Genomic DNA, 142,243 nt, shown 5'->3' on the forward strand with positions numbered 1-142,243 from the left:
AAGTTAGGCGCCCTCTTCCTAACCTATCAAGACTCCATCCCTTCCTCTGCCTAGCGCAGAGCGGACCCAAAATTAAAAACGTCTCCCAGCAGTAACTTTACTGTTGATGGCTGGAGTGGAAGGTGTGTGTCGGCCCAGAAAGCCAAGAAGAAAAGAGTGGACCAAAGAGCTGCATGGTGCAGTGGTTTGAGCTAGATATGGATGCTGCTTGCAGCAGCCTTACTCGTGCAAGAGTACTCGGCCCAGATTCACCCCTGGTTTGTGGCTGGTTGGATTGAAAAGCACTCAGATCAGCCATTGTTGGGCATCCCCAAAATGTGGGTCCTCCCAAGCCCACCAGCCTTGCACTTCAAGCCACTTTCCACCAAAAGCCCGTAGCAGGGGTCGTACTGCTTTCTGCAAGGCTGGGGTTCCTAATCTCCCCGGGCTTCTTTTCTCCATGTATAATGAGGATTATGGTTTAATTTCTGCTTCACAAGGGGGTGCTGTGGGGATTGAGAGGGTTAAGGCACTCAGGTAGCATTGCAGCAAGGCTATTACAAACCCTTCAACAGAGGGGGACAGAAAAACCCCACTGCTGTTTGCAGACTGCTTACAACTTGCATCAGCTTCCATTAACTGGGAGGCAATTTTCTCACCAGTTCAGATTTAATTTCTTCTCCAACTGCTGGCCCTATCCAGAGAACAGCAGGACAGGAGTGACTATCGGCACTGAATTGCCTTTTGAAAGGATGGTGCTTTCACATCTGAAGGAGTGTCTGCTGTCTGTACAGCGTATACGTGTGCGTATGTATGTGTGTTCATGTAAGCATGTAGGAGGCTGTATCAGGAGAGCTCAGAAGTGAAGCCAAGCAGAGAATCAGCTCAGGAAGCCCTTTGCACTTCTGATCCCTCATTGTTGACTGTGCTACAGACACATTATGTGTGTTTACAGATGAAAAAGCAAAAATAAAACTGATGCCGGCTTTAAAATTCTGTTCAGCACAGCCTTCTGCACTGATTCAAAATGTTTATAAACAGAGAAGTTAATGTAATCAGCACTGCAGCAAATACACACCAGGTACACGGCAGAGACCGGAGTGTCAAATGCGCTCCCAGCTCAGAATGACAGGCCTCTGCTGTGGGCTCTTCATCAAACAAAAGCAGCTGAAAAAACCCACTGAGGAATGTTTTAAAGAGCAATTCCTCCCCCCCTTCTTCCCTCCTTCCAATCCCCTCTGGTAATCGTAATTGTAAAATATAATGTAAGATGTCCATTCCCACTGAGCCTTTCAAGTCGCTGGGCCGTGCCAGACTCTGTGTGTGCAGGGAGCCCCTGGAAAGTGGCCGCTGCTCTGCAAGGGGGGTGGGGGCACAGCCCCAGACATCAGTGGAGGAACTGGAGTTCACCAGTGTGGGGGAATTCCTGGGTGACATTTCCTCCTCCCTGGCAGGCAGCAGCCCCTTTGGAAACACAGTGGTCCCCTGAGGGCTATCCATCAGCCCAGCTCCATTGTTCCTGAGCATGTGCTGCACTCATCCCAGAGAAGATAGGAGATGCATTTACAAAGATTTGGATGAGCCTTTTTTCCCTGACTTCAGCCCAGCAACTGTTCAGCCCTGGGGAAGGATGTGTATCAGCTTGCCAGGGAAGACCCCATCCAAAGGAGCTGCATCATTGCAGAACCCTTACCAAACCCATCCCGTGTCCTCCTGCACATTGCCAAAAGACCACGCTCAACCATGTTAGCCAGTGGGAAGGATTTTGGGAGGTGCACGTGAAACGTCCTATTACAGCAGGTTGCCGCAGAGACGTTACCTCACATGTCAGCATCAGCAGAAAACTCTTGTGCTGGCTGAACAGCCAAAATGCTGGGCGGACAAAACAGTGCTTGAATACAAGCAAGCCTTTTTTTTTTTTTTTTCCCCCAGCCAAATGTTGTTTCATGCTTTAATTGCAATTTTCAAGACCTATATTAGCATGACAACTTATGTAAGTGTCGGCCAAATTACTACACCATTTCTAGTATCTGTGCCTAAAACAGATTTCACAGGGGTGTAGAGGAAGGGGCTTGTGTAAATTTTGGATCTCTGTTCTGATGGCTAGTTGCCATCTAAAATGAGACTTCTACCATCCCTAAAAATTGAAAGGGGGTAAATATGACTTCTGTACGGTATTAGGAATGGTTTTCCTTGGGGAAGGGAGAATTCCTCACAGCCCAGTCCTTTGGACTATCTGAAGCACCAGGTGAGCTGGTTTTTTCTCTCTTTGTTTCTACTGGAATATGTTTATAGATTTATGAAAGGGATTTCTGAGCCTCGGAGTGGTTCATATGTTCCTATACTAGGACTGGAAAGGATGGGCAACCTTTGAAACCCCTGTCCTATTATTGCAGGCACCATGGTATATAACGTAGTTAGGGCTCCTCCTCCACGTCTCTGGCTGGGATGCGCTGTAGAAACCTACTGCTGTGAGGGTTGGAAACAAGGAAAGAAACAATTGGCTAAACCAGCTGATGTGGCAAAGCAGAAGGCAGCCCCATCAGCCCCACAGAGGACATGCACACAGAGACCTCCCCAAATCAAAAAAATAAGTATGATGCAATTAAATATGTTACATATTATGATCTTCCTCCTCTAGAAAAAACAAAAAACTGCCAAACCAAAGTATTCTACTCCTGCCTTTCCTGCTCATGCAGAAGTCCCCTCGGGCTTCACGGAAATTTTGGACTCACAAAAAGCTGCAGAACAGGGGCCCCATGGCACTGTGTAATAAATCTTAGAAGTTAACAGCCAGAACTGTGCCAAATGTGATGGGTTTTGCTTTGTGCAGGATCATGAAAATAATACATTCTGGCTCAATAAGTTAGGCCTGATGCACCAGGGCTAATGGTCTACTGCTGCTGCTGCTAATGGATTTACATTTTTGTCTCAAATGTTTGAGGTCTGTGATCTGGGAGGCCAAGGCCTGAGGCTCTATCAAATCTCCCCATATTCATGAAAGGAAATCTTAATCGTACCCCTGACGTAGCACTGAAATGTCACCCTGCTTAGATCAAGCTATGATCAGTCCTGAGTTTTTCTTTCTGTGATTGATTTCAGATTTGCATTTGCAACAAACCAGGGGGGAATTTCATGTCTTTGCCATGTCTGTTCTGTGTCACCCACAAGCCCTCACGAACAGCATTCCCCTTCCTAGCCCTCATAGTGAATGACGCGGGCAATTTCAGGGTTTGCCAAACCATCACTGCTCCCCATGGCCAAGCAGTGCACCAAAGGGCTGCCAAGGGTGAGAACAGACCTGCCCGGTGTACTGCATAATCACGGCTTTGGCTATGCTCTTTCCTTTCGCAGAGGAAAACCGCTGGCTGCTGGGCCTTGTGAAGGAAACCCTGAATGTGTGGAGCGAGGGTAACCAACTCAAGATGTCTTTGCCTGGGTTTGCAGAAAGCTTAAAACAATAGTGCTGAGGTCTGGCCTGCCCTACGCATCTCAGCAGAGGCTAGCTCAGGTGCCAGTTGCAATACAGTAAAAGGGAGAGGGGAGAGTGTAACACTGGGAAAAATGTAAGTTGGAACATTGTGTAATGTGGGGGACTCGATCACAGCTTAGAGAGACCTGCCCAGGGAAGAAACGTCTCATCAGAGGTATCTCTTTAATAGAGTCGGGAAAAGAAATAATGAGATTTTATGGATTAAAGGTGAAACTAGCCAGATAAACACTCCAAGGACAGGAAAACCAACCACTGAAATGGTTGAAAATAACAACTTTTGCAAGGATGCCAGGAGCTCTCCATAGCTTGCCTGTCCACAAGGACAGGGGGTTATGCTCCTAAGCTCAGGCCTGCAGCTTTACAGAAGAGGTGGGAGGCAGAAATCATCAGGGCAAGTTCAGCAGCCTCCGCTCCACAAGCAGGATGGCCAGAGGAGTCCCAGTGGCCTTAAAGTCTGTGAATCTATTAGCTAAACCTCATTACTACGTAATAACTTTTGTTATTTTGGAACAAACCTTGTATCTGGCTAATCCGCTTTGTTACAGAGCTGCCCATCCTTCCCTCGAACAGGAATTAACTTCTAAAGGAATTAAGAGGAGGAGGAGACTGCTGAAGGGGTCCTTAGAGGTATCTTTTTATAGCTGCTGGCTGCCCCCCCCCCTTCCTTTTCCACTGTGTGGTATCCTTCCCCACTGATTCTGTCCTTTTCTGCTTGCCAGGCATTGATTTGTTGCTGTGTTATTCTAATGGAGCTTGAAATCAACATGACTTTGTTGTCGGTTGTTGTCATTGTTGTTCACATCTTTGTTTGGGGTTCAGCATCCTTGTGGAGGCCAGGGCAGTTCAGGAGCTGGCATTAGCAGGCTAAATACCTCCTTACCAAAAGATCCACAAAGGCTGTATCTATGCCCACATAATAAGGGCTGTTACAAAGCCCAGCGAACCAGTGCCTCCCTCCTTCAGTGCATCAGCCCTTGTGCTGATTCTGAATCCCCTCACTTATCAAAGCACACAGAACGTGTCCAGAGCAAGCTCCTTCTTTCAGCAGGCCCCAGGAAAACGCCGTGTATTACTTGGGATCTACATCCAAAGCACCGTATGAGTGTAATTCTAGATTCCATATGATAGCTATGTCTATTTCACATGCGGTTTACGTAAGGTATTTTTATACGTCGTACCAGTGGCCAGATAGGTAGGCTGCTGTCACCGCCAGCAGCCGTGGCCCAGGCGTTCCACCATCCATCCGTAAGGGAATTCAGAAAACAAGCCCCAAAGTCCACAAAACCAGGGTGCCGAGGCACAGCCGAGGAGCACCTGAGGAAACCCACCGAGAGGCGCCCCGGGTTCCGAGATGATCCCCCTGCAAGCACGCCGGACACCCGCCGAACAAAAGGCGGCTGCCAACAGCAGCCAGCTGGTGGGGAGAAGGGGCGAGGCTGGGGAGCCCTGACCACCCTCGCCCCCGCCCCCCCCCGCCAGCCGAGGCGGGCAGGCGCCGGAGCCGGGGGGGGGGGCAGCCCCGGGGGAGCGGCCACCCCTCTCCCCACCCCCCCACCCCCCCAGCGGCGGCGGGGCGGCCGCCGGAGAGCGGCCGCCGGAGAGCGACCGGCGTCGTCCCGGGCTGCGGGGCAGGCAAAGAGTTAACGCTGCGCCCTCCTTCCGCTGTGCACTGACATCACGCAGGAGAGGGCGAGCGCCGCCGCCGCCCCGCCCGGGAGTGTGTGCGTGTGCGAGTGCGAGCGGGCGGCCGTGCCTCGCAGCCCGGGCAGCCCGCGCCGCCCTCCCTCCCTCCTTCCCCCCCCCCGTCCCTCTCCGCCCCGCGGCCGGCCCGGACCCGCGCCCCCCGCCCGGCCATGGAGCGCCGCAGCCGGCCCACCGCCGCCGCCGCCTGAGAGCCGCGGGGCTCCCGGCGCCCCGCACCCCGGGAAGCGGAGGGCGGGCAGCGGGCGGGGGCTGCCGAGCCCCGCCGCCGGAGCCACGGGACCGCCGCGCTGCGAGCGGCGGCAGCAGCCCGCGGAGGGCTCTCCCTCGCTTTTCTTTATTTGTTCCCCCCCTTCTTTTTTTTTTTTTCTTTACCCTTTTTCTTTTTTTTTTTGAATTGCATTCCCCCCCCCCCCCCCCCCCCCCCCCGCCGTTCTCACTCGCCCAGCTCTGCGGACGTGCTCGCTCCCGGAGGAAGGCACCCGCGCTGCCCCGGCGCCCGCAGCCGGCCGGAGCGCCCGGAGCCCGCGGAGAGGGGCCCCCGCGCCCCGCCGAGCCCCAGGGCCCCTGCGGATGTGCGAAGCTCTCCTCCGGCGGCCCGTCCTCCCGCCGGCTTGCCTGCTGGGCGCACCGCCTCTTTGTCCTCCTGCACCTACATTTTTTTTTAATTTTTTTTTTTTTTTTTTAAGCAGACCTGAACATCACCGGGGGCGGGGAGGGTGGGGGGCCCAGCGACGCTGCCAGACCGACCCTTGCCCATTTCTCCTAAGGAACTCTCATGGCTTCACAGCTGCAGACAAGTTGCCGTGCATCTTGGTGGACTATCGGAGTTTGCATCCTGGCGGCCGCGCTCCTACCAGGTGAGCCGCTGCCGGCCGGTCCCCCCCCAAGGAGGCGGTGGGCTCTGCCTGCTCTGCGGGGGTCGCGGCAGCCCCGGAGGAGGGCTGCGGGGTGCCGATGGGGGGAAGGGGGTGCGGGAAGTGCTGCGGAGCGGCGGGGAAGGATGGGATCGGCTTTTTGGGGTGCGCGCCTGGGTCTGGAGCAGGTGTGGAAGCATCTGCGTGAGGGTGGGAGAGAGTCGGGGCCGGTTTCATCTCCGGCTTGGAGAGGAACAACACGATCGTTTGTTTCGGAAGCAGCTGCAGGCTGTGGGCTCCGGAGTCCTGGGAGCTGAGGCCGTTTGTTTGCTCTTTGGATTGAGCAACGTCTAGCGAGGCATGGCAGCCAGGCTTCCCGGGAAAGGGAGCCACAAGGCTGGGTAATGAGTACAGATGTTTCGGAAGGAGAGACGGAAGGTTTCAGCTGTCCAGCATCCCCAAAATCCCTGCTCCCCTCAGCACACACACTTCCCGTGGGCTCTTGCGGAGGGGCTCCACTGCTCCCAGGTTTCAGCCCTTCCTTTCACTGCTTTTGCACTTGGGTGCCTGATGGCATCTGATCCATCCCTTTGGTTCCGATCCATCCCTGGAAAGGAGGAGATGGGCAAAGATTCGGATCGACTTCTCCACAGCCCGTTCGACCTACCCTGGCGCTTGCAGAACAGCCCGTTTGTCCCCACCCCAGGGCTCTCTCCTGCCCTGGGCTCCAGCACAGATCTTAGAAGCGGGAGAGTGACCCACTTTGCGAAGTGCCCTGGGGCAGGACTCTTTTATTCTGCTCCAGTGCAGAATGGGTTAATGCCATCCTGGAGGGCTTTCCGGAGTCGGCTGTGGGAGATGTGGAAGGGGGACCAGCAGTCTGGGTTTACAGTGCTTGTGAATGAACTGAGAAATGCAAATAGAACCGATATTTGCCTTTTTGAGGCTAGGCTCCTGGTGGCTGGGTCTGGAGCGCAGGGCAGTGGGCACATGTGCCACCCCCGGGTCGGTATGCAGCCTTCTGCAGGGCTAAGAGGCAGGCTGTGCCTGCAGAAGGAGTGGGATCTGCAGCTGGAGAGAAGTTGCGCTGGAGGCAGGGTGGGGGCCAGCATCCTAGAAGAGCAGCTAGGCTGCCTGGGCTGTGACTCTTGAGATGTGGCTGCAGTTTGCAAGGTCTGGGCCAAAGGATCGGCCGTCAGAGCAAATGCCAGGGCCCAGGGTTCCCTGGTGCTAGCAGAGACAGAGATGATAACATCCAGGGCATGGGAGATCAACAGAGCACAGTGACTGGATGGTCCAGCTAAAATGGATGAGGACAGAGGTGAAATGGAAGGGGATGATGGTCAAGAAACCAGGGAGACAGAGGGAAAAGGTTAACAGAGTGATGAGAAACCAGGTCTGGGTATACTTCTGTATTCCTAGGACAAAGAGATCTGCTGTGCATTGCAAAAAGAGGTGATGGAAGGGACAGCCTCGGGCTCCCTGCACTCCTCTCTGCTTCCAGGCAAGTGCCTGGCTGAGCTCTGGCTCCTCACAAGGAGTCTCAGAACTTTCCATGCCATTCTTCACCTGGTCTTCCCTCCTTCTGATCCCTCCACCGGGCAGCCCCATGCAGGAAACCCTCCCTGCAACACCTGGGAAAGGCATTGGAGGTGGAGTAATGCTGTGGTGACTGTGCTGGGTGAACCAAAAGGGGTTTATGCTCCCACAGTTGCTCTAGGAATTGCTTTCACCAAGGAGACACACAGACAGTGACCCTGGGGCAGGCTGGCATATCACCTTGTCCTGCCAAGAGAGACTTTTTTCCCCCACTTATCCTATTTTTGGCTGTTCTCGAGGCTTTGCTGCCAGCAGTCAGGCAATCTCATCTCCTGCCACTCTGCAGTAGCATGGTAGTTTATCTTGCACTGTCCCGCTGACAGCTCTGCCAGGATAAGCCAGTGGTGCATCTAGTGGTGCCTTGCCAAGCAAAGGGTACAGCCAGCTCTGCAATGCTCCGGGAAGATAATCCCTCCCAACCTCTGTCCGTGATCACCGAGTACCCTGCAGCCTGTGTGGGCGAGAATCTCAGCTGGACCAGTTTAGTGGTGGATCCACCACATTTGCAGGAATGACTGATCCTGTATTACTTATTCATTCATTCATTCCTTTCATTCATTTGTGCACTTCTTTGTACTATGGATGCATCCCAGGGCTGCAGGGAAGGACCAGCACAATACTGTGCTAGGTGCTGCACAAAGCCACAGCAGACTGACAGTCCTTACTAAACCACAGGTCTGAATGCCATACTGAGGCAGGTAGTTTCTCAAGTTCGCAATGCATTGTGCCAAAATCAGCTGAGGGTATATATATAACAAGCCATATGTAAGCTTTGAATGCAGACAAGCTTGCTTATCAAGGAGAAGGGGAGAGGGGAACTTAGGATCCTCTGTTATAAGTGAATTAGTAGCTGTGGGCTTTGTTGGAAAATGGGGTTCGGTACCTAGCACCCAAAAAAGATAAGACGAAGGCAGGAGACACTACCTGCTTTCTGGAAAACCTTTCATGCTCATCTGATCAATGCCATTTCATTTTGTTCCCATCCATGTATACTACCTCCCTCTTCTGACAATGTTAGCTTTTTTTCTGATAAGGAAATAAAAGTTCCCTGCTGTAAAAGCTGTAAGGAGTCCCTTATAAAAATCTGCTTTACAAATTGTCTTTAATGTGATCAGCTCAATCGTCCAGAACAGATTCAATTCAGGGTTCCTGCAGCCTTCCATGCAAATCTGCCTGCCTGTCCATTTGGAACCATTAACCAGGTATCAACTCAGGCTACGGCATTGGGGCTTCAAGATATTGACATAAAGAGGGCTTATTGAAAAGCTGTGGGCTACCGGGGAGGAGAGATCCTAGGTGGCTGATCTTCAGAGGTTAGGAACACTTGCGGTTAAATCCATGCTTTACAAGTCTTAACAATCTGTCTGTTTATCCCTGCCATGAAGCTCGGTACAGTTTGAGATGCAACCACGCAGAGCAGAGGCATTCATCTTGTGCTTGGTCCTGCATCTGCAGATCTGGGCCTCTATTTCCAAATGCTCCCCTCTGTCTGGGGACAAATTCCTGTCTGCTATCACTGGGCTACCTCTTGGGCTCCGAGAAGGGCCTGTGAGTCTTTCTTTGCAAAGTGCTTTGAGATCCTCAGCAAGGGCGAGCTGGAGAGGTGTCTGAAGCTTTGACACAGGGTTTTTCCATCACGGCACTTGAAAGCCGCATTGACTGAGCTGTAGTGACCTGGAGGCTTTAGGTCAAGCTTGGCTGCAGCTGGTGGGAGGGTTCCTTTTTGGGGACGTACGACAGCTCTCTGGAGTGCTGGGAATAGTCAAAGTGTGTCGCTGCAGGATCTGGTCCATCTTGTAGTCTACAGAGCTGCTTTAATATCCCAAAGCAGCTCCCAAAAGGCAAAAAGTTGCTAGAGTTTTGTTCAGCTTTTGGTTTGAGTTCTTAGTCGTTATTTCTCTTTCCCCCATCTATCTCCTCCCAAAACTCAGAAACAACAACATCAGGCTATTTCAGGAAGTAAGTGTGTCTTTTGCTGATATTTTCTCATTAAACCTCGCTTGTTGTGGTGGAACCGACCCATCGAGTTTTAACTCGGCATGAATTGATGAGCTCATGTATGTGTCAGTGTGGGTGAGGCGACAGGCTGTACTGAGAGCCAGCTCAGCCCACAAGCAGGAGGGTGTCTGCCCCATGGCCAGAGCCAGGGGACGACCGTGGTTAATGCTATTTGCTCTCTGAACCGGCAGCGTTAATCAAGCAAGAGCTCCCAGCCCAGTGCACATGGATCCATTTGCAGAGAGACATACAGAAAAGTAGGGGCATTACTGCATCCAGCAACACATCTAGCGCGAGGCAAATGCTCACGATTAACTGGTGGCTGACAAGATGCCGATGCTGGCGGAGCCTGGCACGTCTCTCCTCGCATCGCCCCTCCTCTGGGCTGCAGCTGTACCAGCCACAAAGCCAAGTTTACAGGGAGGTGCCAGAAGGATCCTGTGGACACTGCTCACACCTCAGCTGAATCACGAAGGGAACCAGAAGAGCCGGTTGTCGTGACCTGCTTCCCAGGCCTGCGTTTCCACTGGCACCCCTTGCCCTCTGCTAGCACCACTAAGGCTGGGGACAGTGGGGACAGCCCATCATAAGGCGAGGGGAGAGCAGCGAGTGGCCACCACTAGCCAGGGGAAGGCTCTTTCCCACCTCCAGCGCCCTGGGGAGTTACACAGCACCGCCAGCAGACAGGCATGTGGGGGAGATGGTGGGGCAGCGCCAGGGGAAAAAGATTTTTTGGAAGAGCAGAAGTCTCTGTGAATGCTGCAGGGATGAGTTGGTTAAGTCCTCAGATGGATGGCCACAATCCTCAGGGCCTCTGAGAAAAAGCTCGCGTCTTGCAATGTCGTTGCTCGAGGTCTTGATGGCTCTTGCTCAGTCCTTTTCACAGGCCAGCAAGGCGTATCGGTGCAAAAAGCAGAAACAAATGAGAGAGGGACAAAGGTATTCCAATCTGAGCAACCCCTAGAGATCTTCTTGCTTTTTCAAATACGTCAGATTAAATCAGGGCAGCTCTGATGCAGGGCGAGTTGATGCCGCCAGCCACTGGAGCTGGGACCCAGTTTGCATTTGAGACACCTATTGTGTTAATTACCAGAGCACAGCCATCCCAGCACGGAGAATTCAGAGCTCTGCAGTGAGGGTTCCCTAACCCAGATTACTGTTTCAGGTGAAAATTTGTTTAACTAAGGAATGAAACCTCTCATGATACATCCCCTCACTTTCCTCCTGGCTGCTGTTGAGCCGCAGATGTTCTCCTGGCCTTACAGTTTTCTTCGCTTCTCCCAGTGAAGGTTTAGTCCAGGCTAGATTGACGCATATACCCTCCCGGTGCACATGCATGTACCCTCCCAGCTTGGTTTTCAAGCAGAACCCCTCGGCTCCATACCAGCAGAAAAGCTCCTGCCCAAGCTGCTCAGATGCGAACTATCATCCATGGGCGGAAGGACAGTTTCCCCTCAGTCTGCGCCTGAGAGCCCGTAGCAGCCAGACAGGCACCTCCCTGTCCTTCCACTGTGCCACCATGCTAGGTTTAAAGTCCTGCGTTTACAATCCTGTCTGTCACACACAGAAACGGGAAGCGAAATTTGCAGGCGCAAGGGCTACTTTCCCAGCACTGTGTTATTTTATATGCCCCGTGCTGTCATTTCTGTGTGTCCCTGCCTCCATGGGCACCCAAGGAAGCGTGGGGAGTTTAATGCCTCGCTGTCCATTTGCTGTTTCTCCCCATCTCTGGGGCTGATGCAGCTGTTCACGCAGGCTGGCATCATAAAAGCTGCGGCAGCTCTCGGCTCTGCAGCAATCCCAAGGCAGACAAACAGCAGCTACTGGGCATGAGAGGGGGAGAGAGAGCTTCAGTCCCTTGCTGTTTGCCCAGCCCAGGAGGACAGGGGGTCCCAGGCTAGGGAGGCTGCTTGTGCCCTGTATGGCCCAGGTCTGCAGCAGCTGGGGCCAGGGGGAACCTGGCCAGCGGTCTCTTGTCCCTTCAGAATCTCTGTGGGGTGCTGGGATGGATAGGAGGAACTGACCCAACTTGATGAACCGTCTCTTCTCCATTCCCTCACGATAAAGCTGTCCCTGCAGGAGGTTTATAATCCTCCTTTGACATTATTTGGTGTGATGCAGGAGGAAAGGCTTTCTAAGCACTATCCACCCAACTCTGCCTCTCTCCCTCGCTCTGCTCCAGGCCTGCCCTCCCTGGCTCTGAGCCAGTCCAGTTGGAGATTGGTGTACAGCACTACTTTCCCTCTTCATTAGACCTACAGGTAGGCAGGGGGGAAGAGCTTAAGGAGAGGCAAGATCTGTGTGACTCTCCTCCCTGAAAGAAAAACACAGGGATGGGGTTTTCTGTTCCCCATCCCAGCCTATTTACCTTTCTAACTGCAGGAAATGGCAAAGTGCCTCCATCTGCTCCCGACCATGCAGGGATGCTACAGAAGGACCTGCAAATCACATCACTGCCTTGAAGCAGCGGCAGGTACCAGATGGACCACCTGGCTATGAGACAGCAGGTGCTCCCAAGCCTGGTTAGTCAAGAGGACTCTGCCTTCATCTCTCTTCTCAGCAGTTCACTCTCTACCTGGGAAAACACCGTAATCAGACTGATTTTGAGTCTATTTTTCCTTTCCCATGGAAGATCCATTCCTCCCCCCATGCTAGAGTGAGGCATCCGGAGGCATGGCCAGGAGTGACAGAGGGTCCATGCAGCTCGCAGCGAGTGGCTAACATCCAGCATTTCTGCTCTGGTGACAGGCGAGAGCGGTTCCCAGCACAAAGGCCTGTCTGTGCGGAGACGAGGGGACTGGAGCGGTGCGCCATGTGGCCACCTGAGACCAAAACCAGCCTTGTTCTATGTGTGAGGCTAAAGACACAGTATCAGAACAGGCTGCTGCAGAGGAGGGTCTGTAGCCACATCATGCAGATCCAGCGGGGACACTGGATTTCAGCTGGCCTTATAGGTACCTACCTTTTGCACTGAGGATCCCACGCTTGGCCAAATCAGGTTTCATTTCTTAACCCTTGGCAAGATACCCTCTGGACCAAGGGTGGTACTGCTTGAGAAGCTTTTCACTGACCATTTTCACTGTCCCTAGGAAAGAGAGCCCAAGGGGGCAGTCTGGGGGCAGAGTTCTGGCTATGGACTCAGGTTCTAATGCTAATGTGTAGAAGAGGCTGGTGGAACTTAAGAGCTCAAGCAGAGGCTGGTGGAACTCAAGAGCTCAAGCAGAGGCCTACAATTAGAGGCTGTTGTGCTGAGTGTCCTAGCAAAGCCGGGGTTACAAACGGTCCATGATGGGCAGAAGTCATAGACCTAGGGGAGAGTTTAATATGATGAACAAGGTTTGCTCAGAGGCATGTACAGAGAGCTGGATAGTTCAGGAGAAAAGTCAGCGTTTCCGTCACTGTCTTGTCCAGGTTTCTGTGTAGAGCAGCTTGATACACGATAGTTACGCTGGCCTGTGCGAGGCACTCTGACACTCAGGGCAGGGGAGAGCAGCAAGGGAGGAATGAACCATGCCCTGTCCTTGAACAGCTCAAACAAATGAGCTAGCTAAGCTCAGAGTCTAGGGCTGCGTGAGTTATCAGCACACTGTAGAGTTATAACTCACCCCTCACCCAAACCCATGGCCGTGACGGAGGTTCCCCCTGCCTTGAAACATTTCCTCACCCTCCCACTGCTTTGGGACTAGAAATAAAGAGATCGTCTCAGTGTGCTACAGACCCAGCTTTCCTAACTACCTGCCAGAGCTATAGCTGCTGCGCCAGAGACTGGTGAGTGCTATATGCCCAATAAAATGAATGCTGGGGTGGGCAGGAGAAGGGTGCGCATTGCTGCCAGCACGCTAAACATCCATACAAAGCCTGCAGTCAGGAGTACGCTGGTTTCACTGGAGAATTCAGCTGCACCAAGCTATGGCTACTTTTTTCTTAGGGAGAGGCATCCAATGGGCTTTACTCTTTGACTTTTCCTGGGCTGGATAATCAGCACTGAGACCCATTGTAGGCAAGCCCAGAGTCACATTCCTACCAGAGTAGCTGTGCCAATGGCCTTCCTAGCTTGGGGGGGGCAAAACTAGAGGAAATGTTAAGGATGGATAATTAAAGTCGGTTTAGGGGCTGTAAGTACACACAAGAACAAGATCACCCCTGTTCCAAAGAGGTTGCAGCACGCAGTATTTCCTTGCTGCTCTTGCCTGTGTCACCTTAGTCACTTAGCCAAGGCCCATGCCATTTGAGAAGTGGTGTTTTAAGGGCTGGAACAGAAGGCAGCAGCTAGTGGTTTGGTGGTGTACAGCGGCGACAACTGCACAAGCTGTTCATTCCTGGGCCCGTTCATGCTCTTCCCCTTGTCAGCTGCACTGGCATCGTGGCTAGGAACTGAGCTGCAGGAAGGGGTATCTTCTGGGTGCAGGGGAGAACCAAGGCTGTGCCCATTCATGGTCATTAGGGATCAGGGATGTGTTGCATAGCAGCATCCTTGCCATGCTGTAATTTATATCAACTGCCACAGTTTCCATTGGATACAGGACCCCTCTTGGCTCTCTAGGCAGTGCAGCTGGGTGATGTTGGTCTGTGCATTGCACCCCACAGCTGGACATGCTGGAGCTCTGTATATTTTACTCAGGAAGGATGAGTTCATTTTTGTGTACCAAGGGGCTAAGACCTAGGTGGTAGGTGCTGAAGAAAGTGCAGTCTCAGACCAGCCCAGGATCCAAAACTACAGGACACCTATCGTCGCGACTTCAAAGCCAAGTACTGTGCTGCTTGTGTCATATTGGTAAAGCACATGGTGTCTTACGAAAGGCTTTCGAAAAGGCTTCTTGCCTTTCTCTTCGAGGCCATGGTTATGAAAGACAGTCATGTGCACCAACATGTGAATCAACATACATGTACCAGAGTGCCACCGCTGTCCTGGTGTTTGCCCCTGTGCAGGCATGTCCACCTGCTGCCAGCACTCCCCTCTCCCCAGGCTTGTGTTCGTTTTCTGCTCTCTCCCCGGGGGGAAGCAGGGAAAGGAGGGCGGCAAGGGGACGGGACCTGCTGCTATTGCTTGTGGCATCTGCAGCAGCCCCTCTTGCTGCCCAGCCCAGGTGGTGCGCTCCAGCTGCAGGTGGGGATGTGAGACCCAGAACTTCAGGGCAGCAGCAGTGCCCTCCTTACTGCAGGGCCTGAGGGCTGGGGCAGCCTCTGAACATCTGCTGTGTGCTGAAATGGGGGAGAGGGCTTGCAGGGGAGCAGACAGAGGCCAGGAGCTCTGTGTGTGGAAGTTTTATGAAGACACTTTTACTAGTGATGGTGCTGAGCTTGCCAAACGTATCTCATGTGCTTGGGTTTAGCAAGAACCCAGAGAAAGTGGGGGAGGGCTTATTGGGATCTCCTTGCAGAGGGATTGATTACAGTATGCTCTGATCTTTAGAGGCGGCTTGTTTGGGGATTTGCTTGATGCTCTGATGCCTAATGGGTGTGCTCATGTATCCCTTTGATACAAGCTGAATAGGATCCTTTTGGGAGGATGACAGCAGTCCTGGTAAGGGGTGGGAGGGATGGCAGGGAGAGAGGCTTGCACAGAGCACGGGCTTGTAAAAGGGGGAATGTTCTCAGTGCCTGAGGACCTGGGAGGGAATTGGGAGCAGGGCTGAGTTTGGCAGGAGTAGCGCTGCAGTGGTTGCAGAGGAAGGCAGTCTTCTGGCAGTTTATCTTTGGGTCCTCTAGGACCCCCCTGAGAGCAAGGCTGAGAACTCTCACATTTACACCTCCTGTAGCAGACAGTTGCCACGCAGCATCATTCAACCTGTGATCAGTCGACCTGTGATCAGTCAGCCGTTGACAAGATTTCTTAGATGACTGCCAAAAAAGGAGCCCACCTCACTCCCCACCCTGTGCAGGGAAGGAAACACTAACCAACTGGAGGAACAGTAAAGCATCAGAAATTAAAACTGGCCTGGCGATCCTGTGCAAGCCGATGCGTGGATTTTCCTGCCCCAAAGCTCAGGTGGCCTTGCCACTCACAACGGCTGGGACACACTGCTCCAGCGGGCAAAGCACCACGTGAGGCTCTGCCCTGGTGCCAACTCCAGGGCCATATCCTTCAGTTGACATCCACGAGCAGGTCCCTGTGCCCTGGTGTCCCATTCCCGCTGTGTCTGGTTACATGCTCGGGCTCCTGGCCCAGCAAACCAGACTGCTGTTCCCGTGAGGGTGCTGCTGTGTAGAGCCGTCTCGTCTCATCTCCTATGGGACATTATCCCAGACACCAAGTAAGCAGGGACAGTGCAGAAGTCACCCCTCAGGATTCAGAGGAGCTGATTTGTATTTGCTACTGATTCAGCTGGGAACTGAACTAGCAATTTGCCAGTGAAAGAACCTTTATCCCCTGACTCCCCCCAGTCCTTCTGGGAGTTTGATTTCTCAGCTTGCAGCAGAAGGATGGTGGTAGGAATGAATTCTCTGGGGCTGATATATCCAGCTATCACACTATAGAAATAAAATTCTTTCTTTCTTTCTTGGCATGGCAGGAACAGACTTCCAAAATTGTACCCTGATTTTTAAATACCCTTTTTGCCTGTGGTGTAAATACTAAAACGTGTTTTTTTCTCTCCCCTCTCTCCCGGAGTTTAAAAATATCGCTAGCCTGGGGAGGTGCATCTTTCAGTGAGATTTATAATGGCTGCTCTCAAGTGATGTGGAAAATGAGCCTCCCTCTGCCCCATCCAGCCTGGCACCTTCCAAGAATTTATTTCCTTTATTTGCGTGAGCCTAAGAATACTTAGAGGCTGCATCTCCGCCCAAGCACTCTAATTATTTAGGTTTTGTTTATGGCCAGTCTCTGGGGAGGTGAGTAGGTCTGGGCTGCCGATCCTTCCCTCGTCTGGGTAATTCAGCCCTACATTACTGCCGTTTGATAATGATCAACAAATCACAGATGCTGTATCTATTGCCCGCTATGTATCACCCTGGCTCCGTAAATTGGCCGAGCCTTCGGAGCCCGTGTGAGCAAGACGTGCATGGCCTCTTGCTGGCAGGGCTGCTGCACATAGGCGGGGAGTGGTGAGCAAGATGTGGGCAGGGGTTTGTGAGTCAGCGTAGTGGGGAGCTTGCTGGGGCAGGGACTTTTGCACAGCGCCTAGCATGGCAAGGATCCTGACTTAGCTGAAGCCTTTAGATGCTATCTACCTCAGCTTTGCTTGTACTAGGGCTAAGCAAGAAGCAGGCAGCTTCCCGTGCAAGCACAAAGCTTTGGCTCGTGTCTGTCCAGCCACCTGAGTCCTGGTCAGTGCCCCGTGTCATGCCCACGCCAAGCTGCTGCATTGCTTATCCCGTGATCCCCCACTTACTGTTGACTCTGGCAGCAGGTGGGAACCCCCTGCCACGGGGGTGGCTGAGCACTGCTGGGGAGGCAGGAGCCGGGGATGTCAGGAGGCAGTGAGGAGGAGGCACCCTCCCCGTGCCCCCACGCTTGGTCAGCGCAGGCACTGCTTGGCTGAGGAGGGAGGCTCCTTCCTCGGCACAGCCAGGTGAGGGTTTGGGGTCTGCTGCCAGCCAGTGTCTAGCTCCACAATCAAGCTGTGGCTGCCTCTGGTCTTAGCTCGACTCTGCACCTCCTTCCGCCAGCACCCCTCAGTCCCCATCTCTGTCTCCCTGCTGTGCCCAGCCAGGTCCCTGCCCAGCTGGGGGGCTGAGGCTGTCTCCCATTAACCTGCTTGGCCAAAGGCAGGCCGGAGAGTTTCGGCAGTGAGGGGCTCTTTTCCCAGCCCTGTGCCAAAGCTTCCCAGCCCCAGTCTGATCCACAGGAATCTGTAGTCTCTGGAGGCCGTGTGGTTGCCAGCACCTCTGCTCCCATCACGCTCCATGATAAAGAGAGAGCGAGAGAGATTTTGATTACATTATGACAAGCAACAGAGAGATGGAGTGAAAGCTGCAGTCTGCCTATTGTAATTCCAATTAGCAGGGGTAATGTGGCCAAAGCCTGACAGCTGTATTGATCCAAACTTTGTATGGGGAGAACCTATAATGCAGTTTTCAAAGGTCCCTGGGGCATGGGGCCGAGCACATGTACAGCTGTGGGGCAGGAGAGGAGAAGAAAGGCCTGTTTATAATGGAGCACATGAGCAGGCAACTGCATCTCACCATCTGAAATGCCAGAGCCAGCCTGGTAGCTAAGCTCTCGCTAGGGCTGGATTTGCCTCAAAATCTGTGCTGCAAAATCCCCTTGAACCCCTTAGGACTTCTTTCTACCTGCATGACGAAGCAGGTCGTCTTAGTGTGCACGTGGGATGAGTTTGTCGAGACTCAGTTTCTTCTCTAGACAGAAAGTACCCAAGTAAAATAAACCAGCAGTGGTCTCCCTGCTGGGGAACAAAAGCCCAGGGCTGCATGGGAAGGGGGGGGGAAGGAGGAGGGGGGAGTTTCCCTCTTGCACTTCAAGGCAACTCCTCAAGGTCAGAGCTGAGGCACGCTGGCAGAGACTGTGGGCAGGCTGTTTGTGCAGATGCTGTCTCAGCTGTACCCTTTCTGTGGCTAAGGGGAGGACTCCAATTTGCAGTTTTGCTGGTATTGATCTGAGACCTTTCACTGCCTCTAAACTCGCTTTGGAAATAAAAAGCTAAAATAATTCTTTTTAGGTACATACATTTTTTTGTATTCTTGACATTCCAATTGCTGCCATGCCTGTGGAGTACCTTACGGTACCTCACTGGAAATGGGAATATATGCTGCCTCATACTGACTTCTACCAAGCGTGATTCAGCTTTTACTTAAAGGGAAAGAATGGCCTGGAGGTGATGGCAAAGGCAGGCTGAGCTCAGAAGGGCTGGCATCATTTCTTGGCTTTGCCACAAGCTCCCTGGAATATCCTTGGCTAGCTCACTTCACCTCTGTGTGCCTTTCCTTGTCAAAAGCTGCCAGTAGCAGTCCTTCTCTTCTCTGCTCATATTGCCCTGTGTCTGCAGGGCGCCTTGCACAACAGATCTTGCCGACGTTACTCTATACAACCAGGAGACCATTTGCAAAGCACAGGGAAAGGTGACTCCCCTTTATTTTGTCATTTTTCATAGTAGCCAGGACCCCAGAGCTCCTTGCCCAGGGATTTTAGAAGACAAGAAATTGTTTAGCATAGATCAATGTGCAAATAAATATTCTGTCTGCAAACACCGGACCCAGTTTCTTACTGCTCTGAGTGTGTGATGTGTGGGTTGAAATAATGGAAGTGGGTGAACATGGTCCGTTGGCTTCCCTGCCTGGTTTAATTCAAAGGCCTCTTGATTTCTCGTTCCACTAGTTTTGCATTTGGGTCACTTCTGGTTTCCATTCACTATCTGGGGGGAGTTGCAGGTGGGTGAGAGGTGTGGGCTGGACAGCCTGCACACCCCTGCTGCCCTGCCAGCCCAGGGCAGCTCCCACCCACACCCTGGCTCTTTGCTGGCAGGGCAGGTGACAGGGGTTCCTGCTGTGCCCTGTCCTTGGTGGATTTGCTGTGAATGCTGAGGCAGGAAGGATGGCTGCATGCTGGGGACAGTAATGTAAGTCTCCAGATACCTGCAATGTGTTTTGCTTTTGCCACTGATTTCCTAGGTGGCTGCGAGCAAGTTTCATAACACCTGAGTTGCCCCATTGTAGGATGCAGATAACAGAAATGCCCTGCCTGTTGCATGAACAAGCACTTCAAAAACTCCGTGGTCCTTCCATAAGAGGGGGCAGGTAGCAACTGAAACCCAGGCCCTATGGGCCATCCAGCTTGGTTCACGTGCGAGCCATCACACGGTACTGATTATAGTTGCCTCAGACAGCAGATGGATCTAAACAAGTGTCTTTATGCTATAAAAGCTTCCGAGTCGATCTCCTGGGTAGATTATGATTTTAGCCATATGCAAGAGTCTATGGTATTCCAAGGCTGGGGGAAACTTCCTAGGAAGATGTGTACCACAAGAAGCCATTTCTTTTTGTAGCCAAAGCAGCTGCAAGATGCACTGAAGGAGGGAAAGGAGGTTCATATCCAAGCTCCCTTGAAGCTTGGAGGTGGGACACTGCAGCTCAGTGTAAAAGCAAGGAAGCAGCAGGCTCAGCAACTGCCTCCTGCCTGCCCCAGAGTCTCTCTGCATCCCCCTCCTTAACCCTCCTGCCCCAGTGTGCCCCAGCAAACCAGGCTGGGAGTGTTTCCAACTGGATGAGTTATTACAAAATCCTGGTCAGGACAAAGAGAGAGATGGAGGGTTTAAAGTTCGATAATTGTTAATTATTACCCAAGCTTCCCATGAGACTTTCTGGGGAAAGAGACATGCCTCTTTTGCAAAGGTGTTCCGTGGAACATTAGTCTCTGTCCTGGCCACGCTGAGTCCTTTCTCTCTGCCTTCTTTCTGCCTCCAGTGGGATTAATAAAGAGCTGCTGGAGAGCTTCTTATCTAGCAGCTGAATAATGTTTGTAATACAGGGAGGGGAGGCAGCTTTGATCCGGGAAAGACAGCAGAGGGAAAAAAAAAGATGGACTATTGGGACAGGGGGAGGGTGTGGGCCAGGCTGGGCTGTGCTGGTGCGTGGGAAGTGGGCACGGCTGCTCCTGCACCCAACCTGTTCTGCAGAAAAAAGATGTGGGTTTCCAGGGCTTGTCGGGCTGGGGAAGAAAGGGCTGTACCCAGACGCCAGCAGAAAAAAAAAACTGGGAACCCCCTGTGAAGGAGAGGAAGCACAGAAAAGGGGAGCTGCGGACAACGCCGTCCACACCAGGAGGCTTTGCAGCCTCCCACGAGCAGCTGCCCTGGCACAGACCTCCGTGGCAGGGTGTTGCTGCTCGGCAGCTCCTGCTCCCCTTCTCTCACCAGCAAAAGTGGCCTCATGCAAGCTGGCACCAGTGCTCTTGCCGGGCGGGAGCCCGGAGGTGAAGGGCCACACCTGAGAGGCAGGACGGGCTCTCGCTCTTCTCACGGGTGTGGGCTGGGAGCTGGTTGGGCTGGGCTGGGCTGGGCCCCCGAGGCCAGCATCTCTGTGAGCGTGCCAGGGCCACGGGAAAGGGAGCAGCTTGGTGCAGGAACGGTTGGTGTAGGGAGAAGTGATTGCTATTAGGCAGGAGGGGGTTTAGCTCCCACCTCCTTGCAGCGCTCTGTGCAGCCTCCCAGCACGCTCATTTCTCACCCTGGGACTGCCTGCTTTCTGTCCCCAGTCTTTTCTGGCCCTCGGGCCCTGAAAAAACACTACTTCCCAAGCAGGATGAAAGCTCCCTGAGACTCCGTGGGCAACAGAAGCAGCTCTCTGGCCCCTGTGGATCTGTGGACAGGTATGCAAAACTCAGCCATGATCCACCGAGACTGAACTTGTCTGGAGCTAAGGAAGTTATGATAATGGTAGTAACGGCTCCAAAACTGGCTCTAGAGAGTGAGTGTTGCTTTGGGTTTTTCAGGTTTTTCAGCAGAAAAATGGGCCTGAGCAGTTGAGACAGCCTGTGCTAGGAGCTAAGGTTCCTAAAGGAAAAGGAACTTCTTTTATTTTTTTCTTTCTTGCAACAATGTTCCTTCGCGTCTTTAGCCTATGTTTCCCCATAGAGAGTCCTTCCCCTTGGCAGGTCCAGACAGCTTTGTCGGCTTTGAAGTGTAGTTTCACACCTGCTGCTTTCCCCCAAAATGCAACCAGTTGTGGGGCTGACCACACCAAGCTGTGTTGGGTTTGCAGCTCACCCTGCGAATCTGAAGAGAAGAGGTCTGTGCCCCTGAGAAACACCCTCTTCTCTCAGGGTGCCTGGGGCATGCCTGGCCGCTTCTCTCAAATACTCCAGAGGAGTCGTGGGTATCTCCAGGAGGGCTTAGATGTTGTTTGTCTGCTCCAAAGCCCCACACCACGGCCCCACGTGGACAGGCTAATCCACAGGGAGATTAGTGGCTGAATTTTATCTTCACCCAACCCAGTCCTCATCCCCGGTCTGCTCAGATGAATCTGTCTGGGAGATCTGGCAAGGCTGTGCCAGCTGAGCCCTGTGCCTGCTCACTTCACAGATGAAGAAGTCTGGCCCCCACAGCCACCTGCTGTGCAGTCCCCCATCTTAGGGGGTGAGGTTTGCTAAAGGCAGGCAGGGAGATGCTGGAGATGTCTGAGAAGATGCGGCTCTTCCCGTAGCCAGAGAAGTCCAGCTCAGGGGATGGTGGGTCTCCGAGGGTTCATGCCCCTTGGGAGGGGAGAGTGCATGTCCCTCCCTCCTGCGAGGCCACCCCGAGGTGGCACCAAGCCTACGAACGCCTTGCCACGGCCGAAGGACGAGGGAGAGGAGCGTGAGGGGGGAGACCTCCCTGTCCCCCCCAGGCGTGTGGCCAGGGCCCGCTCCTGCCCTGCCCGCACCCCTGCGCTGCTCCCCCTCGAATTGGGATTTGGCTCGCCAGGACCATCTGTTCCTTTCGGCCCGTTGCCATGGCGACGGGGTGGCTTGAGATGGGGTTTCACCGGCAGCGGCCGGGGACGCTGGGAAAAAAATCCAGGCAGGGAAAAGTCTTCCTTTTTTTTTCCTAGGGGGAAAAGACGGGGAGAGGGAGGGATCCTCGCAGCAGAGGCTGCGTCCCTTCCTTCCTCCCCGTGCCCCTGTCCTGTCCCTGGGCTCCTCCTGCTTGCCCCCCTCTCCCATCCCATCTGTCCCTTGCCCTCCAGTTTGAGTCTCCCCTGCATGTATGCAGCGGAGCGAGATGGGCTGTGGCTGCGCAGGTGCGTGCTGGGAGGTGTCCTGCCTCCCCCAGCACGGCGGCAGGCAGCGAGCCCGCGGGGTGCTGCGAGGAGGGGCTGCGGTGCCTCCCCGTGCAGCCGCACTGGGCTCTGCCTCTCCCCCAGCCCTGGTGCTGTTCCCATCTAGCACCTATCGCCAGCACGGGCGCCGCTGGAGCACGCTTACTGAGCTGGGGGAGAAGCCGTTTTAGTCCCCTACAAGCTATGGCGGTGTCTGTGTCCCACCACCTCCCCACTTTCTGTCTGGGCTGGTGGCTCTCAGCCCGGTGATAGCTCAGGCTGGAGACCCCCGCGTGGTGCTGAGCACAAGGACGTTCAGAACATCTGCTGGTGGGTGGCTTGGTTTGTGCTCAATGCTCAGCCCAGACAGTGGGAGCAAGATTTTGCGTTCCTGCTTGCTGGGCTGTGGTTGAGCCCCTCCTCTCCCGATGCAAAACTTGTGGTTGCATGGGAACATGTTGGCTGGTGGGCAAGTGTGGACTGGCAAACGGGCTGGGATTTGCTGCAGGCAGTGTAGACGTGACCTGGCCTCCGGCTCTGCCTCCGCACCAGCTGAGCCCAGGCCACACAAGGAAGCTGGGCAGATCCCCTCGCCCGGCCCGTGTATGCAACCAAGGGAGGCTGTGGCAGTTTGCCTGTTCGTTTTAATGCAAAGAGTCACCTATCAGACCATGTTACTCCCAGTCTTTCTCACTAAATAAGCCTGGAATAGAGAGTAAGCCTGGTGAAAATGGTGCCCTGCTGGTTGTGTACGTATGCCTGTGTCTGCGTGTGTGTTGGTATATTTCAAGAGGAAATGGCTTTTAAAAAGAAGACAAAAGAGGAAACAATAACCATCTGCTTGTAAACAGTAAGATCTGGGCTAATGTGTGACAGATGAAAATGAAATGAACGCAAAGTGACAGGTTGACAGAAAGACAGACATGTTTTTGTGCTAGTTTAGCATCCTGATAGAAACAGAAGATAATTCAGGTTGGAAAGGACCGCAGGAGGTCGTCTACCTACCTACTGAAGCAGATGGGTGTGCTAAACGCCTCTGTCAGGAGCTCAATACCCCTTCACCTTGCAGTAGACACGCTAGAAGGCTGCTCGTGGTGGCAGAGCTTTGCAGGGCCATGGCAGACAGGAGCTGCAAGGCCGAACCCAGGGTGGTTCCTGCACGCTGATTGCAAACTGATGGTAATGAGGTTATGAGCAGTGTGGGCCCTGAGAGAGGCAGGGGGTCAACAGGCAGTGAGTACAACAGTAGCAAGCCGGGAGAAGCCTAAACACAGAGCTCCTTTTGGGTACGATACTTGCTGGAAAGGCAGTCTGGGGTTTTCGATGATGAGGCTTTTTGTTTGTTTCTACTAAATCTAGGGAAACGGGATCAATGAAGAGAGTTACCACTGTATACCTTTGTGTTGGAGTCCTGCTGTGCTGGCTGCAGTCCCAGCCGGGAGATTTTCCGATCTCTGGCTTCACCCCTGCACCGGACATGTCTGTGGACATGTCTGCTCCCAGGGCAGTAAGGCAATAGGAGGCATTTGGGGCCAGGGCCAAGTCTGCTGCCTTGAAGATAAGTCTTGGTTTCCCAGTGAGGGCTGTGGGAAATGGAGTATGAGACCTGAGGATTCACTGACCTGTTCTGGGACCTGAGAGGAGAAACCAGTGGCTCGTGTGGCCCCTGCGAGTGCAGAGCTGGCTTAAAGTCACCTTTATCTTCCCGTTGTATCCCAGATCTGAGTGCAGCAGGACTGAATGTCACCTGTTCCCTTGTGACTAGCGATTTACAAGCGCTCATCCTGCTTCTTGTTTGCAGAGCAAATGCCCTTTTCCTGTTGGCTCTGCCCTCCCTGCAGTGGGGAATCAGCATATTCTGGTCTTGAAGCTTCTCCCAGATTTATGAGCTTGCTCTTCACCTTGAGAGTAAGGCTGCCTTGCCCTGAGAAAGCTTTGAAACCCAAAACACCAATTGCTGACTTAAGCAAACACCATTGATCCTCCAGCAAGTAAAATTTCTTTCTTTTTCCTTTTTAGGACATGGGTTGTTGAGATTTTGTTGTTGACCTCTCTGTATTTCTTTTTTTCTCTGGAGACATAAGTCCCAAATGGTTCTGAGCAAAATCAATGTGATTTGAAAAGAACTCATCGATAACACTTATGGGCGATATTGCCTCCTTGCCAGAGACCAACAAAACCCCCACAAAAAACTCCTCTCAGTTTCCTCTCCCCTTGAAAAGCAAGGTTCTTTAATTGGCTTTTAATCTGGGGAAGACAAGAGCTGTTTGCATTGAATTGGTAATAGGGGACAATATCTTACCCTGAGTGATGGGTTATTTGATCTCTGTGCACCAGAAACCTGAGCATATGTCTATGAAATCAGGCGGCGGGGGGAGGATACCAGGGCTGGCTCAGGGCCCAAATAGGAGCACAGCTGCTTTTTTATTTCCAATAATAATTAGAATTAAGATGGGGAACAATCACCTTTTGTCCTGTTGCTCCAGGGCATCAAATGATACTGGGAAGCCTGGGGAAAAGCCTTCAAAGACATGCATGGGGCATACGAGGGTTCTTAACACTACCTAGCCACTTAATGGGACAAAGCTGAGACAGTGCTGTAGGCTGCCCCACCTCAGCCTGGCTTTAGCGAGGTCTCTAGTCATCGAAGGCTGTAAATACCTGCCGGAGCAGATGCAGAGCAAGGAGGGCAGCACTTGCTTAACTCTAAGCAGTGAGGAGCCCTAAGGAGAGGCAGCTGCATGAGCGCTTCAAGTCATGGGACAGCGCAGGGCACCTGCTGGCAGCACAGCGGTGAGCAGACCTGCACACCCCACTGCCCACCATCACGCTGCTGGTTGGTCCATGCCAGACAGTTTGGAAACAACTCTCATGCCTGTGCTATGGCCCTTCTGCCTGGGAGGAGGAGGAAAGGCAAAGGCTGTACCGTCCAGAGAAATGTGCGATTGTTTTTTTAAAACAGACAAATCTCTGTCATGGTGTGATCAGGTGTTTAACAGGGCTGCAAGAAATGGGCAGGTTTGGCGTGGGGACATTGTTTTGACCTTGGTTCCCACTGGTGTCCTACACTTGTGCCCTAGCTGTCACTGCACAGGGCCAAACATTGCAGCAATGGCAGCCTCACTGACCTCTGCAACTGCAGGCTCATGGTGCTGGCCGAGCACAGCTCAGAGCTGCAGTCCTGCTACGGGGTCTGTGCCTCTTGCACACGTTTACCTCCTTCTGTGTCTCTAAATGTCATGGTCGGGCCTCTGCTGGTCCCAAACTGGGCTTTGAAAAGGGGATGAAAGGGGATAAATCTGGCAGTCACCAGTTTACCGTCCCAAAGCAGTATTAGCTCTGCAGGCATCAGAGACATTTTGTAGTGAGATCCAAAGTGAAGATCATTGACGTCATTAGCCTATGGATTGGGCCTGTAGTCGGTTCACTCATGCAGTGCAGGGAGGAGCGGTAGGTGCTGGGAGGCATGTGGGCCTAGGAGAGCAATGCACCGACAGCACCGGGTCCCTGAGTGCTGAGCCCACTGAAACGTGCTCTTAAATGCCTCCTGGCTTCAAGCTGACTCAAGCACACATGGGAAACTTGTTGATGTGGATGACACTGTTCATTCCTGGCTGGTTTTGTTTGTTTTGTTTCTTGCTGCAGCTGCCTTTGGAGCAATAAATAGCTGTGGCTCTTGCTTGTGGTCTGTGCAAAGTAGTTAATATTTAATCAGAGGTCTGAAGCTGGATTTGTTTGGTTGGCAAAACATAAAAATTGCTTTTTGTGTTTTTAAAGCTAGGCAGATAGGCCCAGACTTTCAAAAAAGCTCAGGGTCAGCTTTTAATTAATAAATTTTTTTAAGATTGTAGCACACTGGTCAGTGACAGGTTTTCTAAACACCTCAGCTCCCTGCAAACCACCCTAATAAATGCTAACGTATCTGAAATGACTGACACCCAGCATGCCCCTGGTGTGAAATATTATTTATAGAAAAAGTCCTGCTGACACATGCTAGCGAAGTATTATCTGCATCCACTCCCCCTTCTCCTGTTCCTTCTTGGGGTTTTCCTCCAGGTCTGTTCACATGGTTGGATTCCGCTCCCCAGGATACAGGTAGGAGGCGAGAGGGATATCCTTCCTGCAACAGGATCTAGCTTTCTTAGGAGGTCTTCCTTGTGGCTTTGTTGGTATTGGGGATCCAGGTCCTTTACAACTGCTAGTGTAGAAACTCTGCTGTAAACTCCTAAGGGAGAAAGGTTGAGCTTTGATTCTCCCATTAGCAATTTTTGCCGCCTACAGAAATGTTTCCAGCAGGTATCTACAGTTGGATGCCATGGCCAGGCTGTATCTGGAGCATTGCTCCACTTTTCTTCTTCTGACTCCTTCATGCCAAGGTCAGAAAATAGAAGAGGCGCACAGGCTTTTGAGGGGGCTATTGCCAAACTGGAAGGTGGCACCTGTAACATTTAGAGAGAAGCATCCAGGAATGCTCCTTGTCCCAAGCCCTGAACCTACTGGAGTACCAGAGGCAGGATACCACTCGCCAGCTGGTCTGCAGCATCCTGCCTCTCCTGTGGAGTTTTTATTGCCCCTTTTGTCTTTCATTTGCAAAAGACACTGGCACACCAGCCTTAGAAATTTGCTGTTCCTCCTGCTCACCTCAAAGTACATGGTCTCTTTCCGGAGAGATATGAGTGAACCCTGGTTGTACTCAGAGCCAGCCAGACCCCACAGCACTGTGTTAGCAGAGAGCTCAATCCCTGCTTGATGGATCCTGTCCCGCTGCAAGAGCACAGCTCCCAGGTTGGATCCCAATTGCAACATTTCCACATTGACTTCAGATTGCTGTAGGAATTTGGCAATCCATAGGGTTCTCCAGTATATTTTGCAGTGCCAGGTCTCTGGATTATTATTTCTTGAGACTAAGCAGTAGGATGGCCAAGACTTAGCCAGCTGGTGTTTTCATCGTGTAGGAGGGCATGGTTTATTTGTGAGAAGGACCAAGCACCAGCATGCCAGCTCTGTTGCCTTATGATCAGAACATCATGCCTGCTAAAAACCAGCGATTGTATTAGGTCATGGAGTCCAGCAGTCCACCTCCAGGGGCCAGTGCCTTGTCAGGTCTTGTTTCTGAGGGTGCAGGGTTTTGTGTGCTGGCCTGTCAGTGGACAGTTATGCAAAGGATAGAGACCTTGTTTCTGACCCTGTTGATCAAAACGCTCCCTGCTGGGGCTGTAGCACAGGGCTGACTGATGCGTAGCTGCCTTTGTGAGCTGCCTGTGGGACAGGTCTTCTCCAACCTCCCCTTCTTGCACTGCCACATTCGTCAGCGTACAGGTGCCGCTCAGTGCAGGATCCTGCCCGCAGCCCTTTCTGCACAAGCGCAAGGGGATGCAAGGCTTGCAGGATGGGGTTAATGCTCCGCCAAGGCATCCTTTGTTCTGGGCAGGCTGCTGAGGTTTGGAAATGGAGTGCTGAGAAGCGAACACCACAAAATATATACGTCCGCACTTTATGATGCTGATTTTCAGTTTCAACAGCTGTTCCATTTGGAACGGATGAACGTGTACTCCGGCTTAGTAGGAGTCAATTAAAAATAAACCGAGGGAGAAGGATCGGTGTTGGAGCCCAGCGACGCTCATTGGACATAAAAGTTGCATCCTTTCAAGCCCGGATTTTCACTCCAATTTGCCACAGGCGGCAGGATCTAACCGGGAGCTCTCATTAGCATAGAAATGCTGTTGCTTGCTCTGAATTCCTGGCCCCATCGCTTTGTTTGCCCGCCGATGGCAGGAGCAGTGATAAAACCGCCTTCCCAGCCTAGCCCTCCCCTCCGCCTGCAGACCTGGGCACGGCCGGGTCGGCGCACAGCCGGGCCGGGAACAGCCGGGCCGGGAGCGGCTGGGCCAGCCGCCCCGCTCCCCTTCCCCCCGGTGCTCTTCGTGCGAGAGGCCGCGGCCGGGGCCGGCGGATTGCCTTTCGCCTCCCGCGGCGTGACACTGCTGACCGGAGCGGGGAGGGAGGCTTTGGTGCCTGGCTACCCGGGCGGATTAGACAGCAGACAGCAGACATCTGCGGGGAGGGGGGCAGGGAAGGGCTGCTGTCTTTTGTTGTTGCTTCGTTACCTTCTGCGGCCAGAATATGGCCATCGGTTGCCGTCGTCCTTGGGGTTTTTTTCCCTTCTGCTTCCCGACAGCGACGAGGAGAGAAAACTTTGGCTTAGCCCTGCATCTGCGCAGGTGAACGGCCTGCTGTCTCGGGCGCACAGGAGAGGAACGCTTTGAGCAGGAGAGTTTGTGTATAGATAGGACTCCTGTGACGTCCCTGCTCTTATTCCTGGTCTGACCACGTCTTTTCTGGCAAGAAACCCCGCATCTTTCTGTCTGTGTTTTTGCCAGCAAGAAATTGCAAGCGAGGTAGGGAAGTACAGGGTCATCCAGGGGATGCGGGATGCGGTGTGTGCTTTCCTAAGGGAAAAGACCTGATGGCCCACAGTAGGATCTTTAAGTTTCCTCCCCTTCCTATTGCTGCTAAATGGATGCTCCCATTGAGCCCCTCTCTCTGCTGAGATGGGAAACATCGACAGGTCCTTGCAGCATAAGACTGTCAGTGCCTCTTCCCCTGCAACAAATACATCTGGGTTACCACTGCCTCTGTCTCATAGACTGCCCGTTCAGGAGGGCAGGAGGGAGTGGGAGAGAGAAGAGGCCAAGCATCGTTTTACAGAGGCTGGATTGAGCATCGGGCCAAAATGCATCATCTTTAAGTGATGAGTCAGAAATCTGATCCACAGGCAGTGTCAGTTTTCACAGAGGAGTAGTTTGCAAAGGGAGAAGAAACAAGGCAAGTGCTTTGCTTAGAAATTTGGGCAAGAACTAGTACTGCCAAGGAGGCTGTGGAGGAGGAGATAGGTTCAGCTGACATTCCCCTTGTGGCTTGTGATTTGGGCTGTCCAGGTTAAGACCCGCTAAGGAGGCCAGCACTTCGTAAGTCATTTCTGAAAAGAACAGGCTCTCATGAAATGGGGTCTCCAGCTAGGCAGCCCCTTTAGAAAATGCAGGCCAAGGTCTCCTGAACAAGTGTTTTGAGCAGTTGTTGGGTAAGTCGCTGAGCAGAGCCCTCTCTCCAGTCCAGGTCAGTGAGAAAGGCTTGATTTCACTGGGGCTAGGTTCCTGCAAGACCCTGCTTTGACATCGAATGGGAATATGGAGCTAATCCTCCAGACTCCTTCATGTCCAAGGAAATAAATAGGCACTTTCAGGCTAAGATTCATCCAGCCCAAGGTAGATTTCTTATGCACATTGGGTGAATTATGCGGTAGAAATTTCTCTTCATTGACTCCACAGTTAGTGCAGACAGACAGCGAAGATGAAGATGTCTGCACTGTGCAGCGTGAGCTGTGTTTTTCCACAAGGGGGGCTGCTTGTTGTGCAGGCAGAGTTTCTATTCCTCTCACCTTTCTGCCACTGCAACTTTAGGAGCCATTTCAGTAGCTTGGCATCATTTTCTGGAGATGCTAAACAGCTTTACAGAGTGGAAGATGGCCCCTTTCTTGGAGCCTCCTTCTCCCTTTCCCTGCTTCTCTCAATCACTCCTTGTGCCTCCCAACATCTTTAGTAGTGTGTTTCTGTGACAGGAAGAGAAAACAGGGATGGGAAATTATATCTGGAGAATAAATGAGGGTTTCATTAATTTATTAATACGACAGAACTAATTACCGTCTCTCCAAGATTCATCTCCTTGCCTGGGTTCCCACATGCCAGTGACTCGGTCCCAAGAGTTGCATTACCGTGACAGCAAGGCTGAGAAGAGCCTCCTGAGGGGAATGAACAGCAAAACACACAGCCTGGGCAGACAGGGCACAGTGGCATCCAGGCATGGTAGCACCCCGGCACTCAGGGTGGGTGTGCACAGGAAGCTAAGGATAAGACAGAGCAGGAATGACTGGACAGAAGCTAAGCCATCGCCTCCCTTTCAGCTGCTTGTGCTCACTGGGGTAATTCCCAGTTCAGTGCTTCCTCTGGGACAGAAGCAGTAGTTTTGCAGAGGCCAACCCAAGCCAAGTGATCTGGCTGCAAACTGGTGTCTGCACTGCAGGAGTTACTCTCCATTCATCTAAAGGAGTTGACTCTGAAAGCTGGTCTTCTGAGTGCATCTGGCAACAGCTTATGTGGTACTTCTCAGCTGCTGGGAGGCCTTGCACTCCTGCTTGCACTTCTGCTCCTGTTAACGTGTTATTTAACACTAGTACGGGCAGAATCCTGCAGTCCCGTGGGATGCCAAAACATGCTGATGAATCCCCTGGCTTCAGCCCCTGGCATTATCAATGAAAAAGCCATTTGTCCTCAATGTGTGCATTGAAAAATTCTTGTTTCATTTTATTCTTCATCACCTTCAGCGTATCAAGGCCCGGGACTCTACTTAAAATATATTTGCACAATGATTCAAAGGTTTCACAATGTCTTGCTGAGGTTTCGTAGGCTGTGTATTCAGTCAGTGACTTCTCTGCATCCCTCAAGATCTTTTGCTGTATTTCCACCTCTTTGTAAAAAACGAAGGCATCAGATCAAGATCAGTTTTCAAACAAGCTCTCTGCATACTGCAAGGACCCTTGGGCCTGATCCTTCCTCAGCAGGCAGTAGCAAGCAAGGACAGTGTGGGCTCTTTGCTGAGTAGTGGCTAGAAACTACCATTGTGGTGCTTCCAGTTGCTGGATGTCTTTGCATTCATGTTTATTAAGTGCAGATGTTTCAAGGCGGGGTCGGCAGGGAAAAGTTTCTGCAGTGAGACGGGGTCAAGTGAGCCTCCTCAGCTCTCCCCTTCCTACACACCCGGCTCCCTGTATGCCATTGCTGAGTTTTACTGCTCTGAATTTATCAGGTTGCTCTTTCTGGTGGAGAAGGATAATGCTGTCATGTGCAGAGGTGCCAGAAGGGCAGAGCAAAAGACAGTGTGGAGGGTGGGAGAAAGGGAAAAAGAAAAAGTCTGTCAGGTGCATTTGTGCGCATTTGTGCGTGTTTTGGAGCCTGCCAGTCTGCTTCCCCTTCCTCCCAGGAAGGCAGAGCTGAGAGATGGAGGGGGAGCTTTGTAGCCAGCTCTTTGCTGGCTGCCCTTGACACGCGAGAGGGAAATCACCGTGCTGGCAGGGACCCCAAGGCAAGCAGTTCCAGCATAGCTTGCCTCCCCCGCACGCCATCCCCCAGGAGAAGGCATGGATGCTGCCAGCAGGCCCTGGCACCACAGCTACACTGAGCAGCTCCAGAGAGAGCCCTGGGCTTTCCTTGGTGCAATACAGCCCTGGTTGAGCTTGCACTGAAGCTCGGGACCCTGCGTCTGGAAGGCCAGCCCTGGCTCCCAGAGACAGCTGGAGGGGAGCTGGAGCTCTGCTTCTTGGTACATCAGAGCTAAGCTGCAACACAGGTTGAAGTTAGCAAACAGAGGTGCCCAGCACCTCCTCCTTTTGTGTCAGGATCTCCCGGCTCTGCGGATGCTGGTATTACCCAGCGCCTCCTTCATTGCCTACATCTGTTTGCAGGAGGCAGTGACCTGGTGACAATGGGACAATTTTAAATGCCTGTGTGTGATCGCAGCTGTGGTCGTCAGTGGGGGTTACTCACCAAGTCACCCTGCACAGCAATCTACATCCCAACAGGATGGTGTGAGCTGTAGGAGCTTTATGAAGTCTCTTCTTCATGGGATATAAAATAATGTAGTTGCTAGCAGGCAGCAGGATTTGAGCCCCACTTCTGCAGATAGTGGCTTTGGACCTAGGTCCTGCCTTTCAACCAAGAGACAGTGGTTGGTATTGGCAGTAGGAAAGAATGGAGAGTAAGTAACATGCCTTGAAGGGGCAGTTCCTCCCTGGCACGGCAAGCCATGATCGGCTCCTGCCCTGAAGCACAAGGGCTGAAATGCTGTCTATGTCTTCCTCCTGAGCTGTGGCTAAGGGCCTCACGGGTGGTCTGCCTTGAGGGACAGGAGGAGAGGGAGGGCACCCGAGAAAAGAGGCTGAGGCACAGTTGTTATGGCAGAAGCCATTTCCAGCCTCACTCTTCCCTCCTTCGCCAGGCTGGGAAGGGAGCAGGAGGGAAGAGCAGGCTGCGGGAGCAGGACCCTAAGACCTGCCAGAGGAGCACCCCTGGGGATGGCAGCTCTTGGTTTGTGGGGGTGCAGGGCATGAGCTGGACATGGCCAGTGGGAGCAACGTGCTATTTGCTGTCTGCCCAGAGCGAAAGGGGAGGCCTATCTGTGACTGTAACATGGCTGTGATGGTTACAGTGTTGGCCAGCTCTCCCCATATCTGCCAAATCACCCCCTTGCTTGGTTGAGGGGTGCCTCCTGTGGAGACGGTCCTCTCCGCATGTGCCGCATGTGGTCTGCATGGGTCCTGTGGGGCAAGACAGGCCCACCAGGCACCCCGGGGGCTTCGCCACCAGGGCAGTTGGTACAGATGAAGGTGTCATGCCTCCTGCTGCCCTCCAGCCCAAGGCAGCTCCTGCACAAATGAGGTCAGGCCGGGAAGCATGGGCCCTGCTCTCCTCCTGCTCTGCCCAGCTGCTCTGTGCTGAGCTGTGTCTCTGGGAAGGTTTCTCATTTATGGGCTGGGTTTTTCTTTTGGCTGCTTTGTTTACAGAGGAATAAATGACACAATCAGGCGGCCTGATCTTATGTGTTGGGAGGGAGGAGAGGATTGATCCAGGTCTTCATTGCTGCTGCAATCAGCTTAGCTGTTCCCCAGGATCAGGGTCTGTAGAGATCAGCTTTGGTAGGGAGACTGAGACCCTGCTCTGCCTGCAGAGAGGTGTTTTAGTGGGAGCATGACTGACCCCAGTGTCATGCTGCTGCTGTAGCCAGATCGCTTTCCCAGTCTTCTAGCCCTCTCCTTTCTCCCCACTGCAGTGCCATGCTTTTCAAAGCCGATTGCTGTGGACAGTCACAAGCCAGCCTGTAGCTTCCTCTCCTCCTGTTCTCTGTGCATTTGTGCTGGCTTGCTCCTTGTCCCATGTTTCTGGGTGACACCACTTCCTATGCAGCTCCTGGTGCTCTGCCTCTCCCCATCTCTCACATCTAGTGTTCCTATTTGCTCAGTTGTGCTGTGGTTGGAGGGATAAAGGAGAGGGAACAGGCACACTACCTGCCCACCTGCCCCTGCCAGGCACCTGAACGCGCACAGCTGACGAGCTGCTGTGGTAGCCATAGCTGAACGTGGGACAGAGAAGGCAGGTAGGGAGCAAGCGTGGGAGAAAACAGCCTGTGTATGAAATATTCCAAGTGGGGAAAATTGGCATGTTTGTTAATGCTATAAAGAAGGAGGCAGCCTTTTCTCAAGCCCTGGGGCAGATAGGTAGGCAATAAAGGAGAAAAAACCACTAGAAATGAGATCCGCCAAGCTGACAGCCCAAGCAAGTTGAAACCTGCCTGGTGAGGAGGCTTGTTCCAGAGTGGGAAGGGGCAGATTCCCAGTCAGGACTGGCTCTGCGCAGTCCCTTTCTCGTGGTAATGGAGCCCAAGGTTTCCAGGAAGAACTGGGCTTTCAATATCTGGAGGGGAACTCTGCCCCCAACCCTTAACCTTGACTTCAGGCTGCTCCAACCTTGAGGAAGGCTGTGAACCCAGTTTATGGCCAGTTTGAAATTCAAGCCCAACCCAACAATTTCTCTCTGCAAGTCACAACTTGCAGAGCTTATCTGGATCCCATCTGAAGCCATGCTAGGGTGAATTTACAATGACAGTATAAAAGCAGGCTCATTCTAGCACCATGCCAGGACCTTTCACTTGTGCTCAGCCATGGAGAGCCCACCAGAATAGGAATGAGAGAGGAAACCTTTTTGGTGGATCCTGCTGTGACAGCTGGATTTTTCCTCTACAGGGGACTCATGCAGTCCTGAATATCACCCCACTACCATGCTGCACTGGTCCTTCCCCTGGTTCGTTTGCAGTATTTGCAACTGTCCTTGATTCTTGCACCAGAGCAGCTGCATTTAGCCTGCCCACCCTTGCTGAGGCTGGAGGAGGGGAGGGCAATGGTTTTTCTGCACTAAACCATCCCTTGTCATTAGGGCTGGGAGCCAGAGTACATTCCTCAACAAGCCAGCACAGACCCCTGCTCCCAACATGCACACTTCTCCCTGCTTTGCATATCCCTGTGTTTATGATGGCCCTTGTCCGATAGGTCCCAAGCAATGGGGCCTGATTCCATGGCCCTTCTGCTTTCCCGCTGACGTTTCTAACTAAAGTTGCATTTCTGGGGCAAGCCAGAGCAGGCAGCCCAGTTTCTGGTTGGACAGGCTTTGTTTGTGCTCTGGGAGAAATGGAGAGGTTGGCTGCAGGCCTCAGCTGGGATGGGAGTTGCACGGTTGTGGCCTGGGAGAGAGGGGACGTGTTGCAACTTGCTGCCCATTGCTCCCCCTCTCCCCAGTTCCTTCTCAGGGTTTTGAACTTTGGAAATGTCTTCCTGCAAAAAGGGGTGTGAAGTGGTGCCAGAGGGAAGCACAGAAGGAAAAAGGGGAACAGCAGAAGCAGGTGACTCTGTCTTATGGGAGTAAACTTGCTGGAGTCTGAGGACTGAGCGTCTGTTGAGGCTGTACAGTTTGGAGGCGTAGGGAAGACCAGCCATCCCCCATGAGCTAATGCTCGAGGTTCTGGAATTAAATGGCTTGTAGTCTCCTGTCTCCTTGGGCAATGACACCCCAGTGGATTACCACTCTGGTAGCTCAGGCAGGGCCATGTGAATCTGGGAAGGTCCTCTGAGTTCCCAGGGCCTGCACACAGCTGGATCTCTGTCTTTGAGGTCTAGGCTCCAGTGGTGGAAGCCAGCCTCCACCTTGCCTTGTTGCTGTACCCACTGAGAGCTCTGTGCAACTTCAAGCTATTTCATAGATAGCTGGACATTTGATGGATAGCTTGCAAGAAAGGCAGAGGAGCATCATGGGGCACCTTAAACATGTGGCCGAGGGACCTGGTTTCCTTCCATCACATGAATCAGCCATGAGACAGGGCAGTGCTCACGTATGATGAGAAGGAATAGCATTGTTTCCCTTTCCCCACTTCCCTCTCTTCTGTTCAGCTCCTTCTCGATTTTAAATGTTGGGGTTTTTTTTCCCCAACCCTTTTTCTTTCCGTCCCTGTCCTCTCTCTACTATCCTTTTGTGTTTTCTCTGTTTCAACCCCCTTCCTACGTGTCTGCAGAATGCCTCTGCCCAGACACAACAGACGCTGAAGGGCAAGACTGGAACTACTCTAGATGCAATCTCCATTTTGCTCAAGGATCATTAATTACCTTGATGATTAAATACAATTAAGGATCCGTAAGACCTTTCTGATATCAGAGCCTTTAGCAAGGGCAGCTTTTAGGAACCTTCACCAACAGTAAAACAAAAGGAGGAGATAGACCAGTAAATCAGGGAATCCCAATTAAAATCCATGCTTAGCTCATTAACCTAATTACACATTGTGTCGTGCTAGCCGCAGCTCCACTGAGGGGGAAGAGAGGCAGCAGCGGGGGCAGGCTAGTTACCCATGTGCTAACTGTACTAGGTTGTTTATGTTAGATCTCTATTGTGTCTTTGGCTGAGAAAATGGCCTTTGTGGGGGATTTCTAGCTGGGCTGTGGAAGTTGAGAAGCATTTGTGCCAAGCCCTGAAAGGCGGCATGCATGCATGTAATACAGCCTGTATTTCCTTTTCCCAAAATGTCCTTTCTACACACACTCTGCTCTGTACCATGCTTGTCAGATGGTACCTCCAGTGCTGGGCAGGAACCTTCCCACACACCATTCACCCTCATCCCTTACCCTTGGAGATGCACCGGCAGAGCTGGTAGGAGGAGAGCACCTGAATGGGATGATAATGGAGATGAGGAGGAGAGGGGGTCTCTGAGAAGGGGGAAGAGGGAGGGGGTCGGTGCTGAGCATGGAGAATCCTTCAGCCGAGGCAGGCTTCTTTGCTGCGGAGTTGAGGCTGAAGCATGTCAGGCCTCCGTGACTTACGGCTTGCTCTGCAGGGAGCCGCCTGCTTTAGTTATCTGCTGTGGCACCAGACATCCCTGTCCTTTCTTTCCTTGCCCTTTCTCACAGCAGGGACACCAGGTTGCATGAAGGCTTCCCCTTCTCCTGGCCAGAGGTCTGGGTCTGAGATCCTGCTCCCAAAGGCTGGCACAGCCTAGCAGGCAGAAGTCTGTCCCCCCGCAAGGAGCTTATGCCAGTTATTTGGGAGGGAGAAGGAAGGCATGGTGTCTTGGGAGCATGTCTGTCCCACCAAGAAAGGGAAGAGAACAGGAACATTTGCAGGCCCTGTCCCTGCTGAATCCAGGTGACTCATGGATTTGTGGTTTTTCCACACAAAAGTCTGAGGGCTGGATCCTGCGATGTGCAGCTGCATTCAGCGTGCTTTGCTGCCTACGTGTCTGTGTTCAAAGGGACGGGGAGGAGGCGGCAGGCCCCAGCATGTCCTACCCATAACCAGTCGAATTTGGAAAAGCAAGTCAGAGCTCGAAGAGGTCAGGGTGCGGCTTCCCACATGGCAGGGCAAGGGAAGAGGGAGCATACTGGAGACTCTGAGTCCCGTGGGACCAAGCTGTGACTTTCCTAGTACCTGCAAACATAGAGAGAGAAGGGAAGGAGGCAGGGAGCCAAAAAGGCATGCTCCCCTCAGCAGAGTAGCTCCATGTGGGGTCTATGCAGCAGAGCCATTGCCAGCTGGAAGGGGACAGGTTTACCCTGGGGAGCATCACTGAATTCCCTGGATGGCCAGGGCTTGAACTGCCCTTGAGAGTGCTTGGGAAGGCGGCAGGGGAAGAGCGGAGAGGGGACTTAGGCATGTGCAGGAGTTTCAATAGAGGCACAGCACGGCTTGCCGAGCAATGTTCCACGTATGGGCTATTCGAGCTCCTGATGGGGAACACTGCCATAGCCTCAGGTGACTTCACATGGGGCCAGGACGACGCAGCTGGCAGGCAAATGGCCATCCCTGCATTGGGAAGAGCTGGTGTTCAGCACTGCTTCCCATCTTAGTCTCTTGGGAAAGATCTGTTCCTTCCCTTCCCTCTGCCCACATATAAACACACCCAAACACCATCTTCTTTCACATGGGTATGCTGCGGCCATGTGAGGAAGATGGCAGGGATATGAGGGAACCAGAAGCCATGCGAAGCTACTGGGAGTTGGGTAGGGCTAGGTAGGTTGGGGACAGATGGACTCAGATAGGCAGATGGAGCCCAGAGGTGGAAGCAACCTGCTGAGTGGGTGAGAGAGAATCATGACAGAGTGAGTCCCCTTGCACAGCTCAGTTCCACGTTGCTGTTTAGTCCTAGGCTCAGCCATAGTGAGGGTGTTTGGCCTGGCACCAGTTTACTTGAGGACAGTGTGTATGAGCACAGCTGTTCAGAAACTTCCACAGCGCATGCCAACGTGAACTGAGACTGCAGAGGCAGCCAAGGGGGCATAAAGGTGATCTGAATCCTTTGAACTTCAAGAAAACAACAAATAGAAAACAGGTTGGGAAGTTCAGGATGCGGCTTTTTTTTTTTTTTTCTGATTAATTTGCCCTTACTTTGGAAAGAAAAAACCCCCACGCTCTTAACAAGCTGTGTATCGGTTTTATGGGGTTACTGTGCTGTCCACTGCATCTGGCCCAGCAATGGCTGTTTCTGGGGATGACACATCCTGGAAGACACACTGATCTGAAGCTCTATGGCTCTGAGAAAGTAGGATCTGCCTCTCTGCAATGATAGGAATGGAAAAGCCACAACTTCAAAACCCTTATGAAGTCATGGTTCCCGGGATTTTGCAGGGCATGTTGTAATCCAGATGGGAGGTTTGCAGTTGCACTGCTCTGGGATCACAGGCATTGCCCCAAACCAAACAATGGACTCTAGGGTGCAGGAAAGAAGTTATCCCCATTGCCATAAAACTGTAGGCCAGCTCTCACAGAAGAATTTAATCTAGCAGAAGATCAGCAGGCAGCCTTCCTGAGACATCCCAGCCCCACTGGGACAGCAGGGCTTGCTTTACACGTGGACCATTCTTTGGCTGGTGCTCTGCTTCCAGGTAATTAAAATGGCTTAACCCTGCAGTCCAAACAGCTGCCTGCAGATAACTTGTCTTTATGCCCAAGGGACCCTTAGCTCATTGTCTGCTCTAGAGAACCCCTTAACTGCAAGGCATGTTTAGAGGATACAAGGATTTCATTACCCAGTGAGAGAGTGAAGGTAGAAACTCAAATACCTTTTTCTGGGATAAGGGCAATGGAAAGAAAGAGGGCATGAGAGAAGAGAAGAGAAAAGACAGATCCTAGGGATGTGAAAGAGCAGAGGATTTGTAGATCCTACAATGGGAGAGTTTGGAGTCTATTTCTCAGTTATGCCAAGTATATCTGGAGTATTCCCAGAGCAAACAATGCAATTACTTTAGATTCACACTATGCCAGTGAGTTGTCAGGCCCGAGGTTGAGACTCCCAAAGGGTCCTGTGCAGACTTGCATATAAGCTGTTAGGCTTTCCTAAGGGATATGGAAGCTCTGAGAGAAAAGGCCACATTCACTTTTCTGAAGACAACTGTAAACTTCCTCTTTCTCTTGGGCTTCCTGTTGCTTCCCTGTCTGAGTCCTTCACTTGAGGAGATCCACAGCAAAAAATCCCAGTCCTTTTCTCAGTGCTTGTTGAGCTTGTATAGCCCACAGGGTTGAAAATAGCCTTGGGGATAAGATTGGGCTGTCCTTTCAGGTTGCCTTCAGCCTTGCAAAGAGGCAGTTATATTCCATTTCAGGGGTGTTATTTCCTTCTGATGGGATCTCTTCTGAGGAAGGTGTGTCTCTCCCCTAAATGAAGTCTCTTAATTTCCCTTTGGGGCACATCATTCTTATCCTCTTGTGCTCTGTTTCCTGCCTCTCACTGCCCATGTGTTTTGCTGGGCCTGGGCACAGGGTGACTTTAGAGGCAGAACCCATTACCTTTGCATTCTTGTATGGGTGATTCCAGTGTGGACTGATCTGCTTGCCACGCTATTGATCTGTTGAGAGTTCAAGTCCAAAGACCTATTTCCTATGACTGTCATAGATTTGGTGCTGTGACAGCATCACAAACAGGAGATTCTGAAGTCTGGTGCCTTTCCAGAACTAGGAAGAAATTTAGCTTTTGATTTAATTAATGATTCTTTCATTTCATCCAACTTGTGGGTATACTGGCAAGGCACCGGTCTGTGTCTTCCAGCAGTATTTCCCTTGCTTAGATCAGCCAGGCTGCTTAGCACAAGTAGAGTCCTTTACCAGAATGGCTATACCATTTTCCAGTGCCTGAGCTTACTTTTAATGAACAAGTTAATCTATTTCTGCATGGCACTGTGCTGTGCCGGGAGGACATGTCCTGCTTTGCACTGTGTTCACACAACGTGACAACATGCCTTAAAACTGGTATTTCTTTCTGCCCACATTTGCCTCCTCTCAGAGTTTCTACAGACAAGCCTCTGTTGCCAGACACAGCCCTTGAGACCTCTACCCTTAACTGAAGATTGACCCTTTGAACTCTCTAACCCCCACACTAATAGGAGTTAATGACATTTATCTACATACTTATCTTTCTTTTCCACTGCCTACTCCTTACTCCTCACACTGAAGTATCGGGGTACCTTACCACCAGTAATGGTTTGTGGCATCCAGGTGGCATTAACTCATTTTCCATGATGGGAGAATTACTGTTGGAACAAATTAAGAAGGTCCCTTTAATCTCTTTTCCCTGGTTTCTTTTTTCCTTCTTTCTTTTTTTTTTTTTTTCATTCATTTAATACCCATGTGGTTATTTCTGGAAGTCTTTCTCCACTACTATTCTGGTCATTTTTTTACAAAATCGGAGATGGGACTTTTTGTCCTCTTTTCTCTTGCTGTTAGCTATTTATATCCTTCCATCCATCTTCTTAGGTAGTCAAGCATCCAGCTGTGTTATATCTGTCACCTTGGTACCTAAGCAACAAGTAAAGATGTTTCTTAACAGCTGTTAGCTCAAGCAATGGCTGCGCTAGAGCAGGGGTGGCAAACAAGTGACACTTGAGCTGCTGTGCAGCTTGTGAGCAATTCAAGCCCAGCTGCCATGCCCAGAGGTGGTGAGGCACCAAGGGGAGCCGTGGTCAGGCTTGTTCCGTCCTTCTGCGGAGCACTGGGACCCCAGGGGAGGTGTTCTTGTCTCCTAGGGATTCATTCTGCACAGCTCCTCCTTCCCTTGCCCCCTCACTTGTGTGATGGTCCTCAGCTGTTCTGGGGCCTGGCATGGTAGGTCAAGAAAGTCCATCACATTTGACCTACAAGTCTCCCAGCTTTTGCCTCTGGTGTTTTGGCTCCAGAGCCATTTCCCCCATTCTTGGGTGCTTCCCTGATGGGGGACAGGGCTGCTTCTGCAAGAGCGCTGGCTGTGCGGTGCTGTCGTATTGGGGAGCATCCATCCTCGCTCCAGCCCTCAGGGGACGTAGAATACAAGGCCTGCTGCTGTGTGAAGTGGCGGGGCACTGTTGCGAGGAAGGTCAGGGAGCTGGGATGCTGGCTGACATTGGGGCACCGCTGTGCGGGAGCTCTTACTTGGCGAGCGAGAGGCTCTCCGCAGCGTGTCGAAGAGCAGCTGCTGTGTGCAGTAGCCAAGCACTCAGCCTCCTGACTATTCAGCCAGGTGCTGAGAGATCTTGCCCAGTTGTTTTCAGCTTTCCAAGGGGAAAATATAAAAGTTCTGCTGGAAACCTGAAGGACCCTTTCTTTTCTTCATTTTTCCTCCCACCTGGGGAGCTGGCTGACATTTTTGGGGTAAAGTTTGTCTTAAAAAATGTACAACGTTCTGCAGGAACTGTGTCCATATTGTCATGTCTGCTAAAAAATGTAATAGTCTGGTTTGTGTTATCTCTCCTTTTTTTCCCCCCAGTCTGAAAAGAACATGAGTTCTCTTAAATAGCCTCCCATGTAGTTGTTAGCAAGTGGGAAGACACAAACAGCAGACGGAGGAGGAGGTGGGCACACCAGGCAGGTGGAGGGTGGGAGCAAATCCGTCTGTTGGGAAGAAGGAAAAGACACGGAGTCCAAAGGGACAGGCACTGGAATGGTCCCATCCTGGGCTACGTCACACGGCTGTGTGGGTTGGCCCGAGGCCCCAGAGAACTCCTAACCCGGGGACGGGGTGGGATGAGACTCTTACAGAATTAATCCAGATGGACTGGAGCTCAGAGTGGGCTGTGGAAAATGAAGGTGGGGAGATTCACAGGCAGGCGGGAGGTGCTTTCTCTTTGGGTGTGAGAGCTGTTGGAGAGGTCATCTGTGGAGATGACTAAAACGCAGAATGGTCTTGCAAGTGGGGATGTTGGGCGTTTCAGAATGAGTTTTCCTTCTGCTTTGAAACAAACTGGCTTTTGAAAATTTCCACAGAAATGAAATTTCAAAAGAAAACTTTGGCCTGGCTTAATCCAAAATGTCCCATTGCATTGCAACCAAAGCATTTCATTCTGGTTGCAGTTCTGGTCAGTGTTTTACCATATACCATTTAAAAGAAATGAGAGTCCAAAAGGAGAACTTGTTTTACAATAAATTTAATAAGTCTTAAAATGGGAAGACCCTTTTTTTTAAAATGGGAAAACCGCAAAAAAAAAGGAAACATTCAGTTCCAAGGTTAGCACAGAGCGTTTCAACCTTATCAAAAGGCTTTTTATTTTTTTAATTTAATTTTGTCACAATCAGCACGTTCCAGTGGATAGTTTTGGCTTGGACTAAATGGCACTTTCCATCAGAAAAACATGCCGTGTTGGAAAATTTTCTAGTAGCTCTAGTTTTTTTTTCACATGCTTTCCATTTTTGTGGCAACTTTGGCAGTCCCCATTTTCAGCTGGGACGAAGCATGCAGAAGTCCCAAGAGAGCAGTTGACCTCCTGGTTTTTGAAGACCAGGATGACTCACTGGAGCTCTCCCCAGTGGCATGGAGGAAAATAAGAAAATACGTCTGCCCCGCTGAGCAGTCTGCTGTTCCCATCCACATAGCCAGCCTTTTGAACATGGCTTATTACTAGATAGGAAGGAAACGGAGAGCCTAGTGCTGATGCAGTTTCAACAGAAGTCAATGAAATAACTATGAAAGTCAATCAAATATGTCAATTAAGGCCAACTGAGCTATTTAACCCTCAGTCTCTGGACCTAGTTTCTCTAGCATGAGGCTGGAAATGGGATGTTGACTCTCGGCTTGCTCCATCCTGTCATCTGTTAATAGATCTTTATGGGGAACTGATTGGGTTTTGGTTCTGGCTTGTCTCTCGTGAATCTAGACTTTGAGAACAGTTAGGTTTAGAGCAAATATGTGATTCAAACCTGCCATAGGGATTCAGGCCTTGTAGCTACCCACAGCTCCTGTCATAGTTGTTGGTATCCCAGCCTTCCTGCTCAGGCATCCCCAGATTGGGGAAAAAAGTGAAACATGGTGAGAGAGGCCCCCCAAACCAGCCCAAACAGCAGCAAGCCAGTGTAGATGCTTGCTGATGCATCCATCAGGCTCTGGGTGATGCATAGCTGAAATGCCTCCCGGGATGTGTATGAAGGTACATCTTTGTACCTGGGCATAAGAGGCCTGATGAGTCATTCAGCACACCGTGTCATTCCACCTCCTGAGTGACATTTGTCATCAAATTCCCGTGAGTGTTATATCACAACCCAGCTCCTCCCTGGGGCTACCTGGAAGCACAAAGCCACCTTGTTTGGGGAGGGGATAATAAGGCATGAAGAAGCCCTTAGTTTCTCTTCGTGGAAGTTTGCTTGCCTCCCTCATTGCACTACAATCACTAAGTATATATAACTCATAAGTCTAAGTTCCCCGTTATCCCTGTCTGTGCCACCAGAAAGCCTTGCTCCCATTGAGAGGTGTCCAAAGGGAAATGGGATGTGGTCCCTATTTTGTAAACTCGTCTCTGCAGGACAAATCATCTCTTTCTGCAGAAGTCCCTTTGAACTCCTGCTCCTCCTGACTTGCCCTCTGCTCTGGGCCCAATGCTCTCTGTCTTTACAGTGCAGTGAGCGCTGGCTGACTGCCCTCACCTTTCTGGGCAGGTAAGAGTGGAGATAACCATGTTGGTCTCCCTTACTATCCCCAGAAAAGCAAAGCCACCACCCCATGCATCCCAGAGCTGTGTACCAGGCGGGGTGAGGCAGGGAGCGTGACCCCCTGTGGGAGGTCTCCCCGCCGGGCTCTGACCCTCACTCATTGCTTTCCTCCCCCACCTCAGATGTTCATGACTGAGGCCAGCACAGGCTGCCTTTAATGGGTGGTCTTGTCACTTGTTTACAGTCCAGAGTCTTACAAGCTCAGCAGGCCCCTGTGAGCCCCGACCTGTGCAGCCATTTTGAGGCTCAGCAATCATTCTTGAGACAGCCTGGATGGAGGCTGTGACCTTAATAGATATGAGAGCTGCATCTCCATGCAGCATGGAGTCGATCTCTCTGCCAGCTGCCCTCTGCTCAGCCCCACCAGCTGCTGTGAGGTCTGGAGTCAAAGGGACTCCCGTGCACCCAAATCTGCCCTGTTCAGATCTCTTTCCTTGCTGAGGTGGCATTCCTGCTGAGCTGTAGTGGGCCATGCCAGATCTAAATGCAGGCTAGAAGGATCACAGCAGCCACTGATCTGGCAAGTGAGAGAGATGAGGCAAACCTGGAGTGCTTGTCAGCTCCTCAGGGCAGTGGGGACTGGAATTGTGGAGCTGGCTTTGCTCAGAGGTTGAATGGGACACTCACCGTCGCAGCCAGTTTGCTCGTTATTGAGAAAAACGTGAGCCACGTTTTGGGAACCTTTAGTCTAGCTGTTGACGTGGATAATGTTTAGGTTTGCTTCCAGGCTCTGTCAATAGAATAGGTTTTCCACTTCATCTCCCTGTGCCTCGGTTTCCTCAGCCATAAAAATGAGCGTGACCTTTTCTATTTGCCTCGGTGGTGGGTGGGACTGTGAGGCCTTACCACAAATGCCTCCATAGCTGCTTCCTTAGGTGAGAATTGTCGCCATAATATGCAGATACCCACATCTAAACCAACCCATTCAAGTGAGATTGGCAACGATTGCCTGGGTGGCCTTGGGCACATCTCTTTGTCATTCAGCACCTCTGATTTCCCCATCCCTGAAAGCAGGGGTAATAATACTTTCCTGCCTCTAAGGGTGCTGGAGGATTAATTAGTTACTGTCTGAAAACCCTTTTGAAGATGCAGAGCTTTCCATAAATATGCAGACTTATTCCTACAGATGGGGCCCAGGTAGGACTGAAGTGTTGTGTGGAGATCATAAATCTGGGAAGAGGTGAAATTTATAAAATTAGTTCCCTGCACAGGGACTTCATGATAAGAAAGCTGAGCAGCAGCAGGCTGGAAATCAGGCAGGGCACTGAGTTTTGGTTTATACGTACACACTGTTCTTTACGGCCTGTTGTTCATGGGCAGGAATCCTTAAATAACCTAGACAAAATTGGGAGGTCTGAGTCTCTTCCACTTTCCTGCAGAAATATCTCTAGGGCAAGCTAAAACACATTATGAGAAAAATCACAGGCAGTCAGCTGGCAAGGGTGTCTGTCCACTGTATCTGTTGGGTGCCATGTTTGCATTCACGTTGTTTGCAAAAATTTTTCCTAGTTGTCAGCTCTGACAGGTCATGAGCTGCCAGAACATACATCACATTTTTCTGGTCACAAAAAAAGTTTGTTGTTTCTATCTTCTAACAAATCATAGTAGAACAGAGCATGGCGTTCCCGCTTGCAATAGTAGAAAACATTTCTCTCTAACTTAAGGAGATAGTGAAATATCAGCAATACATTATATCCTAAAAAGATAATGGGAGGAAAGAGAAGAGGAAAGCAAGACCACAGTCAGAAAGCTGTGACTGGTTAGTATGCATTTCAAGTATAGGAAAGTAGGAGTTTTGATCTTCTTCACCAAAATTGCAGGCCTGGCCAATACCAGCGTGGTTTGGCGGGGGTGCATTTTTCACCATGTCTTGGACAGAAGACCAGAGAGTTGTATCCTTTTGTAATTTCCTGTGACCTGGCATCTATCCCTCTGATAAAAAAGGCTTGATTTCAGCGAGGACAGAGAGAATCAGGGGGTGGCGAGGCTGGTGGGGGCAGTCAAATTAGGGCTGCCAGCTATTAACTCTGGCGCTGAAGTCACGCCTGAGTCAGCAGAGTTTCGGCTTTGTCGCGTTCCCATTGTGGAGGTGAGTCATCACCGGGCTGAGCCCTGAGAGCTCCCTAGTGTCGTGCTCCAGCTCTGAGCTGTCAGCCCAGGGATGGAAGGAAGGATCTGATGTTCTCTCTTTCTGTGCCATCGAGTATATTTTTGTTTTTACTGAATCTCTTCAGTCTCAAGTTCCTTCATTTTGGAAATGAGACTCTCTATGCGTTACTATCCTGATCCCCTCTTCACAGCTCTTCATTAAATCCCTCCTCCTTAGCACCTGGAGAGCTCTAATAGTGAGAATATTTAGCCCTGGACGAGAGTTCCTTGAACAACATCCAAGGCAACGCGGAAGTCCAAGAAAGAGGCAGGGCAGAGAAAATGCTCATGTACATTTGGGGACTCGGCCCATCAAGATAAGGTCTCAGGACAGTCTCAGCTTAATTAGCTTCCCCCTGTTCAATGCTTCAGCTTTCTTTCCCCTCCTCCACACTTGATTTTCCAGCTGTACTGTTTTTTCTGCCCTCACCCAACCACCAAATAAGCATTGGCTCTGAATGTGGTCCCCTTTCTCAGTCTTCCTTCTTGTTTACAGGTCAGAGTTGGTAAGCAAGAAGACCCTGGCTTTTTCCTTGCTGGCAAGCAATGAGAAGACTCTTGAGAGAAGGGTCTTTGATTTTTTGTTCTTTGTCTACCCTTGTCTTTGCCTGGCTAGCTGCCTGCTTTTCCTAGTGCAGAATTATGATCCTGGCCATATTCACTGGTGCCCCTCTAGAGGAACTAATGTCTAGGGATGAGAAGAGGCAAGGGTGTGGTGATGATGTTGGAGAGATGCAAGAGGGGTGGGAAAATTTGTAGGACTAAAATGGAGGGAGGGCAAGTCAAAGCAATAAGCATTGTAGAGCAGGTTGAGAGGCAATCCTCTCCTGGCTTATGCAGACAGGTAGCAGGGGCAGAAAGGAGATGCGACTTAGCTGTAACAAGCTGCACAAGGCCACAGGGGAAAGGAGATGAGAGTCTTCTGAATCCAGGCACTGGACAGGTATGAGTAAGAGTGCACAGTGTGAAAAGAGCTGAGGAAGGAGCTGGAGTAAAGTCCAGTCCAAAAGGCCTGGAGGGACAGGCTGCATGGATGGGAAAATGGGCCAAGTACTGAGCACCGGTGCATGTCAGGTAGAGGCAAGGGGCAGTCTGGTTCGCTGCTCAGGTGTGTGGGAACTGGCAGCTCTTGCCGAAGGATTAGCTGACATGCTTGCGGGGCGGGGCGGGCAACAGGAGCTGGCTCCTCCGCGGTGACTGAGGAGCCTTTGTGCTTTGTTGCTGAGCATGGGGTTTCATGGCTTTATTGCAGGAAGGCCTTTCCCAGTGCTGTGTCAGCTCTTTCAGCAGGAGCCCTGCTCTGCCAGCCTTCCTGCTTTTGCCATGGGGCATGTTCCCCTCCCCTTGACTTGGGGAGCGAAGCAAAGCAGCTGTGTGAAAGCCAGGAAAGGTACAGCAGAGAGGGAAAGCCATGAGCAAAGGCAGGCATGGTTGTTCCCTTCCCGCTCCTCTGGTTTGCGGCCCTTTTCCTAGAGAACTAGAAGGTTGGCCACAACTGAGGCTGTTAGCAAGGCTGAAGCACAGACGGCAAGAACTAGTGGTCTAGTCTGGTGTTCATCTCTGCTTTTCGCTGCCTGTTTGATCTGTGGCTGGTCTCACCGTGATGTATGCTTTTCTTCCATCTATTTCTATGAAGAACACCTAGGACAAACATGGCCTTGGTCTTGTTTAGGGTCTTTGTGTGGATCTCAGTGGTGGCTCAATGAATAGACTTCCGAAACCTTAACAGAGAACAAGTGGAGCATCAGTGGATCAGGCCCTTTGGGAAAGACCTTTCATTCAAGTGGATCCTGAGGCTGCTTTGTGCTCTGTTTATCCAAAGAGGAAATACTGCATAGGCAGGAGAAGGCAACCCTGCTTTTTCCCAAAGGCATCTCCACTGTCTTGTCCCAGCAGACAGCCAATGAAGGGCTGGTTAGAGACATCACTCAATACAAGCCATTGGCTGGTCCTCAGATAATAACATCTCTGCTGTCGCTACAAAGTGCTGGTTCTGGATTTGAACCAGTGACCTAGTGTAAAAGGCCCTGTGTTTCCCATTTGCAAGCCAAAGCCAAGCCCATTCTTTCTTTTTTGAGAGGGATTTGGATGAGAGCCAGATGGGCCATTGTACCCGCTGTCAGCTCCCATAAAGCTCCCAGCTCTCAGCTGGGGGAAGGGATGCTTGGGTTTGCAGTTTCTCTTGGTGTGCCCCCACCTGATCACAATGTTATCTCAGGCCTTTCACTTTCATGTGCAGCCATGTCACCTGGAGCTATAATCTTGCCACATCTCTTACTCTCTCATCTTCTTTCCAAGGCCCCGTCCCCTTGTGTTGGACACTCAGTCTTCCTTGTCTAATCCCTTTGGTGTTCAAGCTCCACACTTAAGTGGGGCAGAACTGAATCAGTGCATGACAGAGAGACCTCCAGTGAAGGTCCGCTGCTGCAGGAAGTGCATGTTGGTGAGTCACTGGAGACCACTCCTTCAATGCAATCGGCTGCAAGCCATTGACTAAGCAGGGTGAGGCAGGCACTGTGCTCTTTTGGAAGAGCAGCAGAGAACTGATTTGAATGCCTGGCAATCAATACAAAGTCTCTCTGGCAAGAGGAAAGGTATTAACCCCAACATCTTGGCCAAGCGCCAGCTCAAACGTTTGCTTCCTGCCACCTGAAATTCCCTTGCTGGGATTTAGGATCTTCTTTCCCATTTCCCACCCTGCCTAACACACCTGTGGCGTTCCTTTGGGCTGTTGGAGGCTGGTTGTGTTCTGCCCCACAAGGGGTAAGTGCCACCAGCTGGAAAGTTTTGAGCTCCTGTTCCATCCTATTTTTCCCCTCATGGAAAGTTCTTGGAGCTCTGTTTGAAGTGTCTGTGAGGCATATGGGAGCATGTACAGGACATCATTGCCCATAGTCAAGGTGCAGTGCAAGGGGCTGTCTCAAAATCAGGTGCTTCATGTAGGGTCTTCTGTAGGTTGAAGCGTGATGCATTGTTTTGTCCTTTGTAAAGTCTGGCTACTCTGACCCTTCAGTTTAGTTCTAAGTGATGCAAAGACTATTAGGACTGATTCTTCTGACATTTGCATCAGCCATGATGTTGCCACACCAAAGGGTGGCTCATCACACTTCTGCCAAGGGCTGTTTCAATGCCCTTGGGGTGAGATGAGTATCAGGGAACAGGAGGGAGAGAAATTGGTGAGAGGCTCAGCAGAGGCAAGGTTGTGCAAAGCAGTGTGGAGTTCACATGATTCTTAACAAAGAGGCATTGATTGGAGGCTTGCTGTTGTGACAGAGCTCACTAGTGCTTGGAGATTATTTCCCGAGCTTTCTATATGGGGGAGCAAGAACCAGATTTGCAAGTGTGGGAGCCTCAATGTAACAGCACCTCCCGGGCTTTTAGGAGAAAGGGTTGTCAGGTGCAAGAGCCACCAGCTGCCACTTAGTCCGCTCCCTCCCCAGCACCCCTCACACATGGGGAGTCCAGACCTTCCTTCCCAGCCCACTGCCTGTGCTGCAGGGCACCATGAGTTCTGCACAGTGCCCCCAAGGCCTTGCATGACCTAGTAAATATCTGGGTTTGGGATCGTGGGGAAAGGCATCAACACAAACCACTTCAGAGGCCAAGGTGGAGGAGTAGGATCTCAGAGGTCTCCACTAATGAGGTCTTGGCACCAACATGTCTTTGGCACTCAGCTGGGCCTTTTTTACTGCTTTTGGTCCTTAACAAAAAATTAACACCAAAAACCTAATGAGTAAAACACATCTCGGCAAGCTTCAACCTATATAGCCAATCCTTCCTCGTGTGCTGGCTGCCCCCTGGGAGGTGTCAGAGTGGATTGGTGGGCACTGGAAGATCTGGCATAGGAACTGATGATGGCAGGATGTATCCCAAGCATTTTCTCTGCTGTACCGACCACACACATCATTCAGCAAAGAAGAAGCAAGGCGAACCCCAGCACTGCACATGCACGCACACATCCTGCTTAATATGTTCAAGCCTCTCCAGAGGCTGATTAGTGATTTTATTTTCTCCTCCTCTCCCGGCCTTGCACGCTCATTGCCATCAATTATCTATGCATTTGCTGTGATGAATTATTGAGTGTGTAACGGGGAGAGGGAAGACCCGCCGTCCCAGCTCAGTCACCTTGCAAACAAAAGCTCCCCAGAGCATGACAGCAGCTAGTTTGCCCTCTGGCTTCTGATTTAGGATGGGGAGCATGGGAAGCCGATCCAGCGACTTGCAAAACCCCTTTACTCCCTCTGCTCCCCTTCCTCATCATTGGTGTTGAGGTGTGGGTGTTATTGCCATGGTACGGAGCAGAGCAATGGGTGCATTATTTCCCTGATGAGAGGCTTGGAGGAGTGGAACGTGAAGAGTTTACCCTGTCTTGCAAAAGAGCCATGAGTTACTCAGTCACCTGGAAAGGAAACACGATTTCCGCAGAGTGTTTGGGGTTTTTGGGGGTATTTTTTGTTTGTTTTGTTTTGTTATTTCTTCTGCTGGTTTTTTTTTTCCCCTTTTCCCCTGAAGCCTCTAGAAAGTTTGGAATGTGTTTTTGTTAAAGCTGCTACATGCAGGGGCCTGAATTCCAGCTTTAGCAGCGTTTTGTTGTTGGCAAACAGTCCTCAGCTGGCATCAGCTTTTTCCTTAGACAAAAGTCTGACTCTTTACACCTGGGCAGAGGAGGGTTCTGCAGGACCATTCTGGGGTCTGGTTCAGGGTCAAATTCATCAGCACCAAAGTCTGCTTTTTCTCCAATTTGTGTCCAAGTACAGTCTGCACTGATGCATAACTCCCATGGCAGGGGTGGGGTAGAAGGGGGAGCGTAGAACTGGGAATTGTTACTACTACTTAAGGTCAAGAAAAATAACCTGATTTTTAAAAGGGTCATTCATTAATTTGCAGGGAAATCATAGCATAAAGAAAGGGCATAGTAATGATGAAGTGAGGGATTGGGTTGATCTCTCTCATGATATATATCACATTCTCTGCCAGGTTGGCTGACAATATCTTTATTTAAGGGGCACATCTTAGGTGCCCATCCCTGGGCAGTGGTGGCCTTCAGCCTGGCGTAGCCTCCTGCGTGCCGTGCTCCTCGTCCACACGCCCTGCTAGGAAGAGACCGTCCTGTCCTCCCAGCTGCCCTGCAAGGGCAACTCTGAGGAGAAGCCGGTGGCTTTCCGTCCTCTCCTCTCTGGGGTTTGGCTCATCTCTTGCTTTTCTGGCGCTGCAAGGAGGTGCTGGGCCATGACTTCCTGCTGTCGCGAACAGGGCCTCTTTTACTGGGATGTCGAAAGCCTGGTTCAAAGGGAACCGCTGAGGCCTGTGGGGGGTCAGGGAGCTTGTGTGGGAGCGGAGCCAGCTGAGCCATCGCCCCAGCCACAGGCAGGCTCTGCTCGGGGGCATGGGCCCTTCATGAAAGAGATGGGGACCGGTGCTGATGAATCTGCTCTCCTCCAGCCTTGGGAGAAAGAGGGAGTGCTGAGCACACCTACAGCCAGGCAGCCGTGAGATGGGCGGCAGGTTGTTCCCAGGGCCTTTGCTACGTGATTGCTTTTGCTCTCTGGCAAGCTCCCACATGCTTTGCAAGGCTCTAAAGACTTCAGAGCCAGACTGCTTGGCAAAGCTGTTGCTCACCTCCGCGGGTGTGGGCAATTCTGCAAGAGGCTCTCTCACCTCCGGGGTAGAAGGAGCAGCATATGCTGCAAAGCATGTTGGAGACATCTCCCCCCTCCCCATCCACCCGTTCTTTCCTCAAATCCCAGCATAGCATTATCTAAACCCAGCCCCACTCTGCACCCGGTGCTCTCATTTCATCAGGAAGGCTGTTGTGGGCCACGGGGTCCCACAGGGCACAGGCCAGACCGGTGTCAGAAAAGTCTTTCACTGTGTCTTACTGCCTGGACATCCTTCTCCAGTAGGCCAGTGCCTCTGGTTGGCATGGAAAAACATGGTCCAGCTGTGACTTTATCAGAGCAGGAACATTCCTTTCCTCTGGTTTCTGGAGGGACGTGCATAGCAAAAATGGCCCTGGCTACACTGGGAGGGGGAACGTGCAACCCTGCCAGCTCAGCTGACAGCCTCTAAGGACTTGATGGCTTCATGCGTGCAGGCACATGAGGGCACCGGTGCTTTCTGTGGCTGTAAGCAGTGCTGAAAAACATTCTTCAGCACCCAGCTGCAATGCTAGGGTGTGGGGCAAACCAGCGCTTGATTCAGGGAAGGGGGCAAGTTCACACAAAGCTCTAGAGACTGAGTTTCGGTCTTAACTGCTGATGACTGTGGTCAGCTGATGGCGTCTCATGGCCGGGCTGGATTGTTGAGGCTTGTCCTCAGGGTCACAGGCTTGGCACAGAGGGAAGGAGAAGGGGAGAAAGAAGAGGCTTAGATGAGATGTGGGGACTGAGATCAGGCTGAGTACAGCAGGCGTGGAGTGAGGGGACAACATGGGAGCGTGCTGAGAGGACGGTAAAGGCGGTGTTTGTGGGTGAGAAGACTTTTGTATGCCTGCACTTGTGTGTGTGTGAAACTGCAGGAAGGAGTCTTTTGCTCAGGTTCACATGTAGAAGTCACAGGGCACATCTACTGGGGACTGTGGGGGTTAAGACCAAGTTCATTTTGGCCTTGCACAGGGAGCCCGTTCTTCCCCTGGAAGGACAGGGTGGGGGTGACATTTCAAAATGCTCTGTCCCCTCAGTTAGAAGATGCTGTCCTGTTTCTCTTGCTATGCATTTTTTTCTTTCCCCAGCTTCTCTGTCTTTCATTACCCTTTCATGTTCCTCACTCTTTGTACATCTTTCTTTTTTTATTACCCCTTTCTTTCCTTTACTCTCAGGCTCCCAGAATACATCCAGTTTCAGATTCTGCCAGAAGCAGTGAGCAAAGCCTGCTTTTCTTGTTCTTACCACCTTGCTTCTCTGTTGTATTTATCATATAAATACTGGCTGTATAATTACCAGAGCATTATCTCTAAACATACAGATTAGGGAAAGACACAGTGGCAGCCAAAGATGAATTTCAGGGTCGGTCTGGTGGGAGACACTTTTCTCCAGCTGTAAGGGGAGGAATCGACTGAGACAGAATAGCAGTCATGAACACCAGCCACCACTTTTCCCAAGCATGTTTCATCTTTACTCCACAGAATCAAGATGGAAGGTTCCTAAATGCAGCCACTTCTGGGGTTAAAAAAAGGCCACAGAAATGATCTAGATCGTGCAGGGTATATAGGCACTGCCGTAAATCTATTCTTATATGGGAACTATTCATAGAATCATAGAACCGTAGAATGGTTTGGGTTGGAAGGGACCTTAAAGATTCCACCCCCCCCTGCCATGGGCAGGGACACCTTCCACTAGACCAGGTTGCTCAAAGTCCCATCCAACCTGGGCTTGAACACTTCCAGGGATGGGGCATCCACAACCTCTCTGGGCAACCTGTTCCAGTGCCTCACCACCCTCACAGTGAAGAACTTCTTCCTTACATCTAATCTAAATCTACCCTCTTTCAGTTTAAAGCCATTACCTCTTGTCCTATCCCCTTGTAAAAAAATCCCTCTCCAGCTTTCTTGTAGGCCCCCTTTAGGTACCAAAAGGCTGCTATAACGTCTCCCTGCAGCCTTCTCTTCTCCAGACTGAACAACCCCAACTCTTTCAGCCTGTCTTCATAGGAGAGATGCTGCAGCTATTGCTACTCTGATATCAGGGCTGAGTCTTTGCAGCTCATTTAATTACTGATGCATTTCCAATAGGATTAAATGGATGTCTGAGTGTGTGTTAGCATATGTTAGGACATGCTATGGTGATAAATATCAGTGCTTTCATATGCCTCCAGATACGCATGCTCTGTATATTTACAATAACTGATTTACTGTCATCCAAAGTTGAAGACAAAAGGAAGGGAAGTATTATTGATCCAACCTTGTGCCTTTTGGTGATCATGAGTCCTAGGCTGGCTGCAGAGCATTAGGACTGGTCGTAGTGAAGTGTGAACACCAATTGTGGGGAGGAAGGTGTTTATGAACAGGAAGGGAGCTGCAGGTGGATGCAGGTAGTTGCAGAAGGTACTGAGTGCCTGTAGCCATAGACTGCTCTTGTATCAACCATGCCAAGAAGCAGCAAATGGAATAAATAAAGGAGTTCATGGGCCTGATGTCCAAGAACCATTCTTTTTCTCTCTTCCTCTGAGAAGTACACGTATATTCATGTCTTTCCATTTTATTGCAGGGCTGCAAGCTCAGACTGTCTTAGTCAATGACACAGTCTCGGGGTTTATCGGGACAGATGTGGTCCTGCACTGCAGCTTCACCAATCCACTCCCCAATGTGAAGATCACACAGGTCACGTGGCAGAAAGCCACCAATGGCTCCAAGCAGAATGTGGCCATCTATAACCCTGCCATGGGGGTCTCCATCCTCTCTCCCTACAAAGAGCGAGTGACTTTCCGGAATCCTTCCTTCAAAGATGGCACCATTCAGCTCTCTCGGCTAGAGCTGGAGGATGAGGGAGTTTACATCTGTGAGTTTGCTACCTTCCCAACTGGCAACCGGGAAAGTCAACTGAACCTCACTGTGCTGGGTAAGATGCTGGACAAGCTTTGTAGTGTGAACCATTGCCTCCAGTTAAACAGATCTCGAGGAACCTGACAGTCATGTCCTGGGAGCTCAGGGCAAAGGTGAATCTCGGATGTAAATTTTACCTATGATGATCTTTCAAGTTGACTGTAAGGAGGTGGAAGAGCAGGGAACCCGGGGTAGGTGGTTCACTGAGCTAGCACAGGAATGCCTCTTCCTCTTTCAAAGCCTCAGTTCCACTATCGCTTAATGCAGATGCAATAACAGTGACCTGTTCCCTAAGGGAGTGGTGAGTTTTAATGAGCTGGTGGCTGTCAAGTGAACAGAGAGAAAAGACAACAGAGAGATCCTAAGCACAAGTAGAGCTTGTCCATGGAGCTTAGGGTTGTGAGCGAATAGACCCCACCCAAGGTCTGCACGATTCATTTGCTCTCCAATTTTGGCTTCACATTCTCACATAGGGCTGAAAACCTATGGCAGGAAAGGATTGACTTTCCATCATGTATCTGTGCATCTAGGGCACCTCCACCATTCTTTCCCCAGAGTAGGTTGCTGGCAATTTGTGGCAGCTCTGGATTCACCACAAGGTCTGTCACAGGCTCAGTGGTGCTAGATGACTCTAGGGTTGTAGTAGAGAGGGTAGCATTGCTTTTCTAACCATCCCTTTGTACCCTTTTCTCCTCCTCCTCCTTTTTGTGCTTCCTTGCAGCCAAGCCCACAAATCGGATGGAGGGCACCAAGCGGCCACTTATTGCTAAGACTGGCAGGACAGAAAAGATCTTGGTAGCTACCTGCACCTCCTCTAATGGGAAGCCCCCCAGCACTGTCACCTGGGACACTAAGCTCAAAGGGGAAGCGGAGTTTCAGGAGATCCGGAATAGCAATGGCACCATCACAGTGATCAGCCGATACCGGCTGGTGCCGAGCCGGGAAGCCCACCGGCAGCAGCTAATGTGCGTGGTCAATTACCAGCTGGACCGCTTCACCGATAGCATGACCCTCAACGTGCAGTGTAAGTGAGCATGGGTAGGGCTGGAGAGCAGTGCTCCATGGTCAGTCCCTGGGGTGGGTGATGAAGTTTGGCAAAAGAGGAGTTTTCTGAAGGGAATATGTTGGTCTGGTGGAGGCGCTGAAGTAGGGGGCTGCTCTCTTTTTCTGGAGAGTGAAAACTGAAGTGATCATGGAATAATCATATGCTTTCTCTTTTTCACACCTTCTTTCTCTCTGCCTCTGCCACGTCCCTTTGTTCCTGCCCTTCTCTCTCTCCTTCTTTTACCCTCTCTCACATTCCTTGTCCCATCATCTTTCCCACGTTGCAATCTCTCTCCTTCTCCCACCCCTGCCCCCTCATCTCCCTATTTCATTTTCTCCCTCTTGCTTTTCCATAACTCTTTCCTCTCCTTTTCCATCCTGCTTTTCTATCTTTTTCACCCCCTGCAGATGAGCCAGAAGTCACTATTGAGGGCTTTGATGGCAACTGGTTTCTCAACCGGAAGGATGTGAAGCTGATATGCAAATCTGATGCCAACCCCCCAGCTCACACCTATGAATGGAAGCTGTAAGTGCCTACAATGCTTCTGCTCTCAGCAGCACATATGATCTTTGAACAGGGCCAAGGAGTCTCTGTAGAAACCTCAGTCACCCTCTGGTCAATTAGGGCCCAGTCCCATTACTGTCAGTGGTGTCACTCCAAGGTAAAACCTGTGCATGTGAGGGGAGAGCTGGACGCTTGTAGTTGCTGGAGCTGTGCTCCTGCAGAATGCTCAGAGCTGATTCTGGTTCCCTGGCACAGCTCTGCCAGGAGGCCTTCGTTGCACTGGGACCGGAACTAATTTCTTTATTTGCAAACCAGGGAAGGTGCTGTCTTCAGCCTTGGCCTTTCTGGCTCACCCCCTCCTGTGCTGGCCATCCTCTGAAGCTGAGCTTGTCAGATCCAAAACAAGGCTTGCTGCCCTGCCAGCCCTGTCTAGAGGGCAGCCTGTGCTTTAGAGGCAGGCAATGCAGTGTTTGAAGCAACTAGGGTGATGGATTTGTTTTGGGTGGGTGGGCTTTATCTGAAGTTTCCCGTGGCCTATGGTCCCAGCTGACAGAGCTGGGGCTAGCATTTTAGTTGAGCCACACAGAGCCACCTCACCTTGCGATGGACAGAGGTTATCCCTTGTCTTTCAGCTGGGTCTTCCCCTAGTGTCTTCCAGTTCAGTCTCAGGAGGGAAGGGCAGTGGGTAAGGATCATATACACACCCCCTCTACCGCGCTGGGATGGAGCTTGCCACCAGCGCAGTGCAGCCTCAATACCCACGATAACTTCCTGTTCTCACTTCACTGGAATAATATTCTGCCCTGGTGATGTGAAGCAGCTGAGATATGACAAGGTGAATAATTTGCCCAGCACCACTAAGTGCTTCAGTAGCAGAGCTGGAAAAGAACCCAGGATTTCCCTTCCTTCAAGGGGCACAAATAGCACAAAATTTGTCTGTGTGTGAGAAAACCTTTCACTGGAATCAGCCCCAGCTGTAAGCAGGAGCTCCTCTTTGGAGCACTCATCCCCACATGACTGACATTAAACAGAAGCAATTCCCTGTCCTCCAGCTTTTGGCTGAACACACTAAAGGGACTGAAAAGTGAGCAAGGGCTGTCTGGGGAGTCGGATGGGAATTGATGCAACCTGATGTGGTTCTCTCTCCCTCTCTATTCTATAAGCACTCATGTAGCTTTAAAAAAGAAAGATCAAATGGATCCTTTCTTCTTTTCAGCTGGCATTTGTCATGAGGAAAGAGGCTCTCAAAATGGCTTTGCAAGGAGCTAGGCATATTCTCTCTCATTTTGCTTCCCACATCAAACTGTTCACAGTGAAAGTCTGAAGAGGATTGTTTTTCTTGCCCTTTTTCTAGTTCTCGTCCCCAGCTCTCTCCCTCTGTTGGTTCTGCCAGTTCGACTTAAACTCTAAGGGGACTCTCTGGGTTCCTCACAACATTGCCAGGAATGTGTTAGAGGCAAAGATACCCCTTGTGGCACCCAAGGCAGAAGAGATCCCAGTTTAGGCTATCTCTGTGTAGCAGAGCTGACAAATTGAGCTTAAGCGAGCCTTTTGAGATGAAGCTGGGGACAGGAGGCAGGTTTTCTCTCTGCTTTTGGGCAAGTCATTTCATCCCTTTGTTCTGGTATTGCTCACATGCGGGGCTGGAGGCTGAGCGCTTTCTGAGCTCCTGGGCATCAGGTTCCCCATGGCAGGAGCTCTGTCGCTGTGTATAGACGCAGCCAGCAGCACAAGTGTCCCCTGATCTCTGTTGGGGCAATCTGCTCCTGCTGTGATAGTAATGCTGAAGGCAGGCTGAGAGCTGAAGCATGGGGTAAGCAGGTGCCAAACATCTCAGCCAGGTGATGTTTCTGTAGCCCAGGGCAGGAAAGAGGGTTAGTTACCAATGAGGCTCAAACACAACAGGGAATGCAGGTGTCAGGGCTGAGCATGGCGCTGCATGACAGAGTCTGAGTATTATGTGTCATTTGCACACCTGCTTTACACACTGCGCTGGTAATAAATTCATCTCTGGCAGAAATGGTTCTTGAGAACAGCACATCTTTAAGCCAGGCATTGAGTTGGTCCCTCTGTGCTTGTGTGATTGATGATTTATTTTTTTTTAACACTGGAAAGAGTTGTTTTCCTATGGATTCTCTGTGAGCTGTGTATATGTCCATTTGTCTGTCTTTAGCCTGCAAGTGCTTCTTGACTTACAGCTAAGAGGCTGGGAGCATCAATACTTTGCTTTGAGAAGGAACTGTGGGGAGAAAAATGGAGAGAGAGAAAGCATGGAATTACAGAGTACAGGTTTCTAAGCGCGATAGCGCTTCAGTCCGATTCCCCAGCCTCTCCCTTTTTGCACACTTTGTGGGTCAGTTAGGAGTGAGTATAAGATTATTGACCTGAGCGGATGGAAAGGAAAGATGGAGTGCAGCTGAAGGTAAGGAGAATGGAGGCAGAAGAAGAGGGAAGTAGAGAGTGAGAGAGAGCAAGTGAGACTGGGGGAAGTAGAAGCGGAAAGGGAGGAGGAAGAAAAAGCTGTGGTACAGAGTTGCCCCCTGGCTCTTTCAGCCCAGTCTCCTGCTCGCCCATTCTTGGCCCCAGGCTGCCTGTGAGTGGGGCCCTGCAAGAAAGAGGCAAGCCAAGCAGGTGGGATGAAAGCCTGATAAATAACTGTACTGCAGCCAGCCACCTAGGCATGTGGCACGTGTGTGTAGGGAGGTGAGAAACGGGAATAAGATCCATGGCCATCCCCTTCCTTCCCACAGTGCCACTTTGGTAATATTAAACTGATTCCTCATTTCTTTGGCTGGGTAGCCAGAGAAATAGCCACCAGCATCTTTGGTTTATCCATGTGCTTGTATGTGCCTCTTCCCCTTCCTGGGGCTCAGGAAGCAATTACTGCTGATGATGTTTTGCTCCTGCCTGGAATGTAAAAACCAGCCATGCTTTCCTCTCCTCTCATTTGGATCATGATGAGCAACAGTCAGGGGAGCTGTTAGAGGAAGCAATAGCCTTCTTTAGCATCCCACACCACAGTTTTTGGATGTGCCCTTGTCTTTGTAGATTCAGGGCCTTATAGGCAGAGGACCAACGTTAGGCTGTTCTATTCTTCCATCAGCTTTGGGATCATTGGCTTGATGTGACTGGGAAGGACTAATGTGTTTGCTATACGTATGTGCCTATGTGTATATGTAGACATGAAAAATATGTGCGTGTGCATTTAGGCACTTCTTTACAAACCTAATTATACCCCCATTATTCCCTTTTGTTTCTTACAAATTGCTGACAATATGTGCACATTTTTGTTGGGAGGAGGGGAAAGAATTACTTGAGTAATTTTTAATTGCCTAAGAGAAGTAATTACTTTACTTTGCTTCAGTAATTAAGAATAACCAGGCCATGTGTGTCTTTTCCTAACACACAGGGTTTTTTTTTATTTTTTATCTGCCTTTGTTCATTTATTCTGTGTATCTCTAGACTTAGTTTAGCATTATTGCAGTTTCACACTTATCTGACTATAATGACATGGGCAAGTCATAGATGGCAGGGCTCTAAACTCCAGCTTGAGTTGCAATTAACACTGGCTGATCAGCTGCACAGGAGAGTTACATGGGCAGGAAATAGGAGTAAGGCAAGGTCAAGCTGGTGTCCCATTCCTGTGTTTTCCATCAAATGGAAAGTCAGGGATGGAGGAACACCCTGAAGATGAGCCCGCTAGAGGTGACACACCTGAAACAAAAGAGTGACCTGGCCATCTTACCCTAAGCTTGTACCTACTCGGGGATTTTGCAGGAAAGTGAACCGCTTTAAGGCTCTGAGTCTGTTTTCTGGATAGGGGAGAACATAGAGTGAAAGTGTTCCACATCCTGTTAGCCAAATCCAGGGGGCTGTATGTGACCCAAATATGTCCAATCTCCCTTGTGATCACAGAGAAGGGGAAAAAACCCCACAATCCATGTAAAGAACCTGATTCTCATCATGCAGTAGATTTACCCTGGAGACACTCTACTGACTCTTTCCTGTAATGCTGCTGTCTGAGGGTTTAGTTTCAAGGCTGACTACATTAATGGGTATTTTCCAGCCAGCACCACTAGGTTCTGGACCTGCCCAATGGCAAGTGCAGAACCAGCATGTCAGTGTCACCTCTGCAATACTGCTCGACCCTACTGAGTATCATCTCTGGGCTCAACCATGATCTTTGTTTCCCCTAGGCCAAACGGGACTCTGCCAGGGAGCGTGGAAATCCAGAACAATACCATCTACTTTAAAGGGCCTGTCTCCTACAGCGTGGCTGGCACCTACATCTGTGAGGCCTCCAACGCCATTGGTACACGGTCGGGCTTGGTGGAAGTCAATGTCACAGGTAGGAAAACACTCGATGTGCCTTGAAAGACCGAAGAGGAGGAGGAGGTGGGGAGAGGAGAGTGTGAGTGGCTGACAAATACCAGTCAGTTACATCTCCTTAACATCTGAGTCACCAGTGTCTCCTTCTAGGGGTCAGGAGTTTCATGATGCAAAGGGAGCAGTAAAGTTCTTTGCTTTGCACTGGTTTTGCACTGGTTTGCCTTGGATTTTTTCTCCTTTCCTCTTGTTGTCTTTTCCTTTCTTACACCAAGATACGTTCAATTTGTTTCCCCCTTGTCTTCTGCTTTGGATTCAGAGAGATCATTGGACGTGTTAAAAGCGAAGACATGTCAAGGAGATATTTGTTAGAGGGTAGAAGAAGGAGTAGGATGAGGATATAGACTGCCACTGAGGCAGTAAAGCATGAGATGGATGAGTCATTTGTTCAGGATGATGTTTGGTGTTTCTGATGTTAGGCAGTTCTCATGATTTTTCATTTGTGCTCCTTCCAATGCCATGTTGGTCTGTGCATTTGCTCACCTGGCTGCCACAGATTACTGAGAGGCTGTGAGCACTTGAGTAGCTTTGTCTGGGCTCCAGAAAGGAATAACATCACAGGATGCAGGCAATGGGAAGTGATGCTGTGTGATGTCATATGAGACAGAAGGAATTTGATGACTTGCGAATCAGTGTAGCCACAGGAGTGAGGAGAAGACATGTGGATATGCTTAGGTAGTGTCAGGGAGAGAAAGTGATGTCAAGAAGTAGGTTAAAGAGAAGAAATAACATATGGCAATAGCCTGATTTCAGACACACAAAGTTATATTGCAAGGCATCACCAGAGGGGAAAAGTGGCTTTTGGTGCTTTGAGAGCAGGGAAGGCAAGTTTACCCCATTTCTTTGGGGTAAAAGGAGTGATTCGTTTTATCAGTGGGTTAATGACAGGCGGTGACCAGCATTTGTGGGTCTCATGAGAGAGATGGAAGTACCTCTTGCAGTAGTGAGTTGGAGCACTGCCACACTGCAATAAGCTCCGGGCTCTCGGGGGACAGAGGAGGGAGTGACCATCTGATGAAGCAGCACCGCCTGCCTGGGAGACATGCCTGGCAGCTGGGACTACTTGCCGAGGCTCTCCTCTGGCCCCCCAGGTGGCCAGCAGCACTGTGGGGGCTCAGTGCTGGTCTCCTTTCGGTGCTCCCCCTACACCCCAGCACAGGACCATTGCCAGGTGGGCAGGCAGCACAAACCACGGCATATGGCCACTTTTCCAGCTGGGCTCACAGCAGGGACCATGGGATGTCGTAGATCCAGACCTGCTCTCTCTGGGGAGAGCAGCAGGACTGTGACTGCAGCCAGGTGAGCTGGAGAGCAGCAGGCTGCCTGCATCCTGCAAATACCACAGACAGCACAGGTGCCTACAAGCTGGATGGGCAATGAGGCACACTGGAGGTTCCCAAGGTGTGGGAAATAAAGGACAAGTTCCCCGGGGTTGTTAGCCCTTCCTGCTGTCCAGACTGAGGCAAATCAGAGCGCCCGCTGTTCTGATAGCAGGCCACCTCTCTGAGCCACCCCAGTCCTTGAAGAGTTGTCTAACCTGAGAGTGATGAAACGGGCTTCTCAAAGGGGCCAAGCTCCAGCCCCCTCCACCTGCCCTCTACAGTGGTAAGTGCTGAGCAAGTGTAAAGATGAGGCCCGGGCAGCTGACCTCCTGAAATTAGCAATAACACTGTGTTTGGCACCCTCACCACCTCAGCTCCCCTCTTCTGTAACATGGGTAAACCAGGCTAATCTTCCTCTATCCAAGTGCTTGGAGGTCAATGGATGGGATGTGCTAATTAGATGCTAATTACCAACTATTTATTTATGATCATTATCACTGTAGCAGGCCTTTAATTCACACCTCCTGTCCTGGATCCTTGCCTGCTGAGTTGTTCCCAGTATATGCTTTTCTCTGGGGGATTTTTCATTTGCCAGTGAAAGGCACCACAATAACAAAGCTCTTTGTTCAGGACAGACATGGAGCAGCACCCGCCCTGCCCAGCCCTGCCCAACCGCCCGAAGCTGGGGGAAGGTCATGGCCAAAATCTGTTCAGCCGCTGGCCATTTTATGGGAGTTGCCACTGAAGGCACTGTGTTTCTGGGACAGTGCAGGCAACTGCCTGGTACAGACTGAGCAGACTCACTTCCCATTGGCAATAGAAAACCATCCTACTTAGTAACAAGCACCTTGGGTCACATTTGAAAGGGTGATGGGAGGGAAAAAGCCTACAAACTCAGTCCCCAGTCGCAGAGAAAGAGGTGGGATAGGTATTGCAGAAGGCAACTTAGAGAGGAACAGGCTCTCTTCACCATGTCTCATTTTCCAATTCTGCATAGCCTGTATGTCCATTTCTTGGTGGTGTTCTGTCTACCCAACCACCCAGTATCTCTTGAGGTGTCAGGACACATGTTTGCAAACACCAGATACAGCCCTCTCTTCATATTTCCTGCTGCCACCTGCCAGGGTTTTATCTATCTCAGCACCACAATAGCATTGCAGCCCGGGTGGGCTGCACCGACTCGCCTGCACGGGCACGGGCTCCTCTAGGGACAAGGATCTGTGGGTTCCCCCTCCGGGGTTTGGTTAATGTCTCCCTTCCTGATGGTTTTTCAGGGGACTGGTAGAGCATTGTTCGCATGCTCGATGAGCGCAGTGCTGGCAAGGGAAGCGGGGACTGGCAGGATTTCTGGGGAATGACTTCGGGTTGATGTCTGCCTGCCTGCAATCTCAATTTATTCCCAAAGGTCCGAATTGTGGGGTTGAGGTTAAATGAGAGGGAAAGAAGGGCACACCCACAGCTGTCCCATTAGGAGGGATTAGCAGCCAACCCGTTAGGCCAGGCCTCTGCCACATAAAAAATCCACTTTTAATAATTCATGGAATCTGAATATGTTTATCCAGTTCTCCCTAAGGACCGATTAGGCCAGTGCTGGGGAGAGCTCAGCCGTCTTCGCTCAGCTATTACAGGTACATTTGTTTGGGTCTTGCAGGCAATTTAGGGATTGTCAGTGGACCACGAAACCTCTTTCAAGAGCTGCATGCAATAAATGGAGTTCAATCTAGTGAGCAGCCAGCCTTGGGAGAAAAAAAACCAGAAGGCTGATGCAGAGAAAGCCCTGCAGCGGCTTTTCCCCCTCCCGTCTCCCTGCGTACAGGCATCCCTCCTCCTGCTATCCAGCATCCTTCCTCCCAGCCCCAGCCCCAGAGAGGAGGAGTGCAGGGCTAGTTCAGCCCCCTCATGGGGAGGGTCATTTGTTCAGGGGGAGAAGGCTGAATGCTTCTATTAGAGTTATAGCGCATTAAAGAGATTGATAAGTGGAAATTTAATATTTTATTCCAGCAATCTGTTCCTAGAATAGCTTCTCCTGCCTTGCAGGACCTTTGTCAGTCGCAGCCAAGCCATGTCGTGTGACATGTAACTATTTATTACAGGCAGTTGGGTGACATAATAAAAGGCTGTGGTTATGGACTGCACGCGTGTCCCTGCGTGCCTGCACATGGGTGTGGTGGTCCTGCACAGAGAGCTGGTCATGTACATAAACACATAATGTGTGACCCTGATCTGCATCCCGGCATGCAAATGGGCTTCCCAAACCTGCATGCCTGCACAGGGATGTCCTGCTGCGCAGTCATGTGTGCATGCAGGACGCAAGAGCATCAGTGCATTGGCATATGTGAACATGCATGTATTTATGAACATGCGCTTAGCTGTATGGGCTATGTGCAGCAGTGCATGTACATACCCTGGCCCTTGTGCATGTGTGTACATACACATTTGTGTGGGTATGCAGGGGGACATTCATGCACTTGTGTACTGGCTTCAGCCAGAGGAAACACAAGGAGAAAGATGTCGTTAAAACATCTCTTCTCCCCGTGGGCCTTCAAGCACCAGGCAAACATCAAAACCGAAGGAGGTTCACAGTGCTGGAGCTGGGGGAGCAGGGAGAGCAGAGCCTGTGCTGAGGCAGGGACTGCTATCAGCCTCTCTGCTGCAGGGCTCCCACCTGTTTCCCGAGGCCAGGAAGGGGTCTTCTCCTTCAGGATTCTGCAAGCTCCCCCGGATTTCCCAGAGACAGGGCATGATGTGCAGGTGCCCCAGGGACAGGCTGTGAGGACAGGAGCCTCTGTGCGGTTCCCTGCCCAGGGCTGTGCCAGCCTGTGGGCAGGCAGCTTTGCAGCCCTGGCCTTGGATGTGCTACAGGCTGTGGGGGAAGGAAAGGTTGGCAGGGGCTGACGCCCCCCCCGCCCCGTTTGCTTGGCTTGCAGCAGGGAGTTATTTACACACCACCAGCAATCTTGCCAGCAAGGTCACTGCAAACAGCCTGTGGGGCTCACTGGAGCCCTCTGCCATGCGGCAGCAGGCCTTTGCTACGGGCTTAGAGCGCAAGAAAAAGCCCTTTCCGGGAAGCGTTAAATCCCAAGCCCAGAGCAGGTGCACCCAAAGCCCAGCTGCCGGCCAGGGTCATGCCATGCTGCACCAGCAAGCGCTTGTGGCTGCTTTAGGTGGGAAGACAGGGCCGGGGACTAAAGAGGAGCAAGCTGGGGGTGGGGCGGTCCATCTGATGCTAATCTTCCGGATGGCGGGTAGGAGCGTCTGCTGCATCCTGTCTGATGGCATCTGTGCCAACAGCCCCTGTGGGAGCAGCGCTTGATTGACAAGCGATAGGTGACCTGACAGAGAGATTAAAACCTAAGACACGTTTGGCATCTGGCCTAAAAGCCATCACACTCTGAAATGCCAGTGGCAGCTGCTAAACTTCTGGATTAGTTGCCAGTGGTTTTTCCACCCCCACCGCCTCCTCTCCCCCCTGCCCCGCTCTGCACGAGGAGAGCAGAAAGCCCTGGTAGGGAGAGGAGAGGCAGGATCCGTTGAAGCGAGAGATAGGCATGCATAGGTGCAAGGGCTGTTGTGAAGGAAAAAGGACAGCAGTGCTACGGGCTTCTCAAATTGCAGCCCTCTCCGGCCTGAGGCAGGTCCAGAGGTATCTCTATATCTTCACTCATGTACACGTCTGTAACACAGTGGGTCAAAGTCCTGGGATAATTTGGTGTGGACTGTACTGGCAGGGAAAGTTTGCCATCAGCAATCTGTCTCTTAAAAAAACGCACACGATCACCACTCTATTTGCTGAGGTCATCTGGGAACTGAGAAGCTCCATGAACCCACTGGAATTAAGGTTCCTGCTCCTCTCTGGAGCTGCTGCTTGCCCTGGCTAGAGCCTGCCAAAGGCCCCCCTGCTTCCCATTGCAGCAGGTGTTTGCTTTTGCAAGGCAGAAGGAAATCCAGGGCCTTCCTCTGGAGGAGCTTCATGCAAGGAGCAGCTTGGGCTGACACATGTCCAGAAGGTAATTTCTCATGGAGTTTGACATTTTCCTCAGTGCCCATGGCTACAGTGAGAATCTTGGCTGGTGCTGGGTTTTTCCTTGGCCCTTATGATTGAAGGGAAAAGGATGGAAATGTGACTTCAAGAAAAAATGTGTCCACAGGAAGTAGTATCTTTTAAAATATGTAAGCAGTATGGTGAGCAGAACGGCTTTTGAAAGCTGGTTTTCTGTGGATCTGCGTATCATGGAAGAATTATTTGGTGTCTGAAAATATGCCTTTTCTGATCTGGACCCTTCCTGCCCTTGGGAGCAGCCTCTTGTCCCTGTGGGGTTCTCTGATGTCTAATGAGGTTTAGCTCCCACCTCTGCCAGGGATCCCTAGGGCTAATTTTGGCTCATTCTTCTGTCAGATAGCACTGAAATTGGCCAGCAGGTTCAAAAAGCATTAGATAAGGGATTGATGGACAGGCAAGATGATTTGCATATGTCTCATTTTTATTGGAAAGCAGCCATTAAAAGAAAGATGTGATTTTTAAAAACGTGTATTTTTGAAGCCACTCTTGTGATGGGGAAGGCCTGGTTTGTCTCTGGGGTGGCAGCACTGCTATGCCCCGGGGTGCTGTTGGGAGAAGGCAGGAGCTGAGGCAGGGAGGTGCTCGGAGCCCTCCGCCTTGCATGGAGGGATCAAAGAGAACCTGTGGGCTCGGCCAGGTGCCAGAGCAAAGCCCAGGGCAAACCCCCGTCTCCCTGCGCTCCCAGCTGCCGCCCCAGAGGTCTGGCTCCTGGCACAGGGACAGGAAGCTGGGCTGAATGCAACAGCTGGCAGAGCCGGGCAGTGGGCAGATAGTGTTGCTGCTTTAATTCCTATTCATACAGCAGTCCCTCTTTTTATGAGGGCTGGGGGGGGTGCGGGGGGGGGGCTTTTTATGCTGGCATTAAAGCCTAGCTTGTTCCCCCTCCCTCCACTCTGCTGTCTCCTGTTTCTCCAGTCCGCTTTTCACAGCGGCTTTAATTCTCGCCAGACTCTTCCTAATGGATTTTTCACATGGGGCCCCGAGCACACTCGGGCATCGCACCAGTTTCCAGAAATTTCACGCACCCCTTGAACACAAAAAGGGGATCCTTTTCCCACACTTTCCCCTCTCTCCCCAGGCTGCAGTTCTGCTCTCTTCTGCACCCCAGACACGAAACTCGGTGGGCAGGGGGGGTGAGCCCCCTTTGTGGGGCTGACAGCAGTGGATGCATGCGGAGTGACACCCGCTGAGAACTGGACCTGTCCCGAGTCATTAATTAACCTGGCCCTTGAACGCCGGGGCACCGTGGCGGAGGGCTGCAGGCATGCCAGGCTGTGCCGGGCAGCTGCGGGGCGCGGGGATCCCCGCCAGGGCCCGGCTCTGGGACAGGGCTGGAGGAGGCCGAAAGCAAAGGGAGCCAGCGGCGGGGGGGGGTATCCGGCCTGGGGCGCAGGGTGGGCTGCTTTACGGAGGGGACCTTGTCGCAAGGCAGAGGCACGCCAGGGTAGAGCCCGGGCCGGGACCCGCCGCTCCCTTCCCGGCTCGGCTGGCTGCTCGCTGCAGCCCAGCGGCTACGGTGAGGGGCTCCGGCAGCGCCCACCCAGCTGCTCCGGAGGCATCGGCGGTCTGTACCGCCATCCAGCGGCGGTGTGAGGCGTGTGCCCTCCCCCTGCTCCGGAGCGGCCCGTCCCCCTCCGCTCTGGGGTCGCTCACGCCTCGTTTTTAGCCGTCGTGTCCGTCCCCTCCCGCCTCGAACCGGGGCTTAGCCACGTTCCCCCGCCGCATCCCCAGAGCCACTTCGCTTTTCCAGGCTCCGGGGGAGTGCGGTGGGTGGACGAGGCGGAGGGGGGGGGGGGGCGGGGCGGGGAGGAAACTATGTGGGTAGGGAGGGGACGATTTCGGCTGCTGGCTTGCGATCTTCCCATCTTTCTTCTCCCTCTCTTCCCACAGTTTGGTTTTGTTTTCTTTGGCATGGGAACTGGGCCACTGCGAGGAGGATGGGGATGGGATCTGAGCAGAAAATAGTTCCTTCCCTGAACAACGTGTGAAATCCAACACAGCGGCGTGTTAGTTTTTGTGTCCGCGGTGTTGGCAGTGGCGGGGGGGGTGGCATGTAGACAAGTGCTATCTCAGGGGCAGACAGCACAAAGGGCAGGAAAAAAATATCTATGAGAAAGATAGAAAAACATTCCCCTTTTCACTTCATGTGTCCAACCTGGGCGGTTAATGAGGCTTTTAATAGAAAAGTGGGCCAAGCTCCTTTTGAAATTGTGCACAGACTTCCCCTCTCAGATCTGTCTGTTTTCCAGAGCTGGGAGGCAGAGGGGATCAGTGCGGCTTTAGGGATCCTGTGCCCAGCATACACACCGTATCTGGGTCTTTTCAGGGTGGTGTATTGGTCCCATGCACAAAATCAGCCTTGCTGTGGGGAAAAGCAAGGTAGGCTTCAGATCAGAGCTGTGGGGTAGGGGAAAATAAAAGATACAGCCCCTGGGATCTGAGCCAGCTTGCTGGTCTTTCCCTGCACCCACTTAAGCTCCAGGTGGACCCCTGCTTTATGCACAGTTTTGGGAACTGGGCACCACGGGGTTGCAGAAGCTGTGATGGCAAGGAGTGGCCCTGGGGAGATGGCATGGGCAGGGGTAGAAAGAGCTGTGTGGTTGAAGCTGAGCCCTCAGCAGCGAGGATTACCAGGGGGTGGATACCAGGGGCTGGACGTGACATTTCTTGCTGTCTCTGCAGAGAGGTTTTGCATTAACCAGCTGGCTATGACAAGTCTTCTGTTGATGCAACATGTGGTTTTGGCTTTCCAGAACCCAGTCCCAGCTCCCTATGCTGAAATATATGCCCTCGCTCCTGCTCTGAAGGCTGTCTTTGGAAAGAGATGCTGGCTCCTGCCTGCACAGCGTCTTGCTCCTCATTCTGGCTGCAGCAGGGAGGCCCTCCATCTGCCTGTCCCCCAGCCTGTGCTGCCCAGTGTGCTGCTCTGCTCTGTGTGTGGTTTCAGGCTCAAGGCAAGTCAGTACTGCAGAAACCAAGATGCTGTTGTTGGGCTGATGTCTCAGGACAGGCAGGAATGAAACAGCTCTCAGGCACAGGCAAAACATTTATGTTGCAAGGATCAGGCCAGCAATTGCTCGATTTCAGTACCCTTATCCAAAATCCGCAGCTGTTTCAGGAACTGCCTCTACCCAGGGGAAGCTCTTTTCTCACCTCTTCCTTAGCAGCTGGGCTAAGCTGTGCTGCAGGGAAACCCACTCCCTGCCCAGCTCCTGCTTGTTCAGGGCTTCCTGCCCTGATGCAGAAACGTGGCTGCCAGCAGCAGGCAGTCCTGCAGGCACATGAAGAGGGGGCAGGAAGCAGACTCTGCCTCATATCCCTTTGGAATTTGCTGCCTTTGAGCCCCTCCTTCCCCATTGCCCCGTCCTGGCTGCTCTTCTGGGAGGGCGTGCTGAGATTGCTAGTCGGTCTGAGCCTGTCCTTGGCTGCCAGGGTAAAAAGTGAGGGCCAGGAGGCTCCAGAGCAGCAACGAAGGCTTGCAGCTATGAGCAGGGCTGGCGGACAGGCCTTGGGGGTGGAAAAAGCAGTCCGAGGGGTCTGAGCATGGAGTGCAAGGGCAAGGCAGCCAGGGGACATTAACCAGGCACCTGCTGTCTAAAGTCAGAGGCAAGGTGAAGGACTGAGACAGCCATGTGGTGCTTAATGTCTCATGGACACAGATGTTCAACAGGCAGTGTGTGAAAGCTGAGTTTGGCCAGGGGCTGTAACCGTACCCAGGGAGTGCTCAGAAGGTTGATTTAAGTCCTGGATCAAACTTTATCTGCGCCGAAGTGTGGGCATTGGACTGCATGAAAGAGAAGAGAGCTTCTTTCTCATCTCTTTTCTTTTTCTCTTTTGAGTTATTTACTTTTTTTAAATAGGTCAGGGTAACTGCAGGAACAAGATGAGCATGAGTAGTGGCACTATGCTGGCCACAGTGATAGCAGAAGAGAAAGGAACAGTGGGAGGTCTGTGTCCCCATGCTGCAGAGCATAGCCGGGTCAGCAAGCGGGTTCAGGAGCCAGCCGTGACTCTGAGCAGCACTGTGCAGCCGCAGATCACTTGTGGGGTGGGTGGGAGGAGAGATCACAAAGTGCCACTGCCTTCTGGCCCAACCTAGTCTGGTTGGGGCCAGGCTGGGATTCCGAGGAGGGGGATGCAAAGCTGGTGGGTCTAGCGTGGCATATACGGGAGCAGTTGTGGCAGCTCGGTGCCCACCGTTGGATGGGATTTGGGTCTTGCTCCCCAGCAGGAGCAACCTGGGGCTGTCAGTATGCTCTGGTAAACTGGACCTGAAATGTCACCCAATAAAACGGGAAGTGTCTGCACTCAAGGCACTGAGCTTGTGGGATCTAAGCCCGTCTGGAGAAACCAGGTGGGGTGGAGAGGGAACCACTGCTTCCAGCTTGCTGGGCTCCTGCATGAGGCTTGGCGAGCTTGGCACGGCACGCTGCGTTCCCCTTGCTGAGGCAGAGCTCCTGTGCGCTGACCCCTGTGAGGATGCACCCTTTTCCCCTTTCCCTAGTTTTTCCCTTCCCTGTTCCTTACCCTCATCTTCCCACCCCCCCCACCCCCCAAAAATGGCAATGAAAGCATGGAGGGAGGGCGCGTTTCCGCATGGTTTGACACTGTTCCCCCTTCCATCTGTCTTTTCCTACCCAGAATTTCCCTACACCCCGTCTCCAATCGATGATCGCAAATCCATGGTGCAGCCGAACATCCCCACACCGGTGATTGGGGGCATAGTGGGAGGAGTCTCACTGGTCCTGGTGGTGGCCGTGGTGCTCTTTGTGGTACTCCGGCGTCGGCGTCACACCTTCAAGGGTGACTACAGCACAAAGAAGCACGTGTACGGCAATGGCTACAGCAAGGCCGGCATCCCGCAGCATCACCCCCCCATGGCCCAAAACCTCCAGTACCCTGACGACTCGGATGACGAGAAGAAGCCGGGCCCACTGGGCGGCAGCACCTACGAAGACGAGGACGAGGATGCGGGAGGTGAGCGCAAGCTGGGTGGCCCCAACAAATACGAGGAGGATGCTAAGCGGCCTTACTTCACAGTAGATGAGGGGGAGGCGCACCCCGAACCTTACGATGAAAGGACACTCGGCTTCCAGTATGACCCTGAGCAGCTCGACATAGCGGAGAACATGGTCTCACAGAATGACGGATCTTTTATTTCCAAAAAGGAGTGGTACGTGTAGCTCGGCACCCCACTGCTACACTCACACACACACACACACACACGCGCGCGAGTGATGCCCTCCCACTCCCCCTGCATCCCTGCCGAGCAGAGCCGAGTGGAGCCAAGCGTGCCGCAGCCGCTTGCACACACACTGCACGCACGCTCACCCCCCGCACACGCACGCACGCCCCCAGCCAGCCCCAGGCGCTCAGCAGAGACTTTGGACGCTTCCAGCACTGGCAGGAAGGGCGGGCTGGGGCGAGCGGGGAGGGAGGGCAGCTTTGCTTACAGATCATTTTGGGGGCGTATGGGAGGTGGGAGGTTGGGTAATTATTTTCTTGGTTTTGGTTTTGCTTTTTAATTTCTCTTGACGACTTTCGTCCCCTTCTGTGGTGTTTGTATTGGTCGGTGGCTTAGGTGTTACTATTTGCTTTAACGACTGTTGCCCAGCCTGTATATTACACTCTGTTTGTGTCTTCATGTCTCAGAGTGCCCTTTGGCCCCACTTCCCTCCCCAAGGTTCCTCCTCCCACTTCCGCACCCCTGAAACACTGGAATTTGTTTGTATGTTGTCTTCTTTGTTTGTTTTTTTTTTTAACCTTGGGAGGGGGTCAAGTGGGCTGTCCGTAGAAGGACAGAGGCCAGGAAAGCTTATGGCAATGGAAACATAGGTGCCATTATCAGGTGAACTGATTTTTTTTTCCCTAATCACTTTCTTTTCAGTGGGGTCTGGGTAGCATTCCCATTGCCCACTGCAGGCCTGGGGAGATCCACTCCCAGTTTTTAATGACTCAATAAAAGGAAAATGAGGAGAAAGGGGGGAGAAAAAGCCCTAGAACAAACACCAGGTGCATGGGCTGATAGCAGGGCAGGGAAACAGAGCTGCCATTTTCCTCCTACAATTTATTATTTCTTGGCTTTTCATTTTCTGTCTTTGTTTGAGTGTTCTTTTAAAAGAAAGAAAATGAGTATTTATTGCTGACTTTTTTCCCCCTGTGATGGCTCAGAGAAATGCTGGCTCTTTTTGTTCTTGTTGCTGTTGTTGTTGCTAGTACCAGCCACAGAGCAGTTAACTCTGGCACAACGATTGTGCACGGCGTATGGTGTCGTGCACACACCTTGCTGCCATTGCCTGGGGAAGGGGACCAACCACTTTGCTTCTCCCACAAACTCACTGCCTTCAGCTCTGGTCTGCAGACCCTGGCAGGGCAAATCTCCCAGGGTACCATCCAGTGTCTTTGAGGGCTTCGATACAGCATCAGGCCCCTAGTTTTATTGTACCACTAAGACTTAATTGTCATGTGTTTACACTTTTTTCTTTTGCGTGTGTCAGAGCATGGGGGTGCTTCTCTCTAACTCTCCTAGCAACAACCCCAGCCCTTAGATATATTGCTTAGTCTGCATTGATTGCCACTTTTTCAATATCACATCCCTCTTCTAAGCAAAGGCTTGGTAGACAGGGCAGGAGTGAGTGAGCCTGGGGTATTGATCTTGTCCTCCTTCCCTTGAGCCACTGTGTTGTGATGGGGAGGCTTGGATTGCTGCTATCTCTGCTCTGTGGATAAATGGGATTCCAGACTTCAGGGCCCTCTGTCTGACACTGATCATATCCAAATTAGATTCACTGGGTTGGGGCTTATTTTTCTTCTTGTGGGTTGGTGGTTTGTTTGTTGTTTTTTTTTTTTTAATTTGATGTATAAATAAATCTTTTGTTTGAAAAGAAATCCCCAGTTTTCTGAGCTGTATTATCATGCACATCTAAAAATAGCAGGACTAATTCTCCTCCTGCCTTACCCGCTGGGTTTTGTTCCATAGCATCCAGTGGTTATCCTGCTACAAAAGGGAGGGTGGCGAGTCAGACCCACGCAGATGAGTCAAGGTCAGATCTCTGATCCAGGCAACCTCCAATGCTTTCCTTTAACGTGTGGTGCTTGGTCCAGACAACGTGAAGCTCAGCCTGAGCCATCCACAGTTTGTAGCTTGTTCTTACTGCCTTAGTGGTGTAGGGGAGTGGGAAATCCAATTGTTACACTCTAATCTTTCTGCCGTTCCTGCCAGCCCTCCAGGCTTCCTGGCTTCTGGCAAAACAGCCAAATGCCACAGGAAGGCTGCTTTATATCAACTCAAAGCAGGGCAGAGATTCCCTTGGGATCTCTCAGGCTGAACCTTAAAAAATACGGCTAAACCTTCCCAAGTCCATCCACTGCCACCGGGAGCACCCTGCTACCAAGCAAGCCCCCAATAAAGAAAATGAAATCTCTAACATCTCTCCGTATCTCTGATTACTAGTAGGGGCTGACTGTTAGGGGTGGTTGTAAACCTGCAGAGGGAATGACTTCCATCCAGTGCCTTGGGATAACAGCATACACAGGGCTTTAATTCCCCGAAGTGTGAACCCTGTAATCCGGATCAGGACAGAGCAGCATTGCTGAGCACTGTACCTTAGCCACAGCTTACTTTAAGGTAACATGGGATACACTGCAGAGCCTGCAGAGTTTGTGGTTCTCAACAAAGTCCATCTCTCAGGTGAATAATCCTTTAGATCTGAATTTCACAACTAGGCTCTAAAAAGGGTTGTGACGACATCTCCAACACCAATCTCTGGGTGGTCCGTGGCCAAGCGCAGAGTGGAAATCGGTGGCACAGACCCTCGTCTGCAAATTTCCCCCATGCAGATACATACTGTGGGGAGATAGATTTGGAAGAAAACAACCTTTTATAAAATCTGCAGGGTCCAGCAGCGATTTTTTCATGTTCTGCATTAGTCACAGGCAGGGGCCACTGATCTGATCTGGCAAATTCACATTGCACTGACTCCACAGCACTGTGGGGCCCTAGCCCACAGTGAAGCTGTGTCCTGAAGACCAAAGGTACAAAGCCTTGCAGACGGGCCTGGGAGAGAACGGGACAGTACAACTGTTCCTGAGTTAAGGTATGGCTTGCAGGAAATATGAACAAGGAGTCCTAAGATACATGCTTTGGTACTTATTAGCCGTGCACTTAGAGGTGTCATTTTTTGAGATGTAGCCTCCTTGGCTTATTCATTGCCCGTTCACACACTGTCCACATAGTTAGCTGAATGGGGGCTCAAAAAACAGTGGGTCTCAGAGAAAGAAAAGGAGATAGCACAGCAATATGGTATTTCCAAGCTGGAGCCTATATACAATTCCCTTTCTGCTACATCACACTTTTTGCTCCCCAATACTGCGCCAGCACAAGTCTAGGAAAGCGCTCAGCCACTTAGCTCATCAGAGCAGTTCAGAAGAGGGGTCAAATGATTATTTTTCATCCAGAACCTGGGCAAGCCTGGAGTGGAAGATCCTTAGACAGTATTACCTGACACAGCAGTGAGGTACCCTGCAAGTTCAAGGTTCAGTAGTGCATTCCTCTCATGCTTGGGCCCTTCAGCATTACTCCATTGGTGCAATTATTCCCACAGCCATAGAGATATGCCACCTCTATGCAGTGATTTGCTTCTTGCTGTCCCTTGCAAGGTCAGCTAATTGGCCAAGAGATTTTTGGGGTGGTAGTTAGCCAAGTGATTAGCCATTAATCCATAGCAAGGTAGAACAAAAAAGAAGCGGGGGGAATCAGATTGATGTTTCATCTGAGAGCCGTCTTGATCCAGTAATAGCTCCACTCCCTTCTCTGGGTTAAATTGCTCTGAGGGGGCCCTTGAAGGTAATTCGATCAGGTTTTCCACCAGCATCGGGGGAAAATGGTACCTGTCTCTACCCAAATGCAGGGGTGAGCTCAGTAGAGGTGCCAAATTGAAGACCATGTGCATCCTGCTTCGTGGGAGGTTCTGCAGGGGAGTGAAGGTGCTGGCGACCGTGCAGTACTCACCCCGCAGGGGCAATCTGCCTGGTGGCCCCAAGGGCCTCCTGGTGCCTGGGCTGTGAGGGGAGGCAGAGGGGCAATCTGTTCTTTCCTCGGGGGACGGTGTCACTTGTCCCTTTGTACCTCAATTTCTTGCAACGGGCCAGATTCTGGCAGGCTGGAGTCAAGCTGCCAATTTTAAGTGGTGATGCACTTTTCACAGCTGCGCACATGAGCTCGCAGGCTGGGCCACCTCTCCGAGGGACCCTCAGGCTGCCTCGAGTGAAAAATCCCTTGCTTCTCTGTCCCCCTTTCATCAGAGGTGCTAAGGAGGCATAAAACGTCCCTGTGGGACCCGGCAAAGAGCAAGCTTCCAGTTGGGAGATGGAAGCTGTTTGTTGTGGTCCCAGCTTTGCAGCCAGCAGCAGAAGATGGGGTGGGAACCTCCTGGCTACCCCTCTGGTCAGAGTGGAGCGCATCCCCATCCTCTCTTAGTTCCCAACACCTGCTGTGGGCAGTGTTGGCCGCCTCTCTGCCTAGGTGCTAGGGAGCTGCTGCTCTCCAGGAAATGCCCCATTTATGCTGAACCTGAACTGGTGTGTCCCATTAGTTATACCCAAGTTGGCTTTCTGCCTGGGAAGTGCCATTGCACTGCTTGGGGACTGGGTATCGGCAAAGTGCCGCGGAGGCACAGCCGGTTGCCGTACCTCCATTTGAAGGGATCATTGTCCAGATCCCTTTGCTGGGTTCTTGCCAGTGAACAGACATATCAGCATGGTGCTTTTCCCTTCCCAAGCCCTGATCCTGGATGGCAACTTGAAGCAAAACTTGGGGTACCTCAAGGTTAAGATGGGCTGATGGAAAAGCTGAACAGGCAGATGAGAGGGAGGTCAGTCTGCGCCCTGTGGTACATTGCTCTGGGTCTTGCCACCATCTCAGCAAAGAAAATGCAGGTGAATTTGGGCCGAGCACCCAGGTCCTTCCTTGCGTGTAATCAGGGAGCTGTACTGAAGCAGACACATCTGTGTCACAACCCAAACCGAGCCTGTAGTTTATGTACAAAGACAACCCAGCTGTTTTCCTGCTGGGGCTTATCTCTAGGATTATTCATTGCAATTCACCCTAGTAATGTTATTTTCCCTTATTTAATTACCAGATTTTTTTTCCCCTGTTGTTAAATCATTTTCATTCAGCCAGGGGAAAAAAAATTAAAAAAAAACCCTGAAGATTTCTTAGTAAAAAAAATCAAACAAACTGAAATGGTAGCACCAAATTGATTGCAAAGACATAAGGGACAAAGGGAGCCATTTTCCTGATGTTGAGTCAAAAAAGAAACACAGCAACTGTTCAGCAGAAATCACTGAGGGTTACAGAGAGAGAGATTCAAAAGATTGATCTTCAAGCAATTAGAGAAGGGAATGCAATTAGAACGGGAGGTGCTGCTCTCCTTGCTGGTTTTCTTTCCCATACACAAGCACACACACACACGCGTGCACACACAGGTTTTTGGAGTTCGAGGCACTGGTCATTATGCTCAAGAGTGGAGGTGAAAACCCCATTGCCCAGCTCAGCGCAGGAGTCAGGCGAATGTGTCATGCCTGCAGGCTGTACAAAGCTCGAAGGTTTCATACCGTGGAAATGGGGGGGGGTACCCCAGGCCCATTTTGTTCAAAGAGGAAGAGCAGTGGGGCAGGTTGTAGCCTTTTGCCAGCAGGTTAAAATTCACTGTAAGGTTCCCACGTTCACAACCGCTCCTTGTTGTAGCACCGACATTTTCGGGTCTGTTTGCTCTTCTGGGCTGTGGGCAGCGGGCCCTGGTGGGGAGAGGAGACGCTGCCAGCATCGTGTGCACTGATGCCTGTTCTTTATTCTGCGGGGCTTATGATAGCACTTTACCCTCCCCTAGCCTGCAGTTCCCCCCCCCTTTCCCTCCCCTTCGTATTTGATGCAATTTGCTGTCAATTCGAGCAACTCCTTGAGAGAGGGAGGGGAAAGTGCGAAGGTCTGGGGTCCAACTGCTGCCTCACCATCGCTCCTAAAACTCACCGGCCTCTCCCCAGGGGCTGCTGCTCTGCAGCAGGGGGTAGGGAGGGCCAAGGGCTGGACCTGGCAGAGGGGCCAGGGCAGAGCACAGCCAGGGCTGAGGTGCCAGAGCGGGGGGTGCTGCCTTCTGCAATGGGGCGAAAGGGAGGAGTCAGTCCACCAGCAAGGAAGGAAAGCCAAGCCTTAGCGATGGGGGGTGAGTTTGTACTTCAGACCAGTGTGACTTTCCATATGTAATTTACCTGGGGGTGAATGTAACAAGCATATGGAGTCAGACCCTCTGCTAGCATGAACTGGTATTGGTGGAGGTACTCTCACTGAGGATCTGTTTTTTCTTTTCTTTTGCCTCTTTTTTTTTTTAACCATGATTCCCTAACTCCAGTGATTTTATCTCTCTTTTTGTTCTTCCTCTTGCTGTAATTATCATTGTGGAATAAAGACTACAGACAGACAAACAAACAACCGCAACCCCACTTTTTTTTTTTGTAATCTGTGTTGTAAGTGCTTTTGTAAAAAATAAAAAATAAAAATAATAATAATGTAATGGACTTTTATGATTTTTGTTTGGGTTTTTTTGTTTTCCATCCTTTGTAATTTGTTTGGGTCCGGGGGGGGGCATTTTCATGGTTATAATTTGTGTGGACGGGGTGTTGCATCACCCTTCCTTTTACTTGTATAAAAACCAATAGTGGCTCAGCTGTGGAAAAAAAATGTACTTTTTTATAAATAAAGAATTTTAAAAAAAGAGACATTCTTCTTTTTTTTGTGCATCTGTGACTGCGTCGTTCTGCAACCTGTGACTGGTAGCTGTAAGGAGAGTCACAGTAGCAGAAATGGCATCTGCTTTCCAACGACCTCGGTCTGTTCCCATGATACGCAGTATTTTGTAATGAGAGTTGCTTGCGGATGAAGGCTGAAGGCTGAGGGTTAAGAGATCTCCAAAACAGCAAGTGGCCTGGAGAAGGTGTACAGGGAATGACTGTTTTTGCCACTGACACAGGTAGTATTGTGTGAAATTCTTGGACAGCAGATTCAAGATAGACAAAAGAAGGTGGGAACATTTCCCCTTATCAATGTAAACAGTGAAATTCCTTGCCAGAGGATGCTGCTGATGCCAAAAGTTAACCTGAGCTAAAAAAGTGGCTAGAAAAACATAGGGAAGAAAAACCCACCAAAAGCTATTAAAAATTATGATACTCTCTCTAGCTTAGGAAGTTCTTAAGTTGCTGTTAGCTATAGCAGGTGGGACAGGCTATTGGAAAAATGGCAATACACACTTGCACTCTTTTATTTTCTCTAGGCATGTGTAATTAGCTGCTGTCAGGGCCGGGATACTGGCTAGGCCAACCTTTGATTCGACACAGTAGGGTGTTCCCATAGCGCAACACTGATGATTGTGCATCAAAACCATCTAAATGCTATAGGGATGCTAAGGGTCCATTGGGAGGCAAGATCAGTCAGACTGCATCCCTGCATCTCTGTTACTGATCTCTGCATTGGGAAGAACAGTTTGCCTTTCCCCTTTCCTCCAGGTTCCTGACTGTGAATGTAATGCTACAAAGAAAGCCTTGTTCCCGAAGATCAAGGCAGACAACTCTGCAAGACGCAGACTTTTGCAAGGGAGGGAGAGACAAAGCAAGCAAGAGATCAGAGAAAATGTGCATGCTCTTCCTTGCACTGATATCAACAGGCACTTTGCCATGCCTCTGGCCTGGAGAGTGGAATACTCCCTGGGAAGGGATTTTTGCACCCAACTTCAGCACATGGATGATCTGCTGGAGATCTGAACCAAAACCCAGCACTCCCCATCACAGAGAGAGACGGAGAGGGATCCTGACCCAAATCTGAACTTGAACTGGTCTCCATTGAGAAGAGATGAGCTGGACGGAGGGGGAAGTGCTCAGGATTAGGCTGGAAAGGTGTGGTTTGGTGCAGACTGTACATTCCCTGTCAGCAGAAAAGCAGGTGTGGAGCATGCACCAGAGCAGCAGGAGGCTTTTTGATACCAGGCTGGATGATCAGTGCATTGTATGCTGCTTGGCAGACAGGCTCCCTCCAAACCACATGCCACTAACGGAGCCAGTTATCAGTCATTCTGCTGAAAAAGGAGTGTGCTGGGCACCTCACTTTGGAAGGGGTTAAAGATAGCCTTGGGGAGGCTTTCCTCAGATGCAAAGGGAGGAAAAGCCAGGAACACTCTTGTTATCAGGCTTCAATGTGGCCTAGGGAGTTGTGACCACTATCCGGGCTGTATCTATATGTCCACATATTTTACTCCTCTCATTTTCCCCTATTTGCCAGCTCCTCTTAGTAATGACAGATGTTGGAAACGTAGCTTTGCTTCAGCTGCAGCCGTTCAGGTCAGTAGCCCTAGGAGCAACCATGACAGTGATGCGGAGGGGCAGCATCCTACAGAACTGGATCCCCAGCAGCTGGCTCAGCCATATCAGCCAAGTTTGGGGGTGGGAAGAAAGGGGAGAAAGAAAAGGAGCACTGGGGAGCTGGGATGGGGGTCTAAGATGGATAGAAGCATAAGAGGGGCTATCTTTGGCCATGGTCCTGCTGGGATGAGCCCCTGGGAAATGCTGCACTGATTTCCCAGGCCATGTCTTACAGTTAAGCGATGATGGATAAAATCCACTGCATGGGGCCTCTTCTCAGCAGCTCAGGTTGCAGATTGCTGAACACAGCAGGAACTGACTTCCAGGCAGTGCCCCTAAGTATTGTGTTTCTCTGGAACAAAACAGAAACATGTTGGGGGTGGGAATGCCAGCAATGCATGTAGCCCATGGAAAAAATGGCAGCATGGCTTGGATCTCTTCTCAAAGCCATATCTCTGCAGGCGAGTACTGCTGGCCCCAAAAACAACTTCAGAGCCCTGATGATCAGCAGAGGTGCCAGCAGAGAGTCAGGGGAGGAGCTGGATCAGGGCAGGAGGAGATGAACAAGAGGCTTGTGTTTGCTCTTAGGCTGTATGTCCACTGCTGAGCATGGTCCAGCAGCAGAGAGCTAGTCTAGACCAGAGCAGACACCATGAGATTTACCTCCCTGGAACTGGGAGATGCATGCAGAGTTCAGGGCTGAGATGTCCATGATGAAGATACAGAGCCAGGTTCCCGGTTGGTGCAAGCACACCCAACTTTTCTGACTACAATGGAGTTATGCTTATTTCCACCCATACGAATGCATGTGGCCTAAGTAGGATTTGTACTGAGTGAAAGTGAGATATAGTCCAGTGTAATCAGGGAATTATCAGGCAACCTGCCCGATATCCCTGGGCAGAGGCACCTGGGAAGATGTCCCCCCCATGCTGGGATTAATGCCTTGCACAACACTCAAAACCAGATGGATGTCCCAGGGATCCACATTCATAGCAGACTCAGAACTGGAAGTGCAAGAGCCAAAGGGCTCCAACAGACAGAGAAAAACGCAGTGTAACAGGGAGATGTTAAAGCAGGCTGGCTGTGAAGGGGTGGGAGCTCGAGGGGCACTGGAGGCAGATCAGGTCACAGAGCATCAGCCCAGAAATATGTGACCTTCAATCCAAAATTCATTGTGAAGTAAGAGGCAATTCGTGCTCGGGTTCAAGTCGGAGCACTCAAGGTCACACCATTAAGTCTCCTAGAGCTAGTGCTGGAAAAATTGAACTGAGAGAAACTTGCTGTTTCCACAGTGCTGGGTGAATTACTTGTAGTAACAAATATGTTTGATTAGGTTTTTTTCATGGTTTCAGATTATTTGCAATCTTGAGTTTGATTTGTATGAACACATTTGTTAAAGAAAATTGCTTTATGCAAATGTATTCCAGCTGGAGGACCTGTGACACCGAGAAGTGCTGTTGAGCCTCAAATGCCCTCAGTGGTGCCTGGCAGAAGGCAAGGGGGGCTGGTTCACTCCTCCTCCAAACACGGCATTTCACAGCCTTCCCAGACGTGTTTAGATGCAGGCTCTCTCTTATACAGTATTTGCAGAACAAAGATCAGCCCGTTAAAAAAAAAACCTGGATGTGTGTTGCACTCCTAAAATTTTACATACTAGCTAGAAGAAATCAGAGAGTCAGGCATGGCCATGCAGGCAAAGCAGGGACACAGCAAGATAAATGTGTACATGATTAAAATGTAGGTTAAAAATGTTGCATCACCCCTAGGGGCTGAGTTATTGAAAGGTAGTAATTTATGGATACCAGCCATTGGAGTTGCTCCCTTAGCCTCAGCAGTTGAGGTAAATGTTGTGGCCTCATCTGACTAAGCCCAGCGCAAGGTGAGTTAGGGACACTCCCTCCTCCATAGATTTCACAACTGCTGAACCAAACTCAAATCCTCACAGGAAACTGGCAGAGGTTTTTCTCTGAACTGTGTGGAACTTGGGGAAGAAAATGGTTTGCATGCAAAGAGGCACTAAATGCTCTTTCTGCATCTTTGCAGAAAACACTGTCCTGTAGTTTGCTGGTGAGCTCAGGAGGAGCAGTTGAGTGCTGGCTAAATCCCAGGAGATGAATATGGATCAAATCTTAAGAGATCAAAGGGAGCACCCTTTGAGGAGCTGTGAGAGGAAGGGCTTTCTCTTTTTCATTAGTGCCTTTTTCTAGCCTCACACCTGAGTCCCTGGTATATCTGGGGCTTTGAAAGCAAACGCTTTTCTCCACCCATCTGCCTGTGAGCCACCGCTAGGCACACAGAGAGAGGGTACCTGAATGTTTCCATTTCTCCCTTATCTCTCTGTTCCTCTCAAACTCCCGCCAGTCTGTTTGTCTCACAGTTTTGAAAAGAAAATTGCCAACTTCACACCTGTCAGGTTTAACTGATTGCCTGTCGCTTGGAGGGAGGGAGTCTGTCCGTATGGCCCTGGCTGCACAGGCTCTGCTCACCAGGGGAAATGTCTCCATCCCTCGAAGAACAAATAGCTTCATTTCCCATCTCCTGGCCTCATCTCATTGTCCTGCTGTAGCTCCCAGCCCTTTCAATTACTGCTTGAAACCAGGACACTGCTTTACAATAATAATGAACAGTAGCTTTCTGCTGGCACACAGTTTTGTCCGCCCAAGGAGCTGAACCCATCATGAAACACTCATCCCCTGAGGTCCCTAATTTCCCTGCCGTGCAAAAGAGTGCCCTTCCCTGGGAGGGTGATACAGAGGAGTGAAATGACATCAGCGAAGGTGTGCAGGGAACCAGGGAGAAGGCTCAAGGGTGGACTCAGGAAATCTAAATCCTTATCTTGCTCATTGGAGCACACTTCTGCCTACGGGATATGTACAAACACATGCTCGCTGTCGCCATTCCCAGTGGGTGCCTTTCCACAGGTCCAGTGCATACTCACCTCTACCCACCCTGAATCTGCAGAATCTGGAGGAGGTAATTCTGGCTGTGCCCTTCCTAGTAGCTTAGCCAAGGAGTAGGTAGGAGAAGGAGCAACAAGTAGGAAGGGTACCCGGTCCAGCTGCTGCCAGCTGTGCAAGGTCCACGGCTGTTGATATGAATGCTGCAGCTGTCTGGTATTATGAATGGATACCGGAGTGGGAATGCCAAGTCTGAATGACTCGAGTAAACACTGAAGAGCAGTCCAGAAATAATGGCATGGGGGCTTTATAATAGGAAGGAATCATAATTAAATAGAAATTAGTTACTTAAATGGTCACTTCCTGGGGTTTCATTGATGTCCGATTAACTTAACTTTTAATTTGCATAAGCAATAAATGTTTAATTATGTTATTAATATATTTGAGTTGAGGAGCTTATGGGGTTTTATAATTGGCATTTAACTAGATAGTTCCAGCATATTAACTGATGTTTTATAGCTCCATGCGAGGCTTCCCAATTATAACTGACCTAAAAATTTGCTCGGAGGACCTGCCTTGAAAGTGTTACCTGAGCAACAGAATAGGGCGAGCTGAAGAGGAGGATGTGTGGAGCCCATCCCTGCATAGAGGAACGCGCGCAGGCAGCTCTGTACTCTCCACACAGGCTTTGAGCCCCCTCTCCCCTCCCTAGGATGCTCTTTCCTTAAGGCCCACAACCTTCCCTGTGTCAGAGACAGGAGTCACTTCCCCTCTCTCAGCATTCAGCTGACTGCTGAGCCAAAAAGGCTGACACATAGCAGGGATTAGGGTGGGGAGAAAGAGGTTTAGACATGGGGAAGGGTGGTCTGTGTGTTACAGCATGACTTTGTGACTGCTCGGGCAGCCTCTGGGATGTTGTGTTCAACTCCCAGCCCTTGCTTTTTCCCTGTTCCTCTCCTGCAGGTTGGCACCAGTTTCTTTCTCACCAGGGAGGTGTTAAGGAACATCCTTTAAGGTCCAGTTTCAATCAACTTACTGAAAAGCTATACTCAGGCATCTTCTGCATTCTTCCCTTCTGGGTCCTCTTCCTTTTAAAAATACAGGTGCTTCAGCAGGGATGGAGAGTATTGCAATGGCTGAATTACAACGTCTTGAGTCTATTAATGGGCTTCTTTACAAATCCACCGACCTCTGTCTCATCCAGGGATTGCTAAAGCACTGAGGTGGTCATTGTTTCCACACGCCCTGTGAAAGCAATGAGTAGCATCAGGCCCACCACCCCTCCTTACGGACTCTGCAGAAATGTGCCCACTGACAGTGATTGCCTCTTGACAACTCCTTCTGAGACCTGTCAGTTAGCCATTCTTAATCTATTTTCTATTCCATCTCTACGCTTACTTTGATGAGATGACTGGTTTAGTAGGCAAAAAATGACATTGTATTTGACTGACAAGACCCATTTCCCATGAACCATGTAGACTGGCATCGATTGTATTCCTGCCTTTTAATTCTTTATTAACTAGAACCTGTGTTAGCTTTTTCTTTGGTGCCAGCAACTCATCCTATAGTATTCAAGTCATTCTCTGCATCCTCTTCCACTCTGCTAGAATTTAACCTTCTAGAATTTAACTATTTTAACAAATAGTAAAAACTATCAGCAGTGAGTTAGGGAACTCCTCAGCTAAGTCTTTCAACCTATCTGTTTGCTTATAGTAAGTGGAATACCCAAGGAGATTGTGTCCACCAAGCTCCTCAGTCTTGTCATCCTCAAACATGCGGAAATTATTTTGTCATCTCAGAAGCCACAAACAAACGTCTGTTGGTCTCCAGAGACAGATCATGAATAGTTATTCAAATCTTCTGCCTTTTCTGAATCATTACTGTCCTCTTGACCATATCTATCTATAGAGCATTGCAGAGATTTTGTTTATTCCTGTTGTATTCCCCAGGGTAACCCTAGTTTTTGTATCAATTGCCTGTCCTTCACAGCTTCTCTTTCATATTGACTGATCACTCTCTCTCCAGCACTTCCATTTGATCTATATTGGAGATGGGTAAAGCTACCCGTGTGCAAGCTAACAAATACCCAGCTGAATAAGTTTACATGGCTAAATATTGGTGGTTACATGCTAAGGCAGAGACTGTCCCACAGAGCTTGCAAGATGTTTGAGAAGTTAGAAGGGAAGGTGTGTTAGGAGTCTTTCATTGCCATTAACAGGAAGGAGAAATCAGGAAAAGGGTCAGGAACATAAAGTCTGAGTTGCCCTCTGCACCATTGTCCCTCTCCTGGAGCAGAATTGAATGGGGGCAGCCAGGGACGTGCTGCAGCTGCTTTTGCTAAGTCAGTGCAGGCACAGTGACCGTCCTGGCTTGGGAGAAGTGGATCTCACCCTTGGCGCTGTCAGTCAGGAAGATGCGTGTGTTGAGCAGGAGAGGAGGCAGTGGCACTAGAGTCCAGGTCAGAGCCACATGAGAATCCACCAGCTTTATTCTCGCACATCACTCCAGAACAGCCAGCAGCTCCCTCCCTGCTCCAGGAGGCTGAAGAGTCATTGTTTTGTCTGGACTGCAGCAGGTCTCAAGGGTATTTGGGAAGCTGTGGGAGAGGAGAGAAGGGAAGGGGGTGTGTGAAGAGGCACAGCAGCCTTGAGCCCTCCTTGCTGCTGCAGCTACCAGGGGAGATAAGAGAACTGTAGCCCTATCCACCTTTCCATTTGCACAACTGTTCATGCACTTTTGGCCAGACGACAGAGAAGCAGAGCAGTTCCTCCTCACCCTGCCGCACATACCCTGTGTCTGCACCTAACTCCCAGCAGTGTCTCTGCGTAGACACAAACAGGGAGCTGATCTCACTCATCCTTTGGGGACATCCAAGATACAGCTGCCCCATGCTGTAAGAACCCCAGAGGCAACAGGAGACAAATACAGCCCAGGGCACATGGCCAAGCGCAGTGAGATGTTCCCAGGAGTGCTGCTGAAGATTGCTGAGCAAATTAACTCTATTAACACAAATGATAAGAGTCTGAGCTGCAGTCCCTGTACCTTCTATCTGACAGAATTCATCTGGTGGCTGCTTGTAATAGCATGACCTTAATGGACTCATCAAGGGAGCAAGGCTGTATCTCTGGCTAAACATGGATTTGGGACCACGCTGTGCATTGGGCAGCTGTAGCAGGCTGCTAAGATCAAGAGAGACACTCTCTGGTGTAATGGGGTTCAGGATCTGACCCCTTCATCCCTCCAGGAGAGGCAATTTTAAGTGTCATCACCTCCTCAAAACTGTACAGCTGAAGAAATAAATTACTAAAGGGATTTGATTGTTCATTACTCTGCTGAGCTGCAAGGAAATGAAGCAGAACTAAAATTAAGGGCTGGGAGGCAGAGGAAACGTCAGATAACATTTCCCATCTTCTCCAGGTCCCATCTTCTCCCCCAAAACAGGCTGGGGCACTCACCATACTGCTGCACTGAGCTGTGAAGGCCCTGGTTCTGGGAAGGCAGGGAGGTCTGTGAAGTTGGCCAAGCAGGGTGGAGAGAGGGCAGGGTGAGGTTTGTGCTGCATTTAGGTAGATGGGTTACAGACAACAAGGTCATGTCTGGCCCCTTTGCTAGAGCCACTGAGTGGCACAGAGAGGCCGGGACATCCCAGAATCTGGAGTTAATGCAGGCATTTCTTGGCTGAGTGGAAAGCTTGGGGATGTAGCATGCACGTGCACAGAGGCGCTCAGTTGCTATGGGTGGACACTGCTGCAAATGACTGCTTGCTGTTGCACCCTCTGAACCACTGGCTCTTGATGTTGCACAGTAATGACTTTGCTAAGCTGTGTCCTTTCACACAGAGAAAAGGCTTCCTTCCTAAGCTCTCAAACCATGTCTCCACATGCTGTTCAACAACTGCTACACTTTGCTCCAGGAGTGGAAGAAAACCCAGCCCAGTAAGAGGTATCTGCAGCGGAGCCCCCACTACAACAGCTACTCTGCAGAAGTCTGTCCTCTTCTCTGCTGGATCTCATGGGGTTAACACACTGCTCCTATTGCTGCTATCCAAACCCCATCCTTGTTATCGGCCACCGGGAAGCATTGCAAGGGAAGGTCATCAGGGGTTAAAGCCGCATTCCAGACATGCTTTTGCAGCCAGCAGCTACTTAACCAGATGCTACTTAACCAAGGATGTCTCTGCTGCTTCCCTTGCAGGAGAGGAAAGGGAGAAAGCTGGTCATTACTGGAGAGCCGAGATGCCTCCACCCTTGGTGACTGGCAAAGCAATTGCCTTTGCTGAAATGTGTGTGAAATCTCCACTAATACCAAGCACATCCATGTGTCCATTTGCAGTTGGGCATGTTTTTCAAAGCAGGCACCCCAGGGAGGGCCGGATCTGCACACCACACTGTCAAGCTCTCCCAAAACCTCATCAGAGACAGGCAAGTGGTTTGCAAGGTCTTTAAGTGCCAGTTGGGCTGGTAAAAATTACAGAGGAAAGCGAAGTGGGCAGGGATCTTAAAGGGACATTGTGATTAGTACCTAGACAGTGGGATACCCATGCTCCAAATGCACTCAGGACCCAGGGGATACCCAGTCGTCTGGTCTTCAGCAGAGGGAATTAGGGGATATATCAGGTCACTCATAGAGGGGCTTGGCAGTTGTGAGGGTCTCCCATTTGTGGGAGGGAGAGGAAGGAGAACGCAGAAAGCAGTCAGGAGCATTTGTTTGTTTAACCACCCTTGGCAACAGTGGCTTTTGGCCCCACTCAAAATACACAATATAACTGAGACCCTCCCAGCACCCATTTGTTTGGACCAGATGCAGGGAGGTGCAGCAGCAAGCAGAGCAGCCCCACGTGGGAGGCGAGCTCCCCTGCCTTGCCGGGGCCCTGGGGACCCAGCCTGTGCAGTGTGGGATTTCCAGGGGAATGAGACTGAAGCCCCGTGCCGCGGCAGTGTCAGGATTGCAGCCATGGCTTGGCACTCGCATGTGTGGCGGCTAATTGTGTAAATGAGCATTACATCAACAAACACCCTGGTGGGAGAGGCTGCGACGGCTTTTAAAATTCCCTCTATCAGGGCATAGAGGCAGAAGAGCAGCTCTGCCTTCATTTTGGTGTTTAACCTTTGTTTGGCTGGCTGAATCGTCAGCTCCTGAGGTGACGCAAAACCAGAAGCACCTTCTCGTGCTAGCAAGAGAAGTCCTGAGGTCTTTCTGTATCTGGAGGAGTCTCTGGGAGGCAGGGATGGGGAGACCTGCTGGATCAGCTCTGCTTTTGTTATGCTTTTGTCATCAAGTGAAGTGCAGACACTCCTTCGGCTCAGAAAACCCTGCCAGCCACCTTTGCTAACCAAATTGCTCCTCTTCCCCATGCTAAGGTCTAACTCCCTGTGATGGGTTAACCCTGGCTGGATGCCAGGTGCCCACCAGAGCTGTTCTATCACTCCCCCTCCTTCTCAACTGGACAGGGGAGAGAAAATATAACAAAGAGCTTGTGGGTCGAGATAAGGATAGGAGAGATCACTCACCAATTACCGTCACGGGCAAAACAGACTCAGTTTGGGGAAAAATTAACTTGATTTATTACAAATCAACCGGAGTAGGGTAATGAGAAATAAAACCAAATCTCAGAACACCTTCCCTCCACCCCTCCCTTCTTCCCGGGCACAACTTCACTCCCGGATTCTCTACCAACCCCCCAGCGGCACAGGGGGACGGGGATGGGGTTTACGGTCAGTTCATCACACATTATTTTCTGCCGCTTCATCCTCCTCAGGGGGAGGACTCATCACACTCTTCCCCTGCTCCAGCGTGGGGTCCCACCCACGGGAGACAGTCCTCCACGAACTTCTCCAACGTGGGTCCTTCCCACGGGCTGCAGTTCTTCACGAACTGCTCCAGCATGGGTCCTTTCCACGGTGTGCAGTCCTTCAGGCACAGACTGCTCCAGCGTGAGCCCCCCACGGGGTCACAAGTCCTGCCAGAAAACCTGCTCCGTGGGCTCCTCTCTCCACAGATCCGCAGGTCCTGCCAGGAGCCTGCTCCAGCGCGGGGTTCCCACGGGGTCACAGCCTCCTTCGGGAACCCACCTGCTCCGGCGTGGGGTCCTCCACGGGCTGCAGGTGGATATCTGCTCCACCGTGGACCTCCATGGACTGCAGGGGGACAGCCTGCCTCACCATGGTCTTCACCACGGGCTGCAGGGGAATCTCTGCTCCGGCGCCTGGAGCATCTCCTCCCCCTCCTTCTTCACTGACCTTGGTGTCCGCAGGGTTGTTTCTCTTACATGTTCTCACTCCTCTCTCCGGCTGCCGAATACCACCGTCCCAACTTTTTTTCCTTCTTAAAAATGTTATCACAGAGGCGTTACCACTATCGCTGATTGGCTCGGCCTTGGCTGGCGGCGGGTCTGTCTTAGAGCCGGCTGGTATGGGCTCTGTCGAACACAGGGGAAGCTTCCAGCAGCTTCTTACAGAAGCCACCCCTGTAACCCCACCCGCTACCAAAACCTTGCCACACAAAACCAATACACTCCCCCTTTTTCTCTCACCATATGTCACCAAATGAACAGCACTCCTAACAGAGCTGGTTCTGGATACTGCAGGGGTTAAGTGGTGCTGCAAACTGCAAATTGACCATGGAACATTGATTTGTGTTTGCACAGAGACAGATTTTCCTCACTGTGAAGTGTTTTCACAAGTGTTTCTTGCAGCCTGGTCACCTCCACCTGCAGTTAGGCAAGGATCTGAGCTGGAGCAAGGTCTGAGAGGGGCTTCAGTGGGAGGGAGACTGAGATACTGTGTTCCCCTTCTCCTCTCCACTTCAGGCCAGGACAAAAGGAAAGGGCATGAAGATTTTGGACCCAGCTCTGACAGATGAAGGAAATGCTGCTGCTGAGGGGGCAGGAGGGCACTTCAACCTCACACACTAATGGTCCAGTGCCAGTGGCTCAGCTTTCCAAGCAGTGTCTTTCCCTTCTTAATCCCTTTTATCCTCTGGATGCTTAGCTGTCCCTGCAAGGGATTCACTTAATACACACAGTGAAAGGAACTGCCCCCCAAGAGACCTAACCCACCTCTCCTTCCTCAGACTTAAGATCCCTTTAAAATCTCCAGTGACTTGCAAGCCCTGCTGTTTATCCTACCCTTTGGCCCATCAGCTTTACCAGCTCGTGTCTCTGGCTCTCCTGGGAACAGCATTTCATTAACCCTTTGCAAACACAAGGCTTCATGAGGCTCTGAACCAGCTTGTGCCTGGGGGTGTGTATGCTATTGGAGCAAGCATGTCTCAAATTAGCCAATCCTGCTCTCGTCTTTAAAACCAAACTGGAGATGTATTTGTTCTGCCAAGCTTTTCAACTCAGTTTAATTTAGCTCTGTGAACTTGCCATGTCTCAGGCTCCCTGGAATGTGTCAGGTGGGGTGTATTATAAATATGCATCATCTGATCTCATTGTCTCGCTCAAAGGTTCAGCAGGCAGAAGGAGTCCAGCAAGTGCTAACTCCTTGCACTGAATCGGGGTGACAATCCAGGTCACAGACAGGCTTACTTTGAGCTGGCACTGTACCGGGACAGGCTGCTTTAAACATGCAGGCTGTATATGCCTGTGAACAGGGATGCAGTTGAGCACCAAGGTAACATTAACTCTAGCAAGGCTGGCAGCTAGAAGAGCTTCAAAACTGCCAGCATAAAGAAAGGAGAAGAATCACGATTCCTTCCCATTGATTTGTAATGTGTCTGTGAGCAAGGCAGCACATTGCTGAGTGCCTTGGCTAGCCAGCCATGAAATAGATGGGGATTTGTTTTGTGTGGAGAGGTGATAAATGGAAAGGGAACCCTACTTTACAATTGGTTACAGATGCAGGCAGATCTTTGAGCAAATGGCTTATCAGAGGTGTTGTATGTTGTTATGCTGGTTTTCTGCAAAACATTGAGGGGTCAGGTTGAAGTTAGGGGGAGGCAAAGACAGAATTGTGTGCAGCTCGCTCTGAGCAAACTAGCTTCACTCAGAGCTGCAGTAAACTGGGCCCAGAGACTGACGCAGCTTCCAGGTTTACCTGGGGGATGCAGGTTAGTGCACCAGCAATTGGATGGGGCTCAGGCTCTCCCTGGGGTAACTGAATACATGGCAGACAGTCAGGATAGAAAGAAGACAGTACCAGTGTGAGACCCAGCCCTCTCATCCAAATGAAGCCTTCCTGCCTGCCAGCATCTCCATCCCACCCACACCTGTCTTTGCAATTCATGCAGGACTCCATTCCACAGATCTGCTCCTCCCCACCTGCTCAGGCTGGATGTCACTGTGCATATACTGCAGCAAGTGCAGAATTATCTGGCTGATCCCAGCTCTACATAAAAAGTCGATCCCAGACAGGCGTAGACCCTTGGTGGGGATGGGTCCCACTTATCCCACTCTCAAGTCTTGATCCCAAGAATAGCAAGGCTGCTTCATGATGCAAATGTCCCAGCCACACAGGTAGCTTTAAGGGAAGAGACCTTATTTCCAAAAGTGTGACAGACGCTGTCTCTTCTTCCTTTCGCAAAGTCCTCCACATCACTCCCCCCATACCAAGAGCAAGTGAGTCATTTCCTCCGCTCTGGCATACCCTTCTCTGGAAGCTTTCCATTTTATCCATCTTTGCCTCACTTCAAATTCCCTTTGGGAACATCTCTCTTGCTCTCCTGCAAGCTGGTTCTCCAAAGCCTTCATTGTTCCTCTATTGTTATTTACTATTGCGCTCTGCAGCTGCACTATTTCACCCCGTGGGCATAGTGCGTGTGGACAGCTCTGTCCGTTTGTCTCTCTGCTTTGAAATGCTACCATGGCTGTCTGTAGTAAATCTGAGCCACGGCCCTGTCCATACAGACAGAGCCATCAGCCCTGTGGCTGTTTGGACAAGGGTTTTTTCATAGCCAGTGCTATGAAACTATGTTGCGCATCAGTTGTGCACTGTGATTGTGCCTGATGCATTTCTCCAGGATGGACATTCTTGTCTAGTGGACATTCTTCACTTGTTTGGGAGATGTGAACGACTGACAGCATTGGACTGCTGGATGTGATTTAAGTGAGCATTGGGCCTGGTGAATTACACTATCAGCACCTCACAAAATGTTTTAATTTATCTGGTTGGTAGAAAGATCTTCATCTGTTACTGGTTACTTTTGGAAACTCAGACACACACACCATCAGGTGACTGGGAAGGATGATTTATGGATAGATAACCACTTTTCTTCCTTCCCTGTGTCTGCTTCCATCTCCAGAAGAGCTGCAGAACAAAGTAACGAACGAAACTGCTCTGAAAGAGACTGGGGGTGGGGTGTCCTCCTTTTCTCCTTAATTGTAATACTGTGAGTTAATTCAGTTTCTAGCAGGAACAAGGAGTTCCCAGCAGCCCTTAGACATCCAGATAAGACTGAGCTGTTCATTCAGCCCCTTTGGGTTCTCTGGTACCTGCCTCACTGCCAACTGCTTCACACAAACTTTTTGGAGAGTCTTAAATTATTCGAGCGTGACACAGAGCAAGGGGTTTTGCATTCTTAATTGGCAAAGCCTTTTCCCACTCCACTCTGGAGGCCCCTGAGCTGTCCTGCCAATTTATTCTGATCCTGATTCACAAGCCTTGCAAACATCTTCCCAGGGCTGCCCAAAAGCCCTGTCAATGTAACTGAATCCTCATCTGCCAGTTCTTATCATCTTCTCCTGAGGCTTTCTCAGTATCCTCCTGTTTGACTTACAACACCCCTTCTTGCAGCCACCCTGCCCTCCAAAAAAGCCCTGTTGGTGTCTCTGACATTACCTGTTAAAGAGGCAATGCACACAGAGGAGAGAAGGAAATAGGCTGGGTTGCAGGTGAGCCCTCCAAACTGTACTAGCCACAGCTCTTCCCCAGGAAGGGGAGATTGAGGAAATAAACAGCTGGGGATGCAGATGAAAGAAGGTTTTTGGGGGGGGGGGGGATAAAGAAGGAAGATGCAGCAGAAAGGAAGGTCTCCCTCTTCCCATTTTCTTCTCCTCTCCTCTGCACTTTCTTGCTCTCTCAGGGCCTTCATCTCTCATTTATCTTCCTTGTCTCCTAGTGTTTCCTCTTATTGTCAGCAATTATCCCTGTTGCCTTTCACAGCTTCCTAGCTGGACTCCTGCAAAGATGTGACCAGCATTTTAGCAGGATAGCTCAGCCTGTCCTCAGGAAAGAGACCTGCGGATGTAGGGGCAGGGCTTGTTTTCATAGGATTGTATCATTGTTTGGTACTTGCCATTCTGTGGAAGCACTGCATTGCCACACAGCCCAGTCTTAGGTAGCTGGGATGGGTACCAACATTGGGATGTTCATACCATAGTCTTGAGAGCTTGGAAAGAAGGAAGTACTCTGATAGACACCCCAAAGCATCTGCATTTCTCCTTGTGCTCCTTCATTCTTTCCCTCTTCTCCTTACTGTCTTTACCCAGTGCCCTGTAGTTACCTCTCTCTCTTCTGCAAACTGATGGCTGCATTTTCCCCTCTTTAAAGTTTCCTGGCCCCTTTCCATTATTATACAGCCCCGTTCAAGTTCCTGGAGATTAATTTTTGCTTTATTTATTTATTTTCCTTTCCCTCTTTCTCCTTCTGCCCCCCTTCCCCACACACATATACACACCTACTGATTTACAGCGGTAGCAGGAGGCTGATGTTCTCTGCTCGCTACCTGCCATCCAGAGAGCCATTAGGGGCCAATTCATCACGGAAATGCCCCAGCCAAAGTGACTGGAAGATTCTTTACAGTCGCCGTCCCTGCCACAATCTCTAATGCTGTCCGGGGGTTTGGATTGCAACACGTCAGCTGTCTGCCTGAGCATGGCTGTAAGTGAGCTGTCTCAAGGCAGAAATATTATTTACAAGATAATGTGGCTTATGGAGAAGGGAAGAGAAAGAAAAGTGACTGCCACTGCCGAGGACAGTGGGGAGCAGAGCCTCACGTTCTGATGACTATGGCATCCTGCCACTCGAAGACACACAGCTCTGAGCTCTTAATTAAGGAACAGGGGAAGGCGGGGTGTGGGATGCTGACTGATGGAGGCTCTGAGGTGTCCTTGTGAGGCAAGAGAAAACCAAGTTTGCATGGAAAGGGGTGGGGGATCAGCATCAAGACAATTCCCAGGACAAATTCTTCATTGGTAGCAACATCTTAGCATGGTGCAGGGAGTTCAAGTGTTTTGTACTGATACAGTAAACATGCCACTTCTCTGCTGTGCAATTTGTTGGTATTGACCAGAGAGGGGATTTCCCTGGGAAATGTTTATACACCTCAGTTCACTCCTGGATGACAGCAGCAAATTTGAAAGGTGAAGAAGGCTGGCTGTGAGGTGAGATCTGGGAATAGGCTGTTGGCAACGATTCAGCGCAGTCAGTTCTGCCATTGTACCCGGTACGTGGGATTTCAGGGAGCCCAGCCTTCGAGCTGAGCAAGTGCTGAATCCATGGATGTAAGGTGGGAGTCAGTGGCAGATTTTCACCCTGAAAAGTCCTGTAGAAGTTGTCCTATGTGGTTTGGGAATGTGTGCAGACATTTCATAACCATGCACACATGTAAAGTGGGTATAATTTTGAGGCCTTGGGGATGGGTAGTTTAGTGGAGATACTGGCTACCACTATGATACCCAAACCCATAATTGTTGCAGAATAAGGTCCATATAGTCCAGTATCTGGTCTCCATGAGCAGCCAGTAGCCAGTGCATTAAGAAAAGTACAAAAATTAGGTGTGACAGACAAGTTCTACAAAGCACCTTCTTCCCTCATTCCTGTCTCGCTCCCCTCCCCTGAATTTCTTTTCCTTCTCCTCCTCCTTCTTCCTCCATTCCAATTATCTCCTTCTTTCATCACTGCCGGAGCTGTAAGTACAAAGTACCAATTAGCTAGTTTTCAAGTTTAATTAGGTTGGAAGGTAGAGCAAATTAAATCCTTTTATCATACGTTTCAAAGCGCTTTCCTATCAGGCCCGTGGGATAGGTTTCCTTTGAATGAGGTCCGTGTTAGTCACCGAGTAGCTGGCCCAGGTCACAGAGCTCTCCAGCCATGGAGCAAACAGGAGATGAAACGCAAGATATGATATATCTCCCCCTCACCCCTAAATCCTACACTCAGGGCATCTTTTTTGTAAGGTTTAAGGCTGCACGTACCTCTGCTCCACCTCAATAAATTGAGCATTGGTCCTTAGCTCTTCTAAGACCTACGTTAATAGCAAAGCTCTCCTTCATTTCAACAGCGCCAGGAATTCAGTGAAGACACTGTGACAAAGCCCTGCAGAAGGCTTTCAAGATAGTTAAATAATATCAAGTAGCAGGTCCACATGAGTCCCTCTGCACCACATGGGGTGACTGCTTGGAGGCACCTTTATTCCCTAAACCCTTCTTTCTTTGAGGACAGAACAAAGGCAGAAAAACAGATCCAGGAATATCCACCTGATTTAAGGGGAAATTGCAGAATAGAGTAAGAAAGCGGTTAGCCCTTGAAGACACACTGGGCTGCAATTGTAGCCACAGATTCCTGTTCCTCTTGAGCTCTGACTACTATGTTTCAGTATGACCTGTGTCCCCCCATGAAGATGCCTGCACATGGCTACCTGAGACAATTTCAGAGCACGTTGGCATCTTTGCTCCTGGAGTCCCTGGTTCTACTGGCCTTTGTGCCTTACCAGTTGTGTTGTCTGATGCTCTAACCCTCCCTCCTGTGCTTCCCTGTGTGTTGCAGATAAGCCACTACCTCAGGGTGCCCCAGGAGGCATTATTGGGATCGTGGGAGGAGTCATTGCAGCAGCTCTCATCATCGGCGTGGCTGTCACCGTAATTATTGTCTACAGGCGGCAACAAAAGAACCGCACTGAAACGGACAATGACCTGTAAGTAGCCCCATGCTTGCAGAAGTACAGCACACTGATGGTACAGGTGCTGTTGGATGGGGCAGCAGGCAGAGAGCACTGCTGGCCTTTCTGCTACCTGCACACAAGAAAAGCTTGGCAGCAAACCATTTTTCCTGCCATTTCTTCCTATCTGCCTCCCTCTGGCTCACTCCTCTGACTCTCTTCCCTTCCTTGGGGCCTCTAGTGCTTTCCATCCTGCTCTCTCCTATTTTTGAACTCTTATCGCAAGCCTTAAGTGGAAACTGAAGCACAATGTTGCTCACCCAGATGCTGCTTTTGCTGTAGCATATCCTTGGACATGGTGCAGCTGCTCAGTGCCCCTCACCTCCAGTGGTTGGAGAGGATCCTATTCTTCCTTTTTCAGAGAAATGGCTTCAGGCTCCTGAATTAGACTGAATCTGTCTAATTCTGTCACCAAAGAGGGGTCTCTGGTAGACCCTGAGCACCTCTGAATGTATCCCAAAGAGTCCAGAAGGGGTTCACATCCACTCAGCATTCCAGTTTTGTACATATGGTGCCAGCCTGAAGACATGAACTCTGGCAATACGAGAGTAGGGAGAGGGGACCCCTGAGGGGCTCCTCTTTGACAGGTACTTGCTTTGCTCTGCCCTACACTGTGCAGCACAGATCCCAGGCAGGGAATTTGGTGGTGTGGAGTTCAGCCTGTGCAGCATGAACAGAACCCTCTGCAGAAATATTTACCCTGGCCTCTTCCTGAAAAGCTCTATCTTGTCACTGCCTTTTCACAAGAGCACCCCCTGCTTCCTTCCCACCTCAAAGGGGACACATGAAAAGCCCAAAGGCTAGAAGTTTCTTTTATCTTCCACAACCCCCCACCTCATTGTTGTTACATCTTGGCCACATTTTGTGCTCCATTTAATCCCATTTGAGAGAGGGCATTGGAGGATAGCGGGAGAGAGAGGGAGAAGAACCGGAGAAAGTAGGAGGAGAGACAGAAAGGCACACAAACAAAAAAATAGCACCACAAGGTGAAATTGCATCAACAGCATTGGCCCTATGATACAGATGCATTCAGACAATCCACTTCCCACAATGGCCCTCCATGCAGGCAGAGGGAAGAGCCACTTTAGCTGAGAATAGAAACACAATGGTGCCCTAGTCTGCAGAGGTGCTGCCTCTATTGTGGAGCCCGCTCCAATGCCTCCCAAAGTTAATAGCACTTCTTTTCTTTGGAGCCATGAAGTCAATGTTTTGCAGAGCCTCGGGGACCCATTTTACTCTCCCCCTTACCCATACACTCTGGCCCCACGCTGGAATCCATTGAGTTGCCAAGGAAAGTCGCCCATCTCTATCAGAAGATTTGGTGAAGTTTGTACAGAGAGAAGGGAGGGGGACCCAGCTAATTAGTGGATCAGGGTTTTAGTAAGTTTTGTAAAAGGATTAGACACATCTGTGCATATGAACAGAATGTGCAGAGACAGTCTCTAGGCTAGGATTATAATGGCTGCCAATCCTTATGCTCTGGGGCAAAAGCTGATCCCCTGACTGGGGGTCAGGGATGAATGTCCCTGCATGGCATAGCACGTCTATGAGGAAGATTCAAACTCCTACTGGGAAGCCTGTGGCAGGGGTACCATTCCAGATAAGCTACCAAATTGGGGCTGACATTACCTTGTTGATTTGCAATGACCACTGCCAGACACTTTCTAGTACCCTACAGCCATAAAATAAGCCACCTCCCATGGGATGATTTGGAGCCATTCCAAAACAGTGCTGGGAGACAGGTATCCCAGCTGTACCTTCGGGATCTGCAATCCAACATGGGGATTTGCTTGGAATTATGAACAGAATGCTAGGAGGGAGTTTATTTCTATTAACAATTCTAATTGGGGTGAGAAAGAGGGCACGGGGGGGGTACTGAGAATAATCTATATGATTATATTGGCAGCACAGTGACAAACACAATCAAATCTTTGGTGCATGCAGGATCCGGCTTGTTATGACACATCAAAGCAAGCAGACCCCTTTCTCTTGCTCTCTAATCAGCAACCACTTCTTTATCTGCAGAATTGACTTGCCCCCATCCCACAAACCTGCCCCACCACCAAAGAGGAAACAGGAGATGAAAAGCCACCTGACTGCAGAAGACATCCAGGTATGCCTCCCCAGCCCAGCTGCAAGTTCCTTCCTCTGGCAAGGAAAACTGATTCCAAGCAGTGTCCACAGTGCCTAAATGTTGGAAAACAAGGTTTGCAAGAGCAAAGAATTCCATGGCCTAAGTTTGAGGGGCAGAAAGTAAGGACTTGTCTGCCCAAAATTCCCAAAGACTGGCACTAATTGAAAGCTATAATTTGGAACCTGCTTACTCCCTTTCATGGGGATTGAATTTCAAATTAGATGGTGTTCAGCTGGGCTCTTAGGTGTGAGGACTTTTCAGCATCCTCACCATCTTGAATGTCATGAGTGGTGTGAGAAAGACAGACAGAGAACAGGAGGCAAGAAATATGGCAGGAGCAAGGGAGAAGGTAAGATGCACTGCCCTTCATGGTGTTATCTTGTGGTGGTGTCACCTGAAGTCGATGTTGTCCCAAGCTGTGACAAAGGATAGTACTTGCTCTTCTCATCCCTCTTCTCTCTCCTCTATTACAGGTTGTTCACTTAGACAACACAAAACACGAGGAGGAAATCCAGAAAATCCCTTTGCAGACTCCGTACTATGACATGGCAGCCACCGAGCCCTCTCCTTACACTGACAAACTGGTAAGGAGATCAGGGTGCTAATAATGCTCCCTGACCTCATCTTCACCCCCAGCCTCACTGCCTTTCACACAGGTTCTCCCACCCTATAAAATAAAAGGCCCCCACCATCCAGTGGGGGCGAACAAGCAGCCTTCACAGTCCAGGAGCATCCTCTCCTGGAGGAAGGCAACCTCCACACTCTGATCTCAGCCCACCTCTCAAATACCACTGACCCTAATTCAGCACTTGCCCCTTTTGCCCTTTGTTTCCATAGGTCCTAGAGCTGTGCCTTTATGGGTCATTGGACTGCCGCAACCTGTGGTAGTCTCATCTTTACATACATATGAGAGCTAAGCCTACAAGCCAACTATCCCACCCTGGTCACTCTTCACCTTCTGCAGTTGAGGCCCTGTTAGATTTTGCAGCTAAACAAAGCAGCTCTTGAAGAGCACCGTGCGCTGCAGTGAGAGCTTCACAAAGCAATTTTCTGCAGGGCAGAGCGTGCCAGTATTTGGCTCTCTATTGACAACAAGGTCTTTAAACCCCCCTTTTTTGTGTGGATTTGTTCAGCCTCAGATAGGGAGATGCTAATGTGAGGCAGCAGCAGAGAGAGTAAGGGTCAGGGAGAGATGTTAACAGCCATGCAGGAAAGGCTGGTTTTCAAGGACTGAGGCTGAAGGAGGAAATGTTAGATTCAAGGGGCAAAGGCATAGGAAACAGAGAACAGGTAGGATTAGCATCCTCCCTTGTTGAGAAAACAGAAAACCTTCCTCCTCTCACACCTTAGACAATATCCTTTCCCTCCCTCACCCCGTGGCATGGGGCTGCTCCCCCCATCCTCCATGGGAGACGTAGAATCCCCATGTAAACGCTGCAGGTCTCTCTCAAACTCTTCCTCCATGTGGGGTGGTTCAGAACACTAAACAGCAAGCCTGGTGCTTCTAGATCTCAGCAATGTGAACCCAGTCTTTTGAGAAAGCAATGTAAATATGAGCCCATACTAGAGTAATATTTTATGAACATAACTAATTATAACCCTCCCTCCAGTTCATCCTGGTATGACCCTTTAATGTATATTTCTGTGCAGATAATAGAAGGACAGGGCCCAGTGACCTTTAGCTAGCAGAATTCTACAGCGATACAGATGCCAAGGGCATTGAAAATAAAAAGACACAGTGCCCTGCCGAGCTGTGTTGGTGTGATCCTATTTACCTCATCTTAGCTGAACATGGCTGATGTTCCTAAAGAAAAACTTCCCTTTGGAGCTGACCCTCAGTCCTGGGGCTCGTCTCCAGCTCTTTCTAATCCTTGCTGAGTGATAGGTGAGTTTTAAAGGAAACACAGGATGCTAGAGCCAGATGGGCTGCACTGTGGAAAGCGTCTGAGCGCCAAATTTCAGGCAAGCAGGAGGATGGAGGAGCTCATTTCAGGAAATAACGAGCAGCCAGTTAATTAAGTGGCAGAGTTAGTGATGTGAGATGGGGCCTGATGGGTAGCTGCTCCGTAACCATGGGAACCGAGTTTGCTGCTCTCAATCCTGGTCTGAGAAGATGTATTTCTATGTCCTGTGCTTGGCACTCACTGCTCCTTACCTTGGTTTTAGCCAAGAGGTGAGGCACTGTGGAGCCCTTATTTCATTTGGCCCATGAAGAAACTCCCTTAGCAGTCAGGATGTGGTGTCTGGGAGACTCATCCACTGCTGCCACAGCTCTGCCCGCTCTTGGCACAAGTCTAGCACAGCTGTGAATTGGACCTGTCCTCTGGTCAGCTTGGCTGGCAATCCCTGTAAATGGTATCAGGCTCCCCCATCATGCAAACACACCATGCTTTGGCTTTTTGCCCCAGGAATGAGATGAGGCTTGCTCCCATTTCTTGCTAAATCACTGTATCCTTTGGGCAGGCAGCAAGCTATTCAAGTTTGTGACTGGCAAGGGGAAGAAGGGTGTCACTTTGCTGCCTATGAGTGCTGGTTTTGCTGGATTCTTCCCAGATAACAGAGGGAGTATGTACTGCCACAGCCAGGGCCAGGTGTGCATCACGTTGCCCAGCCACGCTTTGCAAAGAAACCAGCTCTTGCCATCCTCCCTGCAGGACCACTCACAGGCATTGCAGAGGCCTCCTGTTCATGTCACACACATGCACTTCCCTGCAGAGGGGATGCTGAAGAGTGTCTGGGATAGCACTCGCATGGAAACCTTCAGGGAACCACAGGAGGGATAGTGGTAGTTACCAAAACCAGCACACTCAGCTCAGGCCCAGTAACCACACTCCAACAGCGTGCTGAGGGACTCACCAAGGCAAGCTAGACCTGCACAGTCCTTTGCCTGAGAGATGGGTCAGTTGGAGGATGAGGAGGGAAGCACATTCCCCTTCAGTTTCACTGGATCTCTGCCAACCTCACTTTGATACAGTCCCCCTGCCACCATATTCAGACACAGATGTAGGCAGCTGCTCTGTTGTATATATGGTTCTGGGATCCTTTAAAGGGGAAGGCATAAAAGAAAGGCAGGATATTCTTGTTCTGCTTGTACTTCATCTGGAGATTTGACTTGGGAGTGTAGTGAATAAGATGAGAGTTGAAGGGAATGGATTCTGCAGGAAAATGGGGCGGGTGCATTCAGCTTTAAATGAATTGTGCAAAACCTCGTAATTTGGGATAAACTAGATTTATCACAAGACGGCATGAAAGCCACTGCCTGGGGTTGACAATTTCACAGCCCTAGAATGGGAGTCAGAAAGTGATTAGAGATGGCAAAGAGCAAGGGAAGGGGAAATGGGAGAGGTGCCAGGAGAAAATAAAAGAGGCAGGTGGAGGAGGAATCCACAAAGAGGGTGTGCAGGTATGTGTGTGTGGATGTGTGCAGATGAGTGCTGGCAGGGGACCAGGCGAAGGGGAGAGGCTGGGGCATGTCTGCAGGGACAAGATACCTGCAGAAGGGAGCAGGGTTGGGCCCTGTGTTAGAGGCTACAAATGAATATGTATGTTTATGTGTTGCAAACTGTGGGAAAGATAACATGAAGCTGACAGCACAGAAATATGCAAGGACAGTGTAGTAGACAATTAAGGGTACAGAAGTGAGCATAGGGGTGATGGGATTGCCTGCAGCATTTGTTTCTGAGCTCTTGTGAGGTAAAGCTTTGGTTTATGTGAGGATATCTAAGCAGGAGTGAATGGGATGGAAAGGTGAGTGTGTTTTTCAGATAACACCCACAAAGACTATGCATGTCTGAGAGTGCCCGTACCCATGCGTGTCAGTGCACAGAGTAACGTGTGTGGGTAAAAGCAGAGGTGTGCTCTGCATGCACGTGGCAGTGCCTATGTGTGATGTAGAAGCTGTGTGTTCGTGTGTGAGAGAGGTGGAGGTACAAGTGCATGTAGGAGCAGAAGTATGATTAGTGTATATGTCAGCAATACCCATTTGCACAGGTAGAAGAGAAAATTTTGTTGCTGCAGACAGCAAAATAATTCCTTTCGGTTTACAGGGCAATTACCAGGGTGCCGATGCTGATGATTTACACAGAGCGCTTGCATGTGGCAGTGCTAGACCTTGTATACAAGTCACATTATTGATATTGTAATAAATTCTACTCCAAACAAGCAGCAGGGAGCAGGAGCAAGCCCAAGAGTGGCAGAAAGCAGGGGAGCTCCATGGAGAAAACACCTCCAGTGGGAAGGAAGTACTATTTTGTAGAGGAGTGAGGCAAAGTAGACAGGACAGGAATGAGGAGGTAAAGACAGTCTGCCTTTCTCTGGGACTAGAGGAGGTACTGAGATACAAAGTTCAGGGGGAAAGAGTTCTGCAGGGCATAGGTTTGGGTTTGAGACTGGAGCTGGCATTACTAATTTTCTTAAATATCCATAGACACTCAGTCTGGGTCCAGACACGAAGCAGAGAGGCCGTAGGATACACAGCTTTCATGCCAATAACTTGCCACTGCCACTTGGTCACCCCCCCAAGGGCAGGACAGAGGGCAACCTCAAACCTCCTGGTCCTCTAGTGTCTAGCTTCGCTGAGCACCACAGGGGAACTGGACACTGGAAATGCCGCTGCAGCCACGTTTCCCTTTCCTCTCATCCCTGTGGCTGAGGGGCACCATCAGAGAGCCAAACCCTGCTACAGAACAGCGCAGCAGTCAGAGATAATCACTCACTGAATAACCCCTTCCAGCAACAGGCACTAAACCAGCTCATTACAGGGCTATAAACTTCTGAAAATGGCTCTGCCACAGCTGGTACATGGCTGAGGACACTTCCAAACAAAGAGAAGAGAAACATTTTCAAATTAAACACCTTTTGCATAATTGCCATGTGATGGAGTCCTTTTGGAAAGGGGATAGAGAAATTGGAAAGCTCTTTCAGTTGGAAGAGACAACTCTCTCCTCTCAGAGAAGCTTAGCAGATGCTTGGCTAATGCTGACACAGAAAACAGGCCCAAAAGCAAGTACTAAAGAAACTCCACAGGGCAAGTAGCCAGGGTATCCCCTCATACCTTGGCTACTGACACCAGGGCTCCTCCTGGTGACTCATTTTCCCAACTGAGGAGTGAGGTTTCCATGCAGTCCTGCCTTCCAGGGTTCTCTGACCATTATTATTTGCAAAGCATGAAAGATGTCTTGGTAGGAATGATCAGACAAATTGGATAATATTCCATTCATGCAGTTCTTGCCGATAAGCCCGCTTAGTAAGGGAATACCCATAAATATTTTCATGCCAAAGAAGGATGCTTTTAGCATCTATTAGATGTTATTACAATGACAAAATCATGCTGCATAGTTAATCTGCAGTAGCGTACTGTGCAGTTAGTCTGGTGTTAAAATGTAGCGCTTAAGAACTCTGCAGCCCCCATGCTAGGGCAAAACAACAGTATTGGCTAAGCAGTGTCATTTCCCTATGATAATGTGTCTGCTGCAAACCTGCCCTTGGAGCTACGGCTTTGAAGCCATTCCCTCCAGGCATCTCCTTCCCAATACCCCAAATTCAAGCCTTCCGCGTGATTTTTCACTCACGCCCCCAACCCTGCGTTTGCCTCCAGTGTGCTGCAATGAACCCCAAATTCCTGGGTCAGAACTGACAGGTCAGGTATCCAATGAGGCTTGAATTCACTGAACACCCCTGCCTAAGGAAAATGCTGATCCCAGAGGGGCTGATGGGAAGGTCAGAGCAGCGAGATGCTGCTGGGAGCAGCCCCAGTAAAAGGGGCAGATGGGGCAGTTGCTGGGAGTGCTGCCAACCCGGGCTGAGTCACTCAGCTCAGTGGTGGATATGGGGAGCAGTGCCATTGGGACCTGTGCTTTGATTTGGAATTTTACCTGACTGATTGTTCATTACCTCCCTACCTCCCTCTTCTTAACTGTTTTTTCTTCCCCCCCCCTTCTTCTTTCTCCCTCCACCCTTCACACACTCCCTCTCCCGTCTCATTCACTCACTCCCCACCTTCTGCATGGTTCCTGTGTTCTCACTCCCCCCACCTCCCTACTTCGACCCCAATTCCTCCCTCCTGTGTCCCCACCGCCTTGCTGCTCTCTTCTCTCCAGAACTCTGGCAACAAGGACTGTGATGTCCACTATGCAGAGCTGGACACTTCCGCTCTGGCCTCGTCACCCAGTCCTCGGACCTCCATCCATGCTGGCGGAGACCTAGTCGAGTATGCAACCATCCAGCCCAACTTACGCTAGCGCATGTCACTCTAGGCCCTTTCCCCTCAGATTCTGGCCTCAAGGTACATGATCACACTCTGCCTTCCTCACTGCACCCCTCTGAAGTCAGTGCTCCCCTCTGCATCTCCTCCCCTTCTTGTGGAGTGGCCCCTATGCATCCAGTCTGTCCTTCTCCCCACTCCCTCCACCTCCTGCATGCTGCCCACAATGGCTGCTCTCTTTGCTACCCTTATTTCTGGGGGTGCTCACAGGAATGCCTCTGCCTTGTCTTGCCTTCTGTGCATGCTCTTTGCAGTGTTTTCCTTTGCTTTCTACAGTGAGGTGAGGCATGTGGGAGGGGGAAAGGCTTAATGGCTTTGTTTCAGAACAGGGGTCTGCCTCCTCTGCAGTCAGTGTGGCTGGAGACACAGGGAGAAATGAGGTGGGTTTGAAGGGTACAACTCTTGGTGTGGGATTTGGTTTGGGGAATTTTTGTAAGGCTTAACAGCATGAAGCAGAGCAGCAATACTAGGATGTGCAGAAGCTGAAGCCAAAAACCTCATGGAGATGTTAAGAGGGCCTTTCCAAGCTAGTCAGTACAAGAAGGGGAAGCAAAGAGAAGGGGACTGACAGAAAGAAAAAAAAAGGAAGAGTTTTCGTGCATGGAAGCAACTATAGTTAAGATGGAGCATATGTGCATGTGTGAAAGAACAAGGTGGGAGAGTATGTGGGAGAATACAGGAACACATAAAGGTTCCTGCACCTGAAAGAGTCAGTGAATAAGAGACAGTCAGAGAGGGACCGCATATGCAAAAATAAAAGAGCTTGCCTTGCGTGAGGTTGGTGCAGACAGCATGTTTGAGAGAGAGGGAGAAAGATTATTTTCTTTGGTGCTCTCCTTCTCAGATTAGAGACCAGACCTGACTGTTTCCCTGTTCTGATGTTCTTCTGACCACTTTAAGGGTCACCAAGCTCCTTTAAGCTCAGGGCCTGTGGTAGGGGCTGATTAGGACTCAGCTTGCATTTAAACCTACAAGTGGTTCTGGACCATCTCTGGCTACCAGTGACCCTTTGAAATGGAATGGTGTTTGCAGTAGAAAGAGGTGTCTTCAGCTCCTCTTACATTCCCTCACCCTATAATCATACCCTTTTCTTAGGTATTAAAGCCACCAGGTCCCTGTCTGAAAGGGAGGCAACTCTCCCTTCCCATCCCACAGGAGATTTGCTGGGTGATGCCAAGAGTTGTTGGCCAAGGAAATGCTATTGGCAGCCCCCTCCTTGCCTATAACTCTCCCTCAGTCCTGTGTATTCCCCAAGTTGTGGTGACTGCAGCTTCTGCCTTAGAATCATAGAATCATTTAGGTTGGAAAAGACCTTTAAGCTTTGTTCCTTCCCCTTTATTTTGCTGCCTTTCAAATTGGAGGAAGGGGCTGTGGGTTTAATGGGGCTACAGCCCCACAGGGATACTCAACGAAGAGGTGCAGAGAAGGGTGTGGAGACAAGGAAGAAAGCAAAGGGAGACATGAGGTGCTTTGCAGCTCATTGAATCCCTCTCAGGTCACCCAGGGTAGATCAGAGGTGGCACACAGAGAAGCAGCAACCTGGGGATGGAGAGGGGTGGTTTGCAGAAGAAGATAAAGGACAAGGGCATTGGATCCTTGGGAAGGAGGGGAATAGCTCTTTGCAGGAGGATAAACAGGAGAAAAATGGCGTTTTTAAAGTGTCCCACTGGACTGTCCCATTGATTAGTGCCTCCCTGCAGACTAGGAACATCTGTGCTAACAGGTGGGTGAAGGTGGAGCAGAAACACTGGGGTAGAAGGTGTGCAATGGGTTAGTTCAGTTTGCCTTTATCCCCATGGTCCCTGGTTTTCCTGTGTTGGAAGCAGCCCCATAGTTCCCTTGCTGTAGCAAAAGCCTTCCTAGGTAAGTGTCTGCAGCAGGCCTGGCCCGGACCAGAATGGTAACCTCTCTCTCTTGCGGTGTCTCACCCACCCCTGCTCCCAGAATGAGGATCAAGGTCTTCGTAGACGTAACGAGCGAGAGTGGACAGTAAGTTTGGGATTTGTTTGGGTTTTGTTTTCTCCATTTGGTTGTGGGGTCTGTTTGTCACTGGAGAGAGGAGCTGATCAGCTCCCAGGCACCTGCCTGCCTGTCACCAACAGGCAGCAGCACTGCCAGCCTCTTGCACACAGAGAGAGGATGAAAATGCCAACCTAGAGGAAGATGTGGTTGAAAGCAGCCACCATCCCTTATGCCTTCACCTCCAGTTCCCAACAGTTTCTTGGGCTGCACTGGAGGACACTCCCACTGCTACAAACAAGGCAAACACTCCCTAATCCATCTTGGGAGGTCTTGCCTTCTCCTCCCTGGGGTGGGGGATTTTATTGTGAGCAAAAGGACAGTAATCCTCCAAATCCAAATTTGGAAATCCTCCCAGTTTCTCTGAAGTAAAAATAAAGCCAGTCATACGGTGCTTTGAAGGTGTAATCTCACCACCACAAATTCTCCCTGCTAAGAGACACCACAGATCAGGACAATTTTTTTTTTTTTAAATGTTTTTTTAATTATTTCCTCCCCCTTCACCTCCCCACACTCCTGCTCTCAGTTTTGTTTGGGAATTTCTCGTCCCTGTTACAGCAAGAATAGGTCAATATCATGAGACTTGCACCAAGATCCCAGCAAATTAGTGACCAGGGTTCAGGTTCCCAGCTCTGCTTTCTGCGTGTCCCCATAAAACAATTACACCTGCACCAGCTACAGATTTGGTGCAGACTAAGCTGGGGATGTTGGAGAACCATCAAATGTAGCAGCCTTGATTCAGTTCCCAGTTGCCACATTTCCTTCCTCTCAACACCAAGGTTGCCTGAATACCCCCTCAGGTCAATAGCCCCATTTCCAATTTTCAGGAGAAATACAGCAAAGAACTAAGGTGTCTCCTTATTAGTTTCCCATTTGTAAATGAGGATAACAGCCCTGCACTGACTCCAAAAGGGTAGAGAGAAGGACTCAGGAGGGAAACAGCAAGGAGGGCAATGTTTAAGATTATTGATGGTCTAAGATGCTATAGGAATGCAGAACAGGTACGTACTATAGACAGCAAGAGTTAAAAGCATGCTATAAGAGGGAATGCAACTTTATGAGCAAGTTTTCTGCATAAGTAATACTTGCATGTGTCTGTGGGTGCATCCATCATCATAGGTGTTTGCCCTATATTTCGGAAATTTCAGTGTTCCTCATGCTCAAGCTTTTCTTTTTCTGAACCCAGGGGCAAGTCCCTCTGTCCCATTTGCCCTCAGTTTTGTCCTCACAGCATTCCACCACTCCTAAGAGCAAGCTCAGGACCACTGGTATCTGCTCATCCCTGATATGTTAATGTTTGTTCTTTACTCAGGACAGTGATTATTCTGTGAGCTCCCTCATAGATAAGGTGTCAAACAGAGCAGGAGCATGCCAGAAGATACCTAAAGTTGCAGCCATACTTGGAAGATGAAAAGCAGCCTGAAAACGCTGAGTAGGGAGTTTAAAAACAGGGAGGAAAAGATGCGAGGCTCCCAACACCATGATTAAATGCTTCTTATTTTTGGTTCCTGTTATATTTTCTATCTTCCAACACCTACATCCTCTCCACTGACTGGTCTGCAGTATGACAACAGTCTTCTGTTGCTGTCACTCAACAAAACTACTTCTTACTGTCCATCAGCCTGTGTTGCATCCCAAAATTCAAAACCAACTGATGGAGAGGGTCAGGGTAGTGGCAGCCCAAAGTTTGAATAGTTTTGAACAGCAGGGACTTTTCCCGGCCAGGGAACAGGTTAACACATCCGTTAAGTGCATGAATGTGCACTGTGTTTGCTTTGAGTTTGGCCAAGCAGAGAAAACCAGCCTACTTGTGTTTGTGAGCCATGCTGCAAGACTAAAGATAAGTTTAAGCTGCATGAGAGGTTATTAATTGGCTCTTGAGCTTTTGAGCAGTAGCAGAAACCACAGTCCTCTGTAGCGGTATCAGTCCAACTCTCATGTAATAGAGTCTTCAGATTTTCCAGACACTATAGCAGAGAAATCCTCAGGACCCTGAGAAGGAGTTTTTCACTTTTAGACCAGTAAGAACTCATTATTTCAGGATGATTAAAAGTATAGGATATGGTCAGATTGGAGGGAAAGCTGCCTGCAGCACACCTAGTTTTACCAAAGAGATGATCTGCAAATAGAAGAAAAGCTGGAGACAGGTGTATAGGGGATGGAGAAGGGTCGAGGGGAAGTCATGGCAGAAATGAAAGCTCCCTAATTCAGTCAAATACAGGCTGTTTAAAGGTAATCTGCCAGGCTGTCTGAAACAGATAGATTGCTGACATCCCCTTTAATCAAGCTCTTGAAAATAAAACTGAGAGGGGAGGATGTAACCCAGATAATGAAGAATTGCATGGAGTCATGCTGGAAACAAAGGCAAGTGGGAGAAGTCAGGTGGGGGAAAGTGGCAGAATTGTGTGCCAGTTCAATTTAATTAGTTCATTATCCCTAATTTAATTTCAAAGTTTGTTAAAGATAAATTAGATTTGGGAAAAGTCACAGTGGGACTGGGGAAGGAAGTCAAAGGGCACTGGCTGCTAAATATGTTAAAAAACATTAGGCTGATTTTGTTCTCTTCCCTTTTGCTACTTAGAAATGAGATCAGGGAACAAAGCCAGAGCAATGTGACTCCTGGCTTCGCATACTGAAGAAAGGTGAAAGGAGACGGGGAAGTCTCTTCCTTTGACCCTGATGCTGGCATTCTCCAGCTGCCCTGCTCTGGCCCCACTCCCACCTGTGAGAAGTGAGCACTGCCCAGAAAGAAAAGAAGAACTTGTTCATACTCACCTGGCCAAATAGAAGTGCTGACAAAATCACACTTATTTTCTCTAGCTCTACTTCATGGATGCTTGTTTCATGCCCACATTAACTGATAGATAAACAGAAAGAAATATGCTTTGCTGACCCAGTATATTGTCAATAGGCAGCCCATAAAATAGTATCTCATGACCCTTTCTCCTTCTTTCAGTGTTAGATGCTAACACCCAGCTCAGTTTACATAAGATGTCTACTATGTTAACTGAGAATCTCTTTCCTATTAGACCTTTCCATCTATTAGATGTTTTGAGGGCACATATTAGTATGAAGTCCTATGCTTTTCTGTTGCATGCTCAAAAAGCATATAAACCTACCCTCTCATTTAATTGATAATAGATTGCTAGTCTTGCTAAGAGACCTTCTTGCCTACTACATCTTACTAAATATCAATCATTGAGACAACTTCCCTGTCAGGTTAGCTTTATCCAGAAAGTTGAGCTATCAGTTAATGACTTACCTTTATAAAGCAGGAGGAGAGCATGGCTAATACTTTTTTTCCCCTTGCAGGTGTGGAAAGGAGTTCTGTTGTGTTTGAGATTTCTTGAGAGTAGATTATACAGGAAGAGAACCTTTGCACATTCTATGCTGGCTAACACTCTCCCTAGCTGTTAGCCCTTCTTTATCCCTTTTTATCAGCTGGTGCAATCAGAAGAATAGCAAACAGCTGCTCTTTGTTCCCTGCTTCCCTTATGGTATGGATCCCTGTTTATGCTATAGAATTTATATGAAGATAACTGTTTCCAGGCTTAAAGTATGTGTTGCCACAGCCTGCCTAGTTTTCCAGCCACCGAGTTGTGTGTGGTACAGTGTAAATCTGAGTCTTGAACTCTGCAGAGGCCTAAACTTTCCGTGTAAATATAGCTCCCACCTGGGAATGGGAGAGCTGTGAGTCAGGGCTGCCTAAAGCAGCTAGGAGGAGATTGTAGGGGTTAAGGTAGAGTTAGTGAAGTTTCCTCATGTCCCCTGGTTTGGGTTCTTCCAGTCAAACAGCTACAATGCTGCATAGCACCTCTCCACCTTTTCACTTTGCAATTAAAAGCCAGAAGTGGACAAAAACCTCATGAGGTAGCTGTGGGAATGGCCCACCTGAATTTCAGGTACCAGTGCAGCAATTCTAAATAGAAGGGGCCTAGAGCCTACTATTCTTTGCTATCTGGCCAGTCAAGATCACTGACTTTTAAAAGCTTGAGCAGTGGGATATACAGTTTTGCCAAGGAAAGGGAAATGAAAATCAAATTGACCTTAGTATTGCTGCTGTTTTCCTGGTGCTAAGACAAACGTTCCATGCTCTAGCACCCTTCGTTGCTCTTAGCAAGGCTGTTCCTGAAATTGCCTTAAGACGGTGCAGCCCTTCAACTTGCTTGTTCCTCTTCTAGCAGTCTGAACCATCAATAAATTATTGTCGACACTTTGTTTTCTATATGATTTTTTTAAGCATCCTGGTGAAATATTTATCCAGGAACTGGCAGCAGATGAGCAGAGTAGATTGTTCTGTTCCTTCAGGCATTCTCTCCTGAGGGTCAAATCCTTGTCCTTTCCACTAAACCGACTGTTTCTGGTATTTTGAAAGAGAACAAGGAAGGACTCAAGGGCAAGTTACTTGCTTCAACCAGCCCCAGTTCAAACCACAGGCATAGAAGGTGATTGCCAGTGCATTTGCTCTCTCTTAGAGAAGAGATTAGCCCATGAATGTGGGTTGACTTTAAAGACCAAAAGCACGGTCCTCGCTAGATGTCCCTCCTGCTTGGGTCATCTTGCGGGGCTTCAAACTGGAGGAAAGAGCTTGTGTGCAGGGAGGAATCCTTCCCATCTGCTGCCACCCTCTGGGGAGCCAGAGTCCTGGGCTGTGGGAAAGCTCTGCACTCCTCTGAGCTTGCACAGCCGTGCCCCGCAGGAGCACCAGGAGAGCAGGGGGGGATCTCTGTTTTCTTGTTGCTGCTGTTTGCATGGAGCTTTGTGGGAGAAAAAAGGTCTCTGCGATTTTTGCACTCGAACAAGCACTGTTTCTTCAGTATTGCTTGCCACACCTCTGCAAAATTATCTCAATAGAAATCAAAGCACTTTGGACTCCAAGAGGTTTTCATTCAATTCGGCACTTAAAGAGGAAGAATCAGATTTTGCAAAGCATCCATGAGAATACACTCCATCAGAGGGAAGATCGTGGGACCACAGAGCAGTCTCAATCTTGCGAGAGCTTTATATTCTCTGTAGTTGATTTAACTTACAAAACTGGCCCCAAGGCTTTCAGTGGAACTGCTCGCATAGGTAAAGCTTAGCACATGCACTTCTATCTACTAGGTAAACATTAGACATAATAACCTATTTTGCCTCCAAAGTCCCTGGTCAGACACATGTGCCCTTTAAATAATAGAGCATGAGCCTGGATTAGATTAATGATGCATACAAGCACTGCTTTTTCAAAACTCAGGTGTGGAAGAGTTAGGAAGATTGAAAATAAACTGTCCTTTCTTGGCCAGCTGCTTATTTTATCCAGAGAGGCAGAGCATTTACAAGCAAGGGGCAAACCATGCAAAATCTATACATATTCATCAGCAATACAGGTATTTCAGGAAATGAGACAAAAATTTTGAAATGTGAGGATTTATCACCTGGGTTTCTACTTTTCTGAAGCAGTAAGCAGAACTATTTAATTTTCCATCCTACTTGTTATATGTATGTCTCAGCAAGGAACTGAAGAGTTGTACATTTTATGGCCAATGATCCCAGAGTTTTCACCCATTGACTTTTGTCTCTACTTACAGAACTTTGGAAAGTGTCACTCAGAGATATCGAATGCGAGTGATTACCTGACCCGCTGTTACTCACATGAAGATCGATATCTGGAGAAGATCCCTCATGTCTATACCCCCTTGTCAGACCTCCCACGAGATCTTTATCCTCATCATTCTGACATCTCCTTCTGCTGCCCACCTCCCGGTTCCCGGGCTCCTTACATCTGTCCTAAGGAACAGTATGTTTAAAGTGTCAACACAGCAAAATGAAGAAGCTAATGTTTTTCACTTCTCCTGACCCTGTCACTCAACAACCAAGGCCTTTTAGACCCCCCCTTTGCCATTGCTTATTTTATTTATTGATTTTTAAATTTTGGTGCAATTGTAATTGACATGATTGGGTTAAATATCTGCCTGGCTTGCTAATGCTCAAGGGAACACTCTGCCTTTGCCCACGTCTCATTCAGTACTTGCATCTTTCTTTTCTCATCCTGGCCCTCCTGTATCAAGCTGGCTATCTGTGTGCATGCATATGTGGGTGACAGCTGCCCTGTGTTGGATGGGATGTGCCCAACCTGATTAAATGTCCGTAGGTTCCCTTGTGTCAATCTCTACACTGTTTGCACCAGACTAGCTGGGTGTGGATTCTTCACTGCCCTTGTTACAGCTTGTGTGAAGTTTTACAGCACAGCCAGTGCTCAAATCTGAGGCTGTAGTGGGGGTTTTATTCCCTCCTTTGGAGAAACTTGTTTGCCCCTTGGCAGTGGGGATAGGAAATCCCTGTTGTAAAGAGCTAAACAGCCAAGATTGCAGAACCAAATAATAAGATGCTTATAATGAAAGATGCTCAAAACCAACCCAAGAATCGAGGAAAGGGTTTGGTTTAGGGGTTTAGTTTCTGTCCTTTTTCCCTCCTGCTCCCACTCCCAATCTCTTGGATTGACTCTTTTAAATCCAGATGGCATGGGGACATATTCTGAAGCCGACACATTTGGAGAAAGCATCCTTTAAATAACCATCTTATAACCTGAAACCCATAGGGGATAAAAAATTAGAAAGGAAAACATTCTCTCTAATTTTCCTTTTCAAAGCCTAACATGACCCCCCACTAGCTTTCCCCCCTCTCTTCCTTGCATCTGTTGATTGGAATTTTAAAATGAACTCAGGCAGCATATAAAGAATAAACCATTATTTCAGGTAATCTTTTTGCTCTTAATGAAGGATAAAAGCCAATAGAGGAATCTGGCCTTTTAACTTTTTTTAAAGCATCTTAGTTTTGGGACTACAAATTTTTTGATATTGGAAAGTGTGTGGGTGTGTAAATCCAAACGTGTACATTCCTGTGACCACAAAGTGTTTTAGAGAAGGGAATTTATTTCCACATCACATTTGTGTTCACTTGTATTAGAGGAAAAATAAATATAGATATACACTTAAATGTATATAAAAGCAAAGAAGAGGAAGAGGAGAAAGAGGAATGAACATCCTGTATAAGAGCTTGGTTTCAAGGAAAACTTTCATCTGTTTCACCCAGGTATGGCATAGAAGAGATGACGGCTGGGACAGTTCTGAACAAGGGGATATGCCTTCCTGGCGAATGGGCATTTACTTTCCTTTGTCTCGGGTTGGGTATTTGGCATTCTGCAGACATTGCACACTTAACATCACTCAGGAAACCACGAGGATGTTTGAGCAAAGTGCATGTGGGAGGGAGAGATGGGGACCACACCATTATCTTGCTGCCCGGATACCAAACAACGTTTCAGTGTGACTTGTGCAAATGAGAAGTGAAGCTACCATCAAGATGAAAGCCTCCCTGTAAGAGGAGGTATGAATACTGCATTGGATGCTACCAGCCCAGCTCCTGCCATGCCACACAGACTAACGCACCATTTTATTTTTGTATATCTGAATCTAAACAGCTATAGTTGTTCTATGCACTTTCTGTGTTCCCATCACCTAGGGTAGCCTCAAGACTCACCCTGCTTGTCCCTCTTCCTCCACAGAGAAGCACATCTGTGTTCACACTACCTCATGGATTCCCTGCAGGCTAATAAATAGATCTGTATATAAGAGAGAAGTTTATACTTCAGTTAGTTAAGCAATATAGCACTGTGTGAGGATGACACCACACGCATGGATCCCCCTGGGCCCTTGCACGGCATACAACACACCCTTGTAGAACCAACTCTTCCCACCCCTCTTCCCCTGCTTCTCCAGTACATGTTGCCACTTCATGCTTTGTGGAGACACCACAGTAGCTGGTCACAAGGACAAGATTTCATCTCTGTGGTGGGAAATCGCTGCGCAATGTGGGGAGATGGTTTCCTGCTGGGAGGTGGTTTCCCACTAGATTGACAGGTTGTTATATCAGCTAGGTGACCTGGCTCTGCTTGGCTGGGTGTGGTGTGGATGAAAGGGCACTGATGCATTTCTTGGAGAAGCTGAAATGGCCAGTACCTCTAACAGGCATAGCAGCTATCATATGTGCTAGAGCATGGAGTGCTCTCGTTCCCAGAGGATCAAGGGACTATACAGATGTAGCCTTAGAGCATTAAACACAACTTTTCCAATGCCATCCTTTTGGTCTTGACTGATGGAACCCTTTTTGGAGTCATTTGGATTCACATTTCCTCTGCCAGTCTCCAGAGAATTCAGCCAGTCATTTCCTTACAAAAATGGACTCAAGTGCTATGTGTCTTGATGCAGATAATTTATTTCCTTCTCTTGTTTTCGTCTCAACATACCTTGGGGTACTTTCTGGTTACCACAGAGCTGGAAATTGGGTGTGCTCTGAACTGAAGCCACAGCCAACACATTCACCCCAGCAAGGGAACCATGCTTTGGAGTCTGCCAAATCTGCCTTTGGGTCACTCTGTTTGGAAAGGTGATCAGGTGCTGGAGAACCCAGGGGTCTCTGAGATCCTGGAATGAACCCAGCATCATTTACCATGGAAGAAAAGCAAGCAAAAGTCCGGTACACACTTCCTTATTTGCATGCCTGTAATAGCAGGATGCTGCCTGCACAGTGGCAATTAAAGTAAATTTGATTTGGAGCCTTCACCTGATGCAGTTTCAGACAGATCTAAGAATTTAAATAAGTGGAATATGGTCAGGTCTTCAGATACATAAGGAAACAAGCTAGACAAAATGGTTGTTTGCCAGAGGAGGCAGAGAACATGTTGCAGGTGGTTTTCTATGCTGCCCGTGGCTGGAGGGATGATGCTTTGATGAGGACAGGGAAGGCAGAGATACAGACTGCAGCATTACAGAGAAACTCTAGTTGCCTTGTGCAGCTTTGCAATTGAGCCACAGAAGACTGCCACAAAGGGTTTTACTGTGCTTTTCAGCAAAGGGGAAAGATTTTCAATCCTCCTTAGAAAGGGAAAAAGCAAGAAAAGCCTAAATTCAAAGCAGTAGTTCAACTTAGGCCAGCACATATATTAAGCTTAGCAATGTCTTGGTTCTCTTTGCCTCTTAACAGCCTCTCTTCTCTTTAAGAACTGGCTTGGTCTCAAAAAAATAGCAAAAGAGAGTCTCCACACACCACCAAATTCCCTTGTACCCTAGGAAGAGGGGGAAAACCCCCAAAGAAAAACCCTGAAGAAAGAGATAGGGAGGTTCTAGTCCATTGTTTCGGTTTTACAAAGCTGCATTTAGAAATGGTTCTGATCCAGGGCTCTTATTCCTCCCTCCCCTTCTGTACAGTTGCACAATGTTTGCGTAATGGCTATTTCCAAACTTTGCTGCACCTGTTGCCACGGGCTTAACACTAGCTTTGCTTCATGATAAGGCTACCCATGTCTGCAGTGACCTCACAGGTGCAGAAATCCTGCTGCAGCAATGCTAATGAGAGGTGTTCCCCTCCTGCCATGGTGCAAAATGATTTTAAAAGATCCCTTCTCTGGGAACAGAGCTATCCAGTAACATTGTTGGGGGTAGATTGCTGAACGAGTTGAACAGGAAACTGGTTGATGGTGATCATGTGTCCAGTGGGCTAGCAGTATATGGGAGGAACTGGTGTTCTATTTCTGTCTCTTACTGGTGTGAGACATGAAGCCATTCTTCCTGTTACTGGGGTGAAATGTCGTAATTTCTGTTCCATATGTTGGTGGCACTGACACAAGAGCTCTTGCAGATGGAAAAGTCTGATCACAGAACTTAAATAAAAGTGAACTGAAGAGTTATAACAACTTCTCTCATAGCTGTGAAACTTGTGTGAGGTGCTTGATCTCTTCCTTTCTCCCAGTGCTGACTGCTTCCTGAGTTGTTCACTACATCTATCACCCCTTGCACATTCAGACCCCAAAATGTACATATGTGCACATGCACTCCTGCTTTTGCACTGAGCCCCAGGAGTTACTGCCTAAGTTCTGCCTGCTTGCAAACGCTGTCCTCAGGACTAGATAAACCCTCCTTTCATGTTGCATCCTTCACTGCCTGCAGCAGTGATGGGGACATGAGACTTAAACAGAGGAGCAGTGTTCAGGTAACCTGCAAGGCAATGCCTGGTGTGCTTTACTACTACAGCTCTGCCCTCAGAGCAACACAGATGTAGTTATGATGCCCAAGTGTACTATGAGAGATGCCTCTTTCAGTTAATTCATTTTACCTTTTAGCTTTCTGGGAAGCCTCCTCCCAGTTTCCCCATGCAAGTGGGTGGAATAGATTCAGAGCCACAAACAGGCAGTCCTCTGGGCCAGCAGCTATTTAGGGAAGGTATAGGTGAAGTCATCCCCAGGGGACCCCTCCTCTCTAGCCTGCTTCTCTTGCCAGCACCCTGATTTCCTTCTGCAGGCAAGCAGCACTTCTGGTTCCATATGCAGGTATACACTGAATGTTTTAAGGCAACAAATGCATTCCACCTGCTTTTGCTGCAAGGGACTGCTTGACAGCCCCTGCTGCTCTCTGGTGCACTACATGGGAGCTGTCAGAGAGGGATGGGAATCTCAGAGACCACTCCTCTGCCCCATCCATAATGCAGGGGAAAGGAGACTACTCCATCTCTGCTCCTGCTTAATTACATGCTCCGCTAGCACTCATGAATCACGGTGCAGTGAGCGGGCAAGCATTGGTGTCCCAGATATTTCTTCACCAGCAGCACATGGCAATCAAATGTACCTCGGTCAGGGGCAAAACCGGGCCCTGCACCAGCTGGCAGGAAGCACTCCCTGGTTGATCTGGATTAGCAATAGGTGGATTCATACGAGAAACAGGCAACAGAATAAACCCCCATCTTTATAGGGGGTTCTCCGCTTAAAAAAGAGTGAAGCAAGCAGTCCGGTGAGAGGGTTGGGGGCAAGCGTGGGAAAGCACTCCTGTCTGCGGGGATTTCCTCTGCGGCCCCATGACTGTGTGCCATGCCCCAGGGACAAGTGGCCACGGTGCTGGTAGCACAGCCCCAGCCCAGCCGCACACCTCCACAAGCCCAGCAGCCCAGGAAGGAGCAGGATCAGGGCTTCCCAGCCAGGTTCCTGCCTTTCCCCCTTCCAGGCACTGCTCCATCCCGTGGGGGGGTGGAGGAGTTATAGACAGACAGACAGACACATTGGCATGTGCGTGTGTGAGCATGCATGCACTCCTGGGGGAACGGGGCATCAGTCCAGTCCAGCTGAACATGAAGCTCACGCTTACTTAGGAGGTGCCCTATCAGACTCATTTGATCGATACACCATTAGAGAATTTTTAGCACAAGCCACTAACTCTGAGAATGAAAAATCCCCAGGATATTTTTTAATAAAAAAGCTCCACTGCACAAGGATGGAGCCTCTGCATCTGGATAAAGACCTTTTGGAACAATTTAGTCACAGATCTGGGCTGGCAAATGGCAGAGGGCTGGGGGGGGGTGTCACGAAGGGAGGGTAAAAGGGTCTCTGTCTTCCAGCCAGTGGGCTGAATACAGCCTGCGTTAGCAGCAGCCAAAGCTGGTTATTACTGGGTAGGCATTTATTGGATTGCATGAGATAAGCTCTCATGACCATGGCACATTTTGCTGAGAACTCCAGCGTTTCTCTTGGTTGTTTCTCAGAATGGTTCAAGGAGAGCCACAAGTTATCCTCAGGGACAATGTGGCCCAGGACAGCATGCAGATCCAAGCACTAGCGCAGGATGGTGAAAGCAGACTGCTGGCAATGTTATCCTCACCTTGCACAGACAGACAAGTTCATCCTGTATTTCTAGAACCTGGCGTCTCCCCCCAAGACTGTATTTACTTTCTGAACAGGGGAAAAGAATCTGGATTTACCTCCTGCATGGCAGTTTAGAACAGAGATGCCATTTGCATGGAGACTCCCACCATATGCTCATATGAGTTGAAAAGGCACACAAACACCCAGGCTAGTATTAGAGACACTTTGCACAGATAAGGTGGAAAAGATGCCTGCTCAAACAGAGGTGCTGTGAAACACATCCATTCCTGCTTTTTTTTATTTCCCCACCACTGTCAGATGTGCAGGCAGGGTCAGCACTTAAGATGAGTGTTGAGGTCTCTTTCTCCAGTGCTGAATGTACTATGATCAGTGCCTCACTCAGAACAAAGTACCTCCTGCTGGGCCACTTTATGTGTATATAGAAATTTATGTATCAATCTATATGTATAAAACTAAAATATCGGTATTACTGCCTCTTGGACTACACTAAATATATAAAACGTATCAAAATACTTATATAGCTAAAGAGCTGGTTTTTTACCCTTGGAGCTAGTCACCTTTATAAAGAGCTTTTCATATAGAAGCAAAAAATAGGCACCATGGAGGGCAGACGATATACTGCAAATATGGAGCGGAGTGGGGGAGCTGCAAATTAAAGGACAGCACAGGAAAGAGCTGCATTAAAGATTCCACATCTCTGCTGCAACCAGGGATGGCTGATCTCTTTTTTGCTACACTGTCATGCTCTATTTTCTTTCCCTTTATGGCGGATGGGAGGTGAGGTTTTAAAGCCTGCCAAGAATGCATCCAGCCCTGTTCCTCTGGGTGAACAGAACCATAGACGGAATGAACTTCCTCCAAGCTTCCTCCCACCCCCAGATCCTCCCTTCCCCCTTGTAATCCAGGCTCGAGTACCATCATTTTCATATCAGTACTAATTACATTAATTATTCTCCTCAGTATAAAACTCATTAAGCTGGAATTTATGGTTCATTAACTCAGAGCCAGAGTTCTTCCTTGGTGCAGTGGTGTGGGGCCAGGATTATTTCTGTCCTGGCTGGGGGAAGGTTCTAATCTGTGTCCCTTGGCCACACTCAGCATCGCCTATTGAAGTGCAAACAAAGTTGCGTGTGCTCGTGCAGGGGTATCACACCAGGCAGGGAGGGTGTTTCTGAACCACAGGAGGACTGGAAAGGTCAGCATCCCTAGTGCAGGCCCAGCATGAAATGCATTTTGTTGCAGTTCAGGGAAGATCAGGTGTGACTAGCAGAGTGAGAGCAGCCAAGGGAATACTTGCAGGTGGGCTATGTGCCAGGGTGGATCAGGACTGAAAAGGACATGTTTGGTGGTGTGGGAAAAGGTTTGTACTAGTGCTTGGGAGATCCGGCTCCAAGTCTGGTACAGAGCTGCTGTGAGCCTGCAGAAGCCACTCATAGCACCGGACAGAGGGGATTTACACTGCCTGACCTAAGGCAACCTGCTTAGGTGGCTGGACATAGTCAGGAGTGAGATGCTTCTCCAGAAAGGCATCACACCTGCTTTAAGTGCAAGATCTAATCACTCCCTTAACATGCCATGGCCACCCTGGGTTATGCGTTTGGGGTGAGAGTAATGGTATGCCAATGTTCTCTCCTCCCTGTCAGTTCTCCATATGCCTTTTCTCGGGATGGAGGGCTAAGCCAGCTGTAGAGTCCCACCTAGACTCCCTGTGACCCGGTGGTGCTGGGTGAGCTAGCTATGGTGAGCACTTCCACTCTCATGGGGGGTGATGGTAAGAGAGGAGCCCTCGCTGTCACTCTCTCCCAGGGACACCTATCTAACAAACACTGTCCTTGTCTTCTTCTAAAGAGTAGGCAGGAGTGGTCTTTCACTGGGCCTGATCTTGGAGTGTAAGAGCAGTCCTGGGAATGGGAGGGAAGGAAGAAAGATGAGAAGCTGCACAACCCCTGCCTAGGACACGGGATCCAGCCCAGCATGTTTCAGACAGGCCTCCCAAGCTCCCAGACTTGAGCACCGTCTGCCACAGGAGTTGGAAGTGACAGGCAGGCTGACCTCCTAATGGACCCAACTGACAGAGAATCCATTTCCTGAGTGCAGTGCCTCCTTCACACTGCGCAGGTTTCTACCACGCTCCCTAATTACTGTAATTAAGCAGTCATGCTGAGTGATGTTAGACAGAGTTCAGAGTCATTACAGGCCTGCAGGAGATTAAACCAGCCCCGGCTTCAGTGTCTGAGATCTTCTTCGTGATGGTGATGATGAAGATTAGAGTAGGAGATAGAGCTTTATGACATGGACTCATGTCATTTGTCATGGCTCTTGGGTCTGCCCTTGTCAAATATGGCCAGCACAGGAGGGGACACAGCACTGGTATCCTCCCCATTCCGAGGGACCTCTGCATCCCTCTGTCTCCCAGAGGAGGACGACTGTCCTGAATGGTAGTTTTGAAGCTCTGGAAGGGGAAAGGTCATTGTGAATGGCACAGAGATGATAGTGATGCTCGATGCCTACACATCTATTTTTTCATTTGTCAAGCATGAGAATAAATATGCAGTTGGATTTGTGCAAGTGGAAAGTCCTGTGGAGCAGAGAGGAGTCCAGTTTCACATTATTGCCTTGGTATCCACCATTTTCTCTGTCTTCTGGACCCCTTTAGCTAGGAGGTCTGAGGTTAGTCTGTAACCATGTACATCAACACCATGGTGATCATGGAGTTTAAATCTGTTTCCCTATGGTTTTATACAGCAGCCTGAGTAGTTGAGAAATGGCCTTCCCTAAGGCGCTTGCTGACAATAGCAGAGGACTAAACTGGAGACAACCTTTTTAATCCTGCAGCTGTACTCCCTCCCTCCTCAACCTTTTTTTCCCTTGAGGGCACCCAGTGTTTTGCAGACCTACTTCTATTCACACAGGTAGTGAGACACACTGTGTACAAGAGGCAACGGCTCAGTTCATATACAATTGGCATCTAATTCATTTCTTTGTGAATGTGAAAATCAATACTGTTTATAGTATCCACAAAGGCTCTTCAATCGGTCAGTGTCCTTGTTAAGTTCGTTTCTGGCTGCCAAAAGATCCTTTCAGGAGGTGATTCTGTGAGCTGAAGAAGGAAAATAATGATCTCTATTTCTCTAACGAACCCTGAGAAGTCTCTAGGCTTCTCCTCCTGCCCCCAGTAGAGGGAAAGTGCTTCTTGGTAATCCACTTTAGGGGATGGACTGGCTTTTCTTGGAATTTTGCCTGGCTAGTCAAATTCTGGTGCTTGGTTTTGCTCCAATTAAGGGCAAAGTGTCTTCTTACACATGCAAGAACATGTATTTCTTCAGCAGATGTTAAATGATTTCAGCTCTACTTGTGCTTGCAAATTTTGTGGGCCTAACAATAAAAGCCAAGTTTGGTCTGTCCCAGAGCATCAGAGCTCTACAGTTTTTTGCAGTTTCCTATGCCTCTAATTTTATCTCTAGCAAGTATCTTCAAAACAGTGTTAGATCTCTGCGTCCTGCTCATTCTGCCTGTGCTAGGAACAATTCCGGCCCTGTGGTCAGCTGGTCCGGTGAGAGCTTCTTTCCATCTGGGGATGTTCCAGGGGCTTGTACAGCCGTTGACTGCTTTCCCATTTCCATCTGTTTATCTACTCAATGAGTCATCAGTTCAGTCTGCAATTTCCAGCATGGCTCTTGTGATGTAGTTACATGGCAACACCACCTGGAGCTGTTGAACAAGTGAGTTTAGCAGACCAGGAAATCCAGGCTGAGGTCTCCAATTTGCAATTGCTCTTTTTTCAGTGTTCACCTTCTAAAACCTACAGAATTGTTACTAATATTCCATCCGTGCTTATTGATGATAAACCAGCTGGAGTGTGATTGCTTGTTATATCTCAGGGTCTACTGATAAATACTGCTGTTAAGCTGGCCATTTTCCAGTTGTCAGGGCCTCAGTACCAGAAAACCTTTCTTTTTCTTTTCCTTAAAAAAAAAAGTAAAAGAGCCTAAGACTTTAAAATTAAGAACACTTTTACCTTTTTCTCTCTTTCCTCTAGGAAATACCAAGTGTGGCTAGGGCAAATACAAGCCACACTTTTTACAACTGTTTCTGTTCTGTTTGTTTTCTACCCCACGGCTTAAACTGATGTATAGTGCAATCCTCTGGATTTACACCCATTCCGAATTGGCTCATTATGTTCTGCGAGGGCATTCAGTTACACTAAAAGAGCTCAGCTGCACCTTGCCGGGCATTTCAGGGCTTTTCTGAATACTTTCAGCTCCTCCAGAGCTGTATGGAAAAGAAATGCTTCCTGGGCATAAAGCCACTCCATCCCTCTCTGAGAGGGTAACAGCTTCCCGGATTAGGCATAGCCCCGGGGCAAGGAGCCCAAACCCGGCTTCACATTCCCTCTTCAGGAGCAGTAGGTGAAAAGAGGCAGCTGATCCTCCTCTGTGCTAGTTTGAAAGACCTGACTTGTCTTTTCATCACCAGGAATGACAGAGCCTCAGGACCACTCACTTTTCACCTGCTGATCCCCAGGGAAAAGCAGGGCAGTCAGCATAACCTGTAAGCATTGCTCTGAGTCAAGCCCAAGGGTAGGACAAACCAAAAGGAACGGGACTCTATCTGTGGCATTTACATTCAAGTGTCTCATGGGGAGGAATTTATTTCTCTGCAGGTTATAAAAGACAGCAGAGAAACTTCTTGGTAAATCCAGACTTCAGATTAATTCTTTCTCTGTTTGGGGTTTTTTCCTCCCTCTTTGGAGAGCAATTTTCTTTTTTTTACAAAATGCTATGAATACAGTCACAGAACTCCACAGACTTTCTAGATTTTTTTGAGCATTGGATTCTTCTGTTCCTATTCGCTCTGCTAATTACCCTTTTAGCTTGCTTTTGCTCTATTTTCACAGATCTCTTGGTTTATTTATATCTACCTATCTATAATGATTTCAGAATCATTACTCACAGCAGCACCAGGAAACATTACATTTCCCAATTTACAATTGCAATTATGATATCCGTCAGAAACAAATGCAGCTGCCTTTAATTTTAAGCAATATTTTGATCATCATAATTAAAAAAAGAACTTATGGCATTGCACACATTAGAGAAATTAATATAATTTCCTGGCTGCCTTAAAAGTCATGCTAAGTATTGGTCGCTGGATGAGAGATTTAGGGGGAGAATTAACACTTTTGGCTGCTTTTACCACTCTTCAAGGCACATTGAAAGCCCTAATGATATTCTTTTTAAGAGTTAACTTCACTGTAGAATTTAATATGTGAGTTCTTTGTCCTTCAACTTTTTTTTCTCCTACTTTTCTCTTTCTCAAATTGCTAGTTATTGAAGTATTTGTGTGCAAACAAGAACATTTTCCTGTCACTGTTCATTTCAGCTTGCATGTTTGAATGTGCGGGGACAGACAAAATCCAGTTGGTGATATTATAATCATTCCCACAATTGCATATTACAAACTCAGTAACAAACTGTGGCAGATCCTGGGTCTTGTGTGTCTCATTGTGCTTTACAAGAAAGAGTATATGCAATGCAAGTTTGGATTAATGACACAAAAGCATCTTTGAGGGAAGCAAGGATCCAGATGAACAGCCATAGAACATCCTTTTCATGAAAGTTGGGGCTCATTCAATTAATTTTAATGTGCTGTCTTAGTCGCGAAAGGTGAAAGTCCGACTTCTTGTCTTAGTGGCAGGAGATTCATCTATGCATGACTTTTGTATTATTTGCTTGCTACTTTGAACTCCCCTCTCAGGACTCACCTTGAGTAACTGCTCAGCCCAATGCAGTGACATGCCATAGACTCCTGAACCTTTGAAAAATCCTGGTCAGCTTGGCTTCTTCCCTTGGAGTATTGACCAGCAGACTAACACCAGGGGCTCAAGCTCTGGATGGGCAGAGGAAGGAGCAGATTCAGGCAGCTTCCCTCCTTACACAGCCCACAGCTCAGCCAGTCCTACTGCTCACAGCCACCTTCCCCTCTGCCAGGTGGTAAAGCTGCACAGTTTGACCTCACCATTGCACAGGCTGAGACGTTGTCTCCCCTCTGGCCCCTGCAGAAGTACCGAACTGGAGTACACAGTCAAGCTGCAGCCCAGCACTCCATCTCAAAGGCATTGGCACTGAACACACTGGGTCTAACTCTCTGTTTGCTCCTGCTCATTGGCTTCTAGGGAATGACTCTAGATTTACATTTACACTGAAGGAAGATGCAGCCAGGCTTAGCTCTTTCTCTGGAAGATGCAGGCTGATGCATATGATGTATCACATAGCATGCAGACTTCTAGACAAGGATGAAACCTGAGCTTCCCTCTTCACTGACTACCCCTGCTCTGGAGACCTCCTGCTACTTGTAATTTGCTTGTGTCTCATTCTGTCGAGCTGTGCCTCTACCATGCTTCTTTAACCACTGCATGCCTTTCTCAGCTAGGAACTTGTTCTCCAGTAGTGAAATGTTAATAACAGGCACATAGGAATTGCCAAATCTGATCAAGTCTGGGGTTCGTCCAATTTACTATCCTTTCTGAGACTATGCCTATGTCATGCCAAAAAAAAAAAAAAAAAAAAGTTAGCCTTAATGTACAAAGTTGCAGTTACAGCCTCATATTAACTGCAACTCTAGCCTGACACTGAATAGATTGACCCATTGCATTAGGCTCAAGGGATGGAGGAGAGGAGGTGAGCCCACAGCTCTGTTGTTAGTGGACGGAATTTAGTTGCCGCATTTGATTGTTGTTCGTACTGTGATAGTCTCTGCAGGTCCTGTCTGACTGGGTGCTGTACCAGATAGGAAGTGTCCCTGTTCTGAAACTCATATGGCCTAACCAGACAAAATGTTGGGAGAAGGGAAGAGTTTTGAGCCTGGCCAAATGGGCTGATTGATGATCCCATGTGATAGCATCATAGTGGCATGGAACAGGACCTGACTTTGCATCTCCCATGTTCCAGCCTAAACCTCCAGTGCCAGAGCATTTGATCATGGTGTCTTTTGTGAGGCTGAAAAGCGTGAATGTGTTCATAAGCACCAGCAGTACAGTCAGAGCAAAACAAAGCAAAGAGCATGAAGTGCTGCCCAGGGAAACGGAGCTAACGACCACAGGGGTATAACAGAGCAGATGGCATTGAGCAGATGTCCATTGGTGTCTGCTGAGGTTTATATCCTCTCCGAAGGACCTGTGCGGCTGAGCAAGGCTGGCCAGAAGGACAAGTACTCTTTACGTGTTCCCAGCCAGTGGACATAGCACTAATGGACCTTGTGCCTTGCCTGCAAATGCATCCCCTGGCATGCTCTTCTGCTCCCAAATCACTCATAGCAGCCTGCCTTTTGTTCTGTGTGAACAACTCTTCTCCTGCATTGGCAAAACAAACACACACAAACTGCGACTGCATGGGAGATGAAGGGTGCTTGAATATCGTGTCAGATAAGCTGGGGGAGAGCAGACTGATACTAAACTAAATGATCTCATCGTAATTCCCTCCGCTCTGCTTCCTATTTCTGCCAGGGTCTGAAATCTGATATCTCATCTGACCACAGATTTTCATCAGGTGCAAGATGATTTTGAGATAATTTGATATCTGTCAGTAACAGGTCGGGAAGACAAGACCCATTTTTTTTTTCCTTTAAGCAAAAGCACATATAGCTACAATGTGGGAAGAGGCAATCCCATTTCAAACAGAAAATATAAGTGTGAGAGAGGAAGGACTGACTTCTTTTATGAATTTTCCTTCAGGTTGGCACCTCATCTTACCAGCCAGTGTGATCACATTCTTAATTTCAACCTCAAAAGGTCAGTTCAGTTAAAGAAAATCAAGCTGTAGTCAGTTGTCTGCACACCAGTGCTTGGAGCAGGGAGCAATAATCACTCCCTGATCAGAACTTGTTTGCCATTATCTGCTTAGTGTTGGTCTATGATATATGAAGCAATTTTGGCTGCGACAGTTCTGTTCTGTGTGCATGCAGCTCCTTCCTGGTAAAAACTATACAGGATTGGGGTTTTTTTTCCTTTGTGCTTTCTTTTTTCCTTACCGAGGAGCAATATTTTAAACTAAAAGGAGTTTTCAAACTGTAGTCACCACCATTCATCTTTACAGTCTCCGGATAAGAACAATCTCTTCATTAGATACTGAATTTTTCTCCATTACAGCACTATCTGAGTGTATTTATTCAGTCATTTATTAGAAGTCACTTGATGGGGTGCAAGGAAGGAGAGGACTAAATTAAAGCAAAAGGGTCATGTGTGTATGCACACTTGTATATTGTAAATGGAGAAGTCTATAAAAATATCCAAACTTAATAACAACCATAACTCTGTAACTAACTCAGACAAATGTGCAGTAGTAACATTCCACTTGCTGCAATTATAGGGAGGGAGGTATGGGGAAAACAGGGGCTGTCATGGAACCTCCTTTGCCAGCGGTGAGAGCCGGTGGACTAGAGCTAGGGCTGGGGAAGAGTGATTTCTCTTTAAATGTTGCAATCAGCATCAAATGCTTTGTTCGCAGATAGCACCGGTGGCTGCTTTGTCTGTCTAAGGACATGATTGTCTTGTTGGCTGTACTCTGTTTTGAAAGATCTGCAGGAAGACAGGATTGAAGTGTAACAGGGACAGACAGGCTTGATCATGCCGAGCCTGTGCTTTTAGGATTCCCTAGGCCTGTCCTGTGCTTTATGTTTTAGTAATGCCTGAGGGCCATCTGATCAGAGGCTGACTGTATAAATTCAGCACCCATTCACGGCACACACCAAGATCATATGCATATGTAATGGGCAGACTAAACATCTCATCTGGCCTTTCACCAAGTAATCATGCATGTGCAGGTTAAATCCCGCTCTGAATCTAAGGGAGCAGAAGTGGCTCACTAATGCAAGAAAATAAAACACAGGAGATTCTGCATGGCAATGTGAGGCACTATCAAGTTAATGTTGGGAATTCCAGACTGGTCCTTTATGGACAGGTCTTGGTTTTGTCTTTTTTCAGAAGCCATCAGTAGAGCAATCCTCTTGGCTTGCTTTACAAATCAGAATGTGGTAAAGATCGAAAACAAGATCTTGTTCTCTCACAGCACAGGCACACGCAGTACGCCAAATAGGCATTCTTGCTTCTGCACCATATACATCTCCTCCAAGCCTAGTTTTCACCCATACTTCCTTCCCAGCCCTTTTGCTCCTTATATTTCTTCTCTTGGATATAGCCTCACACCAATGATGCCCATTTCCCCCCATTGCATGAATTCAGCACTTCGCACTGTGTTGATAGTGCTGTACTCTAAAAAAGAGATCACACCAGGGGCTGTGTGACTAGAGTAAGACCACCAACTTTCTACCCAGCATTGTCCTCGGAGCATGTCTGATGAGATAAAAAGCCTCTCCCCCATTTCCGTGCATGTCACACCATCATTCCCAAGTTAGTTCTACTAGGATGCCTATGACTGCTAATTGCAGAGATATAGCTGTTTCTGGGTTTATTTTGTTTCCCCTTCTCACTTTTATTTAAAAAGACAAGTCTTTCCTGCTTATTCCAGAAGGCTGCTATGGATCCTCAGAGGAGATTTGTAAAAACTAAACCAAAAAAGGGTCTATTTCCATCCAAATACTCTTAAAAATTTAACAGCACAACACAACAGCTCATAGCTCAACAGGAGCATTTAGTCTTTTGTGCTTAATTTCCACTGTGAATCTTTCCCTCAGAAGCGTGCTTATGTAGCAATTGCAATGGTGAAAATGCCAGACTGAAAAACAAATGCATGCACGCATTTGGCCCATCCAAAAGATACCAGGACATAAAGCAGGATTATGATCCCAGAATGTAATAAAAAGAGATAAAAAATTCAGAAGAGATCAAAGTAATTTCAGAAGCAAATGAAACATTTACATGGGAATCATGCCTTATAAATGGAAATATAGCAAATGGTATTAGCCTGTATTATTGACAAGTGGTCTAAGGTCAGATATGTCTCTGAAACTTATTTAGGTGTTAGGTGCATCCTGAGAGCTAAAGCAGGGCCAGGTAGAATAGGAAAACTGAGCTGTGTAGTTCCCCTCATGTCCCCAGTGAATTGTGAATGGGCTGTCAGTAACTGAATAGTTGGGAAGTGGCATGTTGCAACTGAATCAGTATTTGTAGTTATTTGCCTAGCTGGTCTTTAAGTGAATAGTCATGAGAAGGCCCTTTGTGGCCTCAAACTTGGGTCAGGGAGATTTTTAGCTCTTCCCGGCTTGAAATCCTTTGCGTGATAACCACCCCAATTGGGGAATTGCCTAAGAGCTAAAGCGACACTTCTCTGCTGGGACTCACAGGTGCCACACTGGAGAGAGGGAGCCACAGTCTGGACTAGGAGAAAACAACATGATTTGTGGTATAAATTAGGGAAACAGCTGTTCAAATTACATGGGTGAATAAAGCGTAAGCATTTGGAGATGAAAATATTAATATAGCTGTCTTCCAGCCCTTCCTTCAGGATCTCCAAGCAAATGGCAAGGTAGGCATTCTCCATTTTAGAGGTGACAAACTAATGCACAGAGGGAAAGAAATAGCTTGGCACTGAATCAATAGCCAAAGTAAAGGAGGAACCTGGAGTCTTGCCTCTGTGTGAAAAGAGGAAAGGAAAGCAAAATGAACACAGAGGAAAGAAACCAGGCACCCAAGTTAGAAGAAACAAAAGTCCTTGGAGGAACTTTCCCAAGAGCAGCTCTGTGCTGAGGTTGTTGCTAGTCTAATGAGAGCAGAAGGACTGAGGGCCAGTTGCCGGGGGTTTAAGAGGTCCTCAGCACATTGCTCACTTTGAGCTGCAGCATCTGTGCATAGAAAGGGCCTGCTTAAATTGATGGATGGGGGGTCTTTTGTCAGTCAGAGCTGAGCCTCTGAAACAAAGCCCTTTGACAAAGTCTTTAATTAGATTCAGTGCTTTATCACCAGCATGGACTCTCGATATATTTCCCCACCTGAGTTAGAATCAGGCCCAGATGAGAGACAAAGGGAAAAAAAAAATCTCAACCCCAAACCAAGCTGCAATCAATTCTAATTTGCCTGGGACGTGATACATTTTTTGTCTCACCTGACACAGGCTCAGAGAAGCAATTTTTTAATGTCACAGCTCATGACCTCCACCTCTCCTGTCTGGTTTCAGGATTCTTCCCTGCCCAGGCCAGGAAATGAGGCTGCCAATGAGGAGAGTGTAGCAGCCCCTGGGAGATGGTTTCAGTTTAATGCCCAGCATGTTCAGCTTTGGATATTCTATTGAAATAGAGGGAATTTGTTAAGCTGATGAAGGAAGGTTGCAGTAGAGAAACACAATAGCAGAGTGGGATTAGGCCTGGAGTAAGTGTCTGTACTTTGGAGGATTAATGAGAAAACTGCAATGGATTTTACATGGTGAAAAGGATTCACTGAATGCTTTAGGTGAAATGAAATTAGTCCTACTCACAGTCTCTGAGCCCTCAAGCAGGAGAAGAGACTGGAACCTGCCCATCACATGTAATAACCAGATCCCCTCCAGCTGCTCTCCTTTATGGAAAATTCCAGTGCAATACTGCTGACCATTTATTTCCATTTACTATGGCAACCCATACTCTCTCTCTGGGCAGCTTCTCTCCTAATGGGCCATGGGACACTGCCACGAGGTATCTCTGGCCCAGCCAGCTATTGATATCTCTGCTGACTCTGTCAGCTGGGGTCCTCTTTTTTGCTCAGGCCAGCAGCACTGGTGTAGATAGGGCCCTGGAGCCAGCAAAAGAACAAGGGCCTTCAGCAGCACTGGCCTGATCCACACTAGGAGAAGAATCCTGGGCGTGAAAAGCTCTTCTCCCTGTCTCTATTGGCTGCCCAGGGACTATGAGTTCCCTTGAGTGGTTTGGATTTCCTGCCAGCATGGGGCAAGTCTAACAAAGCCAACTCTGTGTCCTCACAGGAGGCCAGGGACTCAGGGGTCCCCTGAGGTGGAGTAAGGAGAAATATTTGCCTTGGAAATTCCAGATGTTCAAAATACTTGCAGGAGAAAATGCTAGGAAGGACAGACAATGAAATGAAGAGGGAAAGGGAAGAAGGAACAAGAGTTCTTTAAACATCAATTTTTCAGGGGAAAGGTAGATGGAGTAAATAAGCATGTGGATGGATGAAATCTTCCCAGGGTCACACTGACACATGGGAGTTACTAGAGAAGGGCTTCCCAGCTCCCTGACTGAAGGGAAAGACCAGAAGAAAAAGGGGACTCACTGATGCTAGAGCATTTATGTTGCATATAGCTGATGCTCCTGGATACACAGAAGAGGCTGTTAAAAGCAGCTTGGGCTGGCTCATGCCTTCTGTGTGTTGCCTTCCAGTCCATCATTCTTTCTAATTAGGCACCTCTGACACACAATTAATCCTATTTGCCTTCAGGCTTTTTTATCTTTCCTTCTGCTTTTATCAGACAGGGAATTAGACTCTGTTAGCATGTAAAGTGCATTGCATGGACCTGGCTTTTCATGGGGATTTGGAGACTTTTAAGAAGGCAGTGTCTAACCCATGATCTTGAAAGTTTCTTATGAGTAATTAATTTTGTTCTCTTCTTTTTCTAATCACAGTGCTTATTTCGCCTATGCTCATTCAAGCAAAAAGGCAAAGATGTGAGAGTGGGACAGAACTCAGTTCAACGCTGCAATGTCCAGTTAGTCCCAACTTTCAGTCTGCTCTCCTCAGCTCTCATCAGCCATGATCAGCAGCTGTCTCAGTCCCACTGTCCCCATCCTAAGTCTGCCCCCCAACCCAGGCTGTACTGGCAAAGTCCATAGACCTGCTAGTGCAGTCCCAGCCTCTGGGACAATCCCACAGCAGGTCTGGCTTTGGCTCTGCTTCTCTCAATAAATACTCTCTTGCTTTATCTCCCCCACTCTCTCCTCCAGCATTGACGTCCCATCCAAACTGACTCTTCCGAGGCCCACCCTTGCTGTCCTGGGTGTGTGCCAGTGAAGGCAGCTTGGAAGATCCACCTTGTGAACCTTCAGCTGTGTCTTGTGCTTGTCTTGTACTCTCTCTAGTCAAAATGCAACATGATGACTGATGCCTTTCATCTGTGGAAGTTAATAAAATAATGTTAATGAAATACCAACTCCACTCAATGAGTTGTGAGTGCAGGCAGCAGTGGCCGCCATGCCAACTATTTATCACTGTCAAGGTCCCCTGCAGCCTAAAACCAATTCCAGACCCAAATGAAGAAGGTTTGGCTCTACCCAGAGTGTAATCTGCCTGTCATTTCTAATACATATTCCTTTGTGTTAAGTGATGAATTGCAGGGGCTGCCAGGGCTGAAGGATTATGAACCACTGAGAAATGAAGTGCTCCATATCCTGCACAGCTCACTTCAGTCAGTGATGGTCCACATAACATACTACTCCTCTCTTGACTCTTGCTCTGCTTAGAAATGACAGAGCTGCACTTTTGGGTCACAACTTCTCTACTGGGAAAGGAGGTGGGGACTGAGACTTTTGGTTGCCTCAGGCTTTTCTGCCCTTTTTCACACCCTGAAAGGATTAACCTCACCAACCTCCAAGCAAGAGAAGGAAAAAAGGAAAAAAACAGTGCTGGTCTTGAACTCATGGCATGCGCTTTTTGGCAATCTTAAAGGGGTTAAATCTCACTCCTTCCTGGGATTCCCCAAGAGGTGCCTTCCTTATAACTGAGAAAGAAGGAAAGTCTTTCTGCACTAAGGCAAGGTAAAGATGGACTGCAGATAAGCTCTAGCGACCACTGAACTCAGTACTTGTCCTTCCCATGGACTAGGTCAGAGGCAGAATACAGCCTCAACACAGCCCAGTGCCCTTATTCTGGGAATAAGGAATAGGGATACTTTCCTTTCTCTTAGACAGTAAGTTCCCTCCCAAACAAATGCATCCTTCTTGGCCCTTCTCTCCACCAGCCTAATACATCTTCAAATACACTTGCAGCCACACCTTCAGCCATGTTTTTTGTTGTTGTTGTTGGGAATGGGGATGAGAAAATTGCATACAGGGGATTAACAAGTTTTATACACTTATTTAGGAAATGGAGAAGCAGGAAAAGGTAATACTGCTCACCCTCCCTGTTACCCGTTCAGCAAGAGCTGTCTTCCCCAGTCAGCCCTGTTCCCAGCCCTCCTCACAGCCACCCTGGAGATCAGGCCTGTTAGTCCCCCTTTGTACCAATGTTTGTTTGATTCCTGTAAAACAATGATTAACAAGACACTTCCGACTTAGCAGGTACTGCAGAAAGCTGCACCTTCTTCACAAGCTTCCTGTGCTGCCTTTTATATATCAAACTGAAATGTAATTATCTTCACGGTGCAGGGTGTAAATCAGGGTGCATGTCAAGACAATTTCCTTCAGGGTTTTATTTTATTGCATAATAATATTTGACACAGGGCTTAAAGGTGCTCTTACCTGCCTAATCGCGTGAAACAATTTCATGTGCAAACAGCTGGTAAGTGTGAAAACTACCATAAACCAGCTCCTGGGAATGCTCTGCTTCCCTTCTCTAGAAATCCTTCCTGTAAAATACCCCCTGGCACTGAAGCTTCCCCGTCAGAGAAACCAGGCTGGGAGAAACTGCTTTGCCCTCCCGGTGCCATGCTCACACACGAAGAAACCAGCCTGTCTTCAAACGGTGGGTGCCTGTGTGCTCCATGCGTCTCCCCCTTCTCTCCCCCTGATGTGCAGGGGGATTCAGGAAATCAGGGTCTCCAACTGTGTTAAACCCCTCAGGCCGGAAGGGATGAAGTTAATTTAGAAGCAGGGCTGACTGGGTGTCTTATCTAAGAAAGGGAACCATCTGTAACTGGGGATGTTTCTCCAGCCTAATCTCTCACAGTCAAATAATCTGGGAAGGGGCGTTGAGGGTGAATACACCAAATTCTCCCTCTGAGTTGGCTCTCAAGTCATCTGTCTTCAAAGCATCCCACAAAACAGGGTGTCCCCTTAGAGAAGAAAGCAAGCTGTTTTGAGCAGGAGTCTGCAACTGGCCCATTGCTGGGTCCGTGGAGTCATGCCCACTGCCCGCCAGCAGCCCGAGCAGGACTGACGGCAGCAAGAATTTCAGGGCATGCTTTGGATGGCATTACATTGATACCTAACGCTTTTGGCTCTCACCCTGCTCAGGTGCAGATTTTTGTGTTCAGTCTCTCTTGACATTCAGCTTCTGGGTTTGGTGTTTTGAGTCCTTGCACTACACACAGACACAGAGGTACCCTTTGTCCTGCAAAGACACTGCACAGCCTAGCAAGGGGATACAAAGCTCCTGAGGACTGCAGGGGCACATGCAGGCAGTCCGTGGGGGTGCATGCAAACCTCTGGGTGCTGGGAGTCCAGCTGGGCTGAGCTGCTCCAGCCACATCTGAAGTCCCGTGGAGCTGAGGCTCTCAGTCATTTACAAACCCTGCTTGGGTGCATGCTTCCCTGAATGGTAAAATATTTCTTCACTTAGGGATGTTCAGGAACACGGAGATGAATCAAATCCAGATGTGAAACCAATATGCATAAATTAAAAGGGGTAGCTGTTCTTATGCAGGACTGAAGTGGGCAAAGATATGCAAAGCTGAGCTCCCCCTTGCCTTTCGCACAAGGTGCACTTTGGAAGCAGAGGGAGCACAGCTTTTTGTCTCTGCTGCAGCAAAGCCATGTGTACTGGGAGAAAATCAAATGGAATGCAGAGCAGAAAGGGAAGATTTGAGCAGCCCTCCTCTGCTTTTCCTTAGCACAAATGGAGGCCTCAGAATCTGCCTTAGGGAGAGGGTGAAGGAGTGAGAGGCAGAGATGGCAATCTTGGAACAACAGTGGTTATTTATAAGGCTTTTTTTTTGTGCATTGCAGTTCATAGCTAAGAGGCATCTGCCTGAGGTCTGAATTAGTCAGAATGGGGTTGGGAGGGGAGGTGGGCAGCTGCCTGAAATCACCAGTCTCCAAGTCACTATTTTTTTCTCCTCAGGGTAGCTGGCATTGTCAATGATGGTTTAACCTACTTACGATAATAATCCCTGTAATAAAGGCATTTTTTTTAAATCTCATAGCCTGAATGACTGTGTGGAGGGGTATGAGAGCTGCTGTGCGGGAAGGCTCTCTGTGTGGCTTGCCAGTAAAGAGTGGTGAGCCAGCTCTATGCTGTAATTTCTTTAATACACTCCCAGACCACTACCCCCTACAAGGCAAGAGAATTCCTTTCCAGGAAGGGAGTTGGCAGGGACTGTCCCTTCCCCCCAGAAAAGATGTCCTCCCTGTGGATTAAGGCATTTCACATCTGGAGCAATATTAGATCATCTAGGTTTCTGATGCATTCTGAAAAATCAAATGCCTCTAATCCTGCCCACTATCTGGCCCAAACCCCTCGCCAGCTGGTAGGTTCCCTTTTGCATACCCAGCAATCTCTGTGCCAGGATGAGTGCCCCCGTGTCACAGGGACTGTAGCTGCGCAGAACAGTGTGTCTGAGGCAGGAGCTGTTGCTTCAGGTGCCAATGCAGGCAGATGCAGGTGGCAAAGATGTTGCAATGGGCCTCAGGAGCCCTGGGACCAGCTGCTCTGCAGGTTCATCAGCCTGACCCTGAGGCAAGTCCCTGAGGTGGTCAGAGATTCCTGAGCAAGCAGAAACCATTCTGGCACTGGGACCAGGAGCAGTAAAGTTGCATCAACACAGCAGCAGTACTAAGCCCTCTGGGACAGCTACACTGCTTTGGGACCAAGCTGCACAAATGTATGGGTGGCCGAGGACCTGGAGCAGGTTTGTGCCAATGCCATCCTGAGTAGAAAGAGCAAAGCCTGACAATCTCCCAGCTGTCTGAATTGCACAGAGATCCTTTACAGGCGATGGATAGAGCTGGCCTTGCTATTTATCTGTGTTTTGTTTCTACTCCTCAATACAAAGCCCTTCTCTTTCCCCTTCTGCTGCTTTCAAGACTTTTCCTTCTGCAGAACATCAATGTCCAGCAGCCTGTAGCTCACCGTCACACTTCCTAACTCCACTTAATGAGGTGCAGACCTCACTGTTTCTCTGACTCCAGGTTTGATGGGGTCTTGGCTAAATCCTTCCCTGCTCACCAAGTTGAGAATATGTGGTTGCTGAACCCAGCTCGGTGCAGTGGCCGGCACATTGGCTGGCCAGGCAGTGTCAGAACGAGTAAGCTGGAACCTGCTCTCCCAGAGCTTTTCCCCAGGCTCTGGGTAACATGGGGAGACAAGAGCTTTTTGTGTATTTACCAGATATCTGCTTACTGAGTCACTGAGAAGAGCATGACACGAGGTGTACTGGATGTGCACTGAACAGCAGGATAGAAAGACAGGGCTGGCAGTGGATGGCAAAGAGAGATAGCAAGTTCGTGCATGGCTGTAGGTAGGTAGGTAGGTAGGGGAAGGACTGCGGTCTGTATTATTTCCTCCATCTGCATGCTTACATGAGATCCCTATGCCTCAGCACACCATTAATAGGGGTTTGCATAGTGCTTCCTGGGTCTCACCTATAGGCTTCTCCCCGGGGTTGCCTCAGTTGGCAGGAAGACCCTAAAGCACTAAGGTGGAGTTGCCATTTCCTGTAAGTGATATTGTTGCTGAATGGATTTACCCCTTTATGTCTAGGTACACAGTGCTGGGGACTTTGCACACAGTGAGTTGGGAAGGAGAGGGCTTGCACAGAAGCCAGGAGGCTGTGGGGAAAATTTCCCTTATCCCTGTGTGCTGGGTGAAACTTTTGCGTACAAAACCATCTTCAAGGCGACAGGCTTTAGGCTGGGGCACCAGGCGGATGAGGTCCCGTCAGCCAAGAGACAACAATGACAGCCCAGGGGCTCTGCCTGGTCTCCTGCCCAGACAGATCATTTCCATACTGAGTAGTGTTATTCATGAGGGTGCCTGGGGGCCCCAGTGGTGCTCAGAGACTTTTATAGAGCTGCAAATCCCAGCTGCTCCAACCAGGGAATAAACAGCTGTGTGAGAGAGAGAGATTTACCAGTGCCGGGGCTGTGGAGCAGCACTTTCCGGAGGTTCTGTGGGATTAAAGGAAAGTAAGGTGGCTGCATCTGCATGGATGAGTCCTGGGAGGGAATGAGAGCCTGCCTTTAACATCCTGTGGCTTGTCGTGATTATTTGTTCTTCCACCATGGAGAGAGGCAGGAAGGAGGGCTGAGGTGCAGGCTGGAAAATACTCGGAGGTATGAGTGATGATTTAGAGCTCATGCCCTCAGCTGGAGGTACTCTACCCGGCAGCATGCTTTGTTGCAGAGCTGAGCTAGATTTAGCCTACTGCTGCCTTCTCTCAAAGCAAGTATGGCTTCCAGACAAATGACTGGACGCTTGTCACAGACACTGCCCTAACTGTGGCAAAGGACAGTCTAGCGGATAGCACAGGACCTGGCAGACAGGGTCTTGGTGTGTGGTACCCATGTGGGATGGAAGATGACCTACTGGTTCGGACAAGAGAGGAGGAGCCTTCATCTCCATCACTGGTGAGGGATGCTGAAGTACAAAGCAATTGTTTTCTTACTCTGGAGGGCCACTGAGGAAGAGGTCTGTTTGCAAGCTATGTGGGTGGGAAACAGTAGCTGTGGGCCAGTCCAGCTAATGGTGTCAGTCCTATAAGCAGGGGAGAGAAGAGAGGGCAGAGTGCAGTATGTGTGCGCGATAAGCAGTCGCTTTGTGAATGCTATAGAGCCTGCTCAGGCTAATGCAAGGGTTTTTATTCTAAACCGTCCATGAAATGTAGCTTGAAAATTGCAGTTCTATTGCCACCTCAGCTGCTACAATCAAAGCTGAAGAAATATGCAGCTCAGAGAGCTGTGAGAAGCAGCTAAAAATAAGGCAGGTCAAAAGGGAAAACGAGGGAGAGCAGAGCTGACCAACACAGTGACTACTCTGGCAACAGAGCAGGGTAGCACGTCCCTGCTGCCAGGGAGAGGGCTAGGAGGTGTAAAGTGGCTTCCCAGGTCTGGGGAGCTGGAGAGGGCTAATCCCCTCCCTGCGGCATCATCTGAGCATCAAAGGGAAGGAGAGTTATAATCAAGTCCAAAATAAAAGAGCAAATATGCCTTTACTTGCATAGTGAGAGAACAATTTTGGGGATCCTGTTAATCTTGTGTAGAGCGTGTTAACACCAATAAAATACTTAGTTTTCTCTGTAAAAATGTCAACATTTATTAAGTGCTGTAGTACAAGCAGCTGGATCTCATCATTGTCTTTTTGCCTGGGATTTTGGAGGGGAGAGGAGCAGTATTTGCTTTTAACGTTATTTCACAGAGACATGATTGTGTCAAAAAAGGGTAAGATATGGTGACCCTAGGAATGCCTAAACCAGTAACGGGATCTTCCACATGCCATTGTCACCTGAATTTCTTGCAGCTAGGAGGTTTTATATCCAGACTGTGCTCTCAGCTTTGCCATGTGTCTCTCCTCACTCCCTTTCTTTTCATCCCAGTCAGTATAGCTGCTGTGTGCATTGCTGAGCTACTGTGAGCTGCAGCTGCTCTCCATGGAGCCAGCATGCAGGGTCTGTCTCCTCTCTTGGTCTATCTAGGGACCAAGGAGTTCATACCTTTGCCTCCTGAATGCACCATGCCAAATCCAGTGTCTGTGAGAAGGGCCTTAGAGAACAAACTCTCTGGCCCTGCATCTGCAGGGAGAGTTGTCAGATTCAGATCTGAAGCCAGCTGCTGGAAGACGGTTGCAGGATGAATTACTCTCAGCTCTGCCCTCAGTCTGGAGAGAGAGATAACAGACTGGTTTTATGTCACAGACCACATGGCCTGCCTTTCCATCCTCTGTATCCCTAGATTTTGTCTATTTATACAACCTCATTGGCTGCCAGGCAGATCTGAGGTATTAAAAAGAGAGTACCCTAAAGAAATCCGGCAAAGACTTTGCTATCTCAGATTCACAGCAGAACAAGATATGAAGCTGAAGGAGCACCTATCACCTCACGCAGGAGCCAAAGCATCCCCCTGAAGAGCAGTGCACTACTGAGCATCTGACAAGCAGCAGCCATGGTCATAGCCACCCTCTACTGAGACTTATCTAAGGTGAGGTAAAACATCTGTGGCAAAGCAAGAATGTTGCGTGTCTTTCACTCACTTTCCACATGGTGGGCTACAGCTTTCTCATCGTAGGATGGCCCAACTAACAGCGTGCAACTACAAGGACTTCTGAAAAATACAGCTGAAGTAGATACGGTGGTCATATATCCCAGCACCTGTGGGGTACAGGCATGATGGATGTTGTTGATCTTCCTGTGCAACACTGAATTGCCTTTTTAGATGGGAGTTATCAATTTTGCTGCCATAGCAACCCCAAAAGTCACCTAGAGGACAGCCTGTCTGGGAGAGCAGAGATGGTTTATGTATAAGATTAGGGGGAGTCAGGGTTTCTGGGACTCTGGGCCCAGGCTGGAGGGTGTGTGACCCCAGGGACCATAATAGGGGCAGGCTGCATTTCCCCAGGCAATGGGGACTACCTGTGCCACTGACCCCAAGGCTCTTTCCTCATCAGAACAGAGTAATCAGCCCTGAAAATGGGTGCTGGTGTTTCATGTCACAACACAGCTGTTTACCCAACATCTTTTCTACATGAGCTCCCTCTTGCACAAACCTGTGTAGAGTTTAATAACACTGAGACCCACTATCCCTTTGTCAAATTTGGTTGAAGCCTGTCAAAGGGTTCAAGAGTTGTAGGAGGGGACAGAAAAGCAATTGCCTTTTCTCACGCATACCGTATGTGGCGTGATCTCATAAGCTCCCTTTCCTTGGAAAACCAGGCTAAAACTGGTATACTTCAACCATTTCAATTCTTTTCTGTAAATGTTTTCAAAACCAGAAGTTTAGCAAAACTGCCCTTTTCAATGCAAAGGGCTTCAGTTTAGCTAAATTGTTATTTTCCAGCCAAAGATTTTACTGAAAAATTCCCAGATAGCTGTATTCAGCAGCTCAGAGCAACCAGGGTTCCCCTCCTTCATTCTAACGTTCATAGGCAATACTGTACATTTTAAGCATGTTTCTGTCTGTCCCTAAGCTGATGTTGTTTTTTTGTTCCTACCAAGTGTTTTAAGTGTATTAATTATACTGAAAGACCTTGTCAAACCTGCATCTGTGTTTGCATCTAGAATGCTAGCTCTGAAAAGCACATTTTATTTTCAGTCTGACCCATTGAACACTGATTGCAAGCAACGATTTCTTCTGCTTTCCCATCATCTCTGCAACGCCCTCCTTTTTGTTTGGAGTTTATGGTCACTGACTCTGGATTGTGTCATCATTTGTCTTTGTTCCATGTTTTAACCTTCGTTAGAGACTCAGCCATTGTGCAATTTCTGTTCAGTGACCTATAGTACCCTAATTTAGTTGGCATTTTGATCTTGGATTCCTGGTGAACAATCCATCATATGCAGTCCTTCTTTCCCTTTCTGTTTTCATCACTTCCCCTCTCTTTCACTCCCTCCTACCTTTAAAAAGGTCTCCTGTGCGTTTCCTTACCCTCGTCACACTCCACTCTCCCTCTCCTTAGGTTGTCTTTTGCCCATTCTTTTTCTTTCTTCCAACTCAGCTTCTCCTTTCACTCCTGCTTCTCTCTCAAGCCCTGCACCATGTCACGTCACCAAGATGTACTGCAGTGAAAGAAGGCATCTGTTCATCCTCTCAGGATGAGTCTGATAAGAAAACTGCTCTTCTGCTGAGGCTGGAAATTTTGCCAGAGCAAGAAATACTGGTAGATGAGATAATGACCATAAAAACAAGCTCTGGGGAGTAAAGCGCATCCACCTCCTGAGGACCAGCAGCAAGTGCTTGCATATGGTCTTCACCATCACAAGAGGGAGTTGCTACTGCTCGTTCGGATTTTGTTACCGGAGCCTGAGTCAAAGAAGATGGACTAAGCAGCATTCTGGCCAGATCCTGGCACTGGACCCCTTCTCTGGATTGCCACTTGATAGCAGTAAGGGGAGGAACCTGTATAGTACATCACATCTTTCCAACCACATTTGAGGATTCTCTCCCAGCAGAGTCTGGAGGGAGCAAACTCAGCCTTGCTGTGCTCAGCTAGTGCTCCACCACAGAGTGCCCCTAAGGACAAAGAGCTGGAGTTCTTAATTTCCTTGCCTGCCTTTCCCAGGATCCCCGGTGGCTGAGATCAGCTGTGATGTTTGACAGCCATGACAACATCAGGGCAGTGTTGTTTTGGAGTCTGAATGCTCAGAGCAGAATTTCTGCTAGTTTGCCTCCCCCTGTACCTATTGGCTTTGACTCTCTCTCCTATGTATTCCTCTGTCAGGAGACCCCAGCTGGTTGCTGCTCACAGGGGAACTTGCTCACATTTCCTCTGGCTGTGGGGACATGAATATTGCAAGGCCTGGGAGACAGCAGCTGAACCAGGAGGGCTGTCTATGCTAATTTCCCTCTGTAACACAATGCCTAACAACATGTCGCTGGTGCAGACAAGTCACAAGATGCTGGTCTTGCTCAGGAAGCATGGAAAACACCTTAATCACAGGACAGCATCAGGCCAAGATGGGGAGATGGGCAGAAACTCAGTGCCTTGCTTTTTCAATCTGGCAAAAGCAAGAGGAACCAGTGTTGTTCCTCTTCTGCAACATGGCCTGAGATCTGCAGTGCAATTGCTCAAGATAATTAGTTTAGGGAGGAGGTAAAACAGGTAAATAATTTAGAAATGGGTGGACTCCTGTAATTATGATAGTGATCTGCTTGTGGTTAGGGCCACGTTCACCAATCCTAACTGGACAGCAGCCCTGTACGTGCCCATGCAGGATTTTCCGTGTGTCAGCTGGTTGTGAGCCCTGCGTCAGTGCAGCCCTCTTGTTCCTCCTCTACTTGCATCCAGGCAGTTAGTTAAAATAACAAACCTGGGGAGTCACACTGAGCAATGGTGCAAGCCTGGGAATGCTCCAGTTCCGCGGGAGCCACATTTTGTCCAGCATGCACACACCCAGGGGGAAGGACGCATGCAGAAAAATACCCGGTGGCTCTTTTGGCAGCTTCTGAATCTCTCCTTTTCTATCACCATGGTGGCATTGTAATGAGAACATGAAAGAGGAAGATAACACTGAAGGGAGGAAAATAAGGCCTGCTTTTCTCTCTCTCTCTCTCCTGTTTAGAACGAAAGGCAAACCGTGGCACACAGGCCTATCAGATCTGTCAGCACGACAACTGGCAATGGGAGGAAAGGGGGAAATGCTATTGTACGCACCATTCTGCTTGGCGGACTCCTCTTGCTGGCTGGGGGAAGGAGAGAGAGAAAACAGAGGGAAAACAAGATGCGTGTGTTCAACGGGGAGCCAGAGACATTTGTTATCAAAATGGAAATGCGCCTCTTTGTTGATGAAGGTGTATCTTCTTCCCATTGTCTCTCGTGCCAGCCCAGTGAAAGGCTCCTTTGATGGCTCCGTGTTTGTGCACTGGCTATGAAATTACTTTAGAAGACAAAGGGAGTGCGTGCTTATTGGTAATGAAAAGGAGGTGAGGGCTACGTTTCTCTAAGCCCAGCTCACCACGAGTGCAATTTCCCCAGGAGCAGCTGTCAAAGGCTTGCAGAGAAAATTGGAAGGCTGAGACTGGATGGGGGGCCAGTGATGAACAGGGAGAGCTGCTGCTCTTTTGCAGGGCTAATGTGGCCATCTGCTCTGATTTAACGGGCCTGCTCCAGTCCAAGTGTTTTGAAGCCCTCCGGGTCACTCATTCCCTCCTCCCCAGTACACTGGCTTCCATTAGCAGTGAGGACAGGGCTGGGGGGCACACCACTGCCTGCCACATAGTACCATGTTAGGCCACTGTCCAGGCACTGAGATGGGACCTTCCCTGGCTGGGGAAAGGAGAGGAGGGATCCATAGCTGGAAGAGCCCAAGGGCTGTACAGCTCTCCCCTTTCTACTTGCCCTGCTGATCACCAGCGATCTTAGCTGGGGAGTGCACCTGGGATAAAGATGCACGTAAAGCAGCATCAAAAGTGCAGGGATAACACCCTCAGGAAACATGCCAGGCAATGTAACACCACCCAGCAAAGCTGTCAAAGTCTCAGTACCCAAAGCACAGAACCCTCACAGCCAAGCTCAGACGGCCGCTCCATCACGCAGGCAGCACCAGCACTGCGCTGTTATCCAGCCGCTGCATGGTCCACTCCTCTGGCATTGCCGCACACCTGTCCTCACAAACGCAGCTGAATGTGCCAAAACATGGTTTGCACCTCAACTGCTCCCTATTTACCTGCTTCTCACGCTCAGTTTCTTGCACAAATCTCCAAGCCCACCTGTGCTACAAGATACTCACACCGCCCCTACTCCTTCCACTGCCCATCCTGCCTTTCCACCTCTATTCTGCTCTGCTTTCACACACAACCTGGGACCAGGTGTGTCTGTGTGTGTGCAAATACTGTATCATCGCACACATGCACACTTGCTCATTAACTAATGGCGGCCTTAATAGGAATGTGTTTCTTTCTTCACCTCTCCTTCTTCGGATGGAAAGTTTAATCGCACAGTCATGCTCAGCCAGCCTTGTTCCTTTATCTGTGCAATAAAGAAATGGTTTATGGCAGATAGACGCCTCAGACCGCGCTGTCAATTTCACACAGGGCCTTATCAGCGCTCACACATGGTGTAAGGCCGTCGGAAATTAGACGCGGGATTCGCATGTCTAACAAGCGGGGTTAAATGCTTTTTTTTCCCCCTGCTTTTCCCCTCGACTGCTCTTTCTTCTCCCCTCCCTCCTTCTTCTCACCGGTTACAACACTGACAATGGCTTTAAAAGGATAGTCTTGCCTGGCTCCTGGTAAAAGATGTTAATTTATTGTTGTCTGTTCTTTATTTGATTATCGGTTTATTAAAACTGCCTGAGGTGATAGCATTTCTTCTAGAACAAATTCTCTGCTCTCTCCTTTAATCTGTTACCCACTCTATTGGCAAGACAAAGGCAAGGGGCTGCGGCTTGTTTGGGGGATCATGCCCCCTTTCAGCAGGAGGAGAGGCAGGAGGACATGGGAGCACAGCTGGGTTTCAGTGGGGTAGCCAAGCCACAGTCCCATGCCCCCCAACACAGAGGAGCTGTCTGCCAGGAAGGGGTGTCTCTGAAAGCAGACGTAGTTGTCAGATTTTCTTCTGTCTTGGACATTTGTTGAGCTCACCTGCACCTTGAAGAGCTCTTCTGTAGTGTGTACCGAGTCCCTGGGGATGCACTCTGTTGCAGCCCAGACTCTCAGCCCTGACTAGCAGGGACCCTCCGCTTTCTGCACAGCAAAGGGCCATTGCTCCCCCGTTGCACTCTCCTTTTCTCTAGCTCTTTCAGTCCAGTCTTGATGCACCCCCAGCACCACCACCCTGCTCCAACAGGCCTCTCCTGTCCTGTGAGTCCCCTAGAACGTGAGTCCTTCTCAACCCTGCTCCCTCCTGCCCTGCAGCAGCATTTCTTCAGTCCTCAAAATCAAGTGCCCAGCACCCAGTTACACTCCCTAATCCAGAATTTTGCTGGAATTCACCACAGGTATACTATTGCTGTCCAACTGCAGGAAAAGATGTGACTGATTTTTCTCAGGCCACCCACACAGCAACAAAGTCCATTTGTATTCAGAGAGC

General features: G+C 49.5%; 1 protein-coding gene across 7 annotated transcripts; it reads left to right on the top strand.

Annotated features, from left to right (window-relative positions):
- Positions 1–5,599: 5,599 nt before the first annotated feature.
- On the top strand, positions 5,600–114,758 carry NECTIN1 (nectin cell adhesion molecule 1). 7 transcript variants are annotated; one of them, XR_008235122.1, is made up of 11 exons: positions 5,600–6,033; positions 53,759–54,109; positions 54,815–55,117; positions 55,546–55,663; positions 59,839–59,990; positions 94,422–94,569; positions 96,619–96,706; positions 97,201–97,311; positions 102,826–103,010; positions 104,934–104,978; positions 110,576–110,641. XR_008235122.1 is itself a non-coding variant. In XM_052786522.1 (11 exons), exons 1-11 carry the CDS (start codon positions 5,952–5,954, stop codon positions 110,622–110,624), a joined length of 1,557 nt encoding a protein of 518 aa, XP_052642482.1. In that variant the 5' UTR covers positions 5,600–5,951; the 3' UTR covers positions 110,625–114,758. The 7 variants fall into 7 exon arrangements, 6 of the variants coding, with proteins under 6 accessions (XP_052642482.1, XP_052642486.1, XP_052642480.1 ...); XM_052786522.1 differs by having other exon boundaries at positions 102,826–102,935; positions 110,576–114,758; XM_052786526.1 differs by lacking the exons at positions 104,934–104,978; positions 110,576–110,641 and adding an exon at positions 112,080–114,758.
- The last annotated feature ends 27,485 nt before the right edge of the window (positions 114,759–142,243 follow it).

Source organism: Harpia harpyja, chromosome 4, assembly GCF_026419915.1.
Source record: "Harpia harpyja isolate bHarHar1 chromosome 4, bHarHar1 primary haplotype, whole genome shotgun sequence".
In the NCBI taxonomy this organism is placed as follows: domain Eukaryota; kingdom Metazoa; phylum Chordata; class Aves; order Accipitriformes; family Accipitridae; genus Harpia; species Harpia harpyja.

Bases quoted from the DNA above. Each gene is read 5' to 3' on its own strand.
- NECTIN1 (XM_052786520.1), top strand. From the start codon at position 5,952: ATGGCTTCACAGCTGCAGACAAGTTGCCGTGCATCTTGGTGGACTATC. The intron at 55,664-59,838 runs GTAAGTGCCTAC...TGTTTCCCCTAG, and splicing joins CACACCTATGAATGGAAGCT to GCCAAACGGGACTCTGCCAG. The intron at 97,312-104,933 runs GTAAGGAGATCA...CCCTGCTCCCAG, and splicing joins CTCCTTACACTGACAAACTG to AATGAGGATCAAGGTCTTCG.